This window comes from Peromyscus leucopus, chromosome 2 (assembly GCF_004664715.2).
Source record: "Peromyscus leucopus breed LL Stock chromosome 2, UCI_PerLeu_2.1, whole genome shotgun sequence".
Lineage (NCBI taxonomy): Eukaryota > Metazoa > Chordata > Mammalia > Rodentia > Cricetidae > Peromyscus > Peromyscus leucopus.
In genome coordinates, this window is record NC_051064.1 from 44,047,534 (window position 1) to 44,191,712 (window position 144,179).

General features: G+C 41.3%; 1 protein-coding gene and 1 long non-coding RNA gene across 10 annotated transcripts in view; one reads left to right on the plus strand and one right to left on the minus strand.

Moving 5' to 3' along the window:
* Window positions 1-8,117, minus strand: part of LOC119087386 — a 21,725-nt gene extending 13,608 nt beyond the window's left edge. For 3 of the 4 annotated variants that reach the window (XR_005090812.1, XR_005090813.1, XR_005090814.1), the window contains exon 1: window positions 7,305-8,116. This is a non-coding gene — a long non-coding RNA (uncharacterized LOC119087386). Of the gene's footprint in view, window positions 1-7,304 lie in introns of all 4 variants that reach the window. The other variant, XR_005090811.1, reaches the window with a different exon arrangement.
* Window positions 8,118-10,805: 2,688 nt separating this feature from the next.
* Map3k7 (mitogen-activated protein kinase kinase kinase 7) lies at window positions 10,806-81,192 on the plus strand. Of its 6 annotated transcripts, none has more exons than XR_003734863.2 (19): window positions 10,806-10,980; window positions 24,162-24,272; window positions 26,266-26,331; window positions 27,640-27,685; window positions 29,174-29,312; window positions 30,849-30,973; window positions 37,914-38,042; window positions 40,155-40,285; window positions 41,445-41,526; window positions 44,749-44,879; window positions 45,423-45,552; window positions 47,928-48,008; window positions 58,737-58,801; window positions 67,604-67,709; window positions 74,109-74,170; window positions 74,555-74,670; window positions 77,277-78,012; window positions 78,737-78,783; window positions 80,845-81,192. XR_003734863.2 is itself a non-coding variant. In XM_028872746.2 (17 exons), the coding sequence occupies exons 1-17, from the start codon at window positions 10,861-10,863 to the stop codon at window positions 77,455-77,457; spliced, it is 1,821 nt and encodes a 606-aa protein (XP_028728579.1). In that variant the 5' UTR covers window positions 10,806-10,860; the 3' UTR covers window positions 77,458-80,140. The 6 variants fall into 6 exon arrangements, 2 of the variants coding, with proteins under 2 accessions (XP_028728579.1, XP_028728580.1); XR_005090810.1 differs by lacking the exon at window positions 80,845-81,192 and adding an exon at window positions 79,675-80,140; XR_005090809.1 differs by lacking the exon at window positions 80,845-81,192 and adding an exon at window positions 79,675-80,140 and having other exon boundaries at window positions 77,277-78,783.
* Window positions 81,193-144,179: the final 62,987 nt, after the last annotated feature.

Genomic DNA, 144,179 nt, shown 5'->3' on the forward strand with positions numbered 1-144,179 from the left:
GTTAGTAAGGTAATAAGATAGAACTTGAAACAAAATTCTACAATAAAAAATCCTTCTTGAACAAATATGAAGAGGGAAAAAAGCCATATACATGGACATAGCAGACATGCAGTCAAGCTGCAATCATTACAGAAAAACATAACAGAAAGTGTACTACTACCCCGAGCTTGCAGAGAAAATCCTAAGGAAACAAAGTGAGCCTCTTTTGTAGATGTTGTTTTTGAAACAGGGTTTCTCTGTAACAGCCCTCACTGTCTTGGAACTCACTCTGTAGACCAGGGTGGCCTCGAACTCACAGAGATCTGCTGCCTCTGCCTTCCGGGTGCTGGGATGAAAGGCGTGTGCCACCATTGCCCATCCCAGAGCCTCTTCTTAACAATTGCACCACTTAGTCTTGACTCAAGGTAGGGTCATCTGGGAAGAGGGCTCTTTGAGATAATGCTTGGCCTCAGACTGGCCTTTAGATATGTCTGCTGGGCATTTTACTGATTGATGGTTAACATGAGAGGGTTAACGTGGTAGATGATGCCGCCCTGGGCAGGTGATCCTGGTTATAAGAAGGCAGGCTAAGCAAACCATGTGAAGAAAGGCAGTGAACGGAACTCTTCTAGGGCTCTGCTTCAGTTCGTGCCTTTACGTTCCTGCCTTGACTTGCCAGCGTGACAGACTTAGAAGCTGTAAATAGAAATAAATCTTCTCCTCTGCAAGTTGCTTTCTGGTTATGATGTTTTATCACAGCAATAGAAATCTATCAAGACAGCTAGTAAGATTCACAAAATATGTGGCAAGAACAACGTATTTTGGGAAGAATATCGTGCAAATATGTCAGGGTACAGCAAAATCAACTCAGATTTAAACTTCCACAAAGGCAGAGCGTTTAAGACTAAGCAACCATTACAGTTTGTTACTGTTGTGTGTCCAAAGGCAACTATAGTGTCTGGCACATTACAGTCATTCGGTAAGTTTTGTTCAAATAAGAGCGACACAGAAATTGCTTCATCCAGTTATCATTGAGTCAGTTTTGCTGCAGGTGGTTCTACAGCTCTGGTTGGCCTCCAGCTGTCAATCCTGCTTCAGCCCCGATTGCCAGGAATGTGTACCACCACACCAAATACTTCAACTATCTATAACTGATGGTTTGGGAGATGTTTAGTGATTTCAAAGTAAAATCAACCGACCAAACACAAGATTCACATGAATGTAAACTGTGTGCATATGATTTTTATATACCAACATTTATTTACCAACAATCTGAAGTCTAATATATTTATTCGTACAGTAAGGTATATAAGTTTCCAGGCCTGAAAGACAAACAACATTCCTATCTACCATCCATATTTGGTAGAACTGTGCTGATACAACCAAACCTCCACCTGAGTTATTTGTAGGATACAAAATTCCTAGATGTTTTTCCTAGAGACAATCCCCAAGACAAGGATTGCAGAAAAATAAAGCTAGCCAGTACAGGGAGAGTTGTTAAGCCAACTACTCCAGGAGACATTAGGAAGCTATAAAATTATTCTTGCAAAGGGAGTGAAGATCTTGGAAATTCTTTAAACTTCTATTGCCCAGCTCACTGGGTTAAGGCCCATCACCTGGGGAACATGAATTTCCATAGCCTGCCTGTGTTATGTGGAGAAAGCGGACTTTGGTAACACAAAGGTAGCACCCCAACAAATATTTAGTTGCTGGCTGGCTTAGTTAGGGTTCCTATTGCTGTGATGAAACACCATGACCAAAACAACTGGGGAGGAAAGGGTTTACTTCAGCTTACTCTTCTAGGTGACAGTCCATCACTGAGGAAGTCAAGGCAGGACCTCAAACAGGGCAGGAACCTGAAGGCAGGAGCTGATGCAGAGGCCATGGAGGGGGTCCTGCTTACTGGTTTGTTCCCTATGGCTTGCTAAGCCTGCGTTCTTATAGAACATAGGACCACCAGCCCAAGGATGGCATCACCACAATGGCTGGGTCTTTCTACATCAATCATTAATTAAGAAAATGCTCAACAGACTGACCCATGGCCTAATCTTATGAAGGCATCATTTCAATCAAGGTTTCCTCCTCTCCATGACTATAGTTTGTGTCATGCTGACATAAATCTAGCCAGCACACTGGCCTGCAAAGTCAAACCAACACGCAGAAATAGTAAGAGAATCTGCAAAGATAAAGGTTAAACACTTGGTTGAGAGGAGTAATGATAATTGCCATGTCATTATGACAGGGAAAGATGCCTTAAAGCAAAATGAGAAAATCTGAGAACAAAATACAACTGTTAATTTATTTTTGCCCCAGGATAAACAGCTTGTACTTAAGGAGACTATTGTATGGTAGGTACTACTGTGGGCACATAGTGAATGATGCTTGCTGAAGGAATGAATACATGACACAGGACTGAGCTGTCCAAAAACAGACAGACCGGAACAGCCACAGCAGCCCCCTTGAGCTCTGCATAGATAGGAAATTTTATTTCATAAGAGTTCACTATGGTGAACTAGCTTTGATGCAGGACTTTTCTCTAGGAGAGACAGTCACAGACTGCATTTTTGCCATAAAGAACCAAGAATAAAAATAATAGCTTAACCTTAAGAGTTTTAACATGAAACCATATAGCCAATTAAAATGTAAAGCAGAAAAGCATCTTAAAATTAAAGAGCAGAGGCATCATTTTCTTGTTGTCTGCTGAATCCTTCACGTTCTTAGAATGAACGGCATCTCAAGGCTAAGGTGTCCGTGCTGATTCCACATCCTATTATGGTCCCGCACCTAAATTGTGCTGCTTTCAGAAATCTTTCTTAGGCCAGTTCAATATGTTCCAGTGGAGGAGAATTCGCAATTCTGATGGTATCTATTTCTCTACAAATTAAGTTGGAGACCTAGGATATAATATATTCTTTGTTTTCCAAAAAGGATCAATCCCTGGCTTATTAAAGTTGATAATGAGTCCTTTAAAAAAGGCAGAAATCAATTCCATGCAGCAGATTTAGTTAAGCAACCTCATTAAGACCAAAGACAACTCTATTTTTGTTAGTTTAATAAAGATCATATGTCAATTAAAATATGCTATTGTTTTTCTTTTAATGAAGATGGTTTATATCGATTGATAAACTTTTGGATTCTGAATGTACGAGATGTGGAACTTATTGAGATTGATCAAGAATTGCTTAATTTTATCTCAAAATTAAATTTGCCTTTAGGCTGTGAATATCAACCAATTTTGATTAAGATAATAACATACTAACCTTAAGCAGTTGCCATTTATCAAGAAGCCAGAAAGGTGTATTTATATAGTCAAGAAATGCAAAGATTCAAAATTCTAGCATAAATGAGTGACAGCATTTGTATATTCCATCGTCCCCAAGTTACCTATGCCTACAGTTAACAATATCACATTTGATCTAGTCATTACAGTAACCATCACTTTCCTAAACATTCCTGAATCCTCACTAGAGATTAATGAGATTACACTCTTTAACATATTTCATTATGCTTCAATTTCAGCTTTGATTCCTTCTCCCCCAAACCAAAGCTTTCTCCACTTGATTCCACAAGTTTTAAGTACACTTGGTCAAATAAGTAGTAAATGATCAGATAAGAAGAAATATTGTAAGTAACTCAAAGTGTAGTTATCACCTAGAACAAGTCAATGTTAAAGTCTTTTTTTCCCTAGGGAAGAATCATACTCAAAATAACATTCTTCAAACTAAAAAATTACAATCAATCAATCATTTATCTTAAGGGAAGCCAATGTACCCCCCAAAGAAATACTATCTGATAGTTCAGTTGAACTGTGCATGTAACTCTCCCACTTTTTAGAAAAATAGGTTTGGAGACAGGAAAATCATCTAGAGAGGATTGAAATATCTTCCTATGCACATCAACTTGACTCAAGACTTTTCTAGGACAGTGAGTTCACCTGTACCAGCGTCTTGATATGTACAGCTTACTTCAAGCCCTATTTTGTTCATCAGCCCAATTATTTATAACTCTCCCCAGATTGTGCAAATTACTTCCTCCAGCTTGTCTCAAGACTAGCAAATGACACGGCCTAGAAAGACAGTTCAGGAGTAGAGTAGCCTGCCACCAAGCCTAAGGACCTGAATTTCACACTCAGCCCCACAGGATGGATGGAAAAAATCAACTTGCAAGTTGTCCTTTGGTCACACTTCTTGCACTATGTGCATGTACACACACACACACACACACACACACACACACACACACAGAGAGAGAGAGAGAGAGAGAGAGAGAGAGAGAGAGAGAGAAGAGAGAGAGATGATGGATAGATAGATAAATAGATAGATAGAATGAATTTAAACTTTTCAAGAAAAAAAATTAGTAAATGGTATTGACTCTTTACTTCATATAGTCAATGGTGGTCTGGGAAAGAAGGAAGTAAATGCAATCATTCTTTGAACAAATCAAAACACAAAGTTACTAAAATTACAAAACAAAAGACTGCAGCCAAGACAGTGTCCACATCAAAGTCTTTGGAGCCTATTGGAAGTAAATCTTAAACTTAATAAAAAGAAACATATACCAAATGAAAACAAAGTTGCTAATGCCAGCTTTCTTCTTTCAGAGAAAAGGAAACTAGGCCCAAGATTAAAATGTAATCAGCAAAGTTTTGTTCTTCAAAATGACAGTCAAATTACTCAATAAAATAAATGTTATGGCTACAGCTACTGTTAGGTGGCCTCAAGGTTAGCTCTGATTGGACTGTAAAAGGTTGCCTGAGACTTAACTGTATGAGAAACTGTCAGAATACTAACTCATTGAGGGGTGTGACCAGCTGTCTGTTGAATTGTGTCACCTGGTTCTCCTTTTCCATACAGAAAAGCATACAATTTTTGAGTGTCACATAGATTTTTGAAGCAATGTACCAATTCCACATACCACTTCTTATACAGTAAAGGATTTAGAGACAGACATTTAATACTTACTATAATTTCTACAGCTCCCACTAATTCCTATACTTACTAGTAAGAAAACATTATAATAGTGATGGGAATAAGCACAGCTTATGCAGTGTGATATTTAGCTACCATAGTCACTCTGGCTTCATATATTAAAAGTTTATCTAATTTTCATTTATAGGTTCAACATAAAACTGCATGGCTTCAATAATCCACATTGAGATTGTCCTCTGCACTTCAGGTTAGCAATCCCATTAAGGAATACATGCTATAATTCCATTTCCTGAATTTTTTCTCCTGTTTTAATTCTTTCTTAAGCATCTAGATACTAGTATTTCTTTCTTGAACTCATCAAGTGTGAGAGAAGGAGGGAATATTAAGGATCAAAATAATACACTGTTTAGAGTTGGTTTTCCCATTAGTTTATTTCCTTTAACTACTTGAATACCTCTGGGCATAATTAAAAGACTCTTACTTTCCCTATATTGTGTGTAAAGTGTGTTACATGATTGAGTTGATTAACAGTCGATAGTTCTCTCTTAGAGCACGTTCAGCCCCCAGAGAAGACTTTCAAATGGGAATCTCTCCTTCAGTGGAGCCTCTCACCACTGAGAGCAGCTCTGTGGGGTGCTGGGGAAGCAGAGGACAGTGGGAAATGGACTGCTTATGAGCAAGAATGCAAAGTGGGTCTCTCTGCCTTGCATGTCTCAAGCACTCCAATATCGTACTGACTGTGACTTTGGCGGGAGTGGGGATGTTGTGTGTTGAAATAATGAATAGTAGATGGCATCATTAAAGTGGAAAGTTTTAATTTGTGATTCCCTGGGGCTGTGTGAGATGAAACACTCTTACTTATCCCTGAAAATGAAGCCAAATTGCTTCAGGAATTTCTTCTGAGAAAGATCATCTAAAGCATCTATTGATATAGCCTGTGAAATAAGACATTTAATGAATGTGTTTTTAACAAAGAATACTATTTCCATGAGGTCTGTTTTCCTTTCTAAAGCATGTTCTTATCTGTGTAGGGTTCTACCTTTTAAAAAAAATGATGTGAGTTACAGGAGGAAGCTTCAGCTTGCCTGGGAAACTCAGAAACTAAAACAGTTAGTTAAAATACCAGTTATTTTTAAAACAATCATTAATGCCACAATAATAGTGTTACTAATCTTTAGACAGCAATCTACCGAAACAAGCTAAATAGTATTAGTGTTTGGTAAGAAGATCTAGTTTAACTTTGGAAACTCTGGGAAGAGAGAGTCCCCTAAACTGGCCACTGCTAACATAGCAGAGCTACCTGCTAGGAGAGGAAGCATTTTCAAAACTCTCAAACATTTTAAAAGCAAACTTTCATTACAAACTGGTATGCTAACTACACATCAATTTCATCTACTTATTGAGTCTTCTCCAATGATGTTACAGAAAACAATTGGTTAACTCAGGCTTTATATGTAAAATAAACCAATGTAGTATTTACTAGGATCTATACTCATTCACTTTCTATAAAGTGTCTACTGAACTTCAGGTATTGCTCTAAATCCTGATCAGTAGTTGTTCTAGTCTTTTCTTTTGTTGTTGTGGCAAAATACTTTAATCAAAAGTAATTTAGGAGAGGAAAGAGTTTAAATGACCTACACTTCCAGATCACAATGCATCGAGGGAAGTCAGGGTGAGAATCCAGACATAAGAACCAAAGAGACATGCTGCCTCTAATTACCTCTGCTCTGTGGCTCATAGTTAGCTAGCTCTCTTATGCAGCTTAGGAACACCTGACAAGAAGTGGTACTACCCACAGTGGGCTGGGCTCTCCTACATCAATCAAGACAATCCCTCACAGACCAACTTGATAGAGGACACTGTTCAATAGAGAAGTTTTTCAGGTAATTATAGGCTGTGACAACTCAACAGTTAATGCTAACTGGGACAGCAAGGTCGAAGAGACTGGGACTGCGACAAAATTAAAGAAGTTACATAGCTAACTATGTAGAAATAAAACAGTAACAGATAGAAACTGAAAGGGTAGGGGCTCAAGGAAGTATGACATTATTATCTCTGAAGTTGTGATTGGGCTGAGACCCAAGTGATAAGATAGACATTCCTGAGTAATTTAGGAAATAGGAAACTCAAGTTATGAACACCTGACCTATAACCAGCCAGCACATAGGAACAGAAATAACACACACACATACACACACGTTAAATAAATAAATAAATAAATAAATAAATAAATAAATAAATAAATAAATAAAACAGCAACAACAACAAACACCCAAACCTAACATTTGAGGGGCCCAGAGCAAGAGTACAAGCAGAAGGCCACATACTAAACGTTTAAAAATTATACACTCGAAACAAACTAGTTAAAGACAACAAACTAAAGATGTTCCATCCTACCTTAATAACATTCTCTTCAGCAGAAAATGGTAGTTTGAGCAAAGCTATCCTCTCTCTAACCTGTCCCCTTCCCCTGGGTTCAAACCCAGCACAAGACTTTACACATCCCCAGATGTGGGCACCCCAACCTGTTCATCCAAGCTCATTCACACGCATTCTTCTTCAGCCACTTATCAACCTAAGTCAGACTCTACTTTCAAGGGTAAGCCAGTCAGCAGTTACGCTATCCTGTGATAACAGACTCTCCTAATCATCAGGACTTAGTGTCTGTGATGAATAACTGTTTCCCCCAATTTCACACCCCAAGGAAGGAAAATATGAAACTAATAATTATTTCAGGATTAACTAATTTTATGTATCAGTCACTCTTCTAATTTTTCATATTCCACTGAGGTTGGTATTAGGTAGACATATTGAGGTTGAAAGTTTAATTTATTCAAGATATGTGGCAGAACTGGCATAAGAGATTATATTAGAATTCTAAAATCTGTGCTATAAAAGACATACATCCTAACAGCAATTAATTAGCACTTGTCTTCAAAACACAGGCAAACTAAAAATGTTCCAGAGAAAGTAAAATTACCATAAAACCAAAATAGCTTTTACCTAACAATACCTTAACGTTAGATTTAAGTACATGATGTTCATCTCAGTAATAGTTATCACTAGAAAAAGCAGATAACTGAATAACAGTCCATCAATATCCTTCCTTATCAATTCCCACACTTCTCAGTTCCAAAACCTACTGTTGTGGAATATTAGTTTAAGATGTGTTACACTCATTTATATTGTGGAATATTTGTGTAATATAATAATTCAAAAATGTGTTACATTCTTTTTATGTTGCATTTGTTTAACTCTGTAAAGCTGTGTTACTTTGCCTGTTTTCAAACACCTGATTGGTCTAAAAAAGAGCTAAATGGCCAATAGCTAGGCAGGAGAGTGATAGGCAGGGCTGCCAGGCAGAGAGAATAAATAGGAGAAGAAATCCAGGCTCTGAAAAAGAGAGAGGATGGAGAAAGAGGAGGAGAGGAAGATGCCAGGGGCCAGCCACCAAGCCCTGCAGCCAGTCATGGAGTAAAAAGGAAAGAAAGGTATATAGAATTAAAAAAAAAAAAAGTATAAAGCCCAGAGGCAAAAAGTAGTTAAAGAAAAATGAGATCCTAGTAAAGCTCGCTAGAAACAAGCTAATCTAAGGCCAGGTATTCATAAGTATGAATAAGTCTCCACATATTTATTTGAGAGCTGGATGGCAGGTCCCCAAAGAGTAAAAAAAATAAAAATAATCTAAAGCCTACCTTCTTTTTTCTCAAAATTATGAATCAGATCAGATTCTCACTAGAAATGTCATTACCTATTAAAGAGCAGATTCAAATATTTCACTCTTGAATCCCAACCCATATCCACCCAGTTAACCCAGAAAAGTTTCATTACAGGCATTTATCAGTTGCATGGTGAACCACCACTCTGATATTCAAGCTTAGGCATTTATATTACATCTACAGGCAGATACAGATGTCCAACAGGTCCCAAACCCAGTAAAATTTAGTATTCAGAAGACCTCAGAAGTCACTGTCACAACAATAATACTGAAGGTCAAGAACTTGGGTAAAATTATCTAGAAAATCTGTACAGCAGGAAGAAATTCATCCTTTGTCATCCATTTAACAAATTGTCATTGTTACTAGACTTAGAAAATGAGAATGGTTAGCTCACAATAGCTTCTTGCTTGTCAAATACAACGATCTACTTGCAACCCCAAGCATGGCTTACTTACTTTTACTTGCATTAACTTAGTTGGCTACTCTTTCATTGGAAAGCTTCCCTGTAGTAAAACTGGAATCTCTACCCCTTCTTCCCTCCATTTCAGTCTCCATTACTAAAGTCAGAACTTGGCAGTATCAGGAGTTCATCCTTGAGCACTAAATCTAACTCCAATGTTCCTGCTGGTAAATAACTAAAATTCAACACGTAGCTTAAACTAAAAATTGTGTTGGTCATACAAAATGGACAATACTATCCATCTTGGGGTGTTCTGATCTAACTTGTGAGGCTCGAACTTGAATTGCAAAGCTATTGATAAGTACTCTATGAAACATACAGCACTAGCATTAAGGCAGGAAAGGAAGAATTATGGGAACGTAAAGGAAAGGAGCCCTTTACTCAGAAGTTTAAGCTCGTCACCAAGTTAGAGACAATCAAGAATTCCAGTACAATTAACACTTGCTATGAAGACTGCCAACATCCCTTTATATAAAGATATTTCATGTTGAACTAGCAGTAGATCTTGCTTAAGGTTCAAGCCTCTATGCCCTTCAAGTAAGGCCTTAGTCCTTTCCTAGGTATCTTCTGGAAATTTCATAAGAGTATTAACTGTTTCCAGAAGTTATCCTAACTCAAGCAATCTTGGAGTCTGGAGTTTTACAACATCAATCGTAATCTTGTTAGCTATTCTTCAGGAACCACTTTACGATCTCACTTAACTCCTTAGCAAGCTATCAAAGGCAATGCCTTCAAAGGTCAGCAAAACCCTGTACATAAACATTGTGAGGACAATGAATTCTTCTTTCCAGCTTTGCTCCATACTGGCTCCTCTTAGGATTCTTTTCCTTGGTGTGTCTAAGGGTCCAGCTTTGCACGATGGGAAGTCTCTCAAACTTCAGGCTGCTGCGGGCGACCGCCTCGGTAACTTGACAAAGTTAAACAATTTTAACCACTTTATGACTTGTGTGAAATTTTATCAGTCTTACACCACAATGCTAACTTCTATCAATGAGCACTCCTATTTCCTGGTGTTACTCAGGCTACGCGCACTAACTACTTTTCTCCGAATCCCTCAAGGCTCGGGGGGTTAGCTTAAAGTCGCAGACACAATGCCGCAAATGCCACTCCGCGGAAACATTTCTGCAAATCGTAAACGCTTCTTCAACAGCTCACGAGTGGAACTGAAAATTAAGAGGCGCCAAAAGAGCGCGACACGAACAACCACCCTGCCTGTCCGCAGACGGCTCAGAACAGAGGAGGGGGACGGCACGACAGAGCTCGAAACACAAGCAATAAGCTACAGCGTTTATCTTTCCCGCGGGCTCTTGCGGGACCAACCGAACGGCCCTCTGTCTGCTTCCGCGCCCGTTCCGTCGCGCACTCTCATGACGTCACCGCGCCAGGTATCGCGGTACCACCCTGCCGCGGCGGCCCCTTCACAAAAGTCTCGCGAAACTTGTTCCCCGGGCCCGCAGCTCGGCTCTCGCCCTCTTCCACGCCGCCCCTACCCTGGCTTCTCTCTCTCTCTCTTTCTCTCCAAGTCACAAAACTTCCCGCGTCCGGTTCCTCAAGCCTCGCCTCCTTCCTCCCAGTGCCGACTTCAAACCGGAACTGGAAGTGTGGTGGGCGGGGCCCGCCGACGGAAAGCGCTGAGGAGCCGAAGCCGGGACTCGGCTGTGGCCCCGGTCGGTCCCGCGCCACGGAGCGCCCGGCAGCGGCGCGGCGCGGCTCGGGCTGAAGGGCGGCGCGCGGGCGGGTGGGCGGGCGCGGCCCCCGGGCGCCGCGGGGGATCATGTCGACAGCCTCGGCCGCCTCGTCCTCCTCCTCGTCTTCTGCCAGTGAGATGATCGAAGCGCCCTCGCAGGTCCTCAACTTCGAAGAGATCGACTACAAGGAGATCGAGGTGGAAGAGGTGAGCGAGGCCCGGCCCTGCAGCCCCGCGCCGCCTCGGATCGGGGGCCGGAGGAGGCTTCCGGACGGGCTTCGTGGTTGACTTTGAGTCTGTGACTCTCTACCCGATTACAGATGTGGTCCACTGTTCGATTATCCGTAAATAGATCGAGCACAGTTTGACGGCTGCGGAGTCTCGGTTCGCTGCTGGTGGTGTTAAAAGCCAAGGGTGTCTGTGTGTCTGTGTCCGTCTGTCTGTCTCCTAGCGTGCTGTGATACGAAAGGATGCTCGGGACAGGCTGGTAAAGAGATCCGTCTCACGGTGCTTTCCCTGGTCCCGGCTTCTTTCTGAGGTACCATAGAGTAGTTCTGTCTTCTTTTGAGCTAATGTAGATTAATTCCATTCTTTAGTGACATGAGTCTGTTATGAAAAGATGTTTGAAATGTGCAAAGAAAGTGGCACATTCTGCAGAGGCAAGTAATGATGATGGTGATAGAATATAACACTACACCAGAAGTCACTGTTAGAAAAACCGAGTAAGTTAAACCTTCAGTTGGAATTTCAGAACAAACGTTTCAAAGTGTCACCTTTTTTCAGATCCATAGTGGGGTCAGTTAGTTCTAAGAGTCTTCATTTTTACAAAAGAAAAACTGTGTATATATATACCTAAAATGCAGCTTAGAACTCGTTAAAATTTTGGTTAGAAATGGTTTCATGAAGTTACTATGAGTTTATCCTATTTTTAAGCACTTTGTGTTTTCTGTACCTCAGTGTGTGGTTTATTGAAGTCTAGACTCTGAGTTGTCTTTAAATTTTTTAAATTATTGTAGTAAAGAGTTAAGAGTTGCAAGCTAATTAACACTCAACACATACATGTTTACCTTAGATGATTATTAAGTCGTATCTTGTTATCACAGAAGGTAACTTTAGAGATCACTGTGATCGTTGACAACATGGCTGTCTTACAAGTGTGATAAGAAGAGTGAGGTTTAAGACAAGAGGGTTCAGGGGGTGGGATAGACCACTGTGTGACTTGGTTTCTGTCTGCTCTCTGAGTGTTAGTTTCCTTAGCTGTAAGATGGGAGTAATTGCTACTTTATCAGCATGAAAAATCCAGTTGAGCAGTGTATGCATAAAAGCCAACGTAGTGTCTGACATATGGTTAGGAAATAAAGTTCAGGAGAGGAAGGGTCACCTGCTTTAAGATCAAATGCTAAAAGAAGGCCTTTTTTTTAAAGAGGGAAACATTTATATGTGAGGTTTTTTCCCCCTCTTTGAAGCTAAGATAAATTCCTCTTTTTAGAAGCGGGTAGTTGATCCAGCTTTCATGGATAACATTCTTTTTTAAGACTAAAATTTCAGTGAGTCATTATACAAGAATTGCAGTTTTTAAATAAGCGTTTACATGTACTCTGGCGAATTGCTGTGCTTGGAGACTACAAATTGTTATATAATAATAACTTGTACTTCATGGTCTACCACTTGTTTCCATAAACTTCCTCTGTTGGATTCTTTTTTATGCACTACTTTTTAAAGCTTTCACACTCTTGCTTCATTGAGGCCTGCAAGTTGCTAAGGGAGACAGTAGTCAATTGGATGCTCTCAACCCAAAGCTGGTCCACTTTTGAAATTTGTTTCATTTTAGTGCCTAGTTTATTTTCATTTCTTGATTTAATTCAGGCCTTTCTGGTGTCAAAACCATTACATACTTTCACTATAGTCTTCATTTGGGCCTATCAAACAGTGTTGTATAGTCAGTGGTGCACCACTTGCACTCAGTAGCTATTTTTCAACTTACATTCCACCTCTAGTTTAAATCATAAATAGAAAAACAGAAAGATGACCCAACACAAAAACAATCTTACATTGCTTTCAGTGTTTTATATGGACAAGTATATCACCTTTTAAATTAAGAAAATAGTGGCTCGGGGTGTAACTCAGGATAGAATTCTTGCCCACCATGCTTGAGGCTTTGGCTTCAATTGCAGCCCACAAAAACTGAGTTAAGCGAACCATATTATTCATTTCTCAATAACAATATAATGGATTAGCATTATACAAAGATAATTAGAAGCTGTGGTTAAAAAAAGCAATCTAGCTACAGAGCAGATGTGGAATCATTTAATAGATACACATTTCTAAGACAGCAGATGCTTTCCATCACTGCATTCTTAGTATTGCCACTCTTCACTATCAAAATTTAACTCTGCTGTCAAATTTACCAGTTCTCTGCTTCAGAAATCTACATGGTACTTAACTCTTTTAAAAGTCATTCAGTTTTTAACCTTCTTGTACTTGAATGAAAAAAATTAGAACTGTAGATGGCATTGAGGGTGGGATGGTTAAAAAAAAAAATCAATGTGGTTTGGTGAAAAATGTATTAAGCTGAGTATGTGGAAAATTAGGTGCTGTATGGATTATGTCAGAATATATTTAGGCACGTCATTCATTTTGGAGACCTGTGACTTCTCTCTTGAATTGACAGGACAGGATCATTTGTCTATTCCAATTGTAAAATAAAAAACCTGTATCTTCCTGTTCTCCACAGTAAATTTAGACATTCTCAGACAGTAGTCATAATCTCCCAGGAAAGGGGGTTGAGTAGATAAAGCCCATTTTATAGATACTGACTAGTGATCATAGAGTTTGATTTGCCAAAAGTAACATCAGTGGTAGAACTGGGTGTTTGAACTTTCTCACTCATGAGTCCCTTGTTCTTTCCTCTAGATTTACAATGTCACTGCAGTACTCCATAAAGGAACCTTATTCTAGAAATGAAGATACAAAATACTGATTTCCTTCATAGGAGTTGGTCCTCCTCATCTGACATTTTCTTGTCTATACAGTATGCTAAGGCTCAGAATCATGATGTCACAGTTGTAGACGTGGTATAGCTCAAGCATATAAGCCATAACTTGACAGTTGAGTGACCCTCAGCAGCTCCAGTAAATGGAGACAGGATTGAAGCTAGATGCCAAATAAATTCACTTTCGTTGGTTCAAAATATCACTAGTGAATAATTGTCTTTGCACTTGTTCCTCTGCCTTACGTGCTCTTCCTCCAAAGCATCACATAACTAGTTCCTTCTCACCATTCAAGTCCTACCACAAATGTTCCTTCCCTAGAGAAGCTTTCCCTAATCAACTTGACTTTGCTATTTCTGTTGTCCTTTGTGGCACTTACCTGTAATTGAACTGTGAATCCCTCTGAGACAGATGTGAAGTTTTATTTACAATTCTAACCCTAGTGCACAGCACCTAAAGGTGTTCTCCATTGTTATCTATTTGTTGAGCCAGTAAACAAAATTATCACAGCAAAATTATGAGAATTACATGCACATCTGGTTTTCTTGTATGTGGTGAATCAAGGGTTAATTTACATAATTTGCCTAAGCCAGCATTTACACAAGAAATGAGATCTGGCTCTTCCCAGTCTTGATTCCCTTTTACCCCATTATACTTAGCAAATACTTAGATTTAGCAGGGGTAAAAGATACTATGAAGAGCCAGGTGCTATGAGTGAGTCAGTCATTAAAGTGGACTTTAACTTAAGTACATAGATTGTATTTATAGGGGTTACTCTGTAAGAGTCCCAGAATGTTGACGACAACCAAGGATATTGGACATGTACAATCACTCTTTTTATGTGTGTATGTTTTATTGAAGAGGCACAGAAAAGGTTTGTTTTTAAAGCTAAAATATTCTAGGATGAGACTATGTAGAAAGAACATTAGCAATGACTATAAACTATTAGGCAGCTGATTCTAGAGGAGAGCCTAAAATTATAGGGCCTGAATAAACTGAGTCTGTGGGTTTGTTAGTAGCTAGTTACAGATATCCAAAAATAATCAGTAAGTTCTTCTATGTGAAACTGGTGGCCACTGATCTCAATAGAAATCGGGAATGGTTACAATAAAGAAATGGCTACAGAGGTTGTTTGTGTGTCATACACATGTTGCTGAACAGATAATCTGAGCATATCATTTAAAGGAAAGGCTCATTAAGTGGGTCAGGTATGGTATTAGTTGCTTTTACATTGCTATAATAAAATATCATGACCAAAACCAACTTACAGAGGAATTGATTTTGGCTTACAGTTGTAGAGAGTTAGATGTTGATGGTGAAGACATTTTGACAGGCTTTAAAAGACTAGAAGAGCAAAAAACTGAAAGCTTCGTTTTTATGTTATCAAGTCTGTCTTGTCAGCAGTTCCACTCTGTGACAGTTTATTAATAGATATTGAGGCTCTGAATAGTTGGAGACGCCACGTCCTAACTAATGAATTTAGGATCTATGCTTGTTCTGTCATGTTCCAGATTTCTTGCCAGAATAATAGTAGCATAGCTAGGGGTCCATTCATACAGTGCATAGAACAGAGCCAGACCAAACTGACAGCCATAGTCACTGAACTAAATAAAATGGAGACAATTAACATGAATCATCTAATATTAAATTGAGAGTCAAGAGTATACAGCCTTTTCCATTACTTTAGTTTAGGTGTTTAGGTGTTGGTTTTTAATCTTATTTACATGAAGGAAAGGAGTAATTAATGTTTCATACTTAAAGGAATTAGGCTGCCTGTGTACATGTTCACATCTATGTAGGTGCACCTGTATACACATGTTCATGGAATCCAGAAGACCTACAACCAGAGTTCTTCCTCAAGTACCATCAGCCCTCTTAGGACAAAAATCTCTTGCTGGCCTGAAACTCACCAATGAACCCCAGGGGTCTGCCCATCTTTGCCTCCTCAGTGCTGCAGTTATAAATGTGTGCCACTACACCAAATGTTTTAAATTTAGCTTTTAGGTTTGAACTAGGTCCTCATGCTTGTGGAGCAAAGACTTTACCAACTGAGCTCTCTCCCCAGCCAAAGAAATTAATATTTTAATTGTTTTTTTTGTGTCTTTAAGTAGTAAATGCATAATGATTACTCTATATACCATCTCATTTATTTATTAAGGATTAAATTTGACTCTGTTTTACAAAGCTAAATTGTTTGAAAATCAAAAGAGCTAAACCACAGGAAAAAATGCATGCAACAAGAGAATCTAAAACATTTTAATTTAGAAAGAAATGCTTTTAAAATCAGTGTCTTTATATTTCTCTATTCTGGTTTTACAAAGAAGTGATTATAAGACATATCTGAAATCTATTTGCAGGTTCACCATTTTAATAAACATGTATGATGGCATAGATATTTTCAACCTTTACATGTTCTCTTTTCTACATTGTTAAGAAAATTGTTCTATGTGGAAAATAATGTGTATATGATAGTATAGAAATTAAAATTGATATAGAAATTGTGTTGTTATTCAGTTATGAAAACAGTCTACAAAGCTTGTTTTGTGAACTTGAACTAGAAATGAGGTAGCAAATAAAGTATAACTTTATTATTTTGTAATTGTCTCCTTCAGTTTATCACTATATCTCAAGGGTTATCTTTTTGGGTTGCTAGCTGCTTTTTGCAATATTGACTTATCTTTCTAACAGTGGACATAATTTTCTTTTATGTTTTTGGTTTGCTTTTTCATAGTCCAGACAGGCTAGTTTCTCTCATGAAGATGTGACATTTTATATTCTCAATTAGTATAAAAATAAAATTTACTACCAAGCTTTTGGCATTTTAAAAATAATTTATTTTTTAATTCTTCCAGTTGTGAGAATTTCCTCCACCAGCCAAGTGTTGTTTTACATTATCAGTCTGAGAGACAGAGAAAGAGTGGACTTTCTTTTATTATTTTTATATTTTAGGTGTGCGAGTGTTTTGCCTGCATATATATCTGTGTACCACATAGGTGTCTGGTGCCCACAGAGGTGAGAAGGGAGCATCAGTTCTCCTAAAAGGTATAGACTGTTGTGAGCCTCCATGTGGGTTCTGGAAATGAAGCCTAGATCCTTTGAAAAAGCAGTCAGTACTGTTAACTGCTGAGCCATCTCTCTCCATCCCTGGAAGTACACTTTCTTAACTAATGAGTCTAGGCTACGTGTTGTTTTGATCATTTCCTAGTAGTAAAACAAAACTCATTCTGTTTTGTATGTATTGTGGGATGTGTGGCCCATTATAGAACATGTGAAGATACAGTGTGTTAATTCAATGAAAGAGTCAGTAATAGCTGACATTAACTTGTACTTCTTTACTGGAATCTGATCAAGGCTTAAGTTGTAATAAACTTTGTCCAAATAAAACTTCTCAAGAATGTAAGGTGTAGCTAGAGTTTTCCTGCCTTGCCCATAGTCAGGACAAATCTCTATCACCTGCCAGTCCCACAGCCGCTCAGACTCAACCAAGTAAACACAGAGACTTATATTGCTTACAAACTGTATGGCCGTGGCAGGCTTCTTGCTAACTCTTCTTATAGCTTAAATTAATCCATTTCAATAAGTCTATACCTTGCCACGTGGCTGGTGGCTTACCGGCGTCTTCACATGCTGCTGGTCATGGCGGCAGCTGGCAGTGTCTCTGCTCCTCAGCCTTCCACTTCCCAGAATTCTCCTCTCTCCTTGTCCCACCTACTTCCTGCCTGGCCACTGGTCAATCAGTGTTTTATTTATTGACCAATCAGGGCAATTTGCCATACAGACCATCCCACAGCAGTAAGGTTTGGATTAATTAGAATAAATAACACACTCTATAAATTGTTTTAAGATTAACAAGCGCACACATGCACATCACAGAACACATGTAGAGATTAGAAAACAACTTTCAGGAGTCTGTTCTTGCCTTTCATTTTGTTTGAGACTCTTTTTTTCTTTCTGCTGCTGTGCTGCATAGTTCTAGGCAGTTCTCTTCTGCTTCCCACCTCCCTGTAGGTTTGCTGGGATTACGTTACATCCGGGCCACTGCATCTGCCTTTTTGTGTGGATTCCAAGATTGAACTTGAGTTGTCCAGAGGGATGGCTCATTGGGTAAAAGCACTAGCCATGAAAGCCTCAAGTTGGTATTTGACATGCTAGACCTTTGTAGTGCCTGCAGTACTATCTCAGTTACTTTTCTAAATGTAGAAGAATGTATTGGGGAGGGGGAATTGCATACAGTTTCACAGTGTGAGTCCGTGACCATCATGGCTGGGAACATGGCAGCAGGCAAGCAGGCAGGCATGGTGTCAGAGAAGTAGCTGAGGGATTACATCTTATGCACAAGTTGGAGGCAGAGAGGAAGAAAGACTTCTGAAACCTCAAAACACCCCACCCCCAGTGACTTACTTCCAACAAGGTCACACCTCCTTCTCTAAAGAGTTCCACCAACTAGGGACCACTTATTCAAATATGTGAGCCTATGGGGGGCCATTCTCATGCAAACCATCACATTCCAGCCCCTGGTCCCCATAGACTTGTAGTCATATCATAATGCAAAATGCATTTACTCCAATGGTCTTTCACAGTCTCAGCACTCACTGTTTAAAAGCCCCACGTCACTTCTGATACTCAAGGCAATCTCTTAACTATAACCCCCTGTTCAAAGGTAAATTACATACATCCAACATACAGTGGCACAGAAAATTACCATTTCAAAAGGGACAAAAGGGGGCATGGTGAGGAAATTGTGGAACAAAGCAAGACTGAAACCCAGCAGGGAAAGCTCCAAAACCTGTAGCACCATGTTTGATGTCAAAGGGCTTAGGTGACTCTTCCAGTCTCCCATTCTTTCTTGGGCTGTCTCTGCTCCCTGTTTATATTTCTCTCCTCAGCAGCCATCACACAGCTCTGGCATCTCCAGCATCTTAGGGTCTCCATCACAATATAGGCTACACTTTCACAGCTTCATGCAGGGACCCTCCTGCCACCCACCTGATGACCTGATGTTTGTGACTTTCCAGTGGATGATTCTACAGTCTCTTTACTACTGTATTATTCCTGACCCTAAACCAGGATCCTGGCGGAAGCTGTCAAATTCTGCTCTAGGTTTGGGATGGAACTTTGCCCCCTCCAGGAATTACATTTGCATACACTTGGATCTGTTGATGTTTTGCTGTGTTTAATATTGTTTTCTTAGCTTTAGAAGATTTCTTAGGCATTTCCTTTTTACTAGTTAAAGAATTAGCTGAGTGGGGTCTTATCCTGAGGGTACCTTTCTCTGTATTCCATTCCTAATCAGACCTCTACTTATCTCTTTTAATACAAACCAAGCCTCCAACATTGTATTTTCTGGTCCGTCCCCCCCTCCCCAAACTGTGTGTTTTGTATTTCTTTTTGCCCTGTGTGCTCTTTTTCATTGTGGATCTGATTAAGAGTGGTTACTAGTAACTACACAACTGAGTCAATACTAGACAGTCTTGAAATCTCCTCTTCCAGTGACATTAGTCCAAAATTCTTCAATTTAACCTTAGGTAGATTCTTAGGATAAAGGCTACCAAGCCACATGCTTTGCCAGGATGTCACAAGAGTGGCAATTTATAAAAGAATGAGTTTATTGAGAGATTGTGGCAGGAAACTTGACAACAGGCAAGCGTGGTACTGGAGCAGTAGCTGAACACATATCTTATTCACAAGTTTGAGGCAGAGAGAGGGAGAGATTGGACCTGACTTGGGCTTTGGAAACCTCAAAGCCTACCCCGTGACACACCTCCTCCAACAAGGCCACACCTCCTAATCCTTCCCTGAAACAGTTCTACCAAGTGGGGACCAAGCATTCAAGTATATGAGCCTATAGGGCTAGGTTATTCTCCTTCAAACAGTTCTACCAAGTGGGGACCAAGCATTCAAGTATATGAGCCTATAGGGCTAGGTTATTCTCCTTCAAACTACCACAAGTACCTCCAGCTTGTAAAGGCAACTTAGATTATATCCTGAGCTTGGGCAGACACCTGGATGGGAACCTGATTTTGGTATATAAAGTCATGAGATAGAGCACAAACGAGGAGAGGGGGTTCAGACAACAAAGACAAAACCTAAAAGTACTAGGATCTGAGAGTTGGACAGAGGAAGAAGAATTGGTGAAGGAGACTAAGATGGAATTATTCTTCATTGGTCTTCTAATGATTAACATTTTGGTTTCTACTATAGACAAAGGAATATCTTTTCATACTTGTCAGATTGTTTGTTTTAGAAGTCAAATTGATGTGTCAAAATGATCATACTTGTTTACATGTACCTTGATATGTATTACTGTCACCAGGACCAGATCATCTGAGGTGGCTTATTTATGCCTGCCAGGGTAGTACCCCTGTCTGCTGACTCAGTTGGACTCTTAGCAATGCCCAGTCATTCTCCGTGTGGCCTTTCTGTATCAAGTGGGCATTTATCTCATGATGTTGGGTTCTAAAAGGAAGGAAATGGAAGCTGCTAAAGCTTCTTGAGCCCTGGTTCTGAAGGTTCCAGAGCATCCACTATACTACTGATAAAAGCCATTCTTGATAGACTTGACTCAAGGGAAGAAGCTGTGAACTCCTCAGTAGAGCAATCAATGGTAAAGACAGACAAGGACAGAAAAGACCAAAGGCAGCCATCTTGGAAGACTTGCTTTATGTGCAAGCTTCTGCTAGTCCCAGTCACTCTTGTTTATGAAAGGGGGGAGCCCTTTTAAAAATCACCTCTCCACAGTTAACCTGTTGAATGTGATATGTCAAAAAATAGATGGTTGCTAGTTGTAGCATATTTTCTACTTCTAATGGCTTCTTCCAGTTTGATGATGTCAGTTTAAGTAAAGAACAACATTCAGTTCTCCCATTTCTGCTGTAAAAAAACAGCAGCTGGATACACTAGGTACTCAAGAATTGTTTCAGAAGTAAAGAAATGCAGTTTGCAATTCAGTTTACCACTGAAGAAAGACCTTTCTTCCTGCTTGCTGACTTGGTCTTCCCCGGACTGTCATTGATTCTCAGAAATTCAACTGACTTTGCATTAAGGTCTGATTGATCAGCTGTCATTCCATTTCAGGTCTCAACCCTCCCTCAGTAGCCTCTTCCCTGTGGTCAGACTTGAATTTCACTTATCTTGCTCCTTTTGCAAGACTTTTTCCTGAGTCATTTCCATATTCAACTGAGGCCAAAGAAGCCTGAGGTAGGGCCTCGTTCATCTATGTCGCCCTTGCCTTGTTCTTAGGCCTTTGTAGCTGCTCATGTTTATGGAGCACATTTGTGAGGCTGTCTGCCTTGGTCATCTCAGGGAAGAGTGTGCATGGGGAAAGGTTTGAATGTTTTCTACCATTGAATCTCCAAACCTGTTCTGGAAAGGGAGGCTAGTAAGGTCTGTAGAATCTACTGTTAGTGCTTGCCTTTGGCATTCTTAGCAGTTTAAAAAAAGTGTTAGAAAAAAATCTAAGTTCTATTATTGTGTAGCCTTGGATTTCTTTCCTACCTCATTTTCATCTCACAAAGTCAGTTTTTACATACTTTCTTCTTTTTACTCCTGATATCTAATATTTTACTCCTAATAATGCCATATGAAAAATGAAGTCTTTATAATATAAAGAAATACAATTATTTAAGCACTGTCTCCATGCTTATAAACTGACTCCTATGAAATCATGACAGTTATTTCTATCAGATGTTTCAGTAAATATGCACAACTTTGACATCTTGCTTTTCTCTATTACTTAGGACATGTTACTTAACTGTGTATGTGAAGTAATTTATGACTCAGATGAGAATGGAGATTTCTTAAGGCCATGGGTTCTTAGAGTGACTGGTTTTATTTCAGATTGTTTCATAAAATTGATTATTCAAAGCAAAAGGGAGTTTATCATGTATCCATTTGCTCACATTTGTTCTCATGGTTTAAATTGAAAACTCAGTCATCATTTCATCACTAGGTGGCACTTGTGGGTCATAAATAGTCATGCATACTCAATGCAGTTATGACAAGTACATAACCTATAAATACAGAAAGTATTTGGGGTCTGACATTCTTTAGAATGCTAAATACTAGTCACTTTAATTCATCTGGGTACATGGTTGGAATATATTAAATTGCTTTATAATCATTCATAATTAATAATGTCAACAGGTAGGCTGATCTATGTGCATCGTCTTAGTTTATTATGACCATGAAGTTGAAACCTTGTAAGACCTGTTTGCTGCTAATTTCCTGTGGGAAAAATGAGTGCTTCAGCTCCTTACACTAATTCACATCCAACCCTCAACACTTAATGTTTATGATTCTGTGACCCCTGTAGATAAACTTAATTTAGGAACTCTATAGATACTCACTAGGGAAAATAGAAGCATTTCTGCTTTAGTGCCAAGAAGAAAAAAAAAAAAAAAACTCAGCTGTTAATTTATCTAGCAGTCAGAGTGAACAGGGTACCTATCAATAAGAGTGAGTACGTAGGCAGACACATTCAAACTCAAGCCAATTTCCCAGTGATGTTAAAGTAACTGGGTTGTGAGTATAAATCACCAGTGTTGGCTTCTTGTTCTTATTAAGGCTTGGAGAACAAGACAGTGGGCCCTCAATGCCCAGGATGAGGAAATGGAAAAACTCTCCAAACGAACCTGGCTTACTTGGGACCTTGCCTAGAGGCAGCCTGGTTACCTTTAAGCTAAGTATAGCCCATAGCATGTGGTAATTATGTGCTGTAGGTTTCAGATCCTGCTTCTGAATACTTTCTTACTGTGTATTGTGGGTAAGTTGCAACCTGTGACTGCTTACCTTTAAAATAGAAGAGTATTAAACATGCTAATCCATGAAAAATACACCACACTGCTCCTATCTTATGGTGAACACTGAGTATGAGAAATACACACACTGCTTTATATGACTTAGGAAATAGAATTGGAGCCATGGCTAGACTGTCCATGCACCCCAGGTTATAGCTTCTGCCCTAGAATAGTTAGTTCTCCCTTTTTCCTCTGTGGAGTAATCCAATGTAGATTTTTAAAAACAACCTTTTGATCATTCTAGCTACAGTCAGCTTTGCTCTTAAGGAGTTTTATATCAATGTGTCTGAAGTGAAATGCTCACCAAGGGACCACGTATCTGATTTCTGGTGTTGGAACCACTGACATTCTATTGTTGGGCTGTCTGCCATTGACTGTACTCCACTGTTGGTTCCCTATGTAGACTGTAGAGAGTAAGTTTGCCTCTTTAAAGCTGTGTACTTTATGTGTAACACGAGGAGAACATTAGCACCTCCTCTTGAGGCTGTCTAAAGAGGGATGTGGGCACAGCACTCTCTCAGTGCCCGCTAGTAGAAAATATATAAAAATGTGATGAATGGAGATGGACTTTTGCCCAAGGAAAGGGCCGTGCCACAGTCTTAGATAGATAGAAGGTGGGAGATTGGAGATGATGATCCTTAACTAACTCTCTTCATAATAACAGTCTAATCATTTTGATCTGACAGATATCAAGCTAATTTTTAGTATTTTTTTTTATTTTTCCAAGTATTTTAAAAAATAGAACAGCTTGACAGAGCAATGTACCCATGTGATAGCCATTAGTTTTAGCAAGAATATGGCATGTGGTTGATCTGTATTTTTATAACTTTTTTAAAAGTAAAACTCACCTATGTGAAGTGTGATGTAATGACTTTTGCAAAGTTATCCGGTTGTCAGCCAATCACAGTCAACTCTCAAACATGTCGTCACCTTGGCAGGATGCCCAGTAGCCATTTATATTAATTCCAGTTTTCATCCTACTCTGAGGCAACCACGGATCTGCTCGCTGTCTCCATATTTTTCTCATAGGCATTTTATAAAAGAACCTTGAAATATGTGGTATCGAGGGTCAAGGGTTTTTTGGGTTTTTTTACTTAGTATAATGTTTTTCGGGTTTACCCATGTTGTTGCATATAGCTATATTTGCTTATTTTTCTTGCCTAACTATTTCATTGTACAGACAGTAGCACATTTTGTGGATACTTTGGAATGAGTCTTTTATCATATGTATCTTTAGTCTTTCTCCCTCCATTCCCTACCCCTATTTCGTTATTTGAAAGCTCGTTTTAATTTCTTAAAATATTATATGTTCTTTTTTATCTTTCTTTTTCTTAACCACTTCTCTACTTATTCATCTTGCCTTTAATTTTCTTCTGTGATTAAGACATTGCTTTGTGTCTTGTATTTTTTGTTTTTGCTTGAGAATGAAGAGGTTTATTTCACAGATTAAAAACTGCATTTCATCCTCAGTCTCATGAAAAATTTATTCTTAGAAAATTCAGATAGTGGTGGTTTCTGAACCTTTGATCAGACTTAAAAACTGCCTGTTTCATACTGAACTGGGCCTGCTTCTGAATTTTGGGTTTTTTGTTTGTTAATTAAGGTTGTCGGAAGAGGAGCCTTTGGAGTAGTTTGCAAAGCTAAGTGGAGAGCAAAAGATGTTGCTATTAAACAGATAGAAAGTGAATCCGAGAGGAAGGCTTTCATTGTGGAGGTAAGCTGCAATGTCATTTATGTCCAGATTCTTCACCAGAGATACTCTGATCTTAAGGTGATAAAGATATTGTTTCTGAGTTTTCATTTTTCTGTGTATGTGAACCTCAGCAAATTTGATTGAACTGAAGGTAGTGCCATAGGAGTGTGTTTTTCATCCTTGGACTCCAATCTGTTTCAAGGTAGTGCATTTTAATTTTGAAATGGTATTCTTTCCCATTACCTAAAATTAAGAATCTCTTATAATGTTGTAGAAATAATACACCTTACTAGTGAGAAGCTACTCCAACCACTTAGAGATTAATAAAGGAAAAGCTCTTTCCCGGAAAAGCGGGGCCAGTTGTGGCTAGCACCTGAAGAGGAGCCTGCCTCAAATTGAAGATTTTTCTAACTGTATACACAGTGGGCTTTTGATTTCACATATGTTGTCATCCTTACTCTTTTAGGTCTCAGCCCCAGGTTACACTTGGAACAGTTTAAACAATACAGGACACCACAAGTCTGGCCACTTAGGCACATGGGAGATTTACACAGCACCAGAGTTTTCTTTTCATATGGTTGTTATCCAGGGTCTTCTTGCCCATCCGGCTGAATCACGTTTTTCTCAAGAGAAGTGAGGGCTTTATGGCAGCCAAGGACTTAAAATGGTTGTGACCCTGTGCTGCCCCCGAGCTGCCAGATAGAGGCATGTTATGTGGGGATGGGCGTAAATCGCTGGTGAATCCTGGTGAGCAAATGTTTACATCCAGCATTGTAAATTTTGTTTATCTCTAACAGGCTGGTTCACACACTATTTATCTTTGGGGTATTTTGGAGGCAGTGATCCCTTAGCTAAATTCTACTTTGTGTGATTCCTATCTCCTAAGCAAGGCCATTGGTAAACCCTTTGTAACATCAATTTTATTACTTTGAGTTTCTTCTGCATAACGAGGTTTTGTGAAGTAAATCATGTTGCTTCTCTTGTTCTCATTGCTTGTTTGTGATTTGTTTGTAGGTCTGCTGGGTCAGTTATTACTGGTTTCTAGCTTGACAACTTCCAAAATTGTATACTGTTGTCTCATTTCAGATTCTCATCATCCTTCTGAGTTTATGCCTTATAAACAACAACAAAAAATTTCACCTACTTTATAAGACTCAGAGAAAACAGGAGTAAATACTTGAATAATGTGCTCTGTGAAGTTCACTCTAGAGTTTTACCAAGATGAAATATATTTATATACAATAAATAAATAACAGTTTCTGTTAGGACAAAAAAATCATGAATGTCGACTGTAAAAAAAACTGTCCAGTGGCCTATGATAAAAAGGTTAAGAGACCTTAGTGGGCTTCCCATGAGCCAGTAGCATGTGACTGGAGAAAAGGAGAAAAAGTCAGGCTGGGGCGGGAGAACACAGGACAGGATGGGAGCTCTCTTTAGTAACTCTAAGAGAGAAAATGGAATTGGGGCAGCTATTCAGAAAGTATGTATGTCATGTCAGATAAACTGAAGTTCAAATCCTGGCTATGGAATCTTTATCTGCTTAGCTGTTTTATTCTCTCTGGAACTTAACTTCAAGGTGTCATATTTAAAATGGAAGTAATAGTACCTATCTTCAGAGTCAAAGAAATCCAGGAGCACATACAGAATAGGGAAATTGATCACCTGTAGAGCTAGTGAAAGTAGCACAGCTTCTGGTGTGGGTAACTCGGTCAATACCATATCTGGGATAATGCCCTGACTTTTGGACTTGTTCTTAACTCCCATTACAGCATTTTGTGCATGGTTTAAAGATTTCTCTATCTTAGTATATTTGATTATGTCTTGTGTTCCCACTTGAACTGTAGGACAGGGATTCCAGGCAGGGACTGGGGATTTCCATAGTGCTTGCTAGCCGGTAAACAGATGTTGCTGAATGATTTAAACAGATGTTCTGTATGACAGTAAGAGTTCAACAACATGGTAAAATAAATACCTCAAAAACTAGCACTTTTTAAGAATCCATAATTTGTTACAGCTCCGGCAGTTATCACGTGTGAACCATCCTAATATTGTAAAGTTGTATGGAGCCTGCTTGAATCCAGTAAGTGTTCCTCCTGTTGTTCTATAAGCCTGTAGGAAACAGTATGGCAAGTGTATACAGTTTATCTACTATGTGAAGCTATTTTGATCTGCTCTGTCTTAGCTTTATTTCTGAAAATGTTACACTTCCTGCATTTCATTTGTGTCTAGTGTTAACACAACAGTATGCTGGTGGAGTTGTCTCAGGTACCTGTTAGCTTTGGCCACACCATTTTATAAAGCTCCTTCATCTTGTGTAAACAACAGTTCTCAAAACTAATTTAATTTCCAGAACTAATATAATTTGTTTTTCTAAATTCTTTCCTTCCCCACCTATGGACCCCAGTAATTGCTGGCCAAGAGAGATCACCTGACATTCCTTTTGTTATCACTCGTCTTATTTCCTTAGCTAACCTGACAGTGGCCAATGAGGGGCCACAAAAGGAAACTTCAATCCTTTCCCCTTCCTCTTTCCTGCCCTGTAAGCAAGCAGTGGGCTCTTCTTCCTATACTAGACCCCATAGGAATAAAAGCCTATGCTGTCATGGAGTAGTAGTCTGTCTGTCCTCGCCAGCCTACATTGTCAGTAACTCACCTTGTTCTAGGACTTCATGTCCTAAAACATGCCTTTATTAGCACTGGAGAAGGTCCTCAAAAGGTCTTGTGAGTCTCTTTTGGCCTTGTGATCCATTTATATATATAAATATATAAAAATGTACATACATATATATTTATATGGTGATATATTGTGTATCAAATAAAGCTTGCCAGAGGATCAAAGGACAGAGCCAGCCACTAGATTAAACATAGAGGCCAGGCAGTGGTGGCACACACCTTTAATCCTAGCACTGGGAAGGCAGAGATCTCTCCAGATATCTGTGAGTTCAAAGCCACCCTGGACTACATGAGATGATTCAGTCTAGGAGAGAAACAGGGCCAGGCAGTGGTTGCACACACCTTTAATCCCAGTGCTTGGGAGCCACACGCCTTTAATCCCAGCTCTGGAGATCTCATGCCTTTGCTGCCAGTATTTGGGAAGCACACACGCCATCAGTCCTAGCACTAGGAAGGAAGTGAAATGGCTGGGGAGACAGGAACAAGAGTCTTTTGGCTGAGGACTCAGAGACAAGTCAGGATTCGTGGAGTTGGTGAGGAGAGAAGTGGCTGTGGCTTGTTCCTTTGTCTCTCTGATCTTTCAGCATTTACCCCAGTATGTGGCTCTGGGTTTTTTAAAAAGAATCATTTTCAGGGCAGTCAGACAGTTGAAGTAAGTTATCTGCAGGGAGGGCCCAATAGTGTCACTCCAGTAATTCTGGCGTGTTCCCTTTAGGTGTGTCTTGTGATGGAATATGCTGAAGGAGGCTCTTTGTACAATGGTGAGTATCAGCTAAACCTGCTTTTAGCTAGTAGATTGAAGCAATTGGAAAGCTTTTAATGAAAACTAAATTACCTATTGACCTTCACAATCTGCCATCAGAGTTCATTTTGTTGTTTGGTCTTTTGCACTGCTAAGGACTTAGGGCAAAAAAGATGCTATGACATTTATATACATTTTTCAAGTTAACAATATTTTATTATGGTCAAAACCTGAAGTAACGGTTGCTTTTTTTTTTTTTTTTTTTTTTTTTTTTTTTTTTGGTTTTTTCGAGACAGGGTTTCTCTGTTTAGCTTTGCGCCTTTCCTGGGACTCACTTGGTAGCCCAGGCTGGCCTCGAACTCAGAGAGATCTGCCTGGCTCTGCCTCCCGAGTGCTGGGATTAAAGGCGTGCGCCACCACCGCCCGGCACTAACGGTTGCTTTTTAAATAGATTTTAAAATGTGTTCAGTCATTTTTCTATCTTTTTAGTTTTGAGCCTTCATTTTAGAACTCTTTAGCTATATTCCATTTTACCATGCTTTATTGTGCATTCTTTTCAAAACATAAAATGGTGAAACTTCACTTCACAGAACATTTTAAATTGTTACTGTCTTAGTTACTTTCCTATTTTTGTAACCGTGACCAAAGCAACTTACTAAAGACAGCATTTAACTGGGCTTCGGTTTCAAAGGGTGTGGCATTGTGGCAGCAAGCATGTTAGCTGGGACCATTGAGAACTTACATCTTTATCTGAAAGCAGGAGGCAGAGAGCACACTGGCATGGCTGAGTCTTCAAATCTCAAAGCCTGCCTCCATTGACTGCTTCCTCCTCCTAATCCTTCCCAAACAGTTCCATCATATGGAGGCCAAATTTGTACACATAGGAGTCTATACTGGTCCTTCTCATTCAAACCACCACAGTTACCGTGAAAGAAAACTTTGTGCTTGTATTACCCTTGTGGAACAAAGCTGTCAACCTACAAATACCAACCTCATATATGTGTGAGTTGTCCCTGTAAGCTTTATAAAATCGACGACAGCATTTACTTTAAGTTACCATTATTTTACATAAACATTTAATTATACTCACTGATATGCTCTTCATTGTTAATTTGTGTATAGCACTCTAATTTTATTTGAGAGAACTACTAGTTTTTAGCTACAATACACAGGATAGTTGTAAGCATCTGATATGGCCATCTTATTTTACTACTGTTTCTCTATTCCACCCTCATAATGAATAGGTTTGCTTATAATTTATGTGGTTGTATGAAAGATACTCAATTTTAAAAGTATGGTAGTATTTATTTCTTTTATTGGAATAACCATTTGGAAGTTATCTACTAAAATTTCTTAAACATGCTGTTTTAATCTAGAAAAGGCTTAGAAACAAATCTAAAATATTTGTGAAAGATTCCCATTTGTGTTCTGCTGGTGCTTGCATTTATATTGTTCCATGTTACATGCAATAAAGTTCTTTTTAGTTTGTTGTGCCTTTATCTTACAGTGCTGCATGGTGCTGAACCATTGCCTTACTACACTGCTGCCCATGCCATGAGTTGGTGTTTACAGTGTTCCCAAGGAGTGGCTTATCTGCACAGCATGCAGCCCAAAGCACTAATTCACAGGGACCTCAAGCCTCCAAAGTAAGTTTTAATGGTGTGACACTGGTTTCTCCCTTCTTGCCAACCCAATTCATCCCTAATTCAAGATAATTGTCACTCTTGACTTTCTCTTTTCTCTTCCTTTTTATTTACATGATTATTTTTACTTAAATGTTTATCATGTAGCTGTTTATCTAAACTTACATTTTAGAATGTTGTTTGTGGGGGATGTTTTAATTAACTGCAGCTCTACATTATAATTAGAATCTATTAGCCTGTAAGTCCCATTCTGTACTTGTACTGTATAAAATTGCTCCTGCATAGTTTTCTGAGAGCTGAAATAAGTCTGACTTATTGTTCCTGCTGCACTCTTAACAAAAACAGTGTCCCACATGGTGGACACTGCAGGACTGTGCCAGTGGTGTTCTTGTTCTTAGAGACTGAGCAGAAGCATTTCTGAATCTGGGTAGAGATGCAAACAGGCCAAAATTCACCATAGTGAGTGAGAATCCTGATACTTAGAGAACCTTTAAAAGGGTTGAACAATAATCCAGACAAAACAATGAGACAGAAATTTTGTTGTTGAATTGCATGCATAGGAAAGTTAAAATATGACAAAAGTGTTTGGTAGTATGACATTGTAAATTGTGGCTTATTTGCTTATTATAATCACATTGAATTAAAAGAGAATTTTCTAAATCTCTAGTTAGAGTTTAAGTAGAACATTACATACAAGAAGTTAATAGGATGTATAATTACAGCAGGTTTTCATTTACTTCTGTTGAATAGTTACTACAGTATGGTTATGCACATTTTATGACCCATCTCTGTTTCTTATCAAAAGTAAAATTTGTAAGTAAAAAGATTCTCTTTGGTAGTTGTATTTGAGTCCTAGCACCTAGGCAGCCGAAGTTCTGAAACATTGCTAGCATTTAGGCTAGCGTAATATACACGACTCATAGTCCTCCTCCCTAATACCATTCTAAATTCAGAAATGGTATTGAGATTAAACATTGAATAAACACATAAAATAAGAACCATTGGTATGGAGGTCTAGCTCAGCGATAGAACATTTGTCTGGCATACACAAGACTCATGGTTCAATTTCCTACACTGCAAAAACACATAAACCAATACTATTGGTTTCCTTCTGTGTTGATCTGTTTTACTTTATCTTCAGTTAGATTATTTGTTTCATGTTATGTTGCTATTCTCTTAGAAATAAATGTTTGTGATTAAACTCCTACTCTAGGACACTATAGTGCTGCACTCTAGGAAGTTGTTAAACCTGTATCTAGCTGAACCAAAGGGATGTTTGGTCAGGAAATGTCATGGGACTAACGATGGAGACATCAAAATTTGAATATGATGATCTCCCCAAGTCCTCTAGGTTATGACCACTTAATTTTTCCTGATATTCCTCCAAACTGTTAGGCCATTATTCAGTGACCAAGTAGTATTTCATAGAAGTTTAATAATAGCATTCATTTAACTTGGCTTTTTCCAGTTCCATAATTATCTCGTCTTTTACTGTAAAATCAAATACTGACATTGTGACTTTTGAATCTTTTATAATAGCTTGCTGCTGGTTGCAGGAGGGACAGTTCTGAAAATCTGCGATTTTGGTACAGCTTGTGACATCCAGACGCACATGACCAATAATAAAGGGAGTGCTGCTTGGATGGCACCTGAAGTTTTTGAAGGTACAATCATAAAAGCATGATATGGTTGGTAATCTGCCTTAATTTATGTAAATCCAGGATGCATTGGCAACACTACATATAGTGTACTTCTGAATAGTGCATAAAGGGGTCTTAAATGACTTTAGCCTAAGATTCCAAATTTTATGGCAGAATTTAAATTGGCATTTTCTTTGCAGATTCACACATACGTACAGCCGATCCTCATTGTTCACAGGTTTCATAATTGGGAAGCTGTCTACTTGCTAACCTTTAGTTGAGATGCTTTCAGAACTATTCCAAAAGTAAGATCCTTTCGTACAACAGTACACATTTTGAGTCATACCCAGCACTCTCCAGGGTTGTTTCTCTGATGAGGGGAATAAGGGACCCTTTTGCAGTTTACTCAGACCCGTGCTTTCCCTTTTTGTGGTGGTGGTCATGGTGATTTTACTGTTTACGCTATCCCCAGGAGTAGTGCTGCCTAAGTCTAAGAAGGCTTTGAATATGTAAGGTACATGAAAATATGTGTTAGCGGGTGTCCTCTCCAACATGCTCAAGAATGCCGTGAGTTCGACACTAATGAACTACAGGAGTGTTAGCGGAAGAGTCTTTAAACACACACAAGACAAGGACATATATTGATTAATTGACAAAGACATGTAGGAACCTAGTTCTGTATTTCCCCTGGGAGCAGTGGTTCAATGTTTATGGAGACTTCTTAATAGAGTGTATATGCCTAAATATGGAGAATGAACTGTATCTTTGCACTGATTTGCTATCAGTTAAAAATTAAGAGTGCTGAGGTTTAGGTTAAGGGCATGCCTTAAAAGGACTGTGGGTACAGATATGGTACCCGTAAAGGGTAAGCTAACATTTGCTTCTTTTACATCCACGTAGCTCACTCAGAAGTCCTAACATTAGTCCGTATATTTAAGTTTCTGTCTAAAAACAAGTTCTCTTTTAAGTGAGAGATACTGAGCTAAAGAAATGGGCTTTGTGTGAATCTCCATTTGTATGAATGCCATAATACTCAAAACACATTCAAGAATCAGACTCTACTTAGGGGCTTTGCTTTTTGTTTTGTTTTGTTGTTGTTTTATTTTGTTTTTCAAGACAGAGTTTCTTTGTGTAGCCCTAGCTGTCAGAGTACTTGCTCTGTAGACCAGGCTGACCTCGAACTCACAGGGATCCACCTGCCTCTGCCTCCTGAGTTCTGGGATTAAAGGCGTGTGCCATCATCGCTGAGTAGAGCTTTGCTTGCTTTCTCTCTCTCTCTCTCTCTCTCTCTCTCTCTCTCTCTCTCTCTCTCTCTCTCTCTCCTCCCTCCCTCCCTCTCTCCCTCCCTCCCTCCCTCCCTCCCTCCCTCCCCCCCCTCTCTCCCCTCTCCCTCTCTCTTTCTCTCTTTCTTTCGGTGAATTTTAAAGTTTTTTGATGCTTTGTGTTTAGCCACCCCCAGAGAAAGGAAATGCTATGCAACTTGTCACTTGACTAGCACTGTTACTCCTTGAAGGCCAATTACAAACTGTTGGACTAGAGGTAGGCAGATCTCCTTGAATTTGAGACCAGTCTGATCTACATAGTGAGTTCCAGGACAGCCAGGGCTACACAAAGAGACCCTGTCTCAGAAAACGAAAAAGCAGTGTTGGACTAAAGATGTTTAATTACATAAAATTAAATAATACCTTTTTCATCTGGATAATACAGGTCCCATTTCTAGTAATTTTGTCACTTATTTAATGTCACTTTCTATGCATTAGAGTGGCACAGTATTGTAGTAAATAAAGCAAAGGGGTTTGTTATGCAGAGTAATTGTCATTTCTATTTTGAAGGCAACAAAGCCTAGACTATTTGGTTATGTAAATTTCTAAATTTCTGAAAGGTGTCATCAGGCAGCAGCTGTAGCCTAAATTAGATTGCTATGTGTGGCAACTCTATATTATTGTGTACTTCTTTGCATGCAAATCTATCATTATAATAATTGAGGAATGGATTTTTTGTTGATGGTGGTAGTTTGGTGTGTGTGTGTGTGTGTGTGTGTGTGTGTGTGTGTGTGTGTGTGTGTATAATGTTGATGTATCCTGTCTTAGTAGTACAATTTTGTTCATAATCTGCTTAGTTTTCATTTGACACTCATATCATTTAAGTTTTCTTTGTGGGTTTTTTTTTTTTTTTTTTTTTTTTTTTTTGCTGTTGGCTTGCTATAAGTTGCTTTTATTATGTTTAGAAATGTTCCTTGTATTCCTGATCTTTCTAAGACCTTTATCATGAAGGGGTGTTGGATTTTGTCAAAGGCTTTTTCAGCATCTAAGAAGATGATCATGTGGTTTTTTTCTTTCAGTTTGTTTATATGGTGTATTACATTGACTGATTTTCGTATGTTGAACCATCCTTGCATCCCTGGGATGAGTCCTACTTGGTTGTGATGGATGATTGTTTTGATGTATTCTTGGATTCGGTTTGCCAATATTTTGTTGAGTATTTTTGCATCAATGTTCATGAGGGAGATTGGTCTGTAGTTCTCTTTCTTTGTTGCATCTTTGTGTGGTTTGGGTATCAGGGTAATTGTAGCCTCATAAAAAGAGTTTGGTAGTGTTCCTTCTGTTTCTATTGTGTGGAACACTTTGAAGAGGATTGGTATTAGTTCTTCTTTGAAGGTCTGGTAGAATTCTGCACTGAAACCATCTGGTCCTGGGCTTTTTTTAGTTGGGAGACTTTTGATGACTGTTTCTATTTCTTTAGGGGTTATTGGTCTATTTAAATGGTTTATCTGGTCTTGATTTAATTTTGGTATGTGGTATTTATCCAGAAAATTGTCCATTTCTTCCTGGTTTTCCATTTTTGTGGAGTACAGGTTTTTGAAGTATGATCTGATGATTCTCTGGATTTCCTCGTTGTCTGTTGTTATGTCTCCCTTTTCATTTCTGATTTTGTGAATTTGGGTGCTCTCTCTTTGCCTTTTGGTTAATTTGGCTAGGGGTTTGTCTATCTTGTTGATTTTTTTCAAAGAACCAACTCTTTGTTTCATTGATTTTTTTGTATTGTTCTCTTGTTTTCTATTTCGTTGATTTCAGCCCTCAATTTGATTATTTCTCCTGGGTGAGTTTGTTTCTTTTTGTTCTAGAGCTTTCATTTGTGCTGTTAATTCATTGGTATGGGATTGCTCCATCTTCTTTATGTGTGCATTTAGAGCTATGAATTTTCCTCTTAGCACTGCTTTCATAGTGTCCCATAAGTTTGGGTATGTTGTACTTTCATTTTCATTGAATTCTAGCAACTCTTTAATTTCTTTCTTTATTTCTTCCTTGACCCATTGATGTTTCAGGTGGGCATTGTTCAGTTTCCATGAGTTTGTGGGTTTTCTATAATTTTTGTTGATATTGAGGTCTAACTTTAAGGCATGGTGGTCTGATAAGATACAGGAGGTTATTCCAATTTTTTTGTATCTGTTGAGATTTGTTTTGTGTCCAAGCATGTGGTCAGTTTTTGAGAAGGTTCCATGGGGTGCTGAGAAGAAGGTATATTCTTTTGTGTTAGGATGGAATATTCTGTAGATATCTATTAGGTCCATTTGAGTCATAACATCTGTTAGGTCCTTTATTTCTTTGTTAAGTTTCAGTCTGGTAGATCTATCTTTTGGTGAGAGTGGTGTGTTAAAATCTCCCACTACTAATGTGTGGGGTTTGATGTGCGTTTTAAACTTTAGTAGTGTTTCTTTTATGAATGTGGGTGCTTTTGTATTTGGAGCATAAATGTTTAGAATCGAGACTTCATCTTGGTGGATTTTTCCCATGATAAATATGTAATGTCCATCCTGGTCTCTTTTGATTGATTTTAGTTTGAAGTCTATTTTATTAGATATTAGGATAGCTATACCAGCTTGTTTCTTAGGTCCATTTGCTTAGAAAGCCTTTTCCCAGCCCTTTACTCGAAGGTAGTGTCTGTCTTTGAAGTTAAGGTGTGTTTCTTGTATGCAGCAAATGGATGGGTCCTGTTTTCTTATCCATTCTGTTAGCCTGTGTCTTTTTATAGGTGAGTTGAGACCATTGATATTGATGGATATTAATGACCAGTGATTGTTAATTCCTGTTATTTTTTTGTGGTTGTGTTGTGTTGTCCTTCTGTGGTGTATGTTGGTGTGGGATTATCTATTGCTTGATTTTTCATGGATGTGTTTAGCTTCTTTGGGTTGAATTTTCCCTTCTAGTGCTTTCTGTAGGGCTGGGTTTGTGGACAGGTATTGATTAAATCTGGTTTTATCCTGGAATATTTTGTTTACTCCGCCTATGGTGATTGAGAGTTTTGCTGGGTATAATAGTCTGGGTTGGCATCCGTGGTCTCTTAGTGTCTGCATGAGATTTGTCCATGATCTTCTAGCTTTCATAGTCTCTATTGAGTAGTCTGGTGTTATTCTGATGGGTTTGCCTTTATATGTTACTTGGTCTTTTTCCTTTGCAGCTCTTAATGTTTTTTCTTTGTTCTGTGTGTTTAGTGTTTTATTATGTGGCGAGGGGACTTTTTTTTGGATCCAGCCTATTCGGTGTTCTGTAAGCTTCTTGTATCTTCATAGGTATTTCTTTCTTTAGGTTAGGAAAGTTTTCTTCTATGATTTTGTTGAATATATTTTCTGCGCCTTTGAGTTGGTATTCTTCTCCTTCTTCTATCCCTATTATTCTTAGGTTTGGTCTTTTCATGGTGTCCCAAATTTCCTGGACATTTTGTGTTACGACTTTTTTGTCTTTAGTGTTTTCTTTGACTGACGAATCTATTTTCTCTATCGTGTCTTCAGTGTCAGAGATTCTCTGTTCCATCTCTTACAATCGGTTGGTTATGCTTGTTTCTGTAGTTCCTGTTCGTTTAGTCAGGATTTCTATTTCCAGCATTCCCTCAGCATGTGTTTTCTTTATTGTCTCAAATTCATTTTTCAGATCTTGGAATGTTTCTTTCATCTGTTTAATTGCTTTTTCTTGGCTTGATTTGATTTCTTCCCATTTTTTGTTCGTTTTCTCTTCCATTTCTTTAAGGGAGTTTTTTATTTCCTCTTTAATGGAGTTTTTCATTTCCTCTTTAAGGGAAGTTTTTATTTCCTCTTTAAGGGAGTTTTTCATTTCCTCTTTAAGGAAAGTTTTTATTTCCTCTTTAAGGTAGTTTTTCATTTCCTCTTTAAGGAAAGTTTTTATTTCCTCTTTGAGGGAATGTTTTATTTCTTCTTTAAGGGCCTCTATCATCTTCTTAAAGTCATTTTTAGGGTTGATTTCTTCTGTTTCTTCTGTCATGGTATGATTAGGTCTTGCAGGTGTAGAATCACTAGGTTCTGATATTGCCATATAGGTCTTTATGTTGTTGCCTGTATTTTTGCACTGGCGTCTACTCATCCTCTTCCTCTGTGCGGTGCAGGTGGTGTCTGTGTCTGAGAGTGCCTCTCTTGTTCTAATTTTTAGTCTTGGTTTAGTAGGGGTTCTTGGTTAAATTGGTGCTATTGGGCTATTTCTTCAGGGGCAGCTGATTTCAGTTGGTGAATTATATACTTATGATTCTGGTGATCTGGTTTGGTGGCTGGGTAGCGCCTTCTTCTGTGTTCCCAGGTCACGTTTTGTTAATTTGTCAACTCCTCAGCTGATCTTGTTTCTTCAGACTTCAAACTGTAGGCATCTGAATCCTCTCCCAGATGGGTTTCAGCTGAGCAGGGTAGTCTCACCAACACCTCCAAGTTGTTAGGTTTCACAGGATCAGCAGCTGGGCCCTGGGTTGTCCTCAGACGGAGTGTTCAGATTCGTTCTGGTTCCATCCCACGGAGATAGCTTCTTCCCCAGGTGTTGGGGTTAGGGGCGTCCCTGTTCCAATCTGCATCTGCTTGTCTCCGTCCCTGGGCCTGTCTTCCTTTGCCGTCTACCGCCGGGCCTGTATGTCCCTGTTAGCTGCCGCTGGGTCTGTCTGCCTCTGGGGGCTGCCACCGGGCCTTGTATGTCTCTGCCGGCTGCCGCTGTGCCTGTATGTCTCTGCCTGCTGCCACCGCGGGCCTACCTACCTCTGCTTGTCACTGCTGCCGAGCCTGTCTACCTCTGTGGGCCACCTCCGCGGGCCTACCTGCGTCTGCTTGTCTCCGCTGCCGGGCCCATCTACCTCTGCAGGCTGCCGCTGGGCCCGCTACCTCCGCGGGCCGCCGCCACAGGCCTACCTGCGTCTGCTTGTCTCCGCCGCTGGGCCTGTCTTCTTTGTGGTTTTTAAATTAAGAATTTTAACTATATATTAAGGAGGAAGCCACTAAATTAAAACAGTGCTTTACTCTGATGGCAAAGAATACTGTCTGTCACAGAGCAGAAGTATTAAGGTAACAAATTACAGGAGCTGGGGATATAGTCCAGTCACAGAACGTATGCTTTGTGTGAAAACGGCCCTTGCTTCCATCTCCAAACAAGCACTCTTAAAAGAAATCGAGGGGCTGGAGCAATAACTCAGAGGCAAAGAGCCCTTGCTGCTCTTGGAGAGGACCCAGGTTCAATCCCCAGCACCCACAGGCGGCTTACAAAGGTCTATAACTCCAGATCCAGGGTGCCTGATGACTACTTTGCCACACATGGTACACAGACATACATACAGGCAAAACATCATTCATACACATAAAATAAAGTTAAATAAACCTTGGTCTAAAAGATGAATTGAAAACTTACAGAAAGAAATAGAAAGGTTTCTAACTATGTCTATAAAAGAGGTCAGTCTACACATAGAAGAAGAAAGGCCAATGTATTTTGTTGAAAAAGTAGAAAATAATGACTTTCTTATGTAGATTTTGAGTATATTTAATTCATTAAACTGTATTTTGAAAAATTTAAGAATGTAATTGCTTAACTCTGTGTGTGACAGTCTCTTATCCAAAATACTCATTCCTTTAAAATTTTTGAAACTAATTGTTTCTGTGATTTCTATGGAACAGGTCTCAAGATTACACTGCCTTTTTTTGTAGGTAGCAATTACAGTGAAAAGTGTGATGTCTTCAGCTGGGGTATTATTCTTTGGGAAGTGATAACACGCCGGAAACCCTTTGATGAGATTGGTGGCCCAGCTTTCCGAATCATGTGGGCTGTTCATAACGGTTTGTCAAAAGAAATTTTTCTTTAATATATTTTGTATATATATTTCCTATTTGGAAAGCCATTCCCATCCTCTTCCCCAGAGACCATGTATACCATACATTGAAATATAGACCATGTATACCTGACATTGAAATGTAGACCATGTACACATGACACTGAAATGTAGACCATGTATACCTGACATTGAAATGTAGACCATGTACACATGACACTGAAATGTAGACCATGTATACCTGACATTGAAATGTAGACCATGTACACATGGCATTGAAATGTAGACCATGTATACCTGACATTGAAATGTAGACCATGTACACATGGCATTGAAATATAGACCATGTATACCTGACATTGAAATGTAGACCATGTACACCTGACACTGAAATGTAGACCATGTATACCTGACATTGAAATATAGACCATGTATACCAGATCACCTTCCCTTAGCACTCTCCATACCTTTCTTTGTCTCCTGTTCTGATGGGGAGAATTTAGACCCCTCTGCATAGGGCTGAGGCTGCCAACATCAGAGATTAGGAAAAGACTATCAGTACTTAGCCAGCACCTTTAGTCTCTCTCAGGGATAGAGAAGCATTACAGGAAAGTAGGTAAATGAGATCTCTCATATCTTTAAGATAGTTGGGAAGCTAGTCCCCTTCTGTCCTGGGGAAACAAGTCTCTCATCAAGGAGAAACACAAAACTGCTGGTAAATTATTATTTGAGCTCAAAGGGACACAACATTCAGTGCTTCTCACGTTTTATTTGTATATTCTCAACAGTACTTACATGTACTAACATCCTAAGTAGTAAGTGATGGAGCTGGGGTCCAAATGCAGGTCCTTCGGATTCAGGTGCTCCTACTTTTCATCATAGTGATTTAATGGGCACAGTGTTATGTCTCTGACCTCCAGTGATGCTTCTGTTCACAGATGTGTTAGGGTATCTTCCTCACTAATAGGTGCTTCACATTTTCTTTGATAAAGAAACTCTTTATGAAGGAACTGCAGCATCACTGTTCCTTCACATGCCTCTAATCATTCCAGAGGGTACGTGTTTGTATATTAGTCCACAGGTGATCAAAGAACAAACAACCTGTCTAACTCTTTTAAGTGTTTGTAGACTAGCCGAACAAAACCATCAGAGTAATCTTAGCTTTCGTATCAATTTCCTCTGCCAACTTTATTACATCCTGTAGTGTCACTGTAGAAAATACAGGAGCCCTGACCAAGACAGTGTGCTTCCTCTGTCTATCATTTCTCAGCAAATGATTGGCAATGAGGTACAGGGTAAAAGAGCTAACTTGTTGACTGATTAGCCTATGAAAATCTTACTGTGTCTGAAGCCACTCTTGAGTGGGGGAAGCTTACTAATGCTATTGCAGACTTAATAAATTATAAAAATGTTGGCACTTTTCATCCTGTACAATGGTTAACTCCAACCAGTGAGTGTAACAATGCAGCAGAGGAAAGTGGGCAAGCATAACATTGTAGATGAAGGCAGTTAGTGTGTGCAACAACATGCTTGAGGGATGTCAGTGTGACCCATGCTTACGGAAGTCAGTGAGTCTATACTGGTTGAGGGAAGACTGAGTGTAACACCACAGCTGAGCAAAGTCAGTGAGTGTGACACTGTGGTTGACCACTTTCTGTAAATGGAAGATTTTTTTCAAACACATTTGAAATTTTGTAGTCTGAAAATTCATCTTCCCTCAAGTCAGCTACTTGTTTTGCTTAGTTAGTGCATTTGGCCTTTGCTGTTTGTTGAAAGGATGCTTGTGACAGTACAGCTTGGGTTTTGGGACAGAGTCTCACTCTGCAGTCCCAGCTAAACTAGAAGCCATGAGTTCTGCCAGCCTCTGCCTCACAAGCACTGAGTAAAGGCGTACACCTAGCCCAAGTGAAGTAGTCTTAGTTCTCTCTGTTATTATCACCATGTGTTACAAAATTTAATATAACTTTGGTATAGTTTTCCCTTTGTGAAAATATATAGATACAATAAACGGTAAACTAAAAGACCCCAAATGCTAATTCAGATATTGTTGGAAATAAACTATAAAAATCTTGCACTGGTCTTTGGTAAATAATTCTTTTCTTCTAATTTTCAATTATAGGTACTCGACCACCACTGATCAAAAATTTACCTAAGCCCATTGAGAGTTTGATGACCCGCTGTTGGTCTAAGGACCCTTCTCAGCGCCCTTCAATGGAGGAAATTGTGAAAATAATGACTCACTTGATGCGGGTATAATCCTTCTTTTGAGGGGCTTTGGGTTTGGGGGGACTTCAATATATACCAAGTTTTAATGGGCTTTTAAAGTGAAGGAATGGGAACTACTTCTGCATTATACTTGCCTAGGTTTTAAAGTTAGAATAGGCATTTATTACTTATATTATCAGAAGAGAAAACATTACTTTAGAAAAATATTTAGCTCTCTGTAATGGCAAGATGGTTAGATGAGGTGTCTGGGATCGCTGTCCTGTACTAACATTTATAAATAAGCATTTTGTTCCTGGGCACCAGAGTGTATGAGAGATGTAGGTATCTACAGCTTCTCAGTGCCTACATGTGATTAATGTGATTAATAACGTGCTGAACTAAACTAAGTTCATCAGCTTTTCATCAAAATACAGTCATTTCTAGTGTGCTGGGGAGGTATTTTAAGAAACATGTATTTGAGTAATTTTAATGTCTCCTGTTTTGGCTTTTGATTGCATGTTTTCAGATGCCAATAAAAGCTCAACTTTTTTTCTAGACCTGATGGAATTAATTTAGAAGAACCCTTTTAAAAGATAATCAAATTCCCTACTCTATCTTAACACTTTAGGATTATTTCAAATATTTTAGGGCTTTTTTTCCCTTTATTGAAAATAGATTATTTTTTTCAACAAGAGTTATAAGTGGTAGCTTTGACTCAAGTTTGTACACCTAAACTTTAGGTTGTGTAAGTCAAATTATAACTGTTCACCCATATTTTGTCTAATTTGAAAAAACAAAATCTTCCCCTAAATTTTGCTTTCACTGTTAGGTAAATAATTTCAGTATTATGTCCCCAGTTCATAAGGGGCTTCCATAAGGTATGTTCTTAATGTTTAAAATACTGGTTCTAAAGGTGATTCAGAGGTGCTCACTGCCAGTTGTCAGACTAACAGTTCTTGCGACAGTTTTCAGTATATGTCACTGTTCCAAGTCATCTCAGTGCTTACATAGGTAGATGGCACTGTCCACAGCCAGCTTTCTGAAGAAAGTTGCTCCACATTCAGTGCACACCTGAGGGAGGGAGAGCAGAGCTGTGTCTGCCTCTCATGCTCCTTCAATTAGAGCAGTGATGTCGATGTGCCCTTGGGTAACAGGGTTTACCCTGTACTGAAGGCATTTTAAACTGTGGCTTGCTTTACTCCAGTACTTTCCAGGAGCGGACGAGCCGTTACAGTACCCTTGCCAGTACTCCGATGAAGGGCAGAGCAACTCAGCCACCAGCACAGGTAAACGGACGACGGCAGCGCAACATCGGGACCCCCTCTGTCCCTGAAGTCTGTCGTGAGAAAAGGAATGATGTCCATGTTTGCAATCCATTCCTCATTTCTCTGGCTTCAGTGCAGTTTGAGTTGCCAGGTGCTTCCTGCATGATGGTCCTGAGGTTAAAGAGCTGTTTAAGACCTGCTTCCATGTCTAGAGTTCCTGCTTAGTTAGGGCTAAAGTTGAATATTATGTTGCTGTGATTCTTAATTTCATCTTTTTGAGATAAAGTCTTACTTTGAATCCAGGATAGCCCAGAACTCACTGTATGATTCAGGCCAACTTCAAAGTCGTGATCCTGCCTCAAAAACCTCATGAATTCTCAGACTAGATACATGCCACCACACCCAACAGTATCTCTGTGGATACCACTGAGTCAAACAGAACTGCAGATTACTGGGAACATTAGATTTCTTCACTAACTCGGTTCTGCTTTTTGGTTTTTTCTAAAGAGACTTATGCAAGAAACTGCTTTAATTAGAAGTTTCCTGAAATATAAAGTAGAAGTGTAGTTTGAAGTTATCAAAATTAGTAGAACTAGCACTCAACTTAGTGAAATTGCACTTTGCAAAATAAATGACATTTTCTTACTTATTTGACTTCATCTAGAGATACACTTGTACATGTCAATATGTATGTACCCTGCACTTTAAAATTTCAACTTTTGCCAACAAATATTTTCATTTAGTCACTTTCCCCCACTTTGAGATGGTTGATTTGTTTTGAAGTTTTTGTTAAGCTAATGATGCTTAAATTAAGTTTTACTGAAAACCTTTCAATTGCCCTTAAATTCCACAGTGAACTTTTCCAGAACTCCCTTTTTTGTTTTTCCTCTTTTTCATCTTCTGATTTTTAGTCCTTGATGGTGCCACCTTTCACTGACCCTCAATTCCCGGAGGCTCTTTTTTCCTTCATCCCTCACTTCATTCTGGTCAATGATGATCCATCGGGAATCCTACTCAGTGGTGGCATTCCTCTCTCCCACGTGCTTAGCTAAGTTCCAGGCCAACTGGCTCTCAGCTTCTTCCTGACCTGAATGTAGCTGAGGACAGCACACACTGACTGTCCTCAGGTGAATGCTTAGTGCCACTGTGCGGTCACCCAGCTCCCCTCCTAAAAGCTCAGCTGTCTTTCTAGTCCCTGAGGTAGTCTGACCTTGTTTTCTGTTTAAGAATGTTTGAATCATCAGAAGACAGCTCCTACAAGTTCCCCGAGTTGTCGTAGCTACATGGATCAGTGCTTACCTTCTCTGTTTTCTGTCTTTTACAACTGACTGCCTATGTTTCTAGTCAGAGGCAAGACGCTATGCTTGTACATTATGCCCTATCTACCCTTCCCAGCAGAGATAGCTTTCTCTTCTCTCATTACTTCGCCTTTCCACTGGGAACATTTCCAGAGCGAATACAGTGTATTCAGATGCACTAGCTCCCCTCTTCCCATTCTCTAGCATCAACTTCACTTGGATTTCTCTTACAACTACTACTGCAGAATTATTCTCCTGGTGGTCACCAGTTATCTCTGTATAACTACAGCAAATGAATGCGATTTTATAGTCACAGTTAATGCCAATGAATGTTGGGTGCATTCATCACTCTCCTTACACTCTGTAAAGTTGCTGTGCAGGACCTAATACTAATCTGAATTTCACATTACATTTCTGGTCATTTAGGGGTTGTGTGGTAGTTATTGTTTTGCTATTATTTTATTATTTTGTTTTGCAAAACAAGTGAAAACCAGGACTTTGGGAATGCTACACAAACTATGTCTCTGAGACTGTCCCCAGCTTGTTCTTGGCTTCCTTTGCTAGTCGTTCCACATTTCCTCAGCTATAAGTGCTAGATTGCCAAGAGCTCAGCCATTGGCTTATTCACTTAGCCATTCATCTTCATCTCCTTGGTTACTTCTTCTAATACCAGGATTTTGTCCCGTCTTCCCCCCCACCCCAACCCCCACCTCCACCCCTGCACTCCCTCAGGAGAGCTTGCCTCATGTTTATTTATAACAACAGCTTAGGGCAATGACCATCTGTAAATAGTGTGTGGGTATGTCACATCAGTCCATCTAGCTTCATATTGGCTGATAGAAGCCTTTTCTATGGGGCCTTCACCTTTGGGAGACTGAGCTGGAGCTGTAGCTGCAGCCTCAGCCTTGGTTTAAACCTTGGGCGTTGGTTGGTGGCGCCTACAACCCTTAGCCATGTAGCTTCAAGTCTGCTTCCCAAGCTTGGAGTGAGCGATAAAAGCAAGAAGACTAAGTTTATGGTTGGTACCCTTTCGCACCTTGGGCTTAGCCACCTTGGGCTTTACAAGGGGCCTTAATGACCTCTGCATGTGCACTCATCTTTGCTTTGTTTGTCTGCATCTTTTTCGGCCTTTCTTACTGCGCTTTTTGGCAAAGTGTATGTTCCTGAGGAGCTTGAAGTCAATCCTTAAGACATTAGTATCTTTGTAGCTGGGTTTCTTGATGCCGTCCTGTGCCATTTTGGGGATTTCTTATTTGTGGTGTGGTTCTTGGACTTGGCCATGTCTGCATGGTAACCTGTGGCTCCTGAAGTGCCTAGGACCAGATGAGAAAGAATATTTGTTGGGCTGGAGAGATGGCTCAGAGGTTAAGAGCACTGATTGCTCTTCCAAAGGTCCTGAGTTCAATTCCCAGCAACCACATGGTGGCTCACAACCATCTGTAATGAGATCTGGTGCCCTCTTCTGGCCTGCAGGGATATGTGCAGGTAGAACACTGTATACATAATAATAATAATAAATAAAATAAACCTTTAAAAAAAAAAAAAAAGAAAAAAAAAGAAAAAAGAAAAAGAGAAAGAATATTTGTTTCATCTTATACCTGAATTCCACCCTTATAGATCCAGAACATGAGTTCTAGTAGGGACTCAAACAGTGCTTTCCAAACTGAGTTCTGAGGAGGTCCTCCAAACTCATTCATCCTCTGGTCTCCCCATCTCAGCTAGTGAACCCTTTGTTCTGCTTCAGGTGAACCCTTCATTGGTCTCATCTGTTTGGAGGACTGATGGATGGTTCTTTATTGTGTTGTCTGTAATCTTTATTTACAGTGGGCTTGTTTAAGATGTCTCCATTGGTGTGGAAGTCTTTTTTATGCGTATCTTGTCAGTTATTGAATGAGGCATTGGTATCATTCTCAACCTTAAGTCATAAATGTTTCTGCTTTCCTAGGCTCATTCATGGACATCGCTTCTACAAATACCAGTAATAAAAGTGACACTAATATGGAACAAGTCCCTGCCACAAATGATACTATTAAACGCTTAGAGTCAAAACTGTTGAAAAACCAGGCAAAGCAACAGGTTTGTTATTAGAAGTAAAGTTGCATGGTTACCTTTCTAGTAGTCACAGCATTATGCTAAAGGCGTCTATTATTTGTCTTGTATCTAACAATCCTAAGTTTCCTTCCTGCACCAGACAAATGAGCTTATGGTGAGAGACATGAAATTTTGCTGCCATTTGTTCCCAAACAAGCTGTTTTCCTTTCTGCTGATTGTTGCTCTTGCCAATGCCTGCCCCTTCCTCCATGTGATCCATCCCTAGCTAAGGGTCCTGTGAACAGTGTGAAATACAGTTTGGTTCTGTGGGCCAGTTAAGGAGTTCTCATCAGACTACCATTTTATCCTGTTCAGGTTGGTTGTATTGTGGCCATTGTTGGTTTGATTGCTTTGAGTGACATGTATCTGAGCTTGCTCTCCTTTGTTAGCTCCCTCTCAGTATAAAATTCCCTCTTTCAGAACAGTACCATAGTCATAAAAATCCATCTGTCATCTTCCTCTTTGGCTGCCCTAGATCTCTACATAAAAAGAACGTCAGTAATTGAGATTGACCTATAATTTTAACAGAGTGAATCCGGACGGCTGAGCTTGGGAGCCTCTCGTGGAAGCAGTGTGGAGAGCTTGCCCCCGACTTCTGAGGGCAAGAGGATGAGTGCTGACATGTCTGAGATAGAAGCTAGGATCATTGCGACTGCAGGTAAAGGGCTGCAAGGCCAAAGGGAAACGCCCATGCTTCCCATGGTACGCCGTTGTTTTCAGTGGGGCTACCGGGGTTGTTCCTTCTGTGGACTTTTTTCAACAGATAGCAGGTTTATAGTAGGTTTTCTAAACTTCCAAGAGTAAACTTGTATATTTGGCTTGAATTTTAAATCAGAGAAATAAGGCTTAAAAATCAATTGAATTATAAAATACATCTTCCTAGTTACAGAGTTTATCAAATATATTTCTCCTCAAACATAAACTAGCTCTAAGAAATTGAAATTCCACCAATACCAGAATATTTGCAGTGACTGAGCAATTTACCACTGTTTTTATACTGAGCCCAGACACAAAAAATCATGGCAGAAAATTGTGCTCCAGAACTGTGCTGTGATCCCTCTCTCCTGCCAGTGGCAAGAATAGCTGAGCTAGTTGTAGTTTGCTTATCTAGTGACAAAATGAGATGGTAGGAGTTTCATCAAACATTGGTTTTGCTAGTGTTTAAATTTCATTTTGTCACCTCTTAAAATGTTACGATAGGCAAAGTGGACAGAATGAAGAAGAATGGTGTTTTGTCACCTGGTCAATCAGCACCTTTTCTAACCAGGTTCCATTATAGTGGTGTCTATTTAGTTGGGTCTTATTTTGTTATTTATGTTCTTCAAGGTTAGAGAAGAATGAGTTATAAAAATAAACATTGTATTGGAGAATGTGGAAGTGTTAACAAATAACAACAAAATCTTACAAATTCTCCTCAGAGATATTTTGGTCTATCTTCATATCATTTAATTATAGATACAGACTTTTTTATTTTTAAAACTTAGTTGTTTTCTAAGTAAAATAATCTGATTGTGTGTGTTCTTTTTGTAGAAAGTGGCATCCAGATGAACTGTACTGTATTTGTCCAAACTAATCGCAATCACTGAGTTTATCAACCTGCACTAAAAGCCTCTAGACAGGAAAGAATATCTGAAATTAACGGTGTCTGAACACATAAGCTCTGATCACACATAGACAAGTCTAGACATGCCCCATGGTCATTAGGCAGCTGTTTTTCTGTGTCTCCATGTCATAGTCTGTATTGTTTAACTCCATTCTCAAGGTTACCTTGTGGTCCAAAATGGCTGTTAAGAGTTCACGCCATCACTTCCACAATTCTGATGGCATGACAGAAGAGATAGCAGGAAAATGAAAGCTGTTGTTGACGTTTGACAACTTGTACATACATGCCAGTAGCCACAGTGACATGGTCAGGTGGCCTGTCTGTAGTGGAAGGGATCTGCATCCATATCTGACATTGCTGCATTAGCAGAGTTAGGGTCCATTGCTAAGGAAAAGACTAGAGATTAGCAGGGAGCTAGCTGTCTCTGCCTCAGGTAAATCGTCAGAAAGTGTCAAGCTAAGAAGAGGTCAATGACCATCTACTGGCCCCCATGAAGCACAGTTGTCTCTGTGGACAGAGACATACCCCCAACACTTTTGGAAAACCTTTCCACTTCACGGGTATCATTCAAAATAGACACACAATATTGATTCTGCCCTAAAAGGGGAAGTAATGTTAGGATAATAGTTTATGCTTTTGCTAAGTCTATTTTTCTAGTCAGTTGCAGGTTTGTAATTACATATTAAAGGAATGAATTTTTTCCAGTTCAAGGATAACCATATACAAATAAATTACTTTGTCCTCTCTACCTAAATATAGGACAATACATTCTTTGAATTTTATAATGAATTGTCTTTGAAAGGTTCATATTCCAGCTTTTGACAGCCTTCATATTTAACAACTATATACCTTAAACTTAAAAGCTATTAATGTTCAGTTTATTAGAAATAATGTAGAAGTACTTAGGGAAACATACATTTTATGCTTTGATTTGATAACTGTTGTTTAATCACAGAATTTTAATTTATAGCACATTCCGAGAAACACCTAATTTAAAGAGCTATCTGTTCCCGTTTGTGTCATTAGCACAAATCTGGCAGCTGACCTACTAACTCCACTCTCCTTCCTCCCATCCATCGTTCTACCTTCACCTCATGGCATTGATTTTACTTAGGTAGACTGTTTCTAAGAACACATTGGAAATTTAGCTTCTCCATTGTCCTGCAGCTTTGTCTGTCTGTATTTGTTGTTGGTGTTTTTTTTTTTTTTCCTGCTAATTAAAACCAGTGTGTAAAACTTCCTAGACTGTTTGTTTTTTGCTCTTTAACGGCACCTTCCTAAGCATGGATGAAAAGGTAGATAGTTCTGCATGCCATTTTGCATGAGTTGTAATTAACATGACTATTTCAGAACTGTTCTGTTTTGCAGTCATTTCCTGTGTTACTGTTTGTGGTTGTTTGCATGTATACTGTACATGTGTGTTTTTTCAGCCTATTCCAAGCCTAAACGGGGCCACCGTAAAACCGCTTCATTTGGCAACATTCTGGATGTCCCTGAGATCGTCATATCAGGTATCATAGACCACCTGTGTTGGTGTAACAGCTGTGGAACTGGATTAATGATCCTGGTACTTTTAAATGCTTCTTGCTCCAATTTTCATATGATCTGAAAATAGATACCTCACACACAGTACCCAGGGAGACCAGTAGAAAACTATATACTGCCACACTGAAACCAACTTGCAAATGTAATTTCACATCTCCAGCAGCAAGAGTCAAGTAAGAAGGAGATAACATTCTTCACCTAAGGCAGAACACCTCCTCCATGTTTACCTAGTCTTCTGTAGGATGTGAGAGCCGAAGTTATAGTAGAAAGAGGCTACAGCTGCTTGAGACTTTTGCTGTCCTTGGCTCCCTTCCCCCTGTCCAGCTGTGCTTTGGGGAGCCAGTGGGCATGCAGCTGGAAGAAGAAAGCTGCCGCACAGCATCATCCTAACCTGGAGAGCAGAGAGTTGAAACCAGGCAAGGCTTGCCATTTATAGAGTACCTTGCCAGAAACAAAATCGCTAGGACAACTGTTGGTTCTGCTGCTGGTATGTTAAGAGGAAGGTACACAGACTATGTTTTACATCCTGTTCATACATGATGCTTCAGTGTGTCAATTGGTAAATGCTTTTATATCTTATAGTGGGCCTTTCATAGATGAATAAAAGCCACCATTTATTTGTCATTTAGAGAATACTTTATTAGTTTTTTTAATCAAACCCACGTAGATAAGACCTTACATATTTAATACAGTGCATTTACCCCTGTACAAATGGAAAAAAAAATTTAAGTTCAACATTTCTAGACCAATATGGCTGTTAATTTCTGTACAATGCCAACTCAACACGGTAAACCGGGATACTTTTTTCCAAAGTTGACAGCACAGCTAGTTTCCAAAAATTCAAATTATATATATGTGTGTGTGTGTATATATATATATATATATATATATACACACACATATATATATAGTTACATTTATATTTTAAAAAAGACCAATAATAGCAGTATGTTATGCATCAATAGTAGCAACAGCTTTGCCAGGTTCTGCCGTCACTTGAACAAAATTGTAGAAACATCCAGCACACTTCATTAAAAAAAAAAAGAAAGTAAGTAAGTAAAAAAACAAAACCCCAGAAAACAGCACAGTCCTGTTACTCTTGTGGTAGTTGGCACCATTTTTTTTTAATTAGTTTCTCAATCATCATCTGGAAAGAAAACATTTTGAGCAACATCATTAAAAAACAGCTCTGATAAAGCCCAGTCACTACTCTGTATCATAAAGCAGGTACAAGCTATTTTACATTCACAGAGGTATGATACAGTGCTGTCCTACACCTATAATACTAGAGGATACGATTGAAAAGGCATTATTTGAGACTTGATTCTACTTTTCCAGCAGAGGGCTCAGTGGATGGTATGACATGGTAAAGAAACACACTCTTAGATAGGATTTCCTTTCACCTAGTGGCACAGTTCTAAGGATTCATTTTCTCATGAACATCAGCTAAAAACCATTATTAAAAAAATGAAAGAATACCCCTAAAACAAAACCTTATAACTACTGGATTCATATGAAGATGACCTAGTGGAGACAAGCAAGACCTCACCTTACCAACACTATCAAATCTGTTATGCTTAAATGATGAAACCTCCAAGGAAGGGAGGAGATGCCAAGTAATGCTTCAAAGCTTCGGACCACAGTCAAAACACAGCATCATTTTAAACAAAAACAGAAGCCCAATGTTAAAAGCCACCATTTTTAAGATGAACTTAAATGGCATAATTTCTTTTTTTTTTCCCAAAGATTTATTTATTTATTATGTGTACAGTGTTCTGCCTGCACGTATCCCTGCAGGCCAGAAGATGGCACCAGATCTCATTACAGATGGTTGTGAGCTGGGAACTCAAAACCATCTGTGAGATGGATGGGTTGCTGGGAACTGAACTCAGGACTTTTGGAAGAGCAAGCAGTGCTCTTAACCTCTGAGCCACCTCTCCAGCATAATTTCTTAAAATGATCATTTGGGCCATTGAGGTGACTTAGCAGGTCAAGGCGCTTCCGGTTCAGCCTAATGACCTAAGATCAATTCCTAGGACCCATATGGTGGAAGAAGAACAGACTTCCAAAGGTTGCCGTTTGTTCTCCACACATGAAGGTGTACACACACGGCACAGGATAAGTAAAATAAAGGTAGATTTTTATAAAAATTGTCATTTCTCCCTGTGTTCAATAAACTAAAGATTTTCCTTCATCTCATGACTTTTCATAGAGATGATATTTTTCACATGTGTGATTTGGATGGATTCTTTGGCATTCTGTACTTTTGCCCATGATAGTACTTATTTAGTGTTGTGTTTCAACTGTAGTTGAACACCTAATTTTTTCTGTCTGAACTCAACTCTAAGGGATAAGGACTATGTATTTATTAATTGTTATTGATTCTGTCAGTAGTAACTGTCTCCATAGTACTTAGTACTTTCCACACTGAACATACGGTTTAATAAATAGGTTATTAGATGAGTAAGTCATTGAGTATCTCTCATAGCTAGAAACTCGGGTCCCAAAAATACAAATTATAGTTTTATGGGTTATTTTGTCTATATAAAACTAATTTTCTTTAATATTCAAAGTGATATCCTATTTTTTAACATTGTCACCACTTCAGATATTGTTAACTCATCTCTCATGTAGCAATTTTTATTGATTGATGGCTTCTTTAGAAATTAACAAAGTATTTGTGATTATTTTATTTCCGTACTGATAGGTATAATATACTGCCCCCAAAATGGCAACATTTAAATTTACATAGAGTTGTATTATCCTTGAACATATTACAAAATTAGAAAATTTAGACAAGTAACAATTTAACCTGAAGTTAGGTCTCTAAGTCTAAAGGGCAGACAAAACAATGGGGAAGAAAGAAGAAACATAATAATCATCTAGATAGGCAAGAGCTAGTGTTGTGCAATGGCCAGAGGTTAGCTGCACCTAACCTATGTAAGCCCTAGACAGCCTGCTGGGAAGAGCTAGTCTGAAAGGTTAGCAGTGCTGAAGCCGGGAAGTCCTGGGGAGATGCTGCTTTTTGTTTTTGTTTCATACACTGTGAGAGTGTACAAGTTCCATACCTTGTCTCATTCCTGGGGCTGATTTGTTGGCAAATTTTGGTATAATAGTCCTCCCTTCTATTTTCCACTGTCCTCTGCCCTGCAGAGGGAGCTATAGCTAAGTCTTGTTCTTATACCAAGTAGGACACCACTAAGAGCTGCTCATCAATGGAGTGCTGGTGACATTTTACTACTTAGACATTTCTTTTGAGGTGCTGCCACCTCTCCCTAGGCAGTGTCAGTACAGATGAGAAGGTTCTCACCCATACTTAGGACATTCATACTATAACTGCTTAATACATTTGCTTCTTACATTGTGCACTGATAAGTTGAAATGGGCTATTAGAAGTAGCAGTGGGCTTTTCTTAAGTGCCTTCCCTTGACACTTGAGTTTTGAAAGCATGATCCTTTCTCCTTTTCAGCCGGTCACTTGGTTTTTGGGGGTTTTGGTTTGGTTTGGTTTGGTTTTTCAAGACAGAGTTTCGCTGTGTTGCTCTGGTTGTCCTGGAACTTGCTCTGTAGACCAGGCTGGCCTGGAACTCAAGGATGTGCCTGCTTCTGTCTTTGGAGTGCTGGGGAAAGTGTGTGTCACCACTGTCTAGCTTCCAGTGACTTGCAATAGATTCTTTTGTTTGAAGAAACAGAAATGGGTGAGGTATTATTGGATTGCTTTAAGTTTTCTGGATGTTTTTCCTTCCACTTCTTTAATAAAGAAGGTAAGATAGATCTCGAACTTGGCGTTACCCCCAAGTTTTAACTTTTTTTCTTCGAGGTCTAACAGTTTATTTGTTACCCTTAAAGACTTACTTTTGACTGGACTCAGAAGGCAGCCTATGTCTCTTGGCAATCTGTTCCTGGTGTTTCCTTTAGCTTCCTTCATTCTCTGGGCCAAAAGTTTAGCACATTCTGCAGCCTCCTCTTTGTTTTTCTTAGTGCACTGTTTCTTCAGAGCAGTGCATTAGCCTTTGTGTGTTGCAGCACAAATAGAGTAGCAGGATGAGTCTAGGGTGCTTTGGTCCTAGGATTCTTGCCTTCTTTGTTTAAGGCTGTATGGCAGCATTTTGACAGACGTCATCTTCTTTTGAGAAATTGAAAAGCTTGTAGATTCTGCTAGTTCTTTTGGTCCCCATCCACCAGGCACATTAGTTCTACAGACCAGGAATATGCTTCTCTCCCTTTTTTACATTAACCAAGTTGAGAACACAGAGATTGGCATCCACAAGACATATCCATGAACATATACATGAACAGATCTGTGCTTCCTCTTTCCAGTCCTCCTTGGTCTATAACAAGAATGTGTTTTACTCAACAGCAGGCACACTCTGACATAGGTCAAGACACTGCTTCATCAGGGGAGAACTTTGTCATTCCCACCACTAATGCAGACCGCATAACCCTTCTACTCTTCACCCAGAGCATCAGCAGCTACTTCTGTGGCCGTGCACATCTCGTAGAAAATACGAAACTTATGTTCATCATCCACTTCAATGAGTTTCTGATGGCCAGTGCCTAGAAAGGAGATCTTTGCTTCATCTTGACATGGTTGCTGCCCCAAGTTTTGATCTGGTTCTTCTCTCCCCTTTCCCCTTCTCAGATGCCCAGATGGGATTATGTTTGCAAAACTATCCTGGCAGTGGGAGGTCATCTGTTTCAGCTGGTGTTAAAATATCTAACTTGTGCATTTCGTCAAAAACATCATTTGTTGAATGTGAATAGGTAAAATACCTAAAAATTACATAAAAGGAGCAACAGCCTTCCCTGGTTTAAAATGGAGAATGAGAGTCTGAGTAGTTTAGAAAGCAAATTTTGTTCAGAATTGTTTTTAAATAAGTTTTTTATTTCTTGAGATTATAATGCCACCACATCATTTCTCTCCTTTTCTTTTCCTCCCTTCAAATCCTCCCATATATCCCCTCCTTGCCAGTTCAAATTCACAGCCTCTTCCTTTCAAATATTGGTGTTAGTGGTGGTGATAGTGGTGTGTTACTTGTTCCTGAATATATAAATACAACTTGCTCAATCTGTAGAATGATACTTGTGGTATTGAGTAGTCAGTTTGTCTACTCTTCCTTGGGAAGACTGTTTCTCCAGCCTTAGCATTCCTTAGTTGCCTATAGTTTTTTGTCTAGGGTTGAGGCCTTACGAACTTTCCCTTTGTGCTGTTAATAGTGTCTGTTGTTGTCTTAAGGTCATGTTTAAGCTGTCATGTTGGTAAGACTTCATGCATGTAGCTTCTCACATTTCTAGGAGACAGTCTCAGAGCAAATTCCCTGTTCCTCTGGTTTTTACAATCTTTCATCCCTATCTTATGAAATGCTCCTTTAGGCTAGGTGTAGAAGTTGTGTTGTAGACGTATCATTTGAGACTAGGCTCTGCAGCTCTGCATTTTGACCGTTGTAGTTTTCTATAATGGTCTTTATCCATTGCATAGAGACATTTCCTTGATAAGAGGTAAGAACTACACTTACCTGTGGGCATAGGACAAATATTTAAAATGTAGTTAGAGATTCAGTGGTTTAGCAAAGTAGTGGTTGTAGGATTTTCTCCAAGATCCATGACTTCACTAGCTGTGAGTAGTGGGCAAGGTTTCCAGTACCAAGCATGGTGTTCCTCTTGTTGAGCAGGTCTTATACTCAAGTAGAGAGCTGTTTGGGGCATATTTGTCAAATATTACGTGGCTGCAGTTATATGTCCTCATGTTTGGGTCTTTTGTTTTGTTCTATTGGTCTGTGTGTCTCCCTTTGTGCCCATGCCATATTGTTTTTACTACTGTGGCTCTGCGATGTAGCTTGTGGTCTAGAATGGGCATCCCTCCAGCATTGTTCTCTTTGCTCAGGATTATTTTTACTGTCCTTGGTCTTTTGTGGCTCTTGCTTTGTAATTCTAAAATCAATAGTCAGGGAAGAGCACGTGTGCCCTAAAGTCATTTTATGAGTGACTGGAGCACTCAGGGATACCAGGTATGATTATAATGCATTTCAAAATCCATTGGGGAAAAAAATCACAGTTAGACACACACACCTATAAACAAATGGTATAATTGAAACAACCTGCATTTTCTCTAATATGAAAATTTATGATATATTTGGTTTATTATGGTTACTTGTGGTTTATACCAACTTGATTGCTACTATAAAATGAAACAAATACTCAAAATGTGACTTACAAAGTCACCTTATAAATACTGATACTACAGTCATAATATATACATATCTTGAGAAAACAAGCTAAATTAGAAAGTATTATAGAATATTTGTCTTAATTATAATGTTTGATTCCATTTTAAGGCACTTGAATAGCCTCTGATCCACTCTAGATATGCAATACCTTAAAATACTCCTATTTGAGGGCGTAACAGTGCAGATTTACTATACCTTTGTGGTTTCTAAGTCAGTGATAATATGGCCTGGTATGGAGAGGGATAGAATGCCTTCACCAAAAATGGTATTCCATCTTAGGTATTTCTTTGCGTAATAATATTTTTGAGCCTTCTTAACTGATGTATATAAAATATTTTTTACAATTCCCTAAAGACCTTGAATTATCTGATTTATTGTTTATAGTATTGTTTTTGAAGTTAGAAACAAACCTTAAGTCTGTAAGTTTCAGATCTGCTAGCCACATTTAGGTCTATTAGCTGTCAAAAAAATAAATACTCACTTTCACTTTTATAAGACATTGGCTGTGCTGTATATTTACTTTTATAACAAGAGTATGATGAAGAGAAAGGTGAAACAGGCGGACATGTAACTGGGTTTCTCGCCCTCCTCCAGCTTAGGTATTGCTAGGCATAGTGACCAGTGGGAGGACTCTTTAGAGTGCCATGTCCTGGAGGCCGAGGCAGCCCTGAGAGACACCAGACATTGCTGTGCTTGCTTCAAGAACTAGTAGACACTAATGTTTTTTTGGTTTTTTTTTTTTTTTTTTTTTTTTTTTTGGTTTTTCGAGACAGGGTTTCTCTGTGTAGCTTTGCGCCTTTCCTGGAACTCACTTGGTAGCCCAGGCTGGCCTCGAACTTACAGAGATCCGCCTGCCTCTGCCTCCCAAGTGCTGGGATTAAAGGCGTGCGCCACCAGACACTAATGTTTGTAAATACTTTTTCAACTAGAATTATACAAAGTATTGCACATTTCCCATTTGTAATATAATATAAGACAGTATAATGGGAGATTTAAGCTTTTCTACAGTTGAAAAGTCCCTACCCATCGCAGGTAGTCTCATTAACAATTGTAAGCCTTTGATTGGGGACTATGTTAAAATACTCCTGTTCAATTCCTATGGAATTTGGTTAATAGAGAAGTTAATCTAACTTTACTGTAAATATTCAGCAACTCTCTCCACCAAATTTTAGATTACCAGGGTCACATTTTATAATCTAAAAACTAAAGTAACATTTAAGTATATTGGCCCTTGTCTTTAGTCCCAGTACTCAGGAGATATAGGCCTGTGGATCTCTCAGAGTTCAAAGTCAGCCAGGGGGGCTACATAGTGAAACTCTGTCTAAAAGAAATAAAATTTATTTAAAAAAGAAAGAAAGAAAAGAGGGGTGGACTTCAAATTCTAATCTAAAAAAGCTAATTCCAAAGCAAAACTCATCAGTTATTAATAATTGCTTTGAAAAGCCTATCTGGTATCCTAAGAAAAGAGACTTAATTTATTGAAATTACCAAGAGTAAGAGATTTCTGGCAATCTAATGAGCACACATTTTTAAATTACACCATCAGTTTACCACTAAGCAGTAATTTAATACTTACATATATAATGTTAATGTTTTCAATTCTACTTTATGCATGAGAACAATTTTTATTTAGAGCTTACAGATCTCTGATTTTTCAGCAATTTGGACTAGAGAAGTCTCCACAATAATAGTTTGCTTTTACGTGAAGAGTCGGCATGTACTTTGAAAGTTTAAGGCATTGGTGGAGAAAGCTGTGGACTGATTTAGACCATATGAGAAAGCAAAGGGGTAGACTGTGTGAGACCTCAGTTTAGTAACATCTGGACTTGTTCTGAAATGACTTAAACACTTGCTTAGGAACTCAACTATAGTTAAAAGAGCAGCCTTTTTGAGGAGTTAGTTTGTATCTGTGACACACTTGAAAAACTGAGCGGTGACAGCATCTTTCTAATGTTCTTGCCTCCCCTTTCTGCCTTGGAGCCTGGAGGAGAGTGTGTAGCATGAGCTGCAGTGAGATCTTAGACAAACCATTCTTAAAACTCTCATTTTTCTCTTACAAATTGTAGACGATCAGGATTTTTTTTTTTTTTTCTTTTTTAAGACAAGGTCTCTCTACAGAGTCCTGGCTGTCCTAAACTCCGTATGTAGACCAGACTGACCTTGAACTCAGAGATCCTCCTACCTCTACCTCCCAAGTGCTGGGATTAAAGGCGTGGCCACCATGCCTGGCAGAAGGTCAAGGATTTTTACACTGTCAATGCTGGATTGTCATGTGTAGACTGCTGGTTATTATTTATATCATACTGCCCTAGGGTTTTCTGCCTTGTTGTTTACTAGAGCGTATGGAATGCAGGTGTGCACATTTCAAATAACTTTAAAAAGTGGGAAATGGAGATAGATCAGCAAGTAAGGGAACTTGCTGCCAAAGCTGACAGTTTGAGTGTGATCTCCGGGACTGACAGGCAGGAAGGAGAGAACTGCTTCTCACACGTTGTCTTCCAGCCTCCACACCCCTGCTGTAGCAAGAGTAATACCACACATATACACAGTAAGATGTATTTGAAGTGTTAAATGAGTACATTTCTAGATTAGTATTCAGTGCAAAAAAATGGAGAATTCAAATTTTCTAAGAACACACCCAGTGATTTTCATTTGCAGTACTAAGAGCTTGAGTTATTTACATTCATATTTCTAAATTATGGCTTTTAAACTTAATATTGGAGCAACAAGTATTTGTTGATTGCAATCCTCTTTTGCTTTGTCTGAGCTGTTTGCCAGGTGGTTTGCCATGGTTGTGCTCATTAAAATGAATTGCCTAATACTGCTTGCTTCCACTCATGCTGTAGCATGAAAATTCTCATTTGATGGCATTTGTTAACTGTCAGCTCTTCTTCCCTATTTCCTTAAAGTTTTTCTTCCCCTTTCTTTCTGTCCCTCAGCTAGACTTGAACTCATATTTGGTGAAACTGTGATGGCGATGTCATGGTGTAGACACAAATGCTGGGGTTCCTCAGATTCCTAAATGTTGCTGATCTGAAAAGAGAGTTCCAGACACTTTTATAGTCTGTCTCATCTGTGCTAATTTTAGAATGAGGGTGTTGAATGAAATGTGCCTAAAATTGCTCATTAGTCATAGTAGTATCCTTTTTGTTTGGGGAAACAGAAATAGTTAAAAGCATTCACGAAAGTGTCTGATTTAAGAAATGTGGTTTGTTGTTTTACTTTGTAATGGAAAGTTGGGACATTTCAGAATAAGTTGAAACTTGAAGTAAGTTTGAATTCAGAGTATGCAAAGAATTTTAAAACAATCTAAAATGGGAAAAGTTACGAGCTATGCTTACAAGAGTGACTATACGTTTGAGTTTTATATTCACTACTTGTATTAGTTCATTAAACATTCTTAATTCTATTCAAAGTCCGTTTAGTTTATATGTCAAACAATAATGAGATCACATGGATTAAGATGCTAAATGATACTGATTGGTTTTAGATACAATTTTTTATATGTGAGATCATGAAGTGTGAAAAATGTAAATGATTTATCTGCTCATCAGAACAGAGCTGTTAGAGCATGTGTCCTGAGTGCTGCCTGCTAGTTGCAGAATTATATGGTACAGCTTTCGGGCTCAAAGGACTTGTAACTATTATGCCAGCTGTTTCTCGTAGTATTTTAGTGTTTCCTTTTTAACAGCTGATCTCTCATGTTAAAAGATACTGTATAAACAACCCTACTCCCAAGTAAAGGTGCTGAGTGAAGCTGTTGTTTAAGTCCATCTGTTCTGCTGAAGGCTTATTTGTAGAATTCATTTTTATTGAGTTAAAAATTGTTGCTAATATAGATGTTTCTAAAGCAGGTTGTTCATTATAGCCCATCTCAACAAGCATTTATTTGAGCGTAGAATGAACATTGTTCCTCTCCAAGAGGAAACTGAGCTGTTACTAATGAATGATGAATTACTGCATTCTGACAAAGACTAATGGGATTCACTGTGACTTGGGCAATAATTTAAACCTAAGCATCCTCTTCGGGCGTTGCTGCCAGCTACAGCCAAACGTGTCTTGCAACCTGCTAGCTGCCTTGCTGTGAAAACTGTAACGTAAGGCCCTTGAAATAGATGCCGTCATCAGCCCAGCCCCCAAGCATTCATCTATTTAAACACATGACGGAAGATGGTGGAAGTCAGTTCAGCTGCTGTTTGTGTGGTAGGAGTGTCATTGTATTAGGACATGCTCTGTTGGGGGCCAGCAGATTTTGAGTTAATATACTATAGTTCTCTCTCTGTCTCTTTCCTTCTCAGTTTTTGGGTAGGTTTGTTCTAACAGTAAATTTACTCATTCTTTTTTCTGCGAACATGTTACATAGATCCCAGGAGCAGCAGATTGCACTTCCTCTGCAGCAGTTACACCCTTCTCACTTGTGTGAATAGATTGCAGTTTTACTTTTTTGTTTTTGTTGTTTTGTTTAAAGGCAACGGGCAACCAAGGCGTAGATCCATCCAAGACTTGACTGTTACTGGGACAGAACCTGGTCAGGTAAGACTTAACATTCAAATTATCTGTCTGTAGAGAACTATAATAAGCAGAGATCAAGAATGAACCATAATATCCTCTGCAAATTAATTGACCTGAAAATGTGGTCAAGAAGCTTATTGCCACTGAACTTAGAAGCCCTGTTGTTCCTAATTCACTTTGAACTGTGTGAGAAAACATGTTGTTCAGCAGGGCACCATGTGTTTCTCATATGTTTTGAGAAAGTACTCTGTTATAGAACTTAATAATGCATCTTTATCTTTGTCCTCTAAAGTGAATAATACTTTTTACTGATGAGAGAAATAAATATTTCCCTAATATGCTACTCCTGGGGCCACCTGGAGAATGGTAACATCTTTTAATTTGATGTATCCACTGACATCATATTTTTCTTAAATATCCTTTGAAAATACTACTAAGCAGATGGCTAAACTCCAGGAAACTTCTGTTCTAGTCATTACAGATTTTATTGTTTGTTTTTTTCAATGTTCTTCTGAATTCCCCCAACTCTTTATCATGGCTTCTTTGTAAATAGTCCAGAAAATGCTATCATTCAAGCCATATTGACTCTACTATAGAATTCTAATTAATCGGGTATATAAAAGTAACTAAGTAATTAAGTTTTTTTTCTGTTCCTCAAATTAATACACTTGGCATACATTTTATCATGTTTTCTAAAATGAGTAAGGACTAAGTATGAGGTATTTCATTGTTTTGTTTTAATGTGAGTATAGTATTCATATGAAATGATAAAATTATTACATGGTTCATGTATACATGTAAAGTATCAATGTAATTTACTTTGAGGAAATATCCATTAATATTTTTCATCATAGAAAGCTTTATTCATTTTTACAAGAATTAATGGTTTATTTTGTAGTTTCTAATAAAAGTTAGAATGTTTCTAGCTCTCTACTTAACTTAAAAATATCTTGATATATGATAGGCTGGGCATTGTGTTACACACCTTTAATCCCAGTACCTGAGAGCAGAGGCAGATGGATGTCTGTTAGTTTGAGGCCAGCCTGGTCTACATAGTGAGTTCTAGGACAGTCAATACTACAAAGAGCAACTGTATCTCAAAAAGAAAAGAAAAAAAAGTCTTGATAAAGTGATTAATATCTTTGACTTTATTTAAATCTGGTAATATTTTATGACAACTCATACTGCATACATACATATATTTATGTAATCTTAAAATATAGTACAGATACATAAGTTATTAATTTTTTAGAGTCATTAATAAATTTAAATCTTTTCTCACTCATTCAGTAGTGGTGTTTTTCTAGTTTATTGGTTTTTATGATACCCTAGAACTTTTGATTTCCCTCACTTGTGTTTAAAGGCTTTAGTCAGCCTATTTAACATCTGGTATTTGCTTCGAGTCCATAGTCTTGATGGGCACAAGCTTTTAAGCTGTGTTTACTGTTACCATCAATTTTCCAGTTATTTGAACCCTAACCCAGTGTTCTCTTACTCTACAACAGAGAGTAGCTGCTAATGTGAGAGCTTCAGTCTGAACACTCCCAGTACCACGCCTTGCTGATCTCTCCACTGGTCACACTTAGCTTAGACCTGTGGCTGCTAATGTGAGAGCTTCAGTCTGATCACTCCCAGTACCATGCCTTGCTGATCTCTCCACTGGTCACACTTAGCTTAGACATGTGGCTATTAACCCTTTAATGTACGATGCCTTCAAGTAGTAGAACCTAGGGACCGAGTCAGGCTGGCCGAGGGACAGTCACTGGCATGAATTATCATACACCATTTCAGAAGATACAGGAGAAAAGAGCATTTGATTTGTCTCTAAAATAGTTGGTATAACCAGTGTTTTAAATTCATCCTCTTTAAAAATTACCTAAGTATTATAACCTTACAGTACATTGATTCACTTTGGGATAAGAGTGACAGAGAATAGTCCTAGTATACTATGAATGCATTTCCCCAGGAAAGTGTCTGCACGACCATTGGGTTGAATCCATGTAACTCCTCATGAAAACAGCATTCATTATGTAGGAGGGAGCATGCCCAACAGCATGGGTTTCCATAACTTGACAGTGTGCTTCTTCCCAAATTTGATGAAGTGATTGGCAGATGTGCATGGTAGGGAGGCAGCAGGGTGGGGGGTGGGGGTGACTTCTGCTTTTAGTTTTATTTTGAGGTTTGTTTCTAGACACTGAAATCAGTAAAGAGCCTGACAAAAAAGCAGGCCCATGTAGTACGATTTTCATGAAAAGGAATAGTTTGGTGATGAAGCTTAGCATTACATCACACAGAAAAAAAAAGTGAACTGATCAATTGTGTGTACTTGGGCTTGTGACTTGAGAAGTAATCTCAGTGAAATTACTTTTCACCTATAAATTAAAATGTAGGGCTTTGGGGTTTTTTGGTACTTCCCTTTCTATTGAGAGTAATAGCAAAGCAAACTTTTTAATTACATATAACAGTGTAAATGTGTACAAAACCATTTCTTCACAGCTTGTTGTGTACATGGTTTGTAGTTAATTTGGGAAGCTTAGGAAGCACTCAAAATGTATCTGGCCTCCTACTGTCTTTGGGAAAGAAAAAAAGCAACTCTTTACTAGCTATATCAAAAAGATTGCTCAGACCCTGGGAAGATAAGACAGAGCAAATCCACTTCAGTGTAGGAGGGTCCCTGCCACCCAAACACAGAAATCATTGCCCTTCCCTGCAAAAGAGAATGGCTACAACTGCTTTACCAAATGCAGCTCTCTCCTGTCTGTCTGTCTGCTTCTCTGTAGAATTTTCCCCTGTTGGCAGCAGCCAAATGAGAGAGAACACTCTGTCCTCCCCAAATCAACCAAGCACAGAGTCTCAGTTCTGTAAGTGTCTTTCTAAAGCATTCTTACAGAGATGCTCTGTGGTGCCCCATAGAGAACCTTCATCCCCACAATAGTAAACCCAACTTTCTTCCACCAGTGTGTTCTTAGCAGTCATTGGCTGGAGACAGACCGTACCAAAAATGCCGAGTCTTGGTGGAGCCTTTTCTGCCCCCAGACTTTCAGACGAGGTCTAGTATATCCCTGGCTGGCATCAAACCATGTGGCGAAGGATGACTTTGACCTCCTTATCTTCCTGCCTCTACCTCCCAAGTGCTCAACTTACAGGTGTCAACCACTACCTCCTGTCTATGTGGTATTGGGGACCAAACCCAGGACATTCTGTGTGTTAGGCAAACACTACCAAGTGAGCTACATCTCCAGTCCCCCTCAAGGACTTTTTAAAGCAGACCATACTTACCTGATGGACTTTCTTGCAATTGGAGAACCACTACTGATAATAACTGCCATTTGTTATGCACTGGCTTTGGTACCAGGCAGACACTTAATAGACTCTACCTGTATCTTAACCCTAGGTCCTGGACACTTTTTTTGCAGTTGAGTCACCTGAGAATTAGAAACCAAACCTAAGTCTCACTTCCTTCATGTTTTCAGCACCGTTAAGAAGAGGATTGAATGCAAGTCTGATTCAGTGGAACACTCTAAACTTTTTCCATTCTGTCTTGCATTACAGGAGTAGGGAGGTAGCTAAGTTGGCAGAGTGCTTACCTAGTATGTATAATGTCCTGGACTTTGTCATCAGCACGTGGAGAACTAGACATGGTGATGGATGCCTATAATCCAGCACTTGGGAGGTGGAAGTATCAGGAGGATCGCATTCAACATCATCATCGTGCTACATAATGAATTTGAGACCAACTCTCTCAAACAAAACAAAATAACAACAAAAACCCTACATGTAATTTGTGCTGAAGTAATCCTGGTGAACACTAAGTGTTGTAGTTTGTCATTATCTGTAATTTCATTATTTAAGTAGTTTTTCAGTAATGATGAACTTTAACTACCATATCATTGAGTAAGACTAACCCATAATAAATACCATAATGGTAAATGTAGACAGGTAACTAGACACATTTACTTTTTAAACATTTAGGTGAACCTTCCTGTTTCACTAAAATGATGTACTGTAAAGTAGATCTACGCATCCCTTTTAGGATTCCATCCAGTATACGTTTGCCATTCCATAGTGATGCAGTTACCATTGTCTAGAGAGTTAGACACGGTATGAGCCCAGCATACTCCTTAATTGTCCTGAGCTTCAGCAGTCTTTATGCAGCTGTGCACTGTAACACCCACTATGTGGGGTTCCTGTGGAATGGGAGTACAGACACACAGTAGATGCTGGTCTGTGTTACAGCCTTCCTCTATACAGAGCTTTTGGTAATACTTCTTTGTCCTCACTGTAGCATTCTTACTATCCAGATGTGAAATGAAAATAGTACTGGGAAATCAGTTCAATCTTGCATTCTGTTATCTCTGTGTTGGGGGAAAAATGGGGGCATGTGTCAGTCGATAAAAGCTCCTGATGTCCTTTTGAGTTCAAGGCTAGTGTGTACTATATATTGAGATGCTATCTCACAAAACAAAATGCTGTAGTGATGCAAATTGCAGACTGGAATTGTACAGGTTGGAGAGCATTTCAGTAACTGTTCTGGGTACTGGGGACTGCCTTAGAGGAAGGAAGTGCCTGTCTTAAGTCCACACTGACACTTAGATCTCTGCTTTAAAGTCTATGACCCAAAGTGCACTGCGTCTCTGTTTTGTGCTTCTGTGACTGCAGTAACTAAGGTTCTAAAAGGATGTGTCTCATAGCACCAAACATGCAAGTTATTGACTTAATGCAGTTATTTTACTGTCTACCTGATGAGACATAGAAGCCTAAGATTTGGGTTTTTTGTTTTTTGGCTTTTTTTGTCTGTAAAATCACTCCCCATGCCATTTCATAAATACAGAGATAAGATTCTGGTCAAAGGCCAGTTATGGTCCATGTCTCTTGCTGGCAGTTCACCCCTAGAGTTTACATTGGCTTGCATTCTTTTGCTGCCTCAGGTGGCCATATGGCATTTCTGTCCATTGTTGCTCTGCATCTCTGAACTTTAGTTTATGTCAGAAGAGGGTAACCTGGAAATGTCTCAGGAAGAAGCAACCCAAATGAACTATAATAGTTAGCATTTAGGGCCATCGGCATTCTACCAGCAAGATTTGAAAAGCGGATTCTGTAATACAGCGTTTTCCCTAATTGTGAGCTGTAACATAGGTTGGCACAAAATAATTTCTAATGTTAAATCATACCTAATTTTATTTATGCCGTGTATTTTTTCAGATACTCTAAAAAGTATTGTTAATGTTGTTTTTGAGAACTTTAGATTTTCTTTACTAGTTTTTTCTCTGTCCCTGAAGTTAAAGTGTTGAGGAATCTTTGATAATAATGTAAAGCCCAAGTTTATGTAGGAACTCACTATAAATATAACCAAAACTCTAAGCAGCAGGTGTGGGGTGGCATCCCCATGATAGCACCCAGTTAGATGCCTTATAGACATGATTTTGAACTAGGGAGGGACTGGTTAGTGCTGCACACCGCCACATGGTCTCTTCCTGTGTTTTCTACTCCCTCACAGCCACCACTTAATGAAAGTTGTTCTTTTGTCAAGACCCTTAATGGACCCTCATTTGACTCTTGTGTCTTGGGGCTTATTTGAAAGCTGAGACACTAAAAGTGGCAGAGCAGAAGCTCCGACTCTGAGTGGACAGAGACACGGGTCCACACTGCCCCCTCAGCTCCTGAAGAATTAATTCCTCTAGGCTTCAGGGGCATCAGCTTGGGCCAGACCAGGATTGGTAGTTCTGATACTGGAAACATTGTAGGACTAGCAAATGCAATAAAGTAGTGCTGGAGATTTTAAGATATCTTTAATGTAGGCTTAGGCATAGGGTTAAGAGAATGAGAAGCTCTCAGAAGAAAGCAGCCTGAGTGTGTCTCAGAATATCAGAGTAAGATATCCTTAGGTGTGCATGAGGGAGAGGCACAGTTGTCTTAGCATTAGCCCTGTATACCATTTGGTTACTCTCAAGATTGGTGCCGGGGAGAGAGAGAGAAGGGCCTTACACTGCTGATTGTCTTTGGACGTTTGCTTCTCTGCTGGTGAGAGGCTTTGGCTGGACTTCAGGAGGAGGGTTACTTTCCGTTCTTACATCCCCAAGATTTCCCTGCCTTAGAACACCGTACATTATTGTTTCTTCTTAATTTGGCACTAAAATATATTCTCTAATATTAATATAGATATTTTATTTTGAGTGCTTTTTACCTGGTTTGTCTTTTCTATTTAACTTAGTATTTTTCTAATTTTTCACATTTTTTTGTTTTTATTTTGATTTTGATTTTTTAATGGGAAGTGTGAATGTGCACAAGAATGCAGTTGCCTGAAGAGGCAAGGGGTATTGGATCTCCTGGAGCTGGAGCTATAGGCACATGTGAGCTGCTGGGTGTAGGTACTGGGAACCTAACTTGAGTACTCTAGAAAAGCAGTAAGTGCTCCTACCCACAAGTCATCCTGCCAGTAAATTAGGTGTGTCTCTTAAGAATCACATTTAGGGCTGGAAAGATGGCTCAGCAGTTGAGAGCACTGACTGATCTTCCAGAGGTCCTGAGTTCAATTCCCAGCAACCACATGGTAGCTCACAACCATCTCTAGTGGGATCTGAGCACTCATGCATAAAATAAATCTTACAAAAAAGGAAAAGAAAATGAAGGAAGGAAGGAAGGAAGGAAGAAAGAAAGAAAGAAAGAGAAAAGCCAGGCGGTGGAGGGAGGGAGGGAGGGAGGAGAGAGAGAGAGAGAGAGAGAGAGAGAGAGAGAGAGAGAGAGGGAGGGAGGGAGGAGGGAGGGAGGGAGGGAGGGAGAGGGAGAGGGAGAGGGAGAGGGAGAGGAGAGAGAGAGAGAGAGAGAGAGAGAGAGAGAGAGAGAGAGAGAGAGAAGCCAGGCGGCGGTGGTGGTGCAGGCCTTTAATTTAGTTGGGGCTTTATTTTTTTTTCCGCTTGTGTGTGTCTGTATATATGTGTGTGCATATGCATGCTACACATAGGGGTCCCCAAAAAGGCCACAGTAGGCCTCAGATCCCCTGGGGCTGGAATTGTGAACCTCCTCAGGACTGTTATCCAAACTCTGAAAGCAGTCCTCTGGAAGACAGGAAGCAGTTAACCCCCATGCTGTTTTCCAGCCCTGTGCTTACGGGGTTTGCTCTGTTTCATTTCATACATAATATTGTAGTTTATATTGGTTACTTTTACTTATAAATTTCCTCCATCTTATTTGAGCCTCCTCTCTTATCTTCTTGCCTTCTTTAAAGTTTAATAGGTACATTTCTTGTTTCTCATCACATTTGTTTTTCTCGGTTAAGAGTTAGATTTTACGACTTTTAGTGAGTACCTTTGAGATTTTAACATGTATATCCAGCCTGCTTAATACCTCCGCTCTTTCTGAACAGCAGAGGCATTTTAACAACAATGTTCTTGCTTATTTGGGTTTTATTATTTTGTAGATTATTTTGCTGTGTTGTTTACTAGTTCTGTGAATTAATTACTGTTTGCTTCACTTATGGTTTTCAATTTATATAGACTAGCACCTTTTTCCTTCAGAATTTTCTTCAAGTTAATTGTATCCTGGCCCTTTTGTCAAGGGAAAGTTTCTTGTTAAGTGGGGTTTCTTCTTAGAAATTCCTATCATAAGAGTCTGTGGATGGTCATTTCTGTTCTCTTCATCTGCAGATGCTGTTCTGATCTAATTCTTCATTTACACTGGGCTGTTAGTGATTCTGCTACTGGCACTGTGTAGCTAGAAATCTACTTTTCCGGCTTCCTTTGTGGCTGTAGCTTGTATTTTGTGAATGTGTTTTGAATGTTTGTTCTGAGACCCATGAAACCAGTTATGTTTCTAGTTGAGGGTTTTCTTTTCAGAGTTCGAAATAACTTGCATGTATATGATGGAGACACCTTGGTAATGAGGCCCAGGTCTGAATTTGTCACCCATTTGTTTTCCCTGTACGATAAGCATGCCTGCAGGTAATTTTATTTGATTGTTTCAGTGTACCTGGCACAGGAGGTGTTAGTTAGGTACAGTGTGTCTACCTGTGGCATCTTGTGAGCACTCAGTTTCAGGTTTCAAAGCATTTCTAATTTTAGATCTGTTGACTTAAGGAAGCTTCACCGATAGCTGCCCTTTTCCCTCTGGAGGCCGTTCTATTTTCTGGAATTTGACTGTATATGAGCATGTTGAACTTGATGAATGGGTTTGTCTCATTTCTCATGCTTTTCATGTACATTTGCACAATTCTGTCTTCCATTAATTCTAGAAATGGTTTCTGGATGTACAGGGGGCACTGTTATTTCCTTCTCATGATTCTCCTGCCTCTGCCTCCAAGTGTTGATTACAGGTGTCTGCCACCTGCCTTTGTCAAGAGATTTTTTTATTTTTTTATTAGTTTTTTCTTTCTCAGAGAACAAAGCATTCCCTGCCTCAGCTTCAAGCAGGGCTTTCTCCGGACCTCTCATCCTACAAGGCCTTATTACTAGTTCCTTACTAGGCCTTATTACTAGTTCCTTACTAGGCCTTATTACTAGTTCCTCTCGACACAGCAGACAGTCAAGGGCTCTGGGTTGGAGCCTTCGCACTGACAGCTTAGGCACTTCTTTCGGCTTGATGGGCTTCATTTCTACTTTTCTCGTCCAAGCCTTGTAAGTGTTGAAGAGACGTCCTGTACAAATTCAACATACATTGACTTGAGAATTTGATATACATTGATTATATACTTAGAATTCCGTTTTCAGGAGTCTCGGGGCCTATATTAATAAAAATGAAAATCTTTTTGCCTTTTACTAGATATGAAAGTGTGTCTTGTCATTCTTTAAAAAAAATGACACTTTTTCCTCCTTCCATCCCTTCCTCCAGGTGAGCAGTAGGTCGTCCAGTCCTAGTGTCAGAATGATCACTACCTCAGGACCAACCTCAGAGAAGCCAGCTCGCAGTCATCCATGGACCCCCGATGACTCCACAGGTAACCAGTTTAGTTTCTCATTGTAATATGAAACTGAGTGAACTGAGAGGCATTATTCTTACAAAAACAAGCATAATTATTTAGATTTTCATGTTTATAAAATCAACTATTTGGTAATACTAAACATATATGTTGAAAATAGGTTTTTCCAGTTAGAAAACATCATGTGTCCTTGTACTTAGCTCTATGATTTTTGTATTATGATCTTTCCTGTTGGATCTTTTCGGTAATTAAAATTCCTAGAATGGTAAAAAAAATAACCATCATCATCTTTATCTCCATTTCTACTTTTTATTACACATTATTTGGTATTTCATACATGAACATATTCAGCCCCTACTCCAACGCCTCCCAAACTCTCTCTCAGTTTTGTGTTTAATTTCCATTGTGTGTATTCCTTGTACATGAGTCTGTGTTGTGTAAGGACATTTTCACATAAGTACATACTGCGTGCTGAACATACCGCTGTACCCGTACCCTCTCTCTTTCACCCCCTCCTTCCAGCTAGTCCTCTTTGTTCCCCCTGGACAGTTCTCTTCTACTTCCATGTCATATAAAGACACAAATGAGAGAAAACAAACTACTTTTCTTAGACCAGTTCAGTTTGTTTCCAGTTGCCTCCATTTTCCTTCAAAGGACGTACTGAACACTGTTGTGTGTGCAGACCACATTTTCCTTCTCCTCTGTTGTTGGATATCCCATGAGTTCTGTAACTCGGCTCTTAGGAATAGTGCTGCAGTAAACATGGATGTGTAAGTTTTGCTGGAATTTGTTGAACGTAAGTCCTTTGGGTAAATACCCAGGAGTGTATATCTGGGTCAAGAGATAGCTCTGCTTTTGGTGCTTTAAGGAACTTGTACGTTGATTTTATGATGGCCGGACAAGTTTTCATTTCTACCAGCAATGTATATAAGGTGCCATTCTGCCAGATGAGTTGAGATTGTAAGTTCTCATTTGCTTTCCCCACCCCCCAACAATGGCTAGCTAGTGAGCTTGAGCATTTTTCGGGTTTTTTCCCCCATGGGAATATCTCTTATTCTTCGACAATTTCATGCATGTACAGTGTATCTTACCCATCCCAGCACCATTATCCTGCCCCCTTTGGACCCACTCCCCAACATGTCCCCTTCCACATTCGTGTCTTCTTTTTTATGTCCCACTGAATCCAGTGAATGCTTCTGATACCCGTGGGTTTTGATAATCCACCAAGCATGGGCACCCTACCAACAGCCACACCCCTCCAAGAAAAATGATTGTGACTCCCCTTCCCCAGGCAGCCATCAATTGCTTAGCTAAGGGTGGGACCTCCTGAGCCTCTTCCCAGTCCTCCTGGTATGTTGACTGGCTTGGTCCTGTGCAGGTAGTCACAGCTGCTTTGGGTTCATGAGTGTGATGCCCACATCCTGTCCATCAGACAGCACTCCTTCAGATCCTCTGGTTCTTAGAGTCTTTCCTCCTCCTCCGTGATGTGCTGAGCCTTGGGGCTGTTGATACAGCTGTCCCGTTGAGAACTTAACACGTGAACCAGTAATGAGTCTCTGAATTAACCACTGCAACTTCTCTAGCCGAGGCTGAGAACCACACTAACCTATAGATGTAAACATAAATATTTAGAAGGCACGTTGACAACATGTTAATTTAGCAAGATAACATAAGGGTCCCTTCTAGGACCTATAACCTAATCAGCCCTGGGCTTTAACCAGGTCATTTTCTCATGTCTTTATCAGCCATTTGTGTTTCATCTTTTGAGAACTCTCGACTTATTAGCTTATGTACTGAGTTGATTGGCTGGGTGCTAGATTTCTTGAGTGTTTTTTTCTTTTGTATATTCTAAATATTAATCTTCTGTCATGCATACAGCCATCAGAGACTTTTCTCCCACTCTGTAGACTCTGTTCACTTAACTGATTGGTTGTTGGTTGTTTGGTTTGTGGGTTGGTTGGTTGGTTTGTGAGAGGGCCAGGATCTCAGAGTGTCACTGGCTATCCTCAAAACTCGCTCTGCAGACCTGGCTGGCTTCAAACTCACAGAGATCTGCCTGCCTCTGCCTCACAAGTGCTGCAATTAAAGGCCACTACACCCAGCTTAACTTTTTTTTTCTCTGAAGAAGCTTTATAATTTCATGAAATCCCTTTTGTCAGTTGTTGGTGTTGTTTCCTGAATGTCAGCCTCTGGGTTTTTGTTTGGTTTTTTGTTTTGTTTTTAATTTAACTTCTTTATTGATTCTCTGGGAGTTGCATATCATGTACTGTGGGGCATTTACCCTCCAACCCCACAGCTCCCCAGAGTTTTCTTGAGTGCGAGCAGCAGGAATATTAGATAGAAGGATTTATATTGCGGAGATAGACAGATAGGAAATAAAGGATAGCCTCGAGAGGGCCTGGAACCTATTCCAATGGCCCCCGACTGTCTCTGCCCCATGGTATTTATAGAGACGCCAAGGGGTGAAGCAAAAGACCTCCTCCCAACACAGCCAAGTGCAGACCATCTCAGACACCTGCACTCAGGCCCGTGGTCCTAATCATTCTCTCTATGTGGACCTGCTGGGTAAAGCCACGAGGAACCTGAAAACGGACTCCCACAATGTACCCCAATACCACTCCCCTACCAATCCCCCTATATCCTCTTCTCACCTCTGCAGTACACCCCCACAAAAGAAAATTTAAAAGATCTAAACAAAGCAAGCAAGCAAACAGTACTGCCTCTTCATTTGTCCTGGTGGCATTGGGAGCCTTGCTGTGTCACACAGTACACCCTTTTGTCCAGTCAGCTTTACTAGCAAATGTTCATTGAAATGAATCACTGGTCTGCTTCAAGGCCTCTGGTTTCTGGTACACCATCATCACTGGATCCTCACTGGAGCTCTTCTGGGATCTTGTGGCTACCCTGAGTGATGGAAGTCCTGAGGGCATTGTTCCATGGGACCAGTCCCTTCACGAGCTCCAGCAGGTCCTAGATGGGGTAGGTGTTAGGGTGGGCTAACCCAGGGCCCAGCTGTGGGTCTGGGTGGTAGCTGAGCTGGTTATTCTGAGCCACTGGGGCCACCTGCCTCAGACAAGGGGGCAAAGTCAGCCTTCCTAGGCCCAAGGCCTCAGGGTCAGTTCTTCCTCCCCTGTTGTGAAGAAGTGTTACAGTGTCCAGCTAGAGGCAAAGCCAGCAAAGCCAGCTTTCCCTGCATCAGCGAAGGGTGGAGCCAGCCCAACCTGGCCCTCTGATTTCACCTCTCATGGTTCCTATGGGCCTGAGGTGACATGGGCCACAGACACAGACATCAATGCAGACCCCAGCTGCACCTGGACCACAGACCCAGACATGGCCCTCAGCAGCAGCTTGAGCCCGATGACATCCTAGCTCTGGGTGGAAACACTGGACCCTCAGGTCGAGATGGTTCTGGCGGCAGCATGGCCCCTAGACACCACCAAGGCCTCAGGTTGAGGCCCCAACCCTGGGCTTCTATGTAACCTTTGGTGACAGCACGGAATTCGTACTTCAGCACAGACCCCAGCCATGGTAGAACCACAGCCCCAGACATGATCCTCAGCAGCACCCAGGTCTAGATGTCACCATTGCCCCAAGTGGCAGTACAAGCCACTTAGATCAGCACAGGACCCAGCAGTAATATGGCCCTGGGACAACAACATGGCCCCAAACCTCGGGCATCTGCACAGCCTTTGATGGTAACAGGAGCCTTGAACATCAGCACAGACCCTAGCTGCAGTAGGACCACAGACCTAGACATGGCCCTCAGCTGTATCCCTGGCCCAGACATTACCATGGCTTTGGGTAACAGTGCAGGAAACTCAGATCTAATGGCCCCGAAGGCATCATGGCCCTCGGACACCAACCTGGACTCAGGTGGCTGACCTGACCCTGGGCATCCTCACAGCCCTCAGTGGCAATAGGAGCCACATATGTCGATCCAAACCCTGGCCATTATAGGGCCACAGACCCAGACATGCTCCTCGGCAGCAACCTGGGCCCAGAAGATATGTCCCAGGTGGCAGCATAAGCCATCCAGATCTGTATGGCCCCCCACTGCAGCATGGCTTCCCAGACTCCATCAAGGCCACAGGCTGTGGCCCAGATCTCTGGTGTCCGTGTGGGCCCTACTGGAAACTGGGGCCACAGACTTTGACACAGACCCCAACTGCAGCTGGACCACAGACCCAGACATGGCCCTCAGCAGCAACTCAGGCCAGTCAACAACCTGGCTCCAGGTGGAAGCCCCAGCCACTCAGATCAGAATGGCTCTGGCACCAGCTTGGTCCCTGGTCATGAGCAAGGCTACAGGTTTGGGCTCAGACCCCAGGCTCCATGTGGCTAAGTGAAGATTTTGGTTTGTTTTAGTAAGTCAGAAAGGAAGGTGGTGTCTTAAGCCTTGGAAGATGAAGCCATTTGGAATTTTCCATAAGATCAGCTATTATTAATAGTAGCATTTAAATTGAAATTTAGAATTCAGCTTTCTGTCTTCACAAAGTAAAATATGATTCCAGTATTTGTAGATACCTAGTGTGGTTTGGTCAAGTTTATAGTTAAATTTTAAAAATTAAATGGACAGCTTTTCTCTGTGCCATGTAATTTAGAACTATGTTTATCAAGGGATGTACGTACCCTCTAGTTTGGGTAAATTAAAAATTAATAATAGCAAAAGCTCCCCAAGATACTCTTCAGTCACATACCAGAAAGAAAAAGAAAGCATCCACAGAAGTATGTCTTAGTTACTTTACCACTGCTATGATAAGGAGCCTTGACCAAGGCATCCTCTAGACCTTACAGTTTCAGAGGATTAGAGCCCATGACCATCGTGGCAGATAATATGGCAGCAGGCAGGAGGCGTGGTGCTGGAGCAGCAGCTGAGAGCTCACATCGAGATCCAAAAATAGGATGCTAAGAGAGACATTGGAAATGGCACAAGTCTTTTGAAACCTCAAAGTCCACCACCAGTGACACACCTCCAACAAGGCCACACCTCCTAATTCTTCCCAAACAGTTCCAACTGGGTACCGAATATTCAGATACATGAGTCTTTGGGGGCCGTTCTCATTCCAACTTCCACTAAAGGAATGTGTCTGTAAAGAAAGGACAATGTTAACATCTATTATGTTTGGAAAAACAGAAATTTTGCCTTACTTAACCAAAACAGTGTGAGTTTTGATGTTTCATGAGAAGAGGTCATGTTTAATTAATATGAAAATAAACTTTCATGGAGTAATAACCATGCTATCTTGTGAGCAGTTGTTAATATTAGAAACTGGAAGCTGGTATTCCAACTTAGGTACAAATGAGAAAGTGAAATGCCACTCCTTGGTTTTAGAGAACAAAGATGAAATCCAATAAAGGACCTTAATTTTCCCTTTGTGGAAAGCTTTCATTGTTTGAACCAGCACAGCACTTTTGAAATACCAACAAATTCTACTTGATTCTAAAGTGCCCATCAGAGACTACTTGCTGGTACAGTGTAGTGGAGAGGTAGCCGTGATTGAGGGGAAGAACCCTGGGAGGGAAGGCTTTAATTGAGGAAACTTTCAAGATGGTTCATTCTTCCTTCTAAGGAAGCTATCATTTTCATCCCATTTGAGTTTTGTGGAAAGCAGTGTCTGAGTGGGTCATCTGGTTTCCTCAGCTTTTCATTGGATTCCATGCAGGGTCTCCACTGTCATCATGCATGACCTTGCTTTAACCCATAACTAGTCTTTGAAGTGGGAGGGCAGTTTTACCTCCTTTGAAACAAGCAAGACCTATACTTTGAGTACTTTTGATAAGATTGGCTAATGGCTTGAATTCACCAATATAACCATTTGGAACAAGGTGTTGAGCCAGAGTTCTAAATGCCTCTTTTGTCTCTGTTGTTCATGTCATATGTATATTTTCACCAATAGTGTCTCATTGGGGCAGGCTGGGGCTGCTCACAACAGTGTCTGTGTCAACTGAAAGCTATCTGGAGACTCCAGAACACTTGCTTTTACCTTTCCTGTGTAGACTGACACCACAGAGTTGATCCAGCTCCTGGTGAACAGAACCTGGGGAAAGGGATGTAGGCTTGAATTGCATAGGATCAGTTAGGGCTGAGTTTAAACTCGAAAATATAGAGACTGTGTGCCATGTCTCTTTGTTTTTAATTAAAGGAGGACCTGTGATCTTTAATATATAGTATCCTATTCAGTTTAGAGCCAACTTAAATTGTAGAATAAGCTTGTATTTTAATATCTGTGACCACATGTTCCCCCTTTTTCATTTAGTATTCAGAACCAGACCCTGTTCATTACCAATAACAGTAACTTTTATTTAATAATATTTGGAGGGGATAACATCTCATACCCTTTCCCACTTGTTTATTGTTAAAACAAATGAATACTTACATTCATGAATTAATAAATAAAATGCATGCTTGGCTTCCAGATACCAATGGCTCAGATAACTCCATCCCAATGGCGTATCTTACACTGGATCACCAGCTACAGGTAAAGGAGCACATTTGCTTTTCCTCCTGGGGGAGTTCATGATATTCACAGTGTATTCCTGCCCATTTCTTTATGCCTTTAGCTGACCCCCTTCAGCCAACTTCACAATCAAAATAAATGGCTTTGCCAGGCTTGGTGCTCACACCTCTGATCCCAGCATGTGAGAAGCAGAAGCCAGAGGGTCAGAGGCTCAAGGTTACTGTGTCTAACTCTGTGTGGCCCAGGGTTTGGCACTGTCCAGGGAAACCTGGTGGGCTCCTCAGCACACTTACTTTTGCTTACATTGCTTTAATGCTATAAAAATATGTCAGTCAGTCCCTGCCTTCGCCATCATCCTAGGTAGATACTGAGGTTCACATTTTAACATTTCTGCTTTCTTTCCAGCCTCTAGCACCATGCCCAAATTCCAAAGAGTCCATGGCAGTGTTTGAACAGCATTGTAAGATGGCACAGGAGTATATGAAAGTCCAGACTGAAATCGCGTTGTTACTACAGAGAAAGTAAGTCCTTTCCAAAAGAAGTTAGAAACGTACTAGCATTGTGAATTTATATATATATATATATATATATATATATATATATATATAGAGAGAGAGAGAGAGAGAGAGAGAGAGAGAGAGAGAGAGAAACATTATTTTAAAAGACTTTGAGAAATTGTTGTCTCAAGAGTCCTAAAATTAGTCATTAAACTCATTTCCAAGAGCTAGAAAGATGGCTCAGTACATTAAAAGCACACATGTTGTTCTTGCAGAGGACCCAAGTTCACTTCCACACCCACAGTGGCCAGCTCACAGCCATTTGTAACTACTGCTCCAGAGCATCCAGTGCCTTCTTCCAGCCTCTGAGGGTGCTGCATTCATGTGCACATACCCACACAAACACACACACACATGTGCATAAGTAAAAATAAATCTTCAGGCTGGTGTGGTGACATGTGCCTTTAATTTCAACACTCAGGAAGTGGAAGCAGGTGAATCTTTGTGAGTTCAAGGCCATCTGGAGACCCTTCTCAAAAAATAAGTTAATAAACACAAAAGGTATTTCCGTCTAGATTTATGTTAAACTATAAGCACCCTTTAACCAGTTTCATGCAAAACACCCTTTTGATGGCATCATGTAGTGCTAAGGAAAATAAACTTGGTTGCATCCCCAAGTTTATGTTGTCAAAGTCAAACAGTGGAAGGGTATTTAGAGTTACCACTACAAGGTTTATTGGTTCTTGACCAAAGGCAAAGTTTTCCCGGTCTTTTTGGTGTGTGTTGACTAGAGCGGCGATACTGGCAGCAGGCTCTATTTTTGTATCTGGGAGTGTTTAGGGGTAATTTCATAGCCACCTATGATTTTCAAGAGCGATAGAAATTGCCTCCCTTCTGTATTTAAAAACTCCTGCTTATTTCCACACAGGTGCTTTTGGTTTGGTTTGGTTTGGTTTGGTTTGGTTTGGTTTGGTTTGGTTAGAAGGTTGGTATTCACGTAAACATGAACCTTGTGAAATTTTAGACTTGTGAAGAATGACAATAAATGTTGTAGAAAGAACTGTGATAAATGTATATATGGAAATAGAATTCTTACAGTAACTTGCATTGGAGTAAAAGTTCTTATTTTCCAGAGTAATTTGTAAGAAATCATCTGTACTTGTGCTTCAGAAAGGGAGGCTCTAGCCAGCGAGGTAGTGCAGTGGGTAGAGGCATTGGCAGCCAAGCCTGACGACATGAAGTCCATCTCCAGAGCCCACTTGATGGAAGGAGGTTGTCCTCTGACCTACACACACTGTGCACACACACACACACACAATAATATAAATGTCATAACAAAAGAATAATTTTTAAAGAGGAAAATAGTATAATAATTTAAAGGAATCTAAGTTGGTATCCTGAAGATCTCAAATAGGAAGTTGAATATTATGGCCTGGAAGCTGTAGGCATAGCTATGGAACTTCTGAAATTTTGTGTTTGGGGAGGAGCCCTGCATGTATTTCTGTGTTTAACCTGCCTTGTCACGTTTAACTATGCGAAAGAAGAATTCTCTGTTAACAAAACACAAATGTTGGGGAGCTGGAGAGATAGCTCAGTGGTTAAGAGCACTGGCTGCTCCTCCAGAGGTCCCAGGGTCAATTCCCAGCACCCCCATGGTAGCTCATAGCTGTCTATAATTCCAGTTTCAGGGGACCCAACGACACCCATGGCAAAACACCAATGCACATCAAATAAAAATAAATAATTGTTTTAAAAAATACAAATGTTGGATATAGGTGAATGTGAAAACTATGACACTTGATCACAGTACTTGTTTTAAATTTTTAGTTAGTTTATTTATTATGTGGACAGTGTCACAGGACAGCTGGGGGTACTATTCTCTTCTTCCACTGTGTGAGTTCTTGAGATTGAACTCAGCATCAGGTTTGGTGACTCATGCCTTTTTTGGTCATCTCACCAACCTGAATACTTAGTTTAAATAATAAATGTCAGGAAGCTACTTTGAATAATAAGACCTCATTATTCATTTACACTCGGGAGTCTCTTGCTTCAGGGGCTAATTCTCAATATCCTCCGAAGAGAGGGAGTTGAAGCTGACCTGTCTGTAAGAATAAGGATCTCCTGAAAATATTTATAGATGCTCTTCTTGCTGTTGTAGAGCAGAAAAGAACTTTAAGTGGTGTAATCTCTCCCTTAGCTTGCAGATGTTCTGTTACTGCCATTGGAGCTGTAGTTAAATAGGACTGTGACTTCAGAATATGGACTAAAATATAATGGCATGTGAAAGTGGGGTGTGAACTATGACACAGTTCTACCATCCTGGAACTGGATGGAACCTTTTTTCTCCCTACCAAATGAAGAGGATATCAAATAAAGTTTTTTGAAATGTTGCAGTGATTTCTCTGTTTCCCTGATTGCCTTAAGTACTTACTGAAAGGACTATGGTTCTTGTGTGGTTACTGTAGAAGAGTGGGTGGTGATTTCCATTCTGTCCTAGGATTGTATTGGAGTAGAATGCTTAACTTGCACAATGGTAGGGAGAAAAAGTTCTCATTAACTGAGTTTCTTTCATCAGCTAAAGGTGTAGCTCTTCCCACCATGTGTAATGTTATTGTGTAATTTGTTTTTAGGCAAGAACTAGTTGCAGAATTGGACCAGGATGAAAAGGACCAGCAAAATACATCTCGTCTGGTACAGGAACATAAAAAGCTTTTAGATGAAAACAAAAGCCTTTCTACTTATTACCAGCAATGCAAAAAACAACTAGAGGTCATCAGAAGCCAACAGCAGAAACGACAAGGCACTTCATGACTCTCTGGGACCGTTACATTTTAAAATATGCAAAGACCTTTTTTTAAGAAAAGACAAACCATTATGACAGTTCATGAGTGTTAGCTTTTTGGCGTGTTCTGAATGCCAAATGCCTATATTTGCTGCATTTGTATGTCATTTATTTTCTTCTTATGGTGGATATACAGTCCACTGGCTTGTTGCATAAGATGATAGCACCTGTGACTTGGAAAGGCAAGAGTTCTCAATTTCAGAGCACATGCAGTAAACTTGGCTGTATATGCATGCTCCTGGTGTGAGCTAGCTGACAGGTGGGGTATCACACTAGCTACTGTGTGCAAGCATCCTTTTCTCTGTAGTAAAAGGTGGAACCTCAAGGATGTTCTTCTTAGAGCTCATCTCAAAAGTCTGCTATTTTCCAAAAGCCGGTGTGCACCAATGTAAAGACAGGGTATTATAAATAACTGGTGGTACATTACGGAAGTACAGAACGTTTAAGCTGAGTTCAAAGACAGGGTTTTGTGCCAACACATCCTGAAGCAATATGAAACATAGTTCCATCTGTTAATATTAAAGGTAAGTGGTGGCAGCTGTGTTTAATGAAAGCAAGTTTAGTGATTTTCTTTAGGCTGAACATCGTTTATGAGATACTGAATGTGTGCTCTTTTGTATGCCTTAAGGATTTTCAGTTCTGTGTAGAAACAGAAGCTTTTCTGACTTTTAATATTAGTATCAGATGAAATTGAAAGAACATGGTCTAGCTTAAATGATCCTTACAACAATTATTGAATCATGTTATGGTATATTTGAAGAAAATTGAAAAATAATGAAAACATAAATGATTGGCCCAGCCAAAAAGGCATGTCTGCTTATGATAGCAAATAAGCAGACAAATCAGGAGACCTGAGTAAGGAAGATGAAGTGAAAGCCCACTTTCCATAGATATTGGGAGGATTGATTTCTCTGAAGTCCGATCTGGAATGACTGCTACCTTCCCATGCTTTTAAGAGAATTTCAGCACTTACAAAGAAAATATTTATATTGTTAACATTAAGTTTACTACCAACCTTCAAAATAACTTAAAGGTAAATAATAAAATGCCATTGAAAAAAAAATTCCCTAAGCTCTATTTTTTCAGTCCATGTTACTACATTTTGATACCAGTATGAGAATGTCTTTTAACTAAGGCTGCCATCAGTCTTGCTTTTATAGTGTTCATGTTTGTAAAGAGAACACTTTGGAACTGAAAGCATGATTGCTGTGGTCCTTAGACATCTGTTATGTTCCTTCTCTGTTTCAGAGGAGCACAAGAAGCTATCAAAATTGTTCTTTAAAATGCTGAATCAGGTAACTTTTCTTCCATTATTTTTTCCTCTCTGAGTTTTACAATGAATCCCTTCTGTATACAAATAAAGGTATAGGGCAATTTATAGTAACATGTGCCTTCCTCCTGGGAGCTAAGTGTCTTCTTTCACTTAAATAAAGGTTATCGTTCCCAAATTCTATCAGGTAAAATTAAATTAAGCCCAGCATTAATAGTTGAAATAAAAATGACAGAGAAAATAAGATAACTGTAGACTGAGATGCCAAAGACCAGAATCTCCCTGACATTGCTGCCTATGCGTATATCTGGTATTGCACCCCAGGGGTGTGGTCTCTTTTAGGCAGCATGTCAAAAGTATCTCGAAATATGAGTGCTGAGTTTGACTTTCCATTAGATTTCATGGTACATGGTTATAATCTCAGTTCTAATCAGAAATTTATTTTGCAAGGTCATCCTAGAGCTAAAAGGATATTTTATCAGCAGTCACTTGATAAAAGTATCCAAACAGGTAATGGAAGAAAATACTAAATTTACTCATGGTACCAATGGCAAAAGACTGTTAAGCAGTTGCTTGTGGTCAGTTCCCTGTGGCTTCCAATACTGTAGTGGTCCTGGACAGCCTTAAGTAAGTGCATTGCAACACTCAGATTTTTTTTTAAAGTTCTCGCTATCCCTGAAGATTAAAACGACAACATACATACTTGAATCCATACCAGTTTACTCGATGTCTCTATCCATAAAACCGTCCAATACCCAAGGTACCAAGGAACCGGATGTGTCATTAGTTCCTGTTCTACAGTTTATTCAAGCCTAACTTTCTGGATGGAAGTACCAGATAGGCAGACAGGTTTGCCAAGTGAAGGCCAAGAATCACAGTCCCTGCACAGAAACTACTTGCATTTTGTTTTTTCCAGGAAAGGAAGCAAAGTTTGTGTAATGTGGAGAGAAATCCCCCTCAGCAGTAAAACTGTGTTCCCGGATTGAATAAAATTCAGTTAAGAATGTTACCCTACATACTGAAAAGCTCTGCTTAAAGTTATTTACAAATGGTCGACTACTTTTTGCTGAAGTATTTTTTAAAGTAGCAAAAGTCTTTTTCCTTCGATTTCTGTCATGCTCCTAGTTCCATCTCCTGCTACAGCCAGAGACTACAGGGAGGCTTGTTTCCTCAGTGTGTGTGTGTGTGTGCGTGTGTGTGTGTGTGTGTGTGTGTGTGTGACTCCTCTTCACATAGTAAGTTTTACTTTTACTCCTGTTATTCAGAAATTTCTTGTAAAATGATGTGATGTAGAAACTCTTGTGCATATTATGTAACTAAAGGAGGCTTTTTCAATTTATTTTTGTTTCTAATAAAATTCAGATTGTTATTTCAGGCTGGTATGTAGAGATGGTAGCTGGCTTCTCTCAGCAGCTGAGCTATGGGGTTTGCGCCAGTGGAGTTTACCTAACACAGACTAATAACTGAAACACCAGTTTCTTAGGATACTCAGCATTGCTGTGCCATAATCATGATGCTTTGGAGAGGTCGAGGCATTGGGCTGGAGAGATGGATGAGCAGCTAAGAGCACTTACTACTCTTGCAGAGGACTGAGGTTCGGTTCCCAGCACCCACATGGAGGCTTACATCCCTCTGTAACTCTAGTTGCAGGGGATCTGACTCCTTATGTTCCCCAAGGGTTCTTGCATGCAGATGGTGCATATTTACTGTGGCACACACAGACTATTATTTAAGTGAGAAAAAAATACTCTTTATGTTTTCATGGGCCTTCATTTTAATGAAGGACAGCATAAAAGTGACTGTTCTCATTACAAACTTACTTAATTTTTTTTCTAAGCTACAGTAAGCATTTTGCTCTTTTATCAAGTAATGTTCCAGCTTATAGATAAGTGCACATATTTTTAATATATCCATTAGTTTCCTTGTTTCTTCAGTACTTACTGATAAGCTGTTACTGTTACTGATGCCAAGCTCCGTGTTTGTGTCAGCCCCACAGTAGAAGGATCCCCTGTAAGATGCTGAGGGTTGGGGCTCCTCAAGGTGAGGAGTGCCCGGATCTACTTTTCTACCTTCTCCGTCTGTTTAGGTGAAGTCACGTATGTGGAGACTGGCCACTTATCAGCAGAAGAAACATTTTCCCACCTCCTCAACCCAGATATCTGTTCTGAATGACTGCTATGCTATAAAGTTCCCACATAATTTAGGGGTGCCTCAATGTTGGCATTCACTTACTTTCACCTGAAAGACAAAGTGCCCAAAATGGAAGTACAAATAGAAGATCCTGGGCCAACTGAAAGAAGACCTGCCCAGCACACAGGAAGTAAGCTATGGTCGTGCTTTGTTATTTCTGTGGTGGTGGTATTTTTGTTTCTGCTTATTAGGAAGTCTTTAATTGGGGCATAATTTATATACAATAAACTGTATACATTTTAAATGTATAGTTTACTGAGTTTTGACAGATACATACACCTGAAACCACTCCAGCAACCAGCATCCTGAATATGTCTACCACATGTATAAGCTCCCCAGTGCCCTTGGCTGTTAGTTGTCGCCTTCAAGACCCCATATAGACAACCACTGGTCTAATTGTAAAGATGAATTTGCATTGTCTGTGGTCTCACTTAAATGAAATCCTGCCCTGTGGATTCCATTTTTTAAGTTTTTGCCTTCAGTCTGAGTGGTTTCTTAATTCCTTTGGAGGACTTTCTAAGTCATTTCTGGTAATACTTGAAACTCTGTGTTGGCCTTTGAGGGGTACCTAGATTTTAGGAAATGGAAATGTGCTTAATATGTCCTGTTTCACTGTACAGTGTCATAGCTAGAAACATTTTAAATCATCTTATTTTCATGTTTTTACAGAATCTCAATCCTTTGCTCACAAAATTCCCCTGCCTTTGTATGTTAAAGTATGTATTTGTAGTTGTATATAGTCATGGGAAGTAGCATGTTGGTAGGTACATATTACATTTTTAGTATATACTGTTGGTTAGTATAGCTTTTTTAAGGGTGTTTTCTTCTCTTTGTGGTTAGATTATAGGTGCCTCCTGCTTGCTAAAACTCCTAAGAAAGGGGGCTACAGAGATGGCTCAGTGGTTACGAGCACTTACTGCTTTTACTGAGAACTCAGGTTCAGTTCCCATCATCAACATGGTGGCTCACAACTCCATAACTCCAGTTCCAGGGGGACCTGACACCCTCTTCTGACCTCCAAGGGCACCAAGCATGTACATGGTGCACATACATACATTCAGAAAAAAACATGCATACAAAGAAAATACAATAAATCAAAATGTATTCATCTAGGAAAGACTTACTACATCACAGAATAATATACAGAACTGTTCAGTGGCTATGGAAAGAGCTTTAGAGCATTTGGCTTATATCTCGCACAAGTGCCATCTGTGGCCTGCCTTCATGCCTGGCCTCTGCTGTTTCCCATCCTGCCATGCAGCCCTGCCAGAATTGAGTTACTATTTAAGGGGCCTGCCGTTCATATCAGTTATTGTAGTTTTTTGTTATCATCTGAGTCATCTAAAATCCGTAAGGCCGCTTTCCAGTGAAGCTTTTCTGAGAAATGAGTAGATGTTTCCCAGTGATTTTAGATTTCCAAGTGAGGAACTGAATTCTTTGTCCTAATTCAGTGACCAATGATAACCTCACATATGCTAAATATTTGTCTTCTGACAAGCAAAGGTAATTTTTTAAAGTTATTTAAATTTTAGATGTGTATGTATACACCTCATCTTCAGTTACTATAAGAATTCCAACACAATTCTTCACAAGAATTGAAAAACAATCTTCATATGGAAACACAAAAAACTCAGCATAGCTAAAACAGTTCTGAATAAAAAAGTGAACTGGTTTCAAGTTGTATTACAGGGCTCTCTAGTGATTAAAATAGTATAGTATTGACATAAAAACAGACCCCCCCCAAAAAAAGGGGGGGTGGATTGGTAGAATAGAATTGAACATCCATACAATTCTACACACCTACAGATACTTGGTTTTTGACAAAAAAAAAAAAATACTGTGGAAAATGCAACACCTTTAAAAAATGTTTCTGGTCAAATTGGGTAGCTGCATGTAGAGGAATGCAAATAGATTCGCATCTATCATCCTCCACAAAACTCAGTCCCAAATGTATTAAGGACCCTAACATAAGACCAGGTACCCTGAGTCTGACAAAGAAAATAGGAAATAGGCTTGAAGTTACTGGCACAGAAGAGGAATTTCTGAGCAGGACACAAACAGCACAAGCACTAAGACCAACTATAAATGGGACCTCATGAAGCTAAAGGGTTTCTGTACAGCAAAGGACACCATCATGTGAGTGAATGGGGGGGAGGCATCTTTACCAGTTATACATCTGATGGAGGTTAGTATCTAGAATATATAAAGAACTAAGGGAAAAAAACAACCCAATTAAAGTACAAGGTATAGAACTGAACAGTTTTCAAAAGACAAAACAAATACCTAAAAAACAAGAAATATTCAACATCCTTAGCCATCAGGGCAATGCAAATTAAAACTTGTACTTCAGGCAAATAGCTTTTCTTGGGGTACATTCAGGTTGCTGGCTTCTGGAGGATGCATATTGCCTTGATTATTCTTGTTTGTGGTTTTGTGCTGGGATCTAGGCATCTGACATTTTAAATGTTTCTTGGTGTAGTTATATGATCTCCTTGTTGGTAAGTGTGCCCTTTTTTGGTTGCTGCTGCCCACTCTAGGTCTTAGCCAAATGTTATCCCTGGTAGAGAGTTTCTGTCGGTGGACATCTGTCACAAAGGAATTGAGATGGGCTTTTAATGAAGGCCAAAGGAGCAATAGTAGGAAAGAACTAGGGTCCCCCTAGTTTCATACCAAAAGGCAGAGTCCCTAGGAGATGGCAGTGCCCTGGGAAGAGGGACTCCTGTGGGCAGGCTGTAGGACTAAGAGTAAACCTGGAGTGACCAGAATGGAGGACAAGAAGGTGGACTTTCTGCTTTTATTGATGTGGGTTCAATGTGACTCCGTTGCCTCCAATTCTTGCCAATGTATATTCCCTGCTGTGATGGACTCACCTGGAACTGTGAAGCCAAAATAAACACTCCCTTTCCCAAGTTGCTTTGCCAGGGCATTTTGTCAGCAACAAAAAAGAGACACTGATAATAATCAGTGCTAAGTGTGTGCATATGCTTACAATCTCAACACTCAGGACAATTACCATGACTTTGGGGCCATCTTAAGCTATATAATGAGGCTATCAGTTATCCCCTTCAAGACCCCATCTGTAAACAGCCACTGGTCTAACTGTAGGTGATTGTTTATTAGAGGTTTTTTCCCCTTTTTATGATTTGGCCTCTATTTTATCTATTCTTTTTTTTAGCAAGCATTCTTCCCTATGTTTAAACTCCAATGTGGATAGAACTCAAATCTAGAGCCAAATCCTTGACCTTTATGTAACTCAGTGGATTAAAAATAGTTAATCTTTTTCCTAACTCTTTTACATGACATGACACATCTAAGCCCCCACTTCTACCCATTCATATCATTACATTGGAGGTAAACAATCATAGATTCTTTAACTCAAAAAACAGTTGGTGAATACTTAGTATACAGTTGTCAAAGTACTGCTTAAATATACAGTTGATTAACAGTGTCCCTATTACTATGGAGCTTTCAGTGTGGAGAAAGAATAAATGGCAGATCAACAAACCTATAATTACAAGTGTTGATACATGTCCTGAAGGAAAAGCATAGGACACCCTGAGAGAAAATAATAGGAGCAAAAAGCTGAGTATAACCCTCTGAAGAAGCAATATCCAAGCTGAAGCCTGCCAAGGACCTAGACATTAGTACAGTGGAGAAAAAGAGAAACATTGTGCATAAAAACATGTGACCCCTGAGAAAGTACGTGGGAGATCTGGCCCCACCCAATCAATAAAGATTTGGGATGTGTATACCGCTCCTTGGTATATATATCTGAAGGTTGCAATATCCTACTACAGAGAAGCCTGCTCAGCCAAGTTCATTGGCTCTCTTCACAGAGCTAGGAGATGAAAACAACCTAAATGGTATTCACCTGATGAATGCATAATGAAAATGTACATACACACAATGCAATGCTATTCAGCTGTAACAAAATGAAATAATGAGGCTTTCAGGTAAATGAATGGAGCTGAGTGAGGCAACCCAGATAGACAAATGCCACATGTTCTTATTTGTGGATCCTAGCTCCAAATCTTGAGATGTGAGTGTCTAACCAAAAGTAGCCTCAGAAGCCAGAAAAGTAAAAAGGGACTATGAGGAGGAAGGAGCTCAAGAAAGGGGTGGGGAGAGAGGTTAGTAGGACACAGGTGCTATGAAGGAAGAAATTGCAAAGATGGAGAGGTTAGAAGCCAAGGGAGGAAGAAGTGGTAAAACTAAGGATGTTTGAAAAAGCTTCAGGGAAACATATAAGCTTACTTAAAGCACATATATGTAGCTTAAATGAAAGTTCTGCTACATGGGATGGTAATGCTTCCTCCAAGAGACACAGGACTAATAAAAAAAAAGTCCTGTGCCTGGCATGGTAAACTTCCCTTCCAGTTGTTGATCAAGGGAGTCCAAGAGACCCCCCAAAACTATAGGCTATTTCCATTGCCCTTTGTTACCTCCCAGAACTTAAAAGTAAGACTCTATTGTTAAAGACAGCACACACTTTGGACACAGGATTTGGAGGAATTGAATTGGAACTGACCTGGAAACGTCATTGAGGAAAGAAAGTGCTATGCAAGCTGCCAAGGAAGAAAAGCAATCAGTCATACCCAGTTATAAAGCCTACATACCACAATGACCAGCACAGCAAGACATCTCCTGGGGGTGAAATAATGACACATCATGGGGTAGCCAACATCTGTCTAACTGAACTTAAAGCCTGCTTAACAGGTAAGAATTCATGCCTGGTATTATAAACATAGCCAAGTACTCTTGGCTGGAGAGGCCAAGGACCCTAGAGGAGAACCTTCTGTTGTTACATTACTAAACCAATATAATTTCTAACTGCACTCTAAGTACTTATCCCACAGACAAATGTGACTCTCATCCCTCACCAAAGAAGCTTCTTTCTGTGTAGCAGCTGGAGACTACAGAGACCCACACTAGTCAAAATGCAGAGAATAAGTGACCATGTGGTACCTAAGCGCAATTAAACTACAAAGCAACCCCTATATCTAAGTCTCAGGGAAAATAGTATAAGAAGGACTCAAAGATTGTGAACGCCAGAAGAACAAAACACCTGCTGTGAGATGGAGGACTGCCCCCATGAATTCATGTAATGATCACACCAGCATGCTGATGTAGATGGGGGACATTCTACCAGGTTCCATTCTGCAATGAAGTCTATAGGGAATCAATGGCTGCTGGAAGGGAAAATCCTTTTTCTTCATGAATGAGGCTCCTAATTGGTTATTTAATACCAAGTAGTCAGTCCTAACCAAATGTCCAAACTAGCAACACTAAGTAGACTCAATAGATTGTATATATAATTACATATATGTTAATATGTGTGTGTGACAAGAAGTCATGAATTTGAAAGGTAGGGTAGACATGGAGGAATTGTGAGGCCAGAAGGGGGTGGAAATACAGTACTCATTAAAGTATCAAAAAAATGAAGATTTTTAAAAATGGTTAGTCTTAACTGGGCACTAGCAAGGTAGTTCAGTAGCTAAGAGTAATTGCTGTTCTTGCAAAGGACCCAGGTTCAGTTCCCAGAACCCATATGGAAGTTCACAACCATCTCTAACTCCAGTTCTAGGAGATCCAACACTCTCTTCTGGCCTCTGCTGGCACTGCACACATGTCATGTACATATGTACATGTAGGCAGAACACTCATACATAAAAATAAATCATTTTTGTAAGTTTTAACAGATAATGAAATTATAGGAAAAATCATTTAACAGGAACCAGGAAAGGGAAAGGAAGAAAAGGAAGAAAAGGAAGGAAAGGAAGGAAGGAAGGAAGGAAGGAAGGAAGGAAGGAAGGAAGGAAGGAAGGAAGGAAGAGAAAGAAGGGAAGAAAGAAGAAAGAGAAAGAAAAAGAAAGAAAAGGTCACAGTCATAATGAACATTTTCCTAAATGAGAAAACAGCTTCAAAATTTTTATCTGCATACATCTACATGATGATTTTTTTTTCATTTAAATTGAGAAATATAATGGCATTGAGAGTGGATTTTAGAGAGTATTTTAAGGTTGAGTAATTATTCACATACAGAAAATTTTATGTATACAATTTACTTAGTAAGTGTACCTATCAAATGTGAAATATGACAGTTTTCTGTCCCAGAGTGTCCTGGGGCCTATCTGGAACCCATTGCTCCTCTACTTCCATGTTTAGAGCTTGCTGCTCAAGATGTCAACAGTGCAGTGCTTCCCACATGGGTTTGCTCTTGGGGTTGTTGCAGGTTGTTGCATGTATTAATGGGTTGTTCCTATCTTCTAAGTTTAGGGGCAGGATCCTGTTTGTTTCTCTATAAATGTGGTTGATCCCTCACTGGTGAACATTTGGAGCTGCTTCTAGTTTAGGGCTCTTACAACCAAAGGTGCTATCAACATATTTATATCATGTGAAATCATGTGTATAGTCACATGAAAGTAAATATACATATGTGGGCAGGCAGACAAACCCAAGACTTTGTCCGAAGCCCTAATGAAAGGACAATGGGAACTTTGGTTCTGTGTCCTTGTCCAGGAGTGCACTCGGCAAGGCTGGTGTAGGGTTGGAGCCTGTGTCTCAGAGGAGTCAAGGTTGCGGCTTCTGGGGACCCCACTATTCCCCCTGGGTTGTGGTTATCAGTCCATGGGCAGCTTCTCTGAGGTAATCTGTGTTCTCTCTGCCAACATTGTCTGACTTGGCTCTCTACTGACCATGGCTGTTTACCCCATTGCAAATAGTGTATGTGATGCAGTACTTCTTAATAAATTTGCTTGGCATGAGACAAAACTTGTGCAAAGACCTCTGTCTTCTATTGTCTTTATCTTTCTCATCCCCTGGCACCTCCCCATCAGGACCCTGTCACTGAAGAACAGCCTGCTGGACTAGGTCACACATATATGACATGTATCTGTCTTCACATAGACATGTATTTTCTCTTGGCTAAATGCTTATAAAGTAACTTTAAGTTTTTAGGTCTGTAAGATGACTTAGTCACCTTATAAGTATGTCTTTAAATTCTCAGAAAATTCACAAGTTTTCCCAAAGTGGTTGTACAATTTCATATTCCCTTAGGCAGATTATGATAATTCCTGTTGCTCCAATAACCTTGCCAACATATTGTGTGGTCCTTCATTTTTAAATTTTTAAAAAAAGTATTTCTATTTTATGTGTATTAGTATTTCACATAGCCTACATGTATGTCTATGCACCATGTGTGCGCCTGATGCCCACAGAGGCCAGAAGAGGGTGTGAGATTCCTTGGAACTGGAGTTACAGACCTCTGGGAGACACGATGTGGGTGTCTCTGGCCCTTTTCTTTTTAATCATAGCCATTCAGATGGGTATCTTACTGTGGTTTAAGTTATGTTTTGCTTTTGGAGAATTTCATACACTATATTTTGATCAACTTCCTTTTGCAATTCCTCCAAGATCCCCAAGATCTTTACTATGGTTTTTTACTTGCATTTCTTTAAGGTGAGAAGCTTTTGTCTATGAGTATAAACTTGACATTTAAAAGGCAGTTAGCAGCATTCGGGAGGCAGAGGCAGGCAGATCTCTGTTTGTTCAAGGCAAGCCTGGGCTACAGAGTGAGATCCAGGACATGCACCAAAATGACACAGAGGAACCCTGTCTTCTTTTTTTAAAAAGGCAGTTAGATGTTGAGTCAATTTAGTTAAACAATATTAGTAGTTCCACATTTGAGTCTGTGACTTCCAGGCATTGGTGGTTAACCAGGCTTATAATAACAGGCATGGGCCCCCTTCTGTGGAACAGGCCTCAAATCCAATCAAAGGGCAGTTGCTTCACCCCACAACACCTGTTATAGCACAGGTAGGAATATATTGTTCCATAATTTGGGGTTTTTTGGTTCATAGGGTTCATATGATGCCCTTTCTACCCAGCAGCCATCACATGAACCTTCTAGCACTTTGAAAGCTAGCCAACATGGAGGAATTTTTATTACTCGACATCAGCTTGGTTTCTCTGCATCTTGCAATCAAGGAGTATGTGGGGTTTGATCCCCTAGCTCTCTGGTCAACTAAAAGGGCTAGCAAACGCTTGTATTATTTGGCAAGGAAGAAGGTTGTCCCCTGGTGCTTACCTGACCAACTTCTACAGAGGTGTCCCACACCTGGGACCAGAGATGTGGTCTCTTACCTGGGCCAGGCCAAGGGACCCAAATGGGGGGCTGTGGCAACGCTCAGGTCTGGGGATGGAGCAGGTTGCCGGTTTATCCACTTTTAAATTTATGCCTTCAGTGTGCTGTTTAAAATGTTTGCCTACCTATGTTGCAGGTAGTATTCCAGTTGCTGCCTAGCCCACTACCCTCCTACACTGTACTCAATATATTTTTTATAAACATATATGCAAAAAAATATATATTCACCTAACACAAGATACCAAAGACTTCTCCCACTCTGTTTTCTTAGAAATTAGCTAATTTGGCTTTTAAATTTAGGTGTACTCTAAGTTATCATCATATTTGTGGTAAAGCAAGAATCAGTGTTTTTGTTTGTTTGCTTGCTTGCTTTTTCCTCATCAGCTATAGTTGTGTTCCAGCACTGCCTACTGAGTGACCTGTATCTATAGCATTGTTTTAGTCCCTTTGCCGACACCATTGCTCATGTGTGAGTCTACAATGGATGAGTGTATGATGAATTCAGTAGTTTCCCTTGAACTGGGCTAAGTGTGGATTTTATGGTTTTAAGAGAAAATATGGGATCCATTGTAGACTCACATGAGCAAGGGACTTCTTCAAAGGTGAGTTGTAATCTCCATATCACCAGAACGGTTTTGATCATTGGAAGCATGCAAGGAAAATCTTCAGGAACTGTATGTGGAATATCCCTTTACCTGTGTGAATATATATATCACTGTGATTAGTTTAATAAAGAAGCTGACTGGCCTATAGCTAGGCAGGATAAAGTTAGGCAGGAGAACCAGACTAAGAATGCTGAGAAGCAGCAGGAGTCTAAGGAGACACCATGAGACGCAAAGCAAGCAGGATGGGAAGTACATGAATGAAGTAAACAAGCTTCAGGGAAGCACATAGATTAATAGAAATGGGTTAATTTAAGTTAAGGTAGCTAAAAAACAAGCCTATGCTATTGGCTGAGCATTTATAATTAATATTTAGCCTCTGTGTGGTTATTTGGGGAGTGACTGGTGGGGCAGAACTGATCAGCAGTCTAGACAGAAAACTCTACCTACAACTGTAGGGTCTACTGAGGGAAGTAAATGGAGGGACAGTTAGTCCCTAAGGGACAAATCCTGATTTCTTCTTCCCTTGAAGCACAAACCTTACAGATGTGTGCACAAAATTAACAACAGAATACACACATGTGCTAGCAATTTGTGTAGCCAAATGCAGCTCCGCATGGGATAAAACACCAGAACTGGATGCCACTGAGGAAGCTCCTTCAAGTTCACCTTGCTCTGACTTCAGTTTTGCTCCCTTAAGTAGATGACAAGATGCTGGCCAAGAGTTCATGTCAATAGACTGAGAACACCACAAAAGGATGGATTACTTTTGAAGCTGGCTTCACTCATTCCCACAATTACAGGCCATCAATGAGTCTATTTTTTTCTAGCACTTGCCCTGTCAGCTTGCAGTTCAAACTGCATGCTGCCTTTGTGACTTCACATGTTCTTTGGGAAGGTATATAAAGCAAGACACACATTTCTTTTTCTTGCCTAAGTAAACCAGCACCTGAGCCAATATGGCTGCCTGAAATGTATTGTTGCTTCATTCAGCATCTGAGCAGTGTGCCACTCTCTATAAATAACAACCTGTCACAGTGACAAGTGTGGAGGTAGCTGATCTGAAATGCTAAGTTTTCAGGCAGGCTGTATTTACAGACTTCCATGCATGAGCAAGAAGCAGATTCACCAAAATGAAGCTTCTACAGCTTAGAGGCAATGCTGTACTTATTTGAGGGTGTGAGGGATGCCTTCCTTTAGTCTTTCAAAGGTCTAATAGAATCTAGAAATATTAAATATTTGTTACTTAAAAGATTTATCACCTTTGTTTCAAATTCTCTTATTTTGCTAGCTGTTAGAAACATCATCCATTCAAACATGGCATCTCTCCTCTCAAGACCATCCTCCTCAAGCAGGCTTTGTAGCACATGGATGCTCTTCCCCCTCCCCCTTACTGAATGACCAATATTTGTCTTGTTGCTGATTTGTGTGTGTTCAGAAATAGAGTGAAAAGGGAAATAAATGGGGTCAAGATGCCACAGCCTCGGGTTTCACAATCAGTACTCAGAGAGGTTTGCTGTCCAGCATGCTGCTCTGCCTTATGTGAGCAGTCATGAAATTGCTCCAGGGTGCCTGGTCCCCGGATGAATAGCTGACTGTGAAGGGTTAACAGGTGGAAGCAGACTTGCACTCATCCTCCTTGGCCACCATCACCTCACAGTCCGATCTTTTTATGATCCTAGCTCCATTTTCTCCTCAGAAAACTAAGCAAGAGGGATGGCTTTGATCAGATAGTGATGTCTAGGGTGTGGTGGAATATTCCTTTACACTGTGTGAAGATGTCTCACTGTGATTGGTTTAATAAAGGGCTGAATGGCCATTAGCTAGGCAGGAAGAGGTGAGACAGGACTTCTGGGGACAGAGCTCCGGGAAGAAGAAAGGAGGAGTTTCCAGCCAGACACAGAGGGAGCAAGACATGCAGGAGAAGAGGTAAAAGCGACAAATCACATGGCAACATGTACATAAATAGAAATGGGTTCATTTAAATTCTAAGAGCTAGTGGAACAAGCCTAAGCTACAGCTAAATTTCATAATTAATAAGTTTTCATGTCATTTTTTGTGAGCTGGCATCCCAGAAAAAATCCTTCTACACAAGGGCATGGGAATGGAACTCAGTTGGTAGAACTAGACTTGAGTCCCTGGGTTTCCATCCCCATCATGCATAAACCAGGCATTCTGGTGCAATGGCTCTAATCCCAGCAGTCATGGGGAAGGAGCCTGGAGGACCAAAAGGTCAGCGTCATCCTCATCTACATAATGAGTTCAGGGTCAGCCTGGGTTGTATGAGATTGCATCAAAAACAAAACAAAGCAAAAGAACAGCAAAACCTCACCAACTGTAAAGTATCTAATCCCTCAATATTGTTTGTTAGCTCACTCTCCACTGGACTCTGTCCCCTGCAAGTCAAGTCTTGATGATAAAACTTATTGAAATGGGGGAGTAGAACTAGTGTGGATTTGTTGATTCCTCCTTTTAGGACAAGTTAAAGCCTCTCACAAACACAATATGTCAGTATAAATGTTGCACTGTCCTTGTGAAAATCCTGTCTTGACTGAGAACCATTAAATACCTTTCATGCAACCAAACACCAAACATCCAGAAGCTTGCACAAGGAAGCCACATCATTTCTGGGCCAAGATTGCTGGCACAGTGGAAACCTACATTCCCAGCAGCCCCTATCAAACCTTAGTGACACTACTCTGAAGCCTAGTGGGAGCTGAATGTGGTGCCCATCACCCTAAGTCATTAACTCTGCAAAACAAGGAATAAACTGGTAATTATTGTAACCATTTTAGAAACTCGAGGAAGCAGAACTGATTGTAAAACTGTGCAAACCATTGAAACGGTATAAATAAAGACTGCCCGGGCTCTCCAGGGTCTCTTGTTTGAACAACAACAGGCGGCCACAGTCTCCTCTTGGCGCCAACTTCACACATCTATCCCAGGTCATTGAACCCATCTGGAGCAAGGTTTTCAGCAGCCCTGTCTGGGTGCTGTGTGGCGGTAAGTCAGTAAGTAGAAGGTAACTTCCTACAGCTCTGGCAGTCGTAGCTCTGAGACACTTCCTTCTTGTCAGTGGTATGATCACAACCACCTTTCCCAGTCAACTCTGACTTGGCCTTTAGGTCTGAACTTGAATGCCACTTCCTCGGAGTCATCTTCCCTGCTATTCAATCTAAATTAGTCTTCTTGTTACGCTTCTTAAAATACCTAAAGTGAAGTTCACCAAATTGAAAATTAGCGATATTCATATGCACTACTGAGTAGCACCCTGTGTATTCCTAGGCTTGGGCAACCACTAGCAATATCTAATGCTAAAACATTTTCACCCTAAGAGAGTACTCTCTGCCTATTAAGCTCTCACCTATCCTGCACAGTCCGTGCAGCCCTCTACCCCTTCTGTGTCTATGGGTTGCTTACTCGGGATATTTCTTATTACATGGATCTTGTTTCATGTCTAGCTCCTTTCACTTAGCACAGTGTTTTCAGATTCTCCCATCTGCTTGCACATGCTGCTTCCTTGCTTCTCTAGTACCACCCTGTTGAAAGATGGGTTGCATTTTTCCTTTTCTACCTCCTGGTTGTTGTGAATGAAGCTACCCTGAATGAAGGGGTAATATGTATATTTCAGCTACTTTACATGGGTGCTTAGGAGTGGAATTGCTCACTCATTGGGTAATTCTGCGCTTAGCTTTTTGAGAAACCGTTCAAAACTTAAAAGGAAACTCCTCTATAGTAAATGTGTGCCCTTCTCTCCCAATCCTGTGCCTCTCCTTGTAACTATCTTGCAAACTATGTGAAAATTTTGTCTGATTTATTCTCCACTGTATCCCCCAAAAGGCAGGCACTCAAAAATAGTTATTCAGTTGGGTGGGTGACACACACCTTTAAGGCAGAAGCAGATGAATCTCTGTGAGTTCAAGGCCAGCCAGAGCTTCATTTGTGCAGGACATCCTGGGTGGATTTATGGATTTGAGGGTCAGATGGGACAGAGATTAGAAAGGCTGCAAAAGCAGGCTTACAGATTATTGAAAGTTGTATATTATGGGGAGGGACACACACAGGGAGCAAGGCTTATATAACCCACACTTGTCAGTCAAAATAGAAACCCACCCAAATCAAACCATTAGTTACCACACTCCTCCTGCTCTTGAGCCCCATAAAAGGAACTTTAAACAATAAACACAGCCCTCGATTACCGTCACTCACCACATGTCTTGCTGTCAGTCTTGACAGTACATTCCTTGCTAATCTGTACCATTGCTTAGCTTTGAATAAAAATTATTGCTACTCTTGCAGTTTGTGAGAGTCCTTATTTCAATTCCTTCAATAAGAGGCTTAGAACCTGCAAATAACCCACTCAGACCCTGACCCTAAGTCTGACCACCAGTGAGAGCTGCAAACACTTTCACATTTTTACATTGAAAATCCTGAGTATTCTTCCACTGCAGTAAAATATGTATAATATGCAACTGACATGCTTTGATGTGTTTTTCTAATTTTGTAAGATTTATTTTTAATTATCTTATGTGTAAGGGCATTTTGCATGTATGTATATGCATGTGTACTTGGTTCCTGCAGAAGCCAAAGAGGGCGTCAGATCCCTTGAAATTGAAGTTACAGGTAGGTGGTTGTGAGTTGCCATATTGGTGCTGGGAATTAAACCTGGTTCCTCTGGAAGAGCAGCCAGTGCTCTTAATAGCTGAGCCATCTCTCCTGCCTTTCATGGCATTTTGAAGTTCATTGTTCAGGGGTATTATGGAAACTCACCAGCATCCAACTCCAGAATGTCTCAGTCACCCAATCTCAAAACTGTTTTTGAATATTGGTATTTCACCTAGGAACTGTTGGAAAGCCAAGGTAAGATGATGATTGGTGATTGCCTATTACACAGAAAGAGGGAAGCCAGTAGAAGGTTCTTTTGCAATATGATCAGGTGATATTTCTCTTAAGAGGAACAGGGCAGCTGAATTTCCTCAACTTCTGAGAAATTCCCTATGATTTAAACTGAAATTGAAACGTGTTATTTGAGGATCTGAAGAACTGGAAAATTATATTGATTTCATACATTCTTATCACATTGCTCCACTAAAGCTGCCCAAACCTGCCCACTTGCCAATGGCAGGGAAGCTTTAAAATATGCTTTCAGAAAAATGTAGGTCCTCAGTGTGAGGTAATTCTGTTACTTGCTTCATTTGCTCGTGTTTAGATGCGGTTGTTCTCACAGCCGGGATGAAATCCGTCACCAATGGAGTCGCTTCCGTGAGCAGCTGGTTTCTGCTCTCTCCACCCGGCTGCTGCCCCTGTTTCTGCTGACCCCACCGTGCATCTCCAGCAGCCCAGCTCTGAGCGTAGCTCACACGGTCACACAGAAAGCACACTGCAGGACCGAACCTGTATAATCACCTTCACGTTGTCTTATTTAACTTCCTACATTGGACAAGAGCAAAACTGCCGAATCCAAAAGATTACTGGGTGGGCGGCATGGGTGGATGAAGCCAGCAGCTGAAATCTAACCCCATTTCAGAAGCGGCTGACTGCCTGGCTGGTCCTTTAATAGAATTTCCTGATTTACACTGAAGATGAAGGCCAGTTACCATGGAAACAGTGTCTTTAAAGGGAGACAGGCCCCTCCCTCAGTCTGAGTTCTTTCCAGAAGGGCAGAGGGTGATGCTGGAAAAGGAAGCCAAGCTCCAGGAACAATGAAGTTTTCTCACCAATATTCAAATTTTACCAGGGAAATCTGTGCTCGCCTCAGAAGGAGAGCACTTGGAGCTGTCAAAATGTCAAGGTAGCTATTGTATGATACTTGATCAAAATGCTGTTTTATTGATATTCTTTTCTTTATTTAATTAGTGACATAAAATACAAAGAAGAATCCTATTTCCTGATCTTTCACCCCAGCACTTGCTGGATGAATTTACAGGTGGCCTTGATACCTCTACCTTGTTGGTTAGACAAACAAACAGACCTTACTGGGTGTAGTGGCATATCCCTTTAAGTCCAGCACCATGAAGTGGAGGCAGGCAGATGAGTTCAAAGTCATCCTCTGCCTCATAATGGTTTCAAAGCCATCCAGGACTACACGAGACCCTGCTTGGCTGGGGGATTTGGGGAGCAAGAAACAAGAAAAAGGGAAAACGCAAATCAAATGAGAAAGATCAATGGAATGCCTGTAAACAAATATCTGTTAGGTTCCTTAACTTCAGCCAGAATTGATTCAAAAAATTACAGACAATAATTGTATAATTTAGAATTCCACTTCTGAATATAGAACCCATAGAATAAAAACAGATTCAAATAATGATCTGTATGCCCATATTCATAGTGGCCAGAAGGTATCAGCCCACTGATGGAAGACCGGATGAAAGCAGATGGTATGTGTACGTCATGGCATATTATCCAGCCTTTACAAAGAGGGACACTTCTGCCCATGCTGTAGTACGTACGTAAACCTGCAAAGCACTGGGAAGCCTAAGTAAGGCATGTGGGTCACAAGAGGATAGCATGGCTCTCCTCAGAGGAGGGAACTACAGAAAGCAGAGGCTGGAGGGGGCTATGGGAAGGAGTTGGGTTTGGTGAGTCCAATGTTACAGCTTGGAGAGGGAGGGGTGTTTAAAATGCCAGGAGCTAAAGCCTCTTTTATTCTCCCACCTCACCCCACCCCGCATTTCTCTCTCCCCTATTTCCTTTCCTTCCTCCATCTCCCTCTCCCTCCTCTTCCTCCTTTATACCCTCACTCTATATACCTATATACACACACATACATACACGTATACATATGCACACTATATATGTATATATACTAGATAAATAGATAAGATAGATAAATGATAGGTGATGATAGATAGATAGATAGATACATAGATACATAGATAGATAGATAGATAGATAGATAGATAGATAGATAGATACATAGATACATAGATACATACATAGATACATACATAGATACATACATAGATAGATAGATAGATAGATACATACATAGATACATAGATAGATAGATAGATGATAGATAGATAGATAGATAGATAGATAGATAGATAGATAGATAGATAGATGAGAGAGAGGGATGGATGGGATGGATGGATGGATGGATGGATGGATGGATGGATGGATGGACAGATTTCACTCTTTCCTGATTTCTCAGATTTTGATTTTGATTGGTATTTGGAACTTGGCCTGGCAGGGCTATAACGCTGATTCTCATTAAGTCCCATCCCCATTCTGAGTGGCACCTACGTGTGTATGCCATGAAGGAAGAACAGAGAACACACTGCAGTAGGCCACCACATGCAAGGCTGATCACTTTTCCTTGACAAGTCAGGCTTGGAGGTTTTCACAGAATACACAGCATAGATCTGGTTAAGTAAGCCAAGTGTGGTGGTGTACGCCTTTAACCCAGGAGACAGAGACAGGTGGATCTCTGTGATTTCAAGGCCAGCCTAGCCTAACATAGTAAGACCCTGTCTCTAAACTAACTAAATAAGTTAAACTCTAAAGTCATCTTAAATGCACCCATCTAGTGGATTAGGCTTGTTAAATAAGGGTCACTGAAGTGAGATATTCCCATGCATAGATCCAGACTGATCTTCATCAACCTGCAGTGAAATGAGAAAAAATGCAGTAGGACGAGACTTTCCCAAAGTGAAGTGTAGTCCATTTTTAAAAGCTACATTCCAGAGCCAGAAAGAAGGCTCAGCACTAAAGCTCACTTGTTGCTCTTACAGAGGCCTGGACTTGAGTTCCCAGCTCTGACATGATGGTTCACAGTCATCCCTAACTCCAGAGATCCAATGCACTCTTTCCTCTTTAGGGCACCGGGCACACGCATGCTACACAGAAACACATGCAAGCAAGCACATGCACATTAAATCAATCTCTTTTTTAAGTCTGTAAATACGTGGGCTTTTAGCCAGGAGTGCCATGTCTCTAGGCCCAGCACTCAGGAGGCAGGAAGATCACCAACCTGGGCTGTGGAGTGAGAACTCATCTCAAAAGAGAAAAACCAAAACCAGCCAAACAACAAACAAAATCTAAACTGAAACAATTCCTTATTTTTGGTGTAAGATATTTGTGTGCTGAGGCATAATTCTGGCCATGAATTTTCAATTTTATTAGCCTTGTTGTTTAGGGGGATAAATAGATTAATTTTCCCATGTGAAGGTTCACGTGGACGGAGCCCAGCAAGTTTATCCTCAGCATCTCTAACCTCTCACCAGCAAATCCCGATCATAATGTGGGCTTTCACCACTACGGGCCAGGAGGGGAGAGAGCTGCACATTAGCAGAGCGCTAAGTGCTCTGCTGTAGCTTTCTCGGGGCTGCCTTCACAAAGGCTTCTCAGCGGGTCCTGTGACAGCTGGAAGGACAATGTGAGGAGGGACACTCTAATGTCTCAAGTATTTCCCTGGGAGTTCCTCAGAATATCCTCTAACTAAAATGCCACCACATCGCACACCACACCACACACACACACACACACACACACACACACACACACACATTGCCATCTAATTTCCCTTTGATCTGTTTTTTTCCACTTCGGTTGTGGGGCTTCACAGATATTCCCCAAAGCTTTGAATCGGCAGTGGTTTTCTTTCATTCTAATTAAACTGCAATGGACAAAGGGAAACCCCTCACACCAGGCTTAGCTTGTTTTGTCTTATGCAATAAGCATTTTTAGGGCATCCGTGACAGGCCTGAAATTCAGTGTCAGACAGAAAGTTGTGCCTTCAGTGTTACCAAGTGTACAAATAATACACAAAATTTTGTGATGCCATGAAGCTGCAGAAATGTCATTATGAGGCCATGTTCCTTAGAGCTTGTAGGAGCAAGACAGAGGCTGTGGCTGGGCTGATAGCTTCTGTAGCTAAGCAATACTTAATGAGCATGGCAAGGATAGCCCACAGAAGAGATCCCTAAGCCTGGGGCCAGGGTGGAACAGCAGGGTATGTGGGCACCTGGAGGTTCTAGGCAGTGGCTGAGAACCCTTTGCATCCTGGGAGCTCTGTCTGTGCTTCCCATTTCCATGTGCACAGGGCTTACCTGTGAACCTGTGGAGATGCACACTCTGAGTCCTTAGCTCAACTGTCTGTATGTCTAACAAGTTCTGTATCTTTGCTGCTGGCCACACTGTGAGGATCCAGGTCTTACCCATTCTTTCACTATCTCCTTCTGTGCTCATATATTCACACACACACACACACACACACACACACACACACACACACCTTAAGAGAAATCACCAGGAACTTACTGCTTTAGTGCAGGGGCTACTAGTGGACCACACCCTGAAGCTCCCAGCACTTGAAGTGCAGGGTCCCATCTATGGAGTCTAGGCAGATGCTCTGGCCAGCAGGGAGGAGTGCTACTACCTGATTGGGAGAGTGGAGGTAGAAACTGTGGAGTGGACTAGTTCTCTGAAAATGGGCCTAGACCTCTCCAGCAGAAGTTAAGCACAATCCAATCTGAGGGGCAAGAAAAGAAGGACATTCAAATCAGGGCATTAAATGTTGACTATGTAATAAAGATTGGATTCTTGCTTCACCTAGAGGCTGTAGTCAGATTTTCTTTGGATCACCAGCTCCCAAATAATGACATGGGGAATTCTTATTAAGTATGAAATCTTGGCCTTAGTTTAGGCTTGTTCCCAACTAGCTCTTAAAAATTAAATTAACCTATTTAACCGGGCAGTGGTGGTGCACGCCTTTAATCCCAGCACTCGGGAGGCAGAGCCAGGCGGATCTCTGTGAGTTCGAGGCCAGCCTGGGCTACCAAGTGAGTTCCAGGAAAGGCACAAAGCTACACAGAGAAACCCTGTCTCGAAAAAGAAAAAAAAAAAAAGAAAAAGAAAAATTAAATCAACCTATTTATATTAATCTACATTCTGCCATGTGGCTCATTACCTCTCCTCAGTACAGTGCATCTGACTTTCTCTGTGTCTGGCTGGTGAATGTCACATGCCTCAAATTCTTCCCAGAGTTTCTATCTCTGCCCAGAAGTCCTGCTATCCTCTCCTGCCTACCTATTGGCTACTCAGCTCTTTATTAAACCAATCAGAAGGTGCCTTGGCAGAGACACATCTTCACAGTATACAAAAATATTTCATAACATTTCTCCCTTTTTGTCTAAATAAAAAGGAAAGGTTTTAACTTTAATACAGTAAAAACTTATGCAATAAGAGCAATTATCAGGTAAAAATTACAGTCACAATGTCCAGTCCATTTTTATGACAACTCTGAAGAAAGTACTCTATTATCTATCCTGTCTTGGCAAGTCCAAAGTTTTGTACCTAAATCACTTTCTATCGTAATTTGAGTTGCCAGACTAAATATATCTTTTTAGGCCTTAAAACTGTTCTTAGATAAACAACTTAAGTTTTTATGTCTCTCAATCTTTATGAATTTTACATCTCCTTTGTGAGCAGATGTAAATTTTCTGAATTTAGTAACAAAGAAAACTGTAAGACTGTACTGATTTAGTCTTCACCCCCCATCAGAGACTTGAGAAGGATAAAATATTACCTGAGTAAACAAAAAGTGCAGAGCAAACAACTTCCAACACTAGAAATGAAAGAGAAAGCTGGCTGTCTGCACAGTCACCCAAGGTCTGCTATGGGCATCCATTTTTTAGCCTACAGGCCTAGAATATCTGAAAGGCTTTTCTGTGAAGCAAGGATTTTGAAGGACTGCCATGCCTTGTCTTGGCAAAGTTCAGAAGTCAATTTTCTTTGTGTCTTGCTTATCCAATTTGGACAGCACACTGTCAGCAGTTGAGGCAAAAGCAGTTTCTTGCCCAGTGGCTAACTTTGCCACATTGAAAGCAAACTCCATATGGAGGTTTTTCAGTGCCCATCATCTTCTCTGAAGTAGGTTGGTGTTGCCAGCACACATCTCACTGTCATGAAAAGCCTTTGTTATTAAAACATCTTAAATGCCATATTCTGTAGCTCTCTGAAGTGTTTGAAGATGACCTATCTATACAAAATATATCTGTTTGACCTTGAAAACATACCTAACATGACTACAAGTTTGATTGTTATAGATGACTAATACTAACCTGCATTTCTTAATTGTCCTAAATAGTTTGTAATAGTAGCTTTCAAGGACTAGAACTTTACATTACATTTTTAAATGAGCTACATAAATACAATACCTTAACCAAGAATATATATATATATATATATATGTATATATATACACACACACACACATATATATATATATAGAGAGAGAGAGAGAGTATGTTATAGCAACCTTAAATTTGTATCAATATACAAAATCCATACCAATGTAAAATATTTAAGACTAGTAGTTGCTTTTTAGTTTAAAAGTAGATTCAATAACCTACCCTTTTATCATTCTGCTGCCTGCCCCCCTTTTTCACTAGATAGGAAAGAAAGGATAGAGAAAAGAAAGAAAGAAAGAAAGAAAGAAAGAAAGAAAGAAAGAAAGAAAGAAAGAAAGAAAGAAAGAAAGAAAGAAAGAGGGGGAGGGAGGGAAGAAGGGAGGAAGGAAGGAAAGAAAAAAGAAAGAAAGAAAGTTCATTAATCCAACTCCTTTGTTTAGTTTCCTCCTTGACCATGACTAATAGCAACTTGCAACTAACCCTCCTAAACAATGACAAACATCCATAACCCACTGAACAACCAAAATCCACCCACTGCTGTGGGATATTGTTCTGTATGCTGTGAATATGTGTTGCTTTGATTGGTTGATAAATAAAACACTGATTGGCTAGTAGCAAGGCAGGAAGTATAGGTGGGGTGAGCAGATGAGGAGAATTCTGGGAAGAGAAAAGCTGAGTCAGGAGTTGCCAGCCAACACAGATGAAGCAAGATGACAAGGCAGAACTGAGAAAAGGTATCAAGCCACGTGGATAAGCACAGATAAGAATTATGGGTTAATTTAAGTGTAAGAGCTAGTCAGTAATATGCCTGAGCTAATGACCAAGCAGTTATAATTATTATAAGCTTCTGAGTGATTATTTTATAAGCAGGCCACAGGACTGCAGGGGCTTGGTGGGACTCAAGAAACATTTGTCTTATACCCACCACCTCTTGGGAATGTGAGTGCCATGTTCTTAAAATTATGTCCTGCTATCTGGGGGTAATAGCATCTTTAGGGGACCCTGACAAAATTGGGATAATGGTCAAGTCATGGGAGAGCTAGCTGTGTCATTTGTTGTCCATTATCTGTGTGATGAGAAAATACAGGGCTTAACTGAAGCCCTGGCTGGATTAGTCCTTGAGGCTGGACCATGCCAGCTAGATGATTTGGAGCTGTTCTGGATGCAGATTTTTTAAGAAACTGCAACAGAAGCACTCTGAAAGGCTGGATCATCTGGGCTTTTTGTCTTCTTCATTAGTGTCTGGTCCTTTTGTTTTGAAAACACACAAACTTTTAAAGGTAACATACATATCTGCCTTAACATAAGTATGGACTAAGTGGTACACACAAATTAGGTAAAGATGATTTTCTGCTCTATGTTTGAGTAGGTAAAAAGCATCTGTCAACTTTATAAGTCCATTTGAACTGCATTACCAAACTGTAATATAAATCTCCATCCATGGCATATGAAAGGATGGCATGTAATAATAAGTCATGAGTTGTTGCAGAATATTTTAAGGTGTGTTACTCTTGTTTATGTTGCACTTGTTTAACTTCGTGAAGCTGTGTTACTGTGACTGTCTAAAACACCTGATGGTCTAATAAAGAGCTGAACGGCCAATAGTGAGGCAGGAGAAAGGATAGGTGGGGCTGGCAGGCAGAAAGAATAAGAAGAAGGAGAAATCTGGGAGAAAAACAAGAAAGAGCAAGAGAGAGAAGGAGAGGAGGACACAAGGGACCAGCCATCCAGCCACCCAGCCAGCCACAGAATAAGAGTGAAAGTAAGATACACAGAAGTAGAGAAAGTTCAGAGGCAAAAGATAGATGAGAAAATTTAAGTTAAGAAAAATGGGCAAGAAACAAGCCAAGCTAAGGCCAGGCATTTATAAGTAATAAGTCTCCATGTGTATTTATTTGGGAGTTGGGTGGTAGGACCCCAAAAGAGCTAGAAGAAAAAGCAACAACAACAACAACAACAACAAAAAACAACTACAATAAGGACTTTGTAGCCAACAAGATTTACCATGTCTCATGCAGTCTCAGAGCTATTCCCATGTCAAGGGATCAGCATGTACATCACCTGTCTTGTAATTTTTCTTGTTTTTTCCTTCATGTTTGCAGCCAAGATTTTCAAGAGGTCTCCCCCAGTCAAATCTGACCTTTACTAATTTTGAAGGAATCTATAGCTTTTTATTTCCTGTGGAAACAAAGGCATGACCTCTTCCCAAATACAACACAATTCCTGACTTCCATTCTGAAGTTCAAACATTCTTAAAAATATATAGGCTGGTTTAATTCAGCAGTTTCCATAATCCAATATATCTTAGCAGCTGTCATTTTTTGCTCATTAACACTTAAACATTTAAAGTTAATAAAAACTATATAGGGCTCACATGCCCTGTGTTATGGTATTCCCAACCTTTAAGTGGCTTGTTTTTTTTAATATTACTTTACTCTCTCTTTAAAGACTTTGCTTTATTATTTTTAAACTACCTAATTTTTTTCTGTGATTGTCTATTCCCATTTTCTTTTCTTTCTTCAGCATCTAAGCACATATTCAAGCATACTGTACCTGTTCAGAGTTTTGTTTTTTTTTTTTTTTTTTTAATCTGAACCTGGCTTTCTGCATGCCTGCTTTGTTCTCTGATCATGTGAGCCAAACCTTAAATGGCCAGGCCACCTGCTGCTGCTTCACTTAGCACATGCTGGTGGCTGGCTCCACCCACTTTGGGTCCTTGAGAGCCAAGCCTAACATCCACAGGCACTGGCAGGAGCCACATTTACCCACACCAGCTCTGGGAAGTTGGGAGGCCTGTGCTACAGCAGGTATTTCTACCCAGTCCCTAGTATCATGCCAGCTGCTTACGTGCTTGACTGCACAGTAGGGCCTCTTAAAGGAGCCTCACATCTGTACACCATGAGCATCAGGCCTATCCGAGAGACCCAGGTTGTCAGGAAGCCACATCTGACTCTGCATCCAGAACCCCTCTCAGCCCTCTCAGGCCCTATGCTTGGATATACAATGCCACTTGTTAGGCACCAAATGTAGTCAGACTTTCTTTGGACCACTAGCTCCCAAATAATGACATGAAGACTTCTTATTAAGTATGAAAGCTTGGCCTTAGCTTAGGCTTGTTCCCAACTAGCTCTTAAAACTTAAAATAACCATTTATATTAATCTATGTGGCTCATTACCTCTCTTCAGTACAGTACACCTAACTCCTTCCATGTCTGTCTGGCAAATGTCATACATTCTTCCCAGAGTTCCTACCTCAGCCCAGAAGTCCTGCCTATCCTCTCCTGCCTAGCTATTGGCCATTCAGCTCTTTATTAAACCAGTCAGAAGGTGCTGTGGCAGAGACACATCTTCACAGTATACAAAAAGAATATCCCACAAGAGGCCACATGTACTAATCAGACAAGGTTCTCTAGAGTAACAGAATCAACTGGATGGATGGTTACATATGGAGATATATCACATATACATACATACATACATATGTGTGAATTTATTAAGTCAAGCGTATGAAATAGTGACAACAGCTGATTCACACCAGAGTTTGAAAATCTAGTCATTGCTTGTCCTTGAGGCCAGATGCCTCAACAGTCTCAATTGGTCACTGAAAACCTGGAAGTTTTCTGGAGAATAATTGGTGGAAGCCAGAGACGCTGGTTCTGGTGTCATTGAAGCAAGCAGCAGCAACAACAGGACAGATAGTAAGAGAGAAGACATCCTTTTTAGGTGCCCTGCTAGGAGAGGGTGCTGCCCTCAGTTGGAGAGGGTCTTTCTGCATCAATCAAGGCAACCAATCAGGACAGTTATTCAGTCAAGTCTCTCTACTTACATGATTCTTGCTTGTGGCAAGCTGACATTAAAACCAGCCATAACATCACACATCGTGGTTAAAGTTCCTACAAATAGACTTCAGTCCTTGCTAACAGGGGAGGAGCTTGAAGTGTGGAGCCTTTCCATAGCAACCTGATCTCTCAGCAGGCACAGGATGGATCCACACTTCACCCCCACATCTTCAGTTTCTGAAATCCTCATCCTTCAGGTGTGCCCCATTGTCTGCTGACCCTTCTAAAAACAGATGAGCCTCCCTACTGGAAGCCAGTGATTCAGGAAGGAAATGCTAGTTCCAGACAGTCATGTCTGAAGGAAACGGGGGCACCTGAAGTTGGACTCCCATTCTACACATGGCCTGACCCTCCTGGGCCAGGTGGGGGTCTGCCTCTGTGTAGGACCACCAGGAGCCCAGAGTATTCTCAGTAGTTGGCATGTAGAGAGGTAAGTTGACTGATTGGTAGACACCTTGAAGCCATCTTGTGTAGCATGAATCCTAAAGGGTCTTATTAATAAAACAAACCTGGAGCCAGGTATTGGAGTGAATGCTGGAAGATCAGAGAAGCAGAAAAAGCCACAGCCACCTCACCTTGCCAATTCCTCAGTTGGTCCTGTTTCCTCAGACTGGAAGCCTCTGAGTCCTCATCCAGAATGGATCTCAGCTGAACTGTGCTGCTGCTCAAAGCCTGAAAGCTTAACCAGTCCTAGTTCCTGGTCCTCATGCCTTAAATAACTTTCTGCTTCCTGCCATCACTTCCTGGGATTAAAGGTGTGTGTCACCATGCCTGGCTGTTTCCAGTGTGGCCTTGAACTCACAGAGATCCAGATGGATTTCTACCTCTGGAATGCTTGGATTAAAGGTGTGAGTGCCACCATTTTCTAGCCTCTACCTCTAGTGGCTGTTCTGTTTTCTGACCCCAGATAAGTTTATTAGGGTGCACAATATTTTGGGGAATATAATACCACCACAATCTTGGATAGAAATTTTGTCAGAAATGCAATCTTTACCTAAAAGAAGTAGCTCCCTCCTTATCCAGCACATTCAAAAATCATGTTTCTAACAGTCAGAGCCTCTCTACAGAAAGACCTGTCTTAGGGTTTCTGCTGCCATGATAAAACACCACAACCAAAAGTAACTGAGGAGGAAAGGGTTTATTTCTCTTACACCATCACATCACAGTCCATCAGTGAAGGAAGTCAGAGTAGGAACTCGAGGCAGGAACTAAAACAGAAGCTATGGAGTGATGTTGCTTACTGGCTTGCTCTCCATGGCTGGCTCAGCCTGCTTTCTTATATAACTCTGGACCACCTTCCCAGAAGTGACACCATCCACAGTGGGCAGGACCCACCCCATCAATCATCAATGAAGAAAATGCTCCACAGACATTCCTACAGGTTTCTCTTCTCAGATGATCCCAGCTTGAGTAGAATTGACAAAAAAACATCCAGGTCAGAAGCTAAGACTGTAGTTGAAGATCCCATTGCTTTCAACAACACTCTCTATGAGACACTGAGGAAGCCCTGAGTGAATGTGTATTGCCTGACATGGGCTCAGCCATGGCAAAGATTAAGGCCTCAGACCCACGGGAAATCGGCAAAGCCTTCCTGTGAACTGAGTGCAAACGTTGGTAGTGTGTGCAAGTACAAATGATTGACGGATGTGTGCAAAAACTGGCAACAACAGCTTTTTCCTTCTGTGTAGAGCCTGAGACTGCCCTTCTGCAGAAACCTCCTACCCAGAGGAGCGAGCCCCCCAACCCCCTTGTGCATAGATAAAGAGGCTGAGCTTCCTGGTGTCTGTGGTATGACGCTCCATCAGAGTGCACAGAGCCCACCTGACCCGGGCTTTCTGCAGTGTGTCTGTCCTTCCTTCATCTCTGTGCCAGCCCAGTCAGGTTTCTAGACCCAAACTGTGTGGATCATGACAACTCTCTGGGTCTCCTGTCTAGGCTGTAGGGACAGTCACACCTATGCTGCAACCCTAGCACTGTTCCCCTGGGGACCGAGCTTGTGTGTGATGAAGGAAAGAACTGGACCCAGAGACACAGACACCCTGGGCATCACTCTGCGACTGCATTGCCCTTCCAGGCCAATTTGGCAATGAATTGTTTGTTGAGACAGGGTCTAACATAGCCCAGGCTGGCCTTGAACTCACTACATGGCTGAAGATGCCCTTGAAGGTCTGACCCTCCTGCCTCTACCTCCCCAGTGCTGGGGTGACAGGTATGTGCCACCACAACCAGTTTTCTGTGGTGCTGGGGACCGAGCCCAAGGCTTTGTGCACATGAGACAAGCATCTACTAAGCTCGATTTCCAGCCCAGAAACTCATTTTTAATTTAAAATTTTGTTAGTATACCTCCCATGTTTCCTTTAAACTACCTGTAATCATTTGAGGAAGCAACTAAAATTTTCCTATATTGATAATGCAGAAATAGATAAAGAACCCAAAAGCAAAATTGTATGTATATGGTATTATTAAGAGGAGAGAGAGAGAGAGAGAGAGAGAGAGAGAGAGAGAGAGAGAGAGAGAGAGAGAGAATAAATATATATCTCTGGACTAAACTCAGAGGACTACTTGTTAAAGCAGGTGAGACTTTTGCAGCATCAGCTTTAAAGGTTATTTAAAAACAGAAACATCCCTGGAGCAGAAGACTGTCAATCATTTCTCACAGTAACTCACATGGAGGCAGTCATCCATTTCTTGGAAATTTAGACATTCCTCTAGTAATTTAGCGCGCACACACACACACACACACACACACACACACACACACACACACACAAAACGGGCCTGCTCAATCTGCTGTTCACATTTTGGTAATTTAAAAGGACATAACAGATTTTTATTTTAATGATAATTGCAAACTCATGCAGAAAATGTAAATGCACATTTCATGATTAGCTTGCAGCATAAACTATGGCTTCTATTAATGTATTCCAATTTGTAATTCTTTTCACAGTATGAGATTTGAAAGCTGTGATTAAAATTAATTAGGTTAAGTAAAGTTTATCCCCCCTGAGCACTGCTATTGGGAAAAAGCAATAAGAAAATGCAGACTACATCTGGCTCTGCAGGAAGCTGTGTCTTCGCAAGAAGTTGCTAACCCTTTTCTCCCACAGAGGCTACACGCTGCTTATTTGGCATATCTCAAGCACCACGTCTCTCCTCAAGGAGCTAATTGAAGCATTAAACTATTCTTTGCTGCCTCACAAAACCACAGAAGCTGTGACTAGACCATCTTCAAACAGGGATATTGGTGGATCCTCAAGTATTTAAACACCACACACCTGGGGCAGGGCACAGCCTTCTGGTAAACCTCTGCTGATGGGAGTCCTGTGTCTCAGATAAGGATGCTGATAGTAAGCGGGACACCCAGGATCAAAGACACCGGTGGTGGTGGTTACATCCAGATCTCTGAGCCGCTTCCCTAAGCGATACTCAGCTCCACAGCTAACTGAAACAAGACGAAAATTTTCACCCCTGTTGCACATTAGTTTGAAGGCCACTACCAATTCTAATATGGTGGGAACTGTCCTGGTTAGGTTTCTGTTGCTGTGATAAAATGCCATGACCAAAGAAACTTGAGAAGAAAAAGGGTTTATTTCAGCATGTAGGTCACAGCCCTCCACTGAAGAAAATCAGGACAGAACTAAGGAACCAAAGCAGAGGCCATGGAGGAGCATGACTAACTGGCTTACTCCCCAGGGCTTGCTCAGCCTGCTCCAGACCACCAGCCCAGGCATGGCCCCACCCACAGTGACCTGGGCCCTCCCACATCCATCATCAGTCAAGAAAGTGCCCCACAGCCCTGCCTACGGGCCAATCTGATGGTAGTGGTTTCTCTATTGAGGTTCCCTCTTTCCAGATGACTTTAGCTTCTGTCAGGTTGACAAAAAGGAAAAGAAAAATCCCTAACTAACACAGCAACTAAGGCAAGTCTGACAATTCCAGAAGGGTGTCAAGCATTCCAGTAATGGAGCGTAAAGAGACAGACATCTCAAGGAAGGTTTTCTGGTAGACATGAGAACGGTCCACTTCTTGATTCTCAGCAACTTGTGTGAATGCTGCTCCTCTCATTTCCTCTGGTGAAGCAGCGTTTCAGCTCTGACTGGTCCCGACTCTGGAAACATGGACATGAGAGTGAATCACACAGCCCTCCTGGGCTCGCCTGGATAATGGTGGGCCCTCTCCTCTGTAACACCTTCTCCTGGCTCTCCACACTGTGTGACCTGGTTCCCTGGGTCCCAGCTAATAATATGAGACTGTTCACTAGCATGCCACCGAGAAGCCTGTGCCTGGGCATGGAAATGGTGTGTCTTCCAGCGCAGTGTAGGGGACCTAGGCCTCCAGCTCAGAAGGAATGGCTTCGTTTGCGGTTTCTGGCTCAGGTACTAGGTGACGCGGCTTTTAGAATTCCTCAGTGCTTGAGTTTCTGCCCTGATTTCTCCCAGTGATGGACTGTTTTCTGGAAGTGGAAGATGAAAGAAACGTTCCTCCCCAAGTTACTTTTGGTCATTAGAAAGCAAGCTAATGTATCTACAAACTATGATGATTCTCATATACGGCCTTATGAAGGATCCCGGGCTTCGGGGGACTAAATTCAATCTGAATCCTCACTTTGTGCGTGGCCTGTGTGCGGGGGCCTTTTGAGGCCAGAGATCGACCTCAGGCACCATTCCTCAGAGACTGTCGACTTTATGTGAGACTGTCTTTATTTGTGTGAGAGTGTGTGTGTGAGGAGATGTGTTCTTGAAGAAACCTGGAATCCACCAGCTCATTTAGGCTGGCTGGCCAGCAAGCCCTGAGGATGCTCCCATGTCTGCCTCCCTAGCTCAGGGACTACAATGAGAAACTGCTACCCTCAGCTTTTCAAAAGTAATTGTGTGTGTGTGTGGGGGGATGTCAGAGGACAACTTTATGAGTTTGTTTTCTCCTTCCAGGGGTCAAGCTCAGGTCATCAGGCTTGCAGGACAGTACTTTATCCAGTCAGCTGTTTACCCGTCTGACCTCAGTCTTAGATTTGTTTTGTTGTTGTTGTTGTTTTGTTTGTTTTTGGGTTTTTGTTTGTTTGTTTGTTTGGGTTTTTTTGTTTGGTTGGTTTTTTTGTTTTTCAAGACAGGATTTCTCTGTGTAGCTTTGGAGCCTGTCCTGGATCTCACTCTGTAGACCAGGCTGGCCTCGAACTCACAGAGATCCGCCTGCCTCTGCCTCCCGAGTGCTGGGATTTAAGGTGTGCACCACCACCACCTGGCTAGATTTGCTTTTTAAAACACAGTAAATATAATACTTAGCAAATTTTAAGTGACCCTAAAAGGTTACAGACTATTAACGTGGGGAAGGAGTTTTGAACCCGTCACTTTGGTGCAGCTCCCAAATTCTGTGTTCCTGAAGTGCAGGCCTTCACTGAGCCTAACTCTGGTGTGATGTGATCGTGACCATGTCAAGGAGAAGGCTGCCTGTGGGAAAGCACTGTTTTGTAGTCTTAGGGCCAGTGACTCAAGGGAACAAGCCTGCAACCCAAATCCAGAGTCTCCACAAATTCGGAATATTTCCCTGGAGTTCTGAACTCGGATGAAGGATTTTTAAAGTTAAAAGGGAAGCAAGGAACGCTCATTTAGAAGTTAGAGAACACAGGACTGGGGACACAGGAGGCCGCATGTGGATAGCGAGTGGCTTTACCTTCAGGCCTCCAACCTGGTCTCCTTCACGAGAGGCCAGCACAGCCCTCCTGAGCTATCCACCCCTCGCCTTCATTTCTGAGGATCATGAACTTAAGGCTTGCTCTAACAGAAAACAGGCTTTTACCACTTCCCCTAAGACACGCAGCCAGCTAGGGACCAACTGAGCCGCCAGATGCATAGGCTGCCTCTTCTCAACTCTCAGAGACTTGTCAGTGATTTGGAGACATTGCGAAACAAAAACAGAGAACAATCATTGCAAGCTTCTGATAACATGTTTATTATAAATTCTTCAAGAGAAAGGTGGTTCCTATTGAACCATCCTCGCACAGCGTGGCCAGGGACGCTACCGGCTCTAGCCTTGCCTTCTCTAGCCTCTAGATGGCAGTACAAGCATAGACTTCCAAAGGGCTTTTATTGACAGGGTGGTGACAGTCGGCTTTGCTAACGAGGCTGGCTTTGTGTTTTGTTTCTTTTTTGTCTTCTATAACTTCAGATGGCTGGTGTCCGATTCGATGTTTTTGGCCACTTGGAGTTTCCTCTGCACCTCCCGGCTCTCCAGAGTCGTCATAATTTTGCTGGTGGCAAAACACAATGAGCCCTCCAGGAAATTGAATATAGTGACTTGAGAGAAACGCTACACTCCTCACCTTCTGGACAAGGAGGCTCCATCTACAAGCTCCATCCGGGTCACCAGCATCCTACTCACTTACTCGTTGTGACCAGCTGTTCAAAGGAAATTTGAGATTTAGAAGCTTTTGAAATGTATGTGTTTGTATGTCAGATGGGCACGGGTGACTGTGGCTTAAAAGAGAGAGAGAGACAGAGACAGAGAGACAGAGATTGTTGGCTCCCCTGAAACTGGAGTTTCAGGAGGTTTTGAGCAGCAGGGCATGGGTACTGGGAACCAAATTAGAACCTTCTGGAAGAATAGGATTCCCTCACATTCCCCTTCACCTATGAGACATCTCTCTCTAGGAGCAAAAATTTCCCCCAACTGATCCTAAGAGTTCTCATTCTAGAGAAGAGCATCTCTGAGGGCAATCGAGCCCACCTGCTCTGGGAAGGGATACCCTGATCAAAGTTACAGTAGTATTGGTTAGTGCATACTAGATAACAGTAAGGGTGGCACTGAACTCCTGGTGATCACCTCATTAACTCAATAGCTACAAAAGGTTGTTTCAAGCCCTAGAATCTGAAACCAGCCTGATGGGAAACTGCTGGGTGTCTCAGTATATATATATATATATATATATATATATATATATATATATATATATATATTATATTATATATATTTAAAACACCTTTTAATGGAGTCCTGCCCATTGGGCCTCTCTGTAGGTTCTAGCTCAGAATGCTTTGGTGAAGTTCAAATGCAGGCAAGCCTAGCCACGGCCATCAGAATGGAACCTTCTAGAAGTTCCAGTGCCCTGGCCCAGAGGTTTGGCCAAATGGGCCCATCCTGAAGACCAGAAGATTCAGCAATGAATGGTTCTGATCCCATCCAAAGGCGTCTGTGTGTAGTGCGTGCGTGTGTGTGTGTGTGTGTGTGTGTGTGTGTGTGTGTGTGTGCGCTCCAAATGAGGAAAGGGGATGAGAACATCTGGTCTTTGCACTCAGTTCTGCTGACTCTGGTTCTCATCAGGGAGTGGTCCTCCTTCTCTTGGTGCCTCTGGATTGAGCCCTGCGCTTGGTTAGGTCTTAGCATCTTTTAGGAGCTCAGCTAGCACAAACCTGCATGTGTTAATTCCACTCCTGGGAACATACCCCAGAACTGCAAATCTTCCTCTAGGTTTGGTTCCCAACTGCTTGTTCACAACTTGCTTTCACCCATCTGTATCACAATGTGCGAAAGAACAAAGGTGGAGTCTAGAACACCCTTTCCTCTGAAATTCTGTCTTTCCTGAGGAACGCTTCTCTCGGGTGCTTACAAGCTTAGCTGTGTCTAATGGTGTTCCCTGGAAAAGCACAAGCTTGGCAAGTGTAGGGTGATCTTTTCTTCCCTTCTTTGCAATCCCTTCCCAACTTCTGATCCTCCTGCCTCTTCCTCCTTAGTGCTGGGACTACAGCTATGACCTGGTTTAGATGGTCCATGGCTCAGAGCATGCCAGGCAAGTACTGCACCAACCTAGCTATGTTCCTAGTCCTCTTCTCTTCTCTTCTCTTCTCTTCTCTTCTCTTCTCTTCTCTTCTCTTCTCTTCTCTTCTCTTCTCTTCTCTCCTCTCCTCTCCTCTCCTCTCCTCTCCTCTCCTCTCCTCTCCTCTTCTCTTCTCTTCTCTTCTCTTCTCCTTCCTTTCTCCTTCCCTTCTCCTTCCATTCCCTTCCCTTTCTTAGATTTCTTTTTCCTTTTCTAATTTTACAGATTTAAAAAATGGAGACTCTTACCCCGGGTTGTCTCTGAATGTCCTTCAGGCAAGTCTCTTTATGAGTGGTTTGTAGAGTGCCATCTAGTGGTCATCATAGTTCACTGTCACTGAATTTTTGAGACTACAAATTGTAGGGGTGTGTGTGTGTGTGTGTGTGTGTGTGTGTGTGTATTTTGGGGTGTTTGTGTGTGAATGTGGAGGGTGTGTGTGTGTGTGTGTGTGTGTGTGTGTGTGTGTGTGTGTGTGTGTATGTGTGAAGGTGCATGTGTGGGTGTGCATGCCTGTGTATGCACACTTTAAAGTATATGTGTGTGAACTCAGCTGCCCCAAAAGCAGAAATATATTATTATGAAAAGATTCAGATTTTGAAAACTTTCTAGAAATATTTGGAGTGAATGAACCTGTTCTAAACCCATGTGGGCTGAAATGAAAGCAAGTGTTTGAACTTGGCACCTAGTTTTTCCAATGTCCTCCGCCAACACATCCATGCTCAGCATGTTACTGGTTAGTCAAGCAGGGCATTTGTAAAGGCTAAGTCTTCAGACTGCACTAGAACCCACCACATTCATGAGCTCAGAACAGAAGACATCCCTCTCCAGGATGTCTGCTCATTCTTCAAAGGCTGGGAAGTTTGCCAGAGCCTGTTGTCTTTAAAAGGAGGTTTGCAATAACCAGACACACTTCGCCTTTTTAAACGACCTACTTGTGTACATGGCCTGTTGAACGAGTGTGGTGGGTTCCAGCGCAGTCTGAAGACTTAGCCTTTACAAATCCCCTGCTTGACTAACCGGTAACATGCTGAGCATGGATGTGTCATTGGAGGACAGTGGAAAACGTAGGTGCCAAGTCCACACACTAGCTTTCCTTTCAGCCCACATGGGTTTAGAACAGGTTCATTCACTCCAAAACAGACTCTGACCTCTGCTCCCAGCCGTCCAATAATTCCCTCCTCCAGGCTGACCCTCATCTTACTGGACAAAGTAGACAAAGGGGTCTGAGTGCAAACGGAGGGGGAAGAAGAGGGTGTGAGGAGAGGAGGGGAAAGGAGAGAGAAGTGGAAGAGGAGAGAATGGGAAGTGCCCCAGGCCAGGCCAGCAGACAGGAGGCAGCTGATAGTCTTAGAAGATCCACAAATGTCCAGCCCTTGAAACCCCCAGGCCACTTAGAGAGGGATCTTAAGCCACATGCTCTTCTCCGACTCACTGGAGTCATCCTGGAACAAAGCACAGAAGCCCTGTTTCTGGGTGCTCGTGCACAAACATTCCATAAGCTCACTGCAGAACTAAACACAGGCTTCAGATGACAGACTGCTCACCTCCAAATTCATGGCTTTTTTGAACCATTTCAAACAAGAATAAAAGAAATCCAGTTTGTGTGGTAGGTGGAACCCAGGCGGGGCATGTGAGGGTGGGGGCTAGCTTGGCGGCCTCGCCCCTCTCCAACCATCAGGATGTCTTAAAATACCGCTGTGGTCGCCTACACTGGGGACATTCTCTCTTGTGGTCAGAAGCAGCTGAAGTAGCAGGATTCAGGGTTGCTCTAGGACTCTGAGCTGCCAGATGCCTGATGGGTCTGGGAGTTTGTCAGCGTGCTTGGCTTGGTGCTGTCTCTGTGTGAGCCTTTGGGCCGTACCACAGAGACATGCTAAGACTCGTGTTAACACTGGAAACCAACATCTTCTTACCATGCTGGGGAACACCGTGACTTTTGTGTCTCATTATGTAGTTCTGGCTAACCTGGAACCACCGTATAGACCAGGATGGTCCAAAGTGACAGTGATCTTCCTGCCTCTTCCTCTGGAGCTAGAATTCCAGTCTTGTGCTGGCTATGTGATATCACACCTGCTCTGTCTTTTCTATTTACCCCACATCAGCTCTGCACTTAGGAGAAGGAGGGGGTTAGTTCTCTTGAAAGCCCTGCACGTTTCTTTTTGGAATCACCTGAGTCCCAGGCCTGAAGTCCCTTTAAAAGACACCTATCAGGTTCCTCTGGAAGTACAGAGGGCTCTGGACACGCCCACTTGAGTTGCTAAGCAATGCCATAGCAACACTACTGTGTTACTGCTGACCCAAGTGTTCCCAACTGCTTTATAAAAGCAGGGATTTGCTTCAAGCTGAGTGCTTCTCCCTTGTCCACTGACCTGACTCCTGGGTCACCCCCATAACACACTGTTGTACCTCTTCTCTCCGCTCACTGTGTATCCACCATGTGACTAACCATCAGGAGAAAGGGTATGAAGGGGGTGGGGTCAACTCCAGTCCCTTAGCAGAGTGTGTTTCCAAGGATGGTACTTTGGATGGAATAAATGGTGGGTCCTGTGTTGGTCAGCTTTGTGTGCCATAACAAGATGTGTACCTATAAAGTAGAGGCTTGTTACGTCATCATTTTGGACGCTGAGGTCCAAACCGCACGGCGCAGACTCAGGTGAGCGCCTCCTTCACCACACATCACAGAACACATCTCACACCTGGAAGCTCAGGAGCTGGGTGTGGCCAGCCTCTAGTTCTTAAATCCAATGCTCCCATCTTTGCCTAACTTTTGTTATTCTGTGGTCCTCGTGGCTGAATGCAAGGCCTAGATAGACGCTAAGCAAGGGCTCTGCCACTGAGGGACGTCCTAGTGCTAGATAACAACGCTCTAAAGAACCGCTTTAACCTGGTCCCAGGGCACGCCTCAGGGATCTTAGGACTTCCCACTAGATCCCTCTACTTAAAGGTCCCCACAGCTCCCACCATCACACTGGAGACCAAGCTTCTGGCACACGAAGTGCACACATCAGGCAAACTCCAACAGTCTGCAGACTGCCGTGCAAGAGGGGAACTCACAGAATGAGCAATAAAAATCAGACAGGAAGCATGCAGTTCAAGAAAGAAACTTGTCAAATCAAAACTCTTAGAATTTTGGAAATCATACAAACATTCATACTAAGGAATAATCATGTACAATTTTCAGAAATTGCCACAGATATTTATTACACACACACACAGACATACACCACCACCACCAACAACAACAACAAAAGATATAAAACATCACCCTAAGTAGACATTAGGGTTTTGGTTGAATAAATTATGTTATAACAACATTTTTCTACAATCAATAGCCAGAATTATCGAATACCCCCTTTTCTGTGTATTATTGGTACATTTAATTCTCTATGGCCAGGAAGTTAAACTCAGAAAACATAACATACCTGGAGAAGCAAAGATCCTTCCATGAATACTATAGTAAGATGAACAATGACACCTCCCCCAAATTCATGCCCACTCTGAACTTCAGGCCACAGCCTTATTTAGAAAGAAAGTCTTTGTGAACGCGATTCATTACTTAAAGGTCTTGAGATGGTGGTGTTCTCGAATTAGAGTGGACCCTACTCAAATGGTGTGATTTGGAGCTGTGAAGGTGGAGGCAGATACTAAAGTCATCATTTGAAAGCTTGGAACGCCAAAGGTTCCTGTAATCCCTGGAAGGCCAGAGAGGAGCAGGGACCAGATTCTCCCGGAGGGCCTTCAGAAACTACCGACCTGCCAGCACATTGGTATCAGACTCCTGACTCAAGAGCTGTGAGATGTATTGTTCCAATCTACCTTGCTTGCAGTACTTAAACGGAAAAAGCGTTCCACCCAGATCTGTACCCAGGCAAGTCTCCCACCTTGCTAGTCTGCCTCTCACAGTATGGCTCAGAATGATATGTAAAACGGCACATTGGTGTTTTAAGAATTTGAATATATGCATAGAAAAGAACTGGAAGACTATGGAGCAAGAGCTTATTTCTGGGTGGTGAGATCCCAGATGGAATTTAATTACCTTCTTTTTTCCTTATCTGTGTTTTCTTTCTTCAGCACTGAAGAGCAATTCTTTAAAAGTGAGATTACACCCTGAAATATGTTAGGGCAAAAGAGAATCATGCTGCATCTTTCTCAGAAATAGCTTAGACAAATGTACACACACACACACACACACACACACACACACACACACACACACCAGAGAGAAAATGATAGAATAAATGTGGAGAGATAACGATCATTGCAGAATCTGAGTGAAGAATCTATGAGAACTGTTTTTACTATTCTTTCAGATTTTCAGTAATTCTAAAATTATTAAAAAATTTAAAATTTCTAAAACATAAAATTAGTAGAAAGAAAATCTCGATATGAAAGATGCACAAAATCGAAGCAGAAGGTGTGAGGACATACAGAGCTGGCTTGGTGGTACTGCACTTTCCCAGTACACAGAAGGCCCTGGGTTCAACCCCAGTGTCCTAAGAAAACAGGAAACAAAGGTGAAGGAGAATCAACTTTATAAATATAAATACCAGCCGCGCGGTGGTGGCATATGCCTTTAATCCCAGCACTCAGTAAACAGAGGCAGGAGGATCTCTGTGAGTTCAAGGCCAGCCTGATCTACAAAGTAAGTTGTAGGACAGCCAGGATTCTGTTACACAAAGAAACTTTATCTCAAAAACCCAAAATAAATAGATAGATAAATAAAGATAAATGCCAAGAATCAGCGGAATCAGTAACATTCATTTGAAGTATAAAAGAAAGTGGGGATCTGTGTTACAAGAAAGAAGAAAGAAGAGGGGATCTGTGTTACAAGAAAGAAGAAAGAAAGAAGGCGGTGGGAGCAGAAGAGGAAAGGCAAGGAAGGGCCATGCAGTCCTGGGTGAAGAGGTAAGGGGAGGGGAGGGGAGGGGAGGAGGGGAGGGGAGGAGGGGAGGGGAGGGCACTTATATGCCAGACCAGACCCGAAGTCCACCCTCAGCTCTTAAATGCCAGCTTTTGCATGCACTGCGACTGAGTGACTTGAGTCAGGAGCCAAGGGGTCTGTCTGACCTGCAGAGGAGTGGGAGAGGCCGAGGCATCCCAGCACTCGGGAGGCAGAGGCAGGTGGGTCTCTGTGTTTGACACCAGCCAGGGCTACACAGAGAGATCCTGTCTCAAAAGAAGGTGGCGGGGTGGGGGTGGGGTAGCTAGAGTTTTCCTGCCTTGCCCACAGTCAGGACAAATCTCTGTCACCTGCCAGTCCCACAGCCGCTCAGACCCAACCAAGTAAACACAGAGACTTATATTGCTTACAAACTGTATGGCCATGGCAGGCTTCTTGCTAACTGTTCTTATAGCTTAAATTAATCCATTTCCATACATCTATACCTTGCCACGTGGCTCATGGCTCATGGCTTACCCGCGTCTTCACATGCTGCTTGTCATGGCGGCGGCTGGCAGTGTCTCTCCCTGTCTTCCTGTTCTTTCCATTCTCCCCTCTGTTAGTCGCGTCTATACTTCCTGCCTAGCCACTGGCCAATCAGTGTTTTATTTATTGACCAATCGGAGCAATTTAACATACAGACCATCCCACAGTGGGGGGGGGGGGGGAGTCACTCTACTAAATGGTGTTTTTTCAGAAGTCTCATTTCTGTCATTAATTTCTACAAAAACCCATGGTCATTGTAAAAACTAACTGGGATGTTACTGGCACATGATGTGACTTGCCATCCAATCTGGGATGGGGGCAGGCTGCCTTCTGAAGAATGGCTTGTTCCTTCCTTTCACGTTAGGTGAGGGCCAAGGCTGTGCTGATCGGTTCGACCCAAGCTCTCAGACTGCATACATAAATACACAGTTTAGCTAAAGCAAACAGCGCATTATGGGCACTTGACTACAGAGCCTAACAGGGTCGGTTTACTCCGTTCTCAAGTTGCTTCACGACTGGCATCCTTTCGTCACAAGGTTTGCTGATCGTTCCAACTGGCAGTGCCAAGTAATTTGTGCCTAGTAATTCCATCAATGTTTGTAGTCCTGGGCTCTGCCAAAGCAATTCTACTTCACAATGCCTCTCAGTAGCCCAGTGTAGGGAAACAAGCCCCAAACAGCGTGGGTGGAGTCAGGATTCTGTTCCCTTGTCAGGCGTGTGTATCATTTTCCCTGGAGTGATGGGGAGCTGTCGTGATGGAAGGAAGGCTGCAGAGATACCACCCACAGACCATTCACATGGAAGTGCCCACCAGGGTAGGCTGTCGACGGGGGGGGGGGGGGGGGGGGGGGACGGGGGACGGGGGACGGGGACGGGGGGCTGGGGGAGGGGGACGGGGGGCGGGCTTGGTGTGTGTGTGTGTGTGTGTGTGTGTGTCCCCGTCCTAATGTGTTTAATCTGAAATATACACAGGAAGATTGCATGACTTCATGTGGTAAGAAAAGCAATTTCTTAGTAAGATTCCCAGTTGCCATCAATCTCCACTTTAAGTTCCTTTGAACCTTTTTCTACCAGTTTTCTTTCTACTTCCTGGTGGAGCAGAAATTGTGTCCCTTAAATTTTAAGTCTTTTCAAGGTGAAACCTCCTCCCTAGGCCTAGAGTAACCTTCACAGTCTGGATTTTCTTCTTTTTGGGCGAGGGGGAGGGCAACAACAACAGTGCTTGTGAATGTGTGTAGAACATCACCCACTAATTTAAAGATCTGTGGATTTTATGTGTGTGAGTGTTTTGTTTGCTAAACTTTTGACTTCCAAAAGTTATCCTTTGACCTACACACACACACACACACACACACACACACACACACACACTATGGCCCATGATTGTAGCCAGATAACTCCTTCCCACCTGCCAGTACCTGAATAACCAGTCAGAGGCTTCATATTAATTATAAACTGTTTGGTCTATGGCTCAAGCTTCTCACTAGCTAGCTCTTTAATCTTAAATTAACCCATTTCTATCAATCTATGTTTTGCCACATGGCTTTGTGGTGTTACTTGTGTCCCATTACACCTTACTCCCCCAGCAGCACTCAGCGTCTTCTCTGACTCTGTCTTTTTCTCCTTGTCTCTCCTTGGATTCCCCCCTGGTTGTATTCTGCCTTGCCATAGGCCATAGCAGCTTATTTACTAACCAATGGTAGCAACACATATGCACAGAGTACAGAAAGACCACCCCACAGCAGGTGATCATGCAATACACATTTGCACATACATATATATACTAAATGGATAAACTGTACCTAAAGATAAAAAAATTGTCTACTCCAAAAATTAGCAATCTACAAAAAATGGAAAAGACACAGATGAAATTCTAAATACACAACTGAAAAAATGATTATAAAAACATTGAAACAACTCAAAGAGGAAATGACTATATTCTAAGAGAATAGAAACAACTGGAAGACAAGTAAGTCAATTCAGGATTTGAAAGTAGAAGTCAGTAAAGAGAAATACTGAAGGAAAAGCAAATTGAAATGATGATGGAAATGAAACATAACAATAGGTCAAATAAAAGGTCAACAGAAAGCCTGAATGGTGTAATGGATCATAGAGAGGACTGAACTCTCAGTGGTATAATGGACCATAGAGAAGACTGAACTCTCAATGGTATAATGGATCATAGAGAGGACTGAACTTTCAATGGTATAATAGATCATAGAGAGGACTGAACTTTCAATGGTATAATGGATCATAGAGAGGACTGAACTTTCAATGGTATAATGGATCATAGAGAGGACTGAACTTTCAATGGTATAATGGATCATAGAGAGGACTGAACTTTCAATGATATAATGGATCATAGAGAGGACTGAACTCTCAATGGTATAATGGATTATAGAGAGGACTGAACTTTTGAGCTTAAAGACAAGGTAGAGGAACTGGGTCACTCCACCAAAATCAATGATAAATTTTGAAAAGTGCATCAATGGGATATGCAAATTTGGGGAGACATTATTGAAAGGAAAAATTTACAAACTGCAGACATAGAAAAGAGAGAAGTTTATGCCAAAGAAATGGCAAGTGTTTTCAGTAAAATCATAGAAGAAAATTTTCCAAAACTAAGGGGAAAGATGCCCATTTGTACTTGAGGTCCACAGAGTATCAATTAAGACTAGAAAAGGCAACCCCTCATTATCACATAGATACAACACTAAATATACAGAACAAAGAAAGGACATTGAGAGCTCCAACAGAGAAAAGCCAAGTAACACAGAAAGGCAGACACATCAGAATAACTGCTGATCTTTCAGTGGAAATAAAGTCAGAAAAACTAGGAAAGATCTATTACAGATTTGGAAAGATCACAGCTGCAAACTCACATCTGATAAAAACTATCTATTGTAATCAAAGGAGAAAGAAAATCTTCCCCTGACAGAAGCATGCTAAAGGAATTTATGATCATCAAGCCATCTCTGCAAAGGATACCAGGAGGAATATTTGAGATTAAAGAGAAATATAAACACATCCAAGAGGTGACATGGAGACAACAAACTAAGAAAACAAATCAAAAACCCTCTGATAGTGGCTTTAAATATTAATAACCTCAATTCCCCTATAAAGACACAGGCTAGGAAATTGTGCCAGAAAACAAGATCCTTTCTTTTTGCTGCCTCCAAGGCATGTACCTCACCATAAAAGACAGATCCTGCCATAGGGTGAAGAGATGGAAAATGACATTTCAAGTCAACAAGCCCAGGAGACAAGCAGATGTCACTGCTCTAAGACCTGACACAAGGTCACTCATGCCAACTGAGAGAGCAGTCTACACAGAGAGCATTCTAATTGTGAGGCTTTGTGGCCTGAGCACAGGCACAACCAATTTCATAAAACAAAAATCTCGTCAGATGTAAAGTCACAGATTAGCTCTAGCACAACAGTGGTGGATGTCTTCCACACACCACTCTCAGCAACTGGCAGGTTCTTCTGACAACAAACAAACACAGACATCAACAAATGTTGCTGGTTTAACTGTTTAGCTACATGTAGCAGAATGAAATTAGATCCATATCTCTTACCCCGCATGACTCTCAACTCCAAAGAGGACCTCAACATAAGACCTGACCTCAACATAAGACCTGACCTCAACATAAGACCTGACACTGATTCTGATAGAGGAGAAATCAGGCAATAGGCTTTAACTTAGGGGAACCAGAAAGGATTTTCTGAACAGAACTCCAGTAGTGCACACCAAGAATTAATAAGTGGAACCCCAAACTCAAAAGCAAAGGACAACATCACTTGAGTGGAAAGTCGGCCTACAGAATAGGAAAAACAGACGGGTAGTGTCTAGAATACACAAAGAACTAAAAAACTTAACATCAAGAAAACAAACAACACAATTAAAAATTGAATTGTGTAAGTAGAGTTCTCAAAAGAAATAACAATGGCTAATAGGTTTTTTAAAATGTTCACCACAGGAAACCATATGAGGAGCTGAAGAGATGGCTCAGTGTTTAAGAGTGCTGGCTACTCTTCCAAAGGACTTGGGTTCACTTCTCAGCACCAATACGGTGGCTCACAGCCATATGTAACTCCAGTTCCAGGGAATCTGATGCCCTCCTCTGGCCTACCTGGGCACCAGGCAAGAAATGGTGCACAAACACACAGGCAGGCAAAATACCCATATGCATAAAACGTCGACAACAGAAACCACTTTGAGATTTCATCTCACATCAGGCAGAATGGCCAAGATTAAAACCACAGCGACAGACGGTGGTTTGGATGTGGGAAAAGGGAAACATCTATTCACTGCTGGTGGGACTGATGCAAACTGGTGCAGCTACTGTGGAATTAGTGTGGAGGTTCCTCAAAAAGCTAATAGATCTTCCACATGATCCATCTACACCACTCAAGCATATACCCAAAGGACTCTATTCCATACTACAGATGTACTTACTGATCCATGTTCTTGGCTGCTTTATTCACAATAGACAGGAAATGGGAAAAGCCTATTGTAATGAAAATGTGGTACATTTACACAATGGAGTATTATTCAGCTATGAAGAAAAATGATATTTGCAAGTAAATGAGTAGAGCTGGAAACAATAATCCTAAATGAGGGACTAGAAATATGGCTCAATTGTTAAGTGCACTGGCTGCTTTTCCAGGGAACTGTGGTTTGGCTCCCAGCACCCATTTGGTGCCTTGCAACCATCTTTAACTCCAATTCCAGGGCATCCAATGCCCTCTTCTGGCCTTGACGGGCATTGGGCAGACATGTGGTACACAGATATCCATGCAGGCAAAACATAATACACATAAAATAAAAGTAAATAAATCTTTAAAAAAAATTGAGTGAGGTAATCTAGACCCAGAAAGAGAAACATAACATATGTGGGTGCTAGCTTTGACTATAGATATTTGTGCTTAAATTAGAGCACCCAGAGAGGTCATAAAACTTGTAAGTGGCTATGAAGGGGTCTTTCAAGGGAGAAGAGATAGAACGCAGGTGGTATGAACATGGGAAGAGGAATAATGGAGCAAGAGGGATTAAGTGGGGTGGGGATAAGAAGGCAGAGTAGAAGAGGGATAACTAATATGTAAGGCCTTTGAAAAATCTGCATGGAAACCTACTGCTATAGAGGCTCCATATCCATATATCAAAAGAGCTCAAATGAAGTGACTTATAATGTAATAATACATGATATTACTATAACTATAAACAATGTCCCCTATAATGGGAGACAATGTCTCTCCTAGACATCATATGCTATCAAAAGAAAAATCTGAAAGTGTTATGCATGCTACTAGGAGAGTAAAGTAATCATCAGTCTCACATAGCTGTGCACTCTGTGAGCTACCATAGCAATTGGCCTGGCAAAAAACACTCACTGATGAAATGGTGGTTTGAATACTATGGGAGTAACCAACCACTTTCTGATTTAATTAGGTTTAAGGACCACTCCACAAGCCAAGACCCATGCCTAGTACTGACCTCTATGGGTACTCCAATTTTAACATAAATATCTAGAGTCAAAGCTAGCATCCACATATGAGAGGGAACATATTATGTACCTCTTTCTGGGACTGGGTTACCTCAATCACCAAGAACCCATGGTCATAGGCCCCTATGGGAGGACCTCCTATTACTATTCTGCTAAGTAGACATGGACTAAACTGACTCCTAATGACTCATCATTATACTCAGACTAGTGCATCTCTCAATACCAGAGAAGCTTCTTTTTGCTGTCAATTAATACAGATACCTCCAGCTGGCCAACATGCAGAGAGTAAGAGGCTGCAGGGCTTTCAGCCCTGAATGGGGCATCTTATCACACTACATCTTCTCAAGGCTCAGGGATCATGGAAGAGGGGGCGGGAAATTTGTAAAGGCCAGAGACAGTGAGTGACTACAGTAAAACAGTATTTTCTGGACACGATGGAGCAACTGAGTTCACGGCGGTAGTGACAGCAGGTTCAAAACCTATATAAGATCCAGTCAGATAGAGCCCAGCATGGAAGTGGTCATGAAGTCCTGTCCTCAGCTAAGAAGCTTTTGACAATTGATGGCTTATGAGAAAGGGAGAGTCAATTTTCTCCAAGTGCAGCCCTTGAGAGGCTGCCTGCAATCTAGTAGATGGTCCTGTACCCGTGAACATACAGGCATGGTTAAGTGGGCACTCAAAAATAAAAAAGAATAAAATTGGTAGGAAATAGTGATAGAAGACATAGGGGGAGGCATGGGGGAAAGGGAATTGGGATAGATTTAATCAAAACACTTGATTATATGTGCATATAATGTGTTTGGGTTTTTTATTTCTTTGAGAAAACAATGAAAAGTAAAAATAAGAAAAGAAGTAGGTTAAATGATATAGAACAAGTGGACTTACCAGGCATCTCTAGAACATTTTATCCAAACACAGCAGAGTACACCTTCTTCCTGAGCAGCACACAGGACTTTCTCTAAATCTGATCGTACATTAGGACACAATGAAAGTATCAATGAATGCAAGAACATTGAAATAATTCTTTGTCTTCTGTCCGATCACAATGGAAAGAAAAGTGTAAATCAACAGCAAGAGAAACTCTAGAACATACACACATTGTGACCTGGTGAATGAGTCCCTGAAGAAACCAAGAAAGAAACAGCAACAACAACAAAAATCTTAGACTTTAGAGAAAATGAAAACTCAGCATACCCAAACCTATGGGATACAATGAAAACAGTCGTAATAGGGAAAGTCTTAGCTCTAAGTGCCTATGCTAAGAAATCAGAGACATTGAACATAAGCAACACACCTGAGATCCCTGGAAAAAAGAACAAGGTAAACCCCAAATCAGAATATGGAAAGAAAGTATTAAAATCAGTGCAAAATTAATGAAATGGAAACAAAAAATTTATTAAGAGTCAATGAAATAAAGAGTTCTTTGGTAAACACCATCAACAAACTAGCTAAACTAAACAGAAGAGAGAGAAGACCCAAACTAATAAAACTAGAAATGGAAGGGAGATGCTGCAATAAATGCTAATGAAATTCAGCAAATCATTAATTTTTACCTTAAAAAGTTATATTCCATTACACTGTAAAGTCTAGAATAAACAGGTAAATTTCTAGATGCATATGACTTACTACAATTAAGCCACATTGAGATAAATAATTTAAACAGACTTATAGCAAGCAGTCAAATTGAAGAGTTAGTTTTAATCTCATAACTATGTAAGGGAGAGATACTTCAGTGGTTAAGACAGTGGTTCTCAACCTTCCTAATGCTGTGACCCTTTAACACAGTTTCTTGTGTTGTGGTGACCCCCAGCCATACAATTATTGTTGTTGCTACTTGATAACTGTAATTTTGCTACTGTTATGAGTTATAATGTCACCATCTGTCTTTTCTGATGGTCTTAGGCTACTCCCGAGAAAGAGTCACTGGGCCTCCAAAGGGGTCACGTCTCACACTTGAGAACTGCTGGGTTCAAAGCACTTGCTGCTGTCTAGATGACCAGAGTTCAGTTCCCAGCATGCACATTGGGTGGCTCACAACCTCCTGTAACTCCAGCTTCAAGGGATGTGACACCTTTTTCTGGGTTACTCGGCAGCACCTGTACCCATGTGTGCAAGCATACCCCCCCCAAATTAAAATACTAAAAGATAAATCTTTTTCAAAGGCATGACAAAAAAAAATTGACTGAATATTTTTTTAAATCTCCTCACTAAAAAAAAATTCAGACCTGGATGGATTCACTACGAATTTTCCCAGACCTTCAAAGCAGAGCATCCATGCTTCTCAAACTATTCCATAAAGTAGAAAATGAGGGAACAATGATAAACTTTTTAGGAACTTAGTATTACCCTAATACCAAAAGCAGATAAAGACACAAGAAAAAAAAAAAAAAAAAAAAAGAAACAATTACAGACCAGTTACCTGATGAACACAGATGCAAAGGTTTTCAACAAAATATTGCAAACCAAATGCAAGAGCATATCAAAGTATCGCTCACCATGACAAGATGGGCTTTATTCAGAGAGGCAGAGATGGTTCAATATGCAGCAATCAATAAATGTTCTAAATGACACAGATGGACTCAAGGACAAAAAGTGCATGGTCATCCTCATTGACACAGACAAGGAGCTTTAACAAAATCCAACATCCAGTCACATTAAAAATCCTGAAGAAATGTGCAATAAAATGAATGTATCTCAACATAATAAAGGCTCCATGTGACAAACCAATAGCCAACGTTATGTTAAATGGGGAGAAACTCATAGCGTTTCCCCTAAAACTGTGGACAAGAAAAAGGGATGAACTTTCTGGAAGTCTTAACTAGAGCAGTAAGACAAGAGGGGCGAAGAAGAGGGAATGAAATAGGAAAGGAAGAAATGAAAGTGTCTCTGTTTCCAGATGACACAATTCTATACCCAGGAGATCCTAGAGAAAGTGCCTAGGACTTACACAGACTTTTTTAGAACTCTTTCAACTGGTAAGAACTTTTAGGAACATGGCAGGATACAAAATCAGCACAAAAACCCAGAAGTTTTCCTATGTGCATACAAGTGTGTGTGTGTGTGTGTTGTGTGTGTGTGTGTGTGAAAATTTTATTTACAACAGCCTAAAGCGTATCTTAGATTAAACCTAACTAGGAATGTGAAAAACCTTCACAATGAAAGCTTTCCAACACTGAAGAAAGAAATTGAGGAAGACACTAGCAGAAAGACTCCTTAGGCTCATAAATTGCAAGAATTAATACTGTGAAAATGGACGTCCTCCCCACACCAATCTGCAGATTCAGTGAAATCCCAATCAAAATCCATTCTTCATAGGAATAGAAAAATCAGTATTTAAATCATGTTGAAACATAAAACATGAAGCATACCCAAGAAAGTTAAAGCAATTTTCAACAAAAAGATTATTCCTGGAGGTGTCAGCATCTGACTTGAAGATATACTACAGAACTCTAGGAATAAGAAACAACACAGAAGGCCAGGTGGTGGTGCATGCCTTTAATTCCAGAACTCAGGAGGCAGAGGCAAGAGGATCTCTGTGAGTTTGAGGCCAGCCTGGTCTACAAAGTGGGTTCAAGGACAGTTAGAGCTGTTACACAGAGAAACCCAGTCTGGAAAAAACAAAACCAACCCACTCTCCTCACCCCCGAAAAAGAAAAGAAAAGAAATAGAAAAAACAAAAACAAAACAAAAAAACACAGCACAGTGTAGATCAATGGAATAATCCAGATGGTCTAGAGACAAGACCGCGCAGCTGCAGCCACCTGTGATGTTGGACAAAGAAGCCAAAACTACACATTGAAGAAAAGACAGTGTCTTCAACAAACGGTGCTGGGAAAATTGAATGTCTGCAAGCGAAAGAATGATACTTCCCTCTCACCCTGCATACATCTGAACTCCAAACACAAGGAAACAGCTGGAGGAAAGGCAGGGAGGACATGTGGAGACACAGGACTTTCTGACAAGGGCTCCAATTGTTCAGCAAAGAAGGCGAATTGGGTGTCACGAAACCTAAAGGTTTTCATCCAGCACAGGAAATGGCCAATTGGGTGAGAGACTGCCTCCAGAATGGGCGAAAACTCTCTGCTAACTACTCATCTGACAGAGGACCAGTGTTTGGAGTATGCAAAGAACTCAAGAAACTAACCTTCAAGAAAACGAACAACCCAATTTAAAAAAGAAAAAAAAAAAAAAAACAGGTTATAAAACTGTCTTCAAGAGAAGAAAGACAAACTACCAGTAAAACATTTTAAAAGTGTTCAACATCATTGGCTCCTAGGGAAATGCACATTAAAACGACTTGGAGCTTCCGTCTCACCCAGGACAGAATGGCTGTCAAGAAAACAAATGACGGGCTGGAGAGTTGGCTCATCGGTCAAGAGCATCTGTCGCTCTTGCAGAGGATCCAAGTTGGATTTCTAGCACCCCCATGGCAGTGCTCAGGCATCTGTAACTCCGTTTCCAAGGGATCTGATGCCCTCTTCTGGCTTCTGTGGGTCCTGTATGCATGTGGGCACATACGCAGGCCAAACACTCATACATGCAAAACAATAAATAAATCTTAAAAAAGATAAATGGCAAGGAATACTGCTGAGGGAGATTATTAACCACTGTTGGTGGGAGTTGAAATCGGTGCAGCCATTATGGAAGTCATGCGGAGGTTTCAAAAAAGCTACAAGTAGATCTATCACGTGATTCAGCTGTACAACTCCTGGACATATACCCAGAAGGACTCCATAGCTTACTATAGAGATACTTCCGCATCATGTTCTTTACTACTCTATTCACAGTACCTAGGAGGTGGTGTCAGCCTAGATTTACCTGGAGGATGGGGAGAAACTGGGGACCTCTTACTTTTTATTTCATTTATTTATTTCTTGTGTGTGCATGTAAGCGTGCACACATGCATGTGTGTATTTGTAAATATGTACACAGGACATGTATGGAGGACAGAGAACAATTTCCATGATTAGACTCTCTGCTTCCCTCATGTGGGTTCTGGACACACAACCAGTTACCAGGCTCGGTGGCAAGTGCTTGACCTGATGAGCCCTCTGCTGGCCTTGAGTGGCTTCCTAAAAAGTTAAACATACCTACCGATGTTTCAGAAGTTCTAATCCTAGGCACATCCCCCAAAGGAATGAAAAGTTCCCTATACAGATTTGTACACGAGTGCCTCATGGAGACATCTTCCATAATTCTCCAAAACCAGAAAACAACAACATCAACAAAAATATCCTCCTCTGGTGAACGTGTGGTGTCGTATACTGGTACAACGGAATATTATTCAGTCTAAAAGGAATGAGCTGAGACATGGTACAATATGGCTAGATCTCAAACACAAAACAAGATAAGTAATCCAGACACAAAAGCCTGCAGGCTCTATCACGTCTTTCAGAAGTGTCTATGAAAGGTTAATGAGCAAGTTCCAAAGCTGACTAGTCTTTGTCTAGGCCGGAAGGATGGAGTAGCTGAATGGGCAAAAGGGGGCTTTCTGATGAGGTGGACATATTCTCAAATTCCATTAGAAGAACAATTAAGGGACTTTGTAAAGCTACCCCCAACACACTAGAGCGTATAGTTGTAATGAATTTTAATATATATAAATTATAACACATACACACACACACACACACACACACACACACACACACACACACGGTGCTTAAAAACCAATAGGCTCTCTCCCAAACGCCTATGGTCTATAAATTAGGAACTATTTCAGAGTATTTAGGATGGTGTTCCAGGAAGATGTGATGGCGCAGCATCTTCTGTGTTTGACTCTGTTGGACCTACGGCCAGCCATCTCACAGCTGACTGTCACACACAACTTACCCCCAGTTTCCCAGCTGCTTCGGAGGCTCTGAATTTGTTTTTAAAAATGTATTTATTTATTTATTTGTGTGTGTGTGTGTGTGTGTGTGTGTGTGTGTGTGTGTGTGTGTGTGAATATTTTGCCTGCATGTATGTAAGTGTTCCACGTGCATGCCCAGGGCCCACGGAGGTCAGTAAAGGGCATCCAGTCTCCTGGAACTGAAGCTATGGACGTCTATGCGTCATCATCGGGGTTCTGGAATGGTACCTCTGTGCTCTGCAAGAGCGAAAGTGCTCTTAATGGCCCAGCCATTGCTCCAGCCTCTAATTCCCTTTGAACCCCACCCCCACCCCCGACTGTTCCTCTCTGGGCCGATTTTACCATCAGCTTTCTTAGCGGTCAGAAAGGACCGTCCACCATTCCCTCTGACTCATCTGCTTTCTTTTCCACGTGGCAGGAGAAGAAAAGAGTTTTCAGTCACATCACATGTCTCTGTGTCAGCAATTCAATTGTTCCCTTAGCAACCACCGCTTTTACTGCGGGCTCTCTGAGATAGGCTGCCCTCTCAAAGAGCTTAGATCACAAAACAGCTTGGTCCGTGCCAGAAGCTGCTTCCTAAAAAGGCCAGTATCCTTTCAAGAGCAAATTATTTTTAAACAATATTCAAAGGGAACACAGCATTTTTAGGCAAAGGTGACAATGGGGACCACAGGGAGGAGGGACGCCTCTGAGGTGCGCCAGGCTTCACTGAGATGCGCGTTCACTGCTCCCCTCCTTTCCCGTGGACGTTATGGGTCACAGGGGAAATCAGGGGAAGAGGGGAGGGAGGGGCATAATGCAAAGCCGGCAGTTCTTCTGCACATGGAGGGGTTGAGGCATTATCTGTGCACATGAAGCATACAGATTTACCATTTTCTCATCTGATTGTCTGCCGAGCATTCTGCCCTTCACAGAACAGCCATCCCTCCGTACTCAGCTGAGAATTCATCCTGGGAGTCCCTTCTCCCAGATATCAAGATGTGTGACTGCTAAGTCCTTTTCTTAAAATAGCACAGTTTACAGGGAACCTATGCAAATCTCCTGTCTGATTTAAATCAGCTCTAGATTACAGACAATGCCTTAAACAACGTAAATGTGGCACAAAGACTCCCTGTCCTGTATTGTTTAGGAAATGCTAAAAAGAAAAAAAGCTTGTCCTGTGTTCAGCACATCCACATCTCTTTAAATTTCCAAATATTTCCAGTCTGCAGCTGGGTGGATCTGCACATGGAGAACCCACAGATGTGGGGGTCAACTATTCTTTTATATCTGCTGAAGCATGGTTTCCTTTATTATTCCACAACCATATTTTTCCAAGAGGATTTTTAACTTCTTTCTTTAGACAAAAAAAAAAAAAAATGTAGATTTTATGTTTCCCACTATCTGAGAAGCCAGGACATCTCACAGTGTAGGGACCGTGTGAAAGCTCCCAATGAAACGTTTCCAAACACAGGGAGAAAGCTTTGGTGTTTATAATAATCCCACTTCCCCATCCGTCTCTAGGAATTAAATCTCTCAGTAACAGCTTGATAGCTGCTTTTGATAGGAATGATGAAGGGTCTTTTAATTATTGTTTGAGGACCTGGTGCTTTTCAGTGTGTCAGAGCACTCACTCCAGATGATTGAGATCCGATGTCTGTACTGAATCTCAGCTTAATCTGAACTCTGTGGGCTAGGGGCCGGGAGTCACTTATAAGACATTGATGCCTGCTTTATTTCATCAAAAATATGTATTTAGAAACTCTTTTGATTTCAACCTTAACTTTAAATCAACTCTGTTCCTAGTTCAGTTAAGAGTTCCTTGAGATTATCGCAAATTAAGAAAATGACCACATTAAGTTTTAAAAAGAAAATGGCATCGTGACACCTTTAATCCTAGCAACCGGGAAGCAGAGGCAGGTGGATCTCTGTAAATTCAGGGCCAGCCTGGTTTACATAGAACGTTTCAGGACAGCCAGGGCTACATAGAAAGACCTTGTCTCAAAAAACAAACAAACAAACAAACAAACAAAGGGTTATGCAAAAACTATTGACTCAGTGGGCTTGTATTCTATAAGATCCGAGAAAGCTGGTGTGTAAGGACTGTCCCCAGATTAACCCTTCGAGGTATTTCAGAGGACTGTCAGTCAACCCCTTGGGCCTTCCCAGCCCTGCATTAACAAGAATGAAACTTTCGAAATGAAGCCCTCTTCGTGACAGAGGCACAGAGCCCAGGTGTGACCACAACCTAATTTTCCCCACGCACAGAGGGATGGAGGTAATTACACCTTGGTTCAGAAGGGGTCAAAGGAGCCCTAACAACCTGACTTTTTCTTTAGGGAGCATACAGTACTTCCTATTATGACACAGGAATGCGTGTCTGCCTAACTCTTTCATTCTTAGTAGGACTCGTTGCTTGTAGGTGAATGCTGGCACACTCGTGGGTCCGACTAAGCTGCTAGGCAATGACTTTCTCTCCTTCACATCTCTCAGCACATTTCTTTATCCGCAAAGTGGTGGGATTTTCATCGTCCAAGGCCCTCCAAAGGCTACGATCTATTTGATCAACTTCTTGCTGTCTCTGTAACTCTTGTTTTCAGCTTGCTTGCCCCAGCTGCTCACATTTTCCTGGGTTCCTTCTCTCTCTGGGAATCCAGCAGCTCTCACATCCAGCAGTCATATACTCTACCTCACATTGTTCTTTCTTCTCACCACTATCAAAGTCATAGACAGAGGCTAAGAGACTTTGAAAACAAATCTATATACTGGCCCATACATGGTAAAGAATGCATGTGTGAGAGAATGTGTTCTGGGAAAGACTGAAAGGTCTGAGGGGCAGACCTTCCTGCCCCGAGTCTCACCAAGGGGCTCTACCAGCAGGAAATGACCTGGTGCACATCCAGGTGTCATGTTTCTAGCTGTGGAAGCCTTGCCTGCCACCAGCCACACTTCCTAGGTTATCCAATACCCAGCTGAGTGCCCCTTAATTATCAGCAACTTTTATACAGAGTTACAGAGCAATTCAGCAAACTACAAATGCCCCTCCCATTCCAGTCACACGTACATCCCCAGCCCCAGCCCTACAAACACTGAGTCTTCCCTTCAGCCCACAGCCCAGGTAGACTCAAGGTAGAAAAGGGTTTGAAGCCTTGCTCAGGATTTGGAGAGTAGAGCTGCTCAGCTACACCCTGCAGAAGCTGAGGGCTGGTGGAAGTGGAGGTTTCTTTGTCTGGATCTTAATCAGCTGTGTTCCATCGGCCTCTTTCCAAATAACCATTCAGAGACTTAGTACTAATTATAAATGTTTGGCCAATAGCTCAGGCTTATTACTAACTAGCTCTGCAGAAGCCTGCAGACACCCTGCAGAAACCAAAGGCTGGTGATATCCCACACAAGCAGAGGACTGGTAATACGCCATATAAGCATAGGGCTGGTGACACCTCACATAAGCAGAAGGCTGGTAATACACTATCTAAGCAGAGGGCTGGTGACAAGGGACAGATGGCAGGATGTGGTGGATCAACAGTCCCACTGTCCAACAGTGATGGGCTCATAGAAGTCATACCTTTCTGTTTTGGAGAGTGGGGCCTCATGTGTCTGAGAGGTCAGCAGCATTGGCACTACCACACCCCAGTGACACCTGTTCAGAGCCTCCCTCTCTCCTGAATCACTGCAGTAGCTCCTGGCTGAAATTCAGGCTTCCCCTTTCCTCCCACATCCCTCAGATTGCTCTGTGACAGCCAAGGTGATCCTTTTAAATGTAATGGATTCAGATGTAAAACTTCTCATCTCTGCAGTGGCTTTCTGTATGAATCCAGGTAAAAGGCAAAGCCGGCTGGACACAACCTCCTCACCTGCTTCCCCTCTGGTCACTTTTCTCTAGTTCCTGGGCCTTCACTAGGTCCTCTAAGATGTAAGTTCTTGGAAATCTGGGTGCTTTCTGCTCCCTTAATTGAACAAGGTCCTGAAGGTCACTTACTCTGAGAACTCATGAAGCCCAGTTCAAAACAACAGCCTGGAGTCCAGATGGGGCTAATACTGGAGAGCTCTCGATAGCTTGTTGGTCTCTAGGTAGAACTCTGATTCCTTCTCCCTCTACATCCTGGCTTTCCTGCTTCTCTGGATGACAAAATGTTTTCTGACCACACTATAGCTTGAACTCATTTATTCAGTTACACGTTTTTCTGTATAGAATGCACCAGGCAATAGTCTAGGTGTTTGAGCTGCATCTGTGAACAAAGTGGAGAGACCCGCCTTCCTGGAGCTGGAAAGAGAGGGGAGGGCCTGTAGACATCACGAGTAAGCACGTGTGACATATAGATGACCAGGGTTTGGGGGAAAGAGTGGAGCAGGAGAAAGGGAGATTGGAAACGTGGGGACAGGGGAGTGCCATGGTAAACAAAGACCAGTGTTGACTCTAGTGATGAGAAATCTGAGGAAAGATGTCCAGTTGCCATAGGCATAGACTCCACTCAGCACCCCACTTCTAAATCCATGCAGGAGAAATCTGATGGGTCCAGGTTGTCCCAGGTGTTCTCCCTCAGGCCTGTCACTAGTTATTAGGGCAGGCTATGGACATACAAAATTAACATGACTGCTCCAAGCCCAGCCCTGCAGGTGGACTGGGAAGGCCAAGGCCAGTCCCGAAGAAGAAGCGGGGAAATACCTGACCAAGACTGGTTTTGCCACTAGTGTCTGTGAAGATTGATAATTGGTTTTGTTTTAATTTATACGTCATATTCCAAGTGGTCAGTGCTCACCTAGCACCCTTAGACAGACAGACACATGCATGCATGCATGCGCGAGCGCGCGCGCGCGCGCGCGCACACACACACACACACACACACACACACCAGGCCAGGTTCATGGGAAGGTGTGCTGCTAATTCCTGCTGAATTGCCGAAGAGAGGACAGAGGTTGCAGTCTTCTGTATCAGGAAGAAACTTGCTGAACATGAATTGACTCATAATAAAATGATATCCTATATTCCAACTCAGGCATGTTTGTGCCTCAGGTACAAACATCTCAACCCATACTTTGCTCTTGTCTCTGGAGGACACATCCCAGCCCACAGCTTGTTCCTTCTCCAGGTGACCACGACCTGACCAACACACTTGCTTCCTCCCCTGGAAGACTACAACCAAACCCACAGGCTTGCCCTGCCTCTGGGAGATGAATTGTGCACTGAAGGGCAAACAGACTCACTTCTCATCTCCACCTAAAGGATTTGATTGAATGAACAAAACATCACAGAGAATGAAAGGATCACGAGAGGACAGTGCACAGGGCGTGGGAGACGATACAAAAGGCAGAGGCTGTGGGATACAGTTCATTTCTTCCTGAGGGAAACAAAAATGGAACTGTGGACCAGCAAAATGGTTCAGGTCACCAAGTGCGGCAACCCGAGTTGGAGCCCTGGAACCCTGCACAGACAAGAGAGAACTGATTCCACATGGCTTCCAACCTGAACACACACACTATGTTCTTGGGCTTGGGCATGCCAACACCAACACACACAGACACACACACCATTTTTAAAAAATATTTTCATTTATTTTTGAGATTTTATACAATGTGTTTTGATCATCCCCTCCCTCAAGCTCCTTCCAGTTTTTCCTAACCTCCTCCTTCCTAACCACCTAACCACCTTGCCTTATTTTAAACCCATCAAGTCCAATTTGTGATTTAAAAAACAATGGGAAATTTGACAAATATGGAGTCCCCTGATGCATAGAAGAGGAAACCTTGGATTCTGAGCCCAGAAGACCAGCTGCAGGGCCCCACACACAACCTATGCCCTCACAACCTTGCTGAATTGTTAATGTTTAAAAAGGAGACAATAATATGTGTAAATGTGTAACTGTAGAAATACTGACCCCCTGTGATGAGAACAGCAATGAAAGAATGTTCCAGAGTTTCAGGTACTTTCTCTAGAACTATAAGATCACAATGAGCTCTAGGCCGACCTTTGAGTTCAGGAATTGGCCCACTACCTACTACCCAGTTCTGTGGCTGGAGGGAATGGAAGCCCTGATGAATGGAAATCACGCGGACAGCATCAGGCAGAGAGGTGAGGGAGACAGAGGAACTAAAAGCTTCATTGGTCATGGCCAGGAGAGGAAACTGTGTGTATTTGGGGCTCTCAGTTCCTGGAGTCTTTCGATGGGGACTGTCAAAGCCATCCTAGCCTGGTGACTAAACAAAAAGAACGTCCAATCTTGCCTGCATCAATACAAAGGAGCCGGAGACTAGAGGGCACTGCTCTGTAGACAGGAGAGGCCTTGTCCCCCAGGCCACCTTTGATCATCAGCCTTCTCTTGCAAGCAATTAATGCATAATCGCCAGCAAACCTGAGTGTCTGCAAGAGTCAAAACCAGGAAAATGTTTTCTGATTTGCCTTTGAGTCTCAAGAGGATTCCAGCGCTGACTAGCCCACAGACTTTGCTATAATTGCCTGTGCTTCTCTTTCATGGTTTGCAATAGATCCTTCAGAAAGGGCCTCGCCCACGCTCGCCTCTGACTGTAAGGACCACACAGCTGGGACCTCAAAAGCATCTTGGAGAATCCCGAGGCCATGAGAGGCTGGTCTATAAAGATGGAGGATCTTCATTTTGTAAACACAGTTGAAATATGTCCCTGTGGGTTTTTTGGAGTTGGGGGTGGGGAAGCCTCACAGATGCATATATTGCACATAAAGAGACCCTAGAGTCTGGTTCTCAACATGTGGGTCATGGCCTCTTGGGGGAATCGCATATCAACATCCTGCATATTAGATATTTACATTATGATTCAGAACAGTAGCAAAATTACAACTATGAAGTAACAATGAAATAATTTTATGGTTAGGGGTCAGCACAACATGAGGAACTGTATTAAAGGGTCGCAGCTTTCGGAAGGTTGAGAAACACTCTCTAGAGGGTCTTTCTTGACACGTATCCCAAGCAAGCTTATAGTAGGTCCAGTCCCGGTGCCTGCTCTTGACAGATCAGAAAGGTTGCTGCAGGGTCATATGGTACACTCCTTCATCCTTAAAAAAAAAAATTAATTTATGCTGCTTTGTTGAGCAAAGTTTTGTCTGTGCCCCTTGTCTGCCTAGATGTGAAATGAAGCTCTAGTCTTTGGTGTTCCTTAATAACCCTAGTAACATTTTAATTGTTCTGCACTTTCATTTTTTAAAAAGGATTTGATTTTTTATTGTGTTTATCTGTATTGTGTGCACACTCATGCATGTGTGGAGGTCAGAGGACATGAGTGAGCAGTTTCTCTCCTTCCGCCTTGTGGCTTCTGAGGCTTGAACTCAGGTGAGCAGGCTTGGCGGTGTGGGCCTTTACTGAGCCATCCCCACAACCCCCACTGTTTCTAAAGAGCATTTTTGCCTGGTTTGGGCCTCCTCCTGGGATCTGAGCTCAATTTTGCCGTTGTAAAATCTGTTTCTATCAAAGAGGTGAAACAATCACAGCCATTTATTTATTTATTTATTTATTTATTTAAAACTTTCTTTTTATGTATTCTTTGTGTCTTTTACATAAGGCATCTCGATCCCATTCATTTCCTCATTCCTTCATATCTGCACTCTGCCCTTGCAACCCCCCTCCCCCGAAATAAAATAAAATTTAAGAGAAAAAGAAGAAAAAAATGAACAATTTCATCAGGAAGCTGTAGTCTGACTCAGAGAGACACACAGTAAACCCTTTTGTCCATATATCTTTACTCGCAAGTAAGTGTTCGTTGCAGAGGTCATTGGTCTGGTTCCAGTCTATCGATGCTGGGCCCTCACTGAGGCTCCTGTTGGTGATTCTGCTGTTGTCCTGTGTCGTGGAGATTCTGCAGCTTTGGGTCTGCAGGACTAGCCCCCTTCACATGCTCCAACAGATCATACATAGATGGGGTGGATGTTGGGGTGGGCCAACTCAGAACCCTGGTTCTGGGCCTGGGTAGTTGAAGGGCTGGTCAGTCTGCCAGTTTTCCCTGTCTTCACCACCAGGGTGAGCTCTACAGCATTGCCCAGGCTAGCTCACCCCTTACAGCCATGAGCAAGGGGTGGGCGGTTCTCCTGCTTTCCTGCCCTCAGGGTTGGCTTTCCCACACCTGCACCATCAGGGCCAGTTCTACCGTGTGGCCTAGGCATGGTGCAGGGACTACTCTCCCTAGTGCTGTGGCTGGTGAGGGCCAGAGACAGTTCTCACAACCTTAGGACCTCAGGCCGAGCTCTTCCGTCAGCTCAGGCATAGAGGGGTAGGTGGGTAGGGCATCTCTCCCCCACCCATGCAGCTGGTAAGGGGGAGGGTCAGCTTCCTTGTCAGCTGGAGACGGTAGGGGCGAAATGGGAGGGCATCTTTCCTTCGCTCCCACCACCAAACGGAGGCAGTACCAACTATGACCCTTTCTCACCCTCTTACCTGGGCCCGTCTACAGGGTCAACTCTACTGTGCTGCCCAGACGAGGCCCGGGGCCTGTTCTCCGGTGCTGCAGCTGGTGAGGAGCTGGGTCAGATCCCCCACCTGCTGCAGGTGGCGAGGGGTGAGGGGAGGAGGGCATCTTTCCCTCACCCATGCCATCACAAGGCAGACGAGAGGGGCGTGACCTGTTCTCCCATTCTCACGCCCTCAGGGCTATATGCCCCTGCAAACAGGGTCAGCTCTTTTGTGCTGCCCTGGTGAGGTATAGGATCCTCTCTCCTGAGTGCTTCAGCAGATGAGAGGCAGGACCAGTTCTCCCTAATATTGCAGCCAGTGAGGGGCGGGGCCTACTCTGTACAACCCTATCCTCTGGGCCTTTGGTGGTATCAGGAGCCATGGACATCAGCACAGACCGGGGCTGCCTTGGGGCCAGCAGCAGCCCAGTCCTCTTGGGAGCTCGGAAAGGTCTCTGGGAAATACAAGACACGTGGTTTAAAAAGAAAGGGCTGTCTCCAGAGACCTTTCCAAGCTCCCAAGAGGACAGCAAGAACAAGGAACCCATCAGGCAGTGCATCCATCCAGGAGCAAGCATGGAGCAGGCAATCCAGGGAGCCAATGCCGGTGGGGCGAGACCCTGGGGAACCCTGACTCCATTCCTGGCATCACCTGGGAGACAGTGCCAGCACTGAGTAACGTTTTTTCTCTCTTGAATGACTTCAAGGGTTGTAAGGAGGCAGCAACTGAATATTCAGAGAATGTTTAGGAATTATGAAAACAGTACGCACTTGCTTTCTCAAGGCTGTTTTTCTTTGTATGCATATGACAAGTGTGTGGATGAGTATGCACGAATGTTGTTGGGCACACATGTTGATGTCAGGTGTCTCCCTAGATGCCTCCCTGTTCTTTCAATAACTGGTTCTTTCAATAAACCTGCTTGCTGATTCTGGCTCTTCTGTCTAGGTAGCTTGCCCAGGGTGTACCCTGTCTCTGCCTCCCAACTATTGGAATCACAGGTGACCACCACACTTATCCATCTCTTCCCTGGGTGCTAGGGCCTGAACACTGGTCCCTGTACTTGGCAGGAAGCACTGTCCCCATGGAGTTATTTACCCCAACCCTTCAGGGCTATGGTGTATGTGGTGTTGGGGCTGGTACTGGGAGGAAAGAAGCTCTTGAGCCATGTAACCTTGCATTTAAATCTGACCCCTGACACTTAGTATATAGCCTACATGTGCCCCAAGCCTCGGCTTTTTTGAGAAATAGGGACAGTGATTTTTCACCTTACCGGGAGAGTTAGTATCATTCTGTTAAATCGAGGTAGAAACATCAGCTAGCCTAAAGCTTGGCTTATTGTAAGAGGCCAGGTATGGTATTTGTAGCTTCTGTTGACTCTTAACAAAAACACAGATGTGAAAGCAGTAAGAAAAGCGGAATGGTTTGGAGAGGCCAATTAAGATACTTTCCTCGGAGCCACAGAAGCCCGTTCACAGGTTAGGCGTAGAGATGGACAAAACACGGTCATCAGTGTTGCCTGGCCATTCCTCCCCCTCCCCCTCCTGCTCACTTTCTACTACGGAGACAAAATAAGGAGTTGTTTGCCAGCCTTGCAGGCATCAGTGGCTTCTATAAGGTGGAGATGTGGACAGGGATCTTTCCTGATAATGATGTGGCTCGGCCATGCTTCTCCCCTTCATTTGTCTGGAAAGATGTGTGCGGCTGACACAGCTGTATTGTAGCCAAGAAGAAATAAGCCGCTGTGGCTGAGGTGTGAGGAGATACTAAGAACTCTTAGGTTCTTACTGCATACAGAGCTGCTGTGCTAGCCCAGGCTGCTACATTCAGATTTCTAAGTTTTATAAAGGAACACCTTGCTTTTTGTTGAGACTTAAGATGTGTTTTTAGTTATTTACTGCTGAAAAAAAAAATCATCCATCTAAGAGTGAGCTTTGTGCTAGGTTTCTAAAATGTTTTGCTCACTGGGCAGCAAAAACAAAACCAAAAAAACTAGTCACTTTGACCACCTCTCTCAAGAGCATAAGTGTGCAGTCATTGGAACAATTCTAAACATTGTAATTAATGAACATGCCCTATGAGTGCATGCGATATACATGGTGTTCACATGTTAGTTTATGAAAGGTGGAGGGTTTGCCTCATATTAAGTTCTTGGTCATCAATGTACACATAGACATCACAACCCAATGGGCTCCAGCCTCGGGGAATCTGGCTCCCCAATCCTCCAGTGAGATCAACATATCACGTGAGATCAAAGCTGCCCTGGTCTCTGTGAGCCACACGGAGCCACTTGAAGCCATCCTTACCAGAGATCCACGCTCGGCAGAAACACCTGTCTTCCAGGTAACTGGCTCCTCCAAAAACACAGGCTTGAAAGGGACAAAAATCTTTAAGGGCAGTTTGGCCTCACTCTACCATTTTAATTCGACATAATCACTGCGTATAACCATAACAGGTTATACGGCCCCATAAAACACAGAATTTATCTGTGACTCACTCTACTGTGAATTATACAAGCTTCTGCTTCGACTTTGCACATTCAACTTGTAGGGATCGGAAACGTCAGCACTTCTGTGACAGTGATTCACTTTGCTCACTCAGATAAACATGGCAGAAACTGGACAGGATAGTATAAAGCCCGCTGCCTAAGCTCCGCACCCTCACATGTGAGCCGACTGGAGCTCTCATGACAGAGAGCAGCTAGCTAGCCCCTCGACTTCTGAAACGTCGCTCAGATGTGTGTGTCCCTCATCATGTGGTAGAGTAAGAATTATTCATGGGCCGACCCAAAATGTTGTCCTTTAACGTTATATTTTGTGGTCATAACAAGACCTGTTTTTTATTGTCTCACAATTTCAGTGTGCATGTGTAAAGTGTATTTTGACCATACCTTCCCATGTTACCCTCTCTTATCCCCTCTCCTGACGTTTAGAGACAGGTCTCTCACTGAACGTGAAGCCGATCGATTTGGTTAGGCTGAGTGGCCAAATGAGATTGCAGATACAGACCACCTTGCTCAGTTTTTACCCAGATGTGGGAATCCAAACTCAGGAACTCATGTTTGTGTGGCAGGCATTTTACCAGCCCAGTCTTCTTTCCAGGCCCTAGATGAAATATAATCATATGCTTTCTCCCTTCCCTCTCCTTCTACCAACTCCTTCCTTAGACACACACTCTCTTCTCTCTCTCTCTCTCTCTCTCTCTCTCTCTCTCTCTCAAATTCATTGCTTTTCTTTAATTATTATTGTTGCAAATACATAAGTGAATAAATACATCAATATGTATAAATACAATCTGCTGAGTCGGCTTAGTGTTCCTTGTATGTGTACATTTTTATGGATGACCACTTGGTATTTGATAATCAGTTAAAGGGCTCAACCCTGGGGAAGACTCACTCTCTCTCTCTCTCTCTCTCTCTCTCTCTCTCTCTCTCTCTCTCAATGGTCATTGATTGCTTGTGGCTTTTTGTCTAAGGGTGGCCCTGTGAGATTTCCCCCATCCACGCTGTTATGTCAACTGCTGTCATGGTTCACGGGCTGGATAGTTTTATATCAACTGAGAGGAGGGCACCTCAATTAAGAAAATGTCTCTATAAGATGGGATGGCAGGCAAGCCTCTAGGGCATTTTCTGAGTTAGTGATCAATGGGGGAGGTCCCAGCCCATTGTGGGTGATGTCACCCTTGGCTGGTGGTCCTGGGTTCTATAAGAAAGCAGACTGAGCAAGCCATGAGGAGCAAGCCAGTAAGCAACATCCCTCTATTGTCTCTACATCTGCTTCTGCCTCCAGGCTCCTGTCTGTTTTGAGTCCCTGTCCTGGTTTCCTTTGAAAATTAACTGTGCTGTAGAAAAGTAATTCAAATTAACCCTTTCTCCCCACGTTGCTTTGATCATGGTGTTTCATCACAGCTATAGTAGTCCTGACTAAGACACCCAGTGACACGGTTTTCAGTATCATACACATACCTGCCGTTCTTTCTTCTTGCACCAACTTTTTGTGTTCTTTAGACCATGGGTGTTAAGCAAATATTACAATCTAAACTCATGGTTTTCTCTCCCAAAATTTCTCTATTCTTCTGTCTCAATAAGTGTATCATAGGGATTGAAAGGGGGTTATTCCCTTTCCCTCAGTGCATATATAACCAAAGATAGCTTCCCAAGAAAATCATGTTTATTTCACCATTGTTTTATGGGACATGGGTGCTTCAAACTAAAGACCCAAAGATCCAGGACAAACTATTCTGTCCTTAGCTGGGGTGAAGCTTGGCTGACCATATGCTTGTGTGTGCAGGTGCCTTCAGAAACCAGAGGTACCAGATCTCCTAAAACTGGAGCAACAAGTGGTTGTGAGCCCCCACCCCTACCCCAGTGTGGCTGCTGGGAGCCACACCCAGGTCTCCTGCAAGATCAGTATATACTCTAAACCAATGAGCCGTCTCTCAAGCCCCACCATCCTTTTCTCTTCTTTTAAACATATTTTTGTTGATTCTTGGGAATTTCACATCATGCATCCCACCACAGTCATTTTGCAGTCCTTCCATGGCCATCTCCCTGCTGTGTGACACCTCCCAAAAAAGTTGAAATAAAAAGAAAAAAAAAAAAACAAGTCCAATCTGTACACTCAGTGGAGCATGGTCAAACTCTCAATGGCCTTCCCCTTAAATGGAATTGAATTCCTTCCCTCCTGCACCCCCACCAGAAGCCATCAACTGTGGAGAGTTACACTTGAGCATCCTTATCACACTTTTTAAGAGCGCTCTTCAATGGCTTCCTATTTAGGCTGCTACTTTTTGGGGATGGGGATGTGAAGGTAAAAGTTGTCACAGAACACTTCCATGTCCCTCTTTGTCAACTGTGTGTCTACAGTCATCGATATCACTGCAAAACTAGCTTCCTGGCTCTTTACGGTCACCAGGAGCACAGATCGTGGGCTTCCACGTGGCTTCCGGTGACAGCACAGCCCACAAACACCACCCCTGACTGCAGTAGAACCACAGACCCAGATGAGGCCCTCAAGGAAGCCCTGACCATGGGCATCAGTGTGGCCTCAGGTGGCAGTGCAGACCACGTACATCAACGTGCCCCACCACACACCATGGACAACAGGACATCAACATGGCTTCAGCCCCCCACAGCCCAGACCACAGACATCGCATGGCCCTCAGTGGCAGCACCTGCCCAGACATCACCATAGCCTCACACCATCCTTTTCTTAACACAATAAATTGAACAGGAAAACTCTTCCTTATAGTTGAATTCCAAATAGTAGGAATAGAAGGAATAATGGATTTAGAAATGCATCAATCATGTTTTTTGAAAAAAGTAAATATCTGATGAGCAACAGGATGTTTACCTACACACAGAAGCTCCTCGTAAATTACCTGTTCTTTACAAAGCAAAAAACAGATACCTTATGAAAGAAACCTGGAGGACATTACCTTAACCAACTGATCACAGCTCTTATCACCACCATGAGGATAAGCCAAATCTCATGCTTCTTGATATTCCATGCTGATATAAATACAGCAGTCCTCAAATACTGCCAAAAAACACCATCTGAGGCACTGGATAGATGGCCCAGTGGTTTGGAGCACTGGCTGCTCTTCCAGAAGACATAGGTTTGATTTCCAGCACCCACACGGTGACTAACAACTGCCTGTCACTCCAGTTCTAGGGGATCTGACATCCTCTTCTAGCCTCCAAGGGCACCAGGCATGTAAATGGTGCACAGACATATGTGCAGACAAAACACCTTTACACATAAAATAATAAAATAAAAGTTAAACAAAACAAACAAAAAAAAAACATCCCTACAATTTGAATATAGGCTTGAATAAAATATCAGACAAACCAAAATATAGGGGACATTCTACAAAATGAATGGTCTGTGTTCCCTTTAAAAAAATCAAGGTCAGGAAAGACAAAGACAAAGCAGAGAATTGTAAACTGAAAGAGACTAAAGGACCTGTGGTGTCTGATCCTGGATCCTAGAGGGCCTGGGAACACAAGTCACTGTAGAGGACATTGTTGGGATATTGATGAACTTCAATGTGGAGTATAGATTACAAACCAATGCAGATGTATAAATATTGACTTCTTGATTGTATTAGATTATTCAAAGTATAGAAGAATGTCTTTACTGTCTTAAGTGTGTTGGCAAACACCTTTACTCCCAGTGCTTGGTAGACAGAGGCAGATCAGAGTTTGATCTAGCCTGGTCTACAGAGCTGGTTCCAGGCCAGCAAGGGCTATACAGCAAGATCCAAACTCAAATAAATACCAAACTTGTTATGAAAATGCATGTTTGAAGTATTTAGTATCAAAGAGGCATAATCTTTCCCCTTTATTTTCAATTTTTTTTCGTGTGTGTGTGTGAGTGTGCGTGTGTGAGTGTGTGTGTGCACACAAAAAGTAGGAGAAAAGTAAGTGATTGATAATCCAGAAGCTCCTTTCTTTCACGGTTCCTGTAACTTGTGTGAAAGTTTGAAATCCGGCACAGTGAGACCTCTCTGCAGCACCACACTCGTCTGCTCTCGT

Coding starts and splice junctions, on each gene's coding strand:
- Map3k7 (XM_028872746.2), top strand. CDS start 10,861: ATGTCGACAGCCTCGGCCGCCTCGTCCTCCTCCTCGTCTTCTGCCAGT. Junction 44,880..45,422: donor AAAACCAGGCAAAGCAACAG/GTTTGTTATTAG, acceptor TAATTTTAACAG/AGTGAATCCGGACGGCTGAG. Junction 58,802..67,603: donor CTGGGACAGAACCTGGTCAG/GTAAGACTTAAC, acceptor CCCTTCCTCCAG/GTGAGCAGTAGGTCGTCCAG.